The sequence below is a fragment of the Amphiprion ocellaris genome, chromosome 9, assembly GCF_022539595.1.
Source record: "Amphiprion ocellaris isolate individual 3 ecotype Okinawa chromosome 9, ASM2253959v1, whole genome shotgun sequence".
NCBI classification, from domain to species: Eukaryota; Metazoa; Chordata; class Actinopteri; family Pomacentridae; genus Amphiprion; species Amphiprion ocellaris.
The window spans coordinates 8,420,412-8,522,002 of record NC_072774.1 but is presented as its reverse complement, the minus strand read 5'-3'; the positions used below and the strand labels follow the sequence as shown (position 1 = coordinate 8,522,002).

General features: G+C 37.8%; 10 protein-coding genes across 29 annotated transcripts in view; 9 read left to right on the top strand and 1 right to left on the bottom strand.

Annotated features, from left to right (window-relative positions):
* Nucleotides 1-1,243: 1,243 nt before the first annotated feature.
* Nucleotides 1,244-2,691, top strand: tyrobp (transmembrane immune signaling adaptor TYROBP). Its single transcript, XM_023283148.3, has 5 exons — nucleotides 1,244-1,774; nucleotides 1,860-1,880; nucleotides 1,975-2,115; nucleotides 2,207-2,274; nucleotides 2,391-2,691. The coding sequence occupies exons 1-5, from the start codon at nucleotides 1,738-1,740 to the stop codon at nucleotides 2,445-2,447; spliced, it is 324 nt and encodes a 107-aa protein (XP_023138916.1). The 5' UTR covers nucleotides 1,244-1,737; the 3' UTR covers nucleotides 2,448-2,691.
* Nucleotides 2,692-7,316: 4,625 nt separating this feature from the next.
* On the top strand, nucleotides 7,317-15,289 carry LOC111577051 (casein kinase II subunit alpha-like). 2 transcript variants are annotated; one of them, XM_023283124.3, is made up of 15 exons: nucleotides 7,317-7,420; nucleotides 8,146-8,237; nucleotides 8,514-8,590; nucleotides 9,445-9,573; nucleotides 9,659-9,770; nucleotides 9,875-9,976; nucleotides 10,082-10,132; nucleotides 10,219-10,278; nucleotides 10,394-10,477; nucleotides 10,576-10,686; nucleotides 10,809-10,910; nucleotides 12,573-12,673; nucleotides 12,790-12,938; nucleotides 13,055-13,144; nucleotides 14,427-15,289. In XM_023283124.3, the coding sequence occupies exons 4-15, from the start codon at nucleotides 9,473-9,475 to the stop codon at nucleotides 14,540-14,542; spliced, it is 1,179 nt and encodes a 392-aa protein (XP_023138892.1). In that variant the 5' UTR covers nucleotides 7,317-7,420; nucleotides 8,146-8,237; nucleotides 8,514-8,590; nucleotides 9,445-9,472; the 3' UTR covers nucleotides 14,543-15,289. The 2 variants fall into 2 exon arrangements, with proteins under 2 accessions (XP_023138892.1, XP_054869824.1); XM_055013849.1 differs by having other exon boundaries at nucleotides 7,418-7,482.
* A 1,664-nt stretch (nucleotides 15,290-16,953) lies between these two features.
* LOC111577063 (serum paraoxonase/arylesterase 2-like) lies at nucleotides 16,954-27,745 on the top strand. The gene is made up of 12 exons (XM_023283140.3): nucleotides 16,954-17,111; nucleotides 18,897-18,967; nucleotides 19,050-19,105; nucleotides 20,640-20,802; nucleotides 21,971-22,097; nucleotides 22,225-22,428; nucleotides 22,512-22,593; nucleotides 24,640-24,768; nucleotides 24,891-25,907; nucleotides 26,085-26,140; nucleotides 26,322-26,478; nucleotides 27,199-27,745. Exons 1-9 carry the CDS (start codon nucleotides 17,035-17,037, stop codon nucleotides 25,050-25,052), a joined length of 1,071 nt encoding a protein of 356 aa, XP_023138908.2. The 5' UTR covers nucleotides 16,954-17,034; the 3' UTR covers nucleotides 25,053-25,907; nucleotides 26,085-26,140; nucleotides 26,322-26,478; nucleotides 27,199-27,745.
* Nucleotides 27,746-29,334: 1,589 nt separating this feature from the next.
* On the top strand, nucleotides 29,335-41,816 carry LOC111577061 (serum paraoxonase/arylesterase 2-like). The gene is made up of 10 exons (XM_023283138.3): nucleotides 29,335-29,495; nucleotides 29,591-29,661; nucleotides 29,739-29,794; nucleotides 32,917-33,079; nucleotides 37,172-37,298; nucleotides 37,430-37,633; nucleotides 37,717-37,798; nucleotides 39,604-39,732; nucleotides 39,877-40,969; nucleotides 41,400-41,816. Exons 1-9 carry the CDS (start codon nucleotides 29,419-29,421, stop codon nucleotides 40,036-40,038), a joined length of 1,071 nt encoding a protein of 356 aa, XP_023138906.2. The 5' UTR covers nucleotides 29,335-29,418; the 3' UTR covers nucleotides 40,039-40,969; nucleotides 41,400-41,816.
* A 1,161-nt stretch (nucleotides 41,817-42,977) lies between these two features.
* LOC111577060 (serum paraoxonase/arylesterase 2-like) lies at nucleotides 42,978-50,424 on the top strand. The gene is made up of 9 exons (XM_023283136.3): nucleotides 42,978-43,133; nucleotides 43,231-43,301; nucleotides 43,383-43,438; nucleotides 44,270-44,432; nucleotides 45,720-45,846; nucleotides 45,974-46,177; nucleotides 46,261-46,342; nucleotides 49,456-49,584; nucleotides 49,727-50,424. Exons 1-9 carry the CDS (start codon nucleotides 43,057-43,059, stop codon nucleotides 49,886-49,888), a joined length of 1,071 nt encoding a protein of 356 aa, XP_023138904.2. The 5' UTR covers nucleotides 42,978-43,056; the 3' UTR covers nucleotides 49,889-50,424.
* A 1,125-nt stretch (nucleotides 50,425-51,549) lies between these two features.
* On the top strand, nucleotides 51,550-61,274 carry LOC111577062 (serum paraoxonase/arylesterase 2-like). The gene is made up of 9 exons (XM_023283139.3): nucleotides 51,550-51,707; nucleotides 51,803-51,873; nucleotides 51,956-52,011; nucleotides 54,330-54,492; nucleotides 56,302-56,428; nucleotides 56,556-56,759; nucleotides 56,843-56,924; nucleotides 60,314-60,442; nucleotides 60,581-61,274. The coding sequence occupies exons 1-9, from the start codon at nucleotides 51,631-51,633 to the stop codon at nucleotides 60,740-60,742; spliced, it is 1,071 nt and encodes a 356-aa protein (XP_023138907.2). The 5' UTR covers nucleotides 51,550-51,630; the 3' UTR covers nucleotides 60,743-61,274.
* A 1,238-nt stretch (nucleotides 61,275-62,512) lies between these two features.
* Nucleotides 62,513-67,950, top strand: LOC111577055 (serum paraoxonase/arylesterase 2-like). Its single transcript, XM_023283132.3, has 9 exons — nucleotides 62,513-62,704; nucleotides 62,945-63,012; nucleotides 63,240-63,295; nucleotides 63,477-63,642; nucleotides 65,620-65,743; nucleotides 65,834-66,034; nucleotides 66,151-66,232; nucleotides 66,673-66,801; nucleotides 67,688-67,950. The coding sequence occupies exons 1-9, from the start codon at nucleotides 62,622-62,624 to the stop codon at nucleotides 67,847-67,849; spliced, it is 1,071 nt and encodes a 356-aa protein (XP_023138900.2). The 5' UTR covers nucleotides 62,513-62,621; the 3' UTR covers nucleotides 67,850-67,950.
* A 12,048-nt stretch (nucleotides 67,951-79,998) lies between these two features.
* Nucleotides 79,999-88,589, top strand: LOC111577043 (serum paraoxonase/arylesterase 2-like). 4 transcript variants are annotated; one of them, XM_055013846.1, is made up of 11 exons: nucleotides 79,999-80,157; nucleotides 80,274-80,360; nucleotides 80,601-80,668; nucleotides 80,895-80,950; nucleotides 81,114-81,279; nucleotides 81,936-82,059; nucleotides 82,150-82,350; nucleotides 82,467-82,548; nucleotides 82,989-83,117; nucleotides 84,599-84,727; nucleotides 86,620-88,589. In XM_055013846.1, exons 2-11 carry the CDS (start codon nucleotides 80,278-80,280, stop codon nucleotides 86,779-86,781), a joined length of 1,200 nt encoding a protein of 399 aa, XP_054869821.1. In that variant the 5' UTR covers nucleotides 79,999-80,157; nucleotides 80,274-80,277; the 3' UTR covers nucleotides 86,782-88,589. The 4 variants fall into 4 exon arrangements, with proteins under 4 accessions (XP_054869821.1, XP_054869820.1, XP_054869822.1 ...); XM_055013845.1 differs by having other exon boundaries at nucleotides 80,014-80,360; XM_055013847.1 differs by lacking the exon at nucleotides 84,599-84,727 and having other exon boundaries at nucleotides 80,014-80,360.
* LOC111577054 (potassium channel subfamily K member 5-like) lies at nucleotides 84,154-91,140 on the bottom strand. 2 transcript variants are annotated; one of them, XR_008602819.1, is made up of 6 exons: nucleotides 90,869-91,140; nucleotides 90,144-90,255; nucleotides 88,137-88,303; nucleotides 87,882-88,050; nucleotides 85,029-87,801; nucleotides 84,154-84,722 (listed from the first exon to the last, which is right to left on the bottom strand). XR_008602819.1 is itself a non-coding variant. In XM_023283131.3 (5 exons), the coding sequence occupies exons 1-5, from the start codon at nucleotides 91,052-91,054 to the stop codon at nucleotides 87,086-87,088; spliced, it is 1,350 nt and encodes a 449-aa protein (XP_023138899.1). In that variant the 5' UTR covers nucleotides 91,055-91,140; the 3' UTR covers nucleotides 84,154-87,085. The 2 variants fall into 2 exon arrangements, 1 of the variants encoding a protein (XP_023138899.1); XM_023283131.3 differs by having other exon boundaries at nucleotides 84,154-87,801.
* A 6,607-nt stretch (nucleotides 91,141-97,747) lies between these two features.
* LOC111577053 (uncharacterized) overlaps nucleotides 97,748-101,591 on the top strand; it is a 39,051-nt gene continuing 35,207 nt past the window's right edge. For 5 of the 15 annotated variants that reach the window (XR_008602828.1, XM_055013921.1, XM_055013931.1 and 2 more), the window contains exon 1: nucleotides 97,748-97,871. Coding sequence is in view for 12 of the 15 variants with exons in the window: in XM_055013921.1 (XP_054869896.1) it covers nucleotides 97,784-97,871 (88 nt within the window). In the remaining 3 variants the exon portion in view is untranslated. Of the gene's footprint in view, nucleotides 97,872-100,341; nucleotides 100,787-101,099; nucleotides 101,542-101,591 lie in introns of those variants that run through there. The other 10 variants (XM_055013927.1, XM_055013926.1, XM_055013922.1 and 7 more) reach the window with 6 other exon arrangements.

Sequence of the window (101,591 nt, the reverse complement as noted above, 5' to 3'; positions counted from 1 at the left end):
GTGAACATGCTAACCGAAGACAGTTCAGTATCTCTGGTCCATCTGTCTGATCTGCCTCGTCTCTATGTTTCTCTTTGTTGTTTCAACTGTCACCTCTTACTTTCACTCCTCTTCAGAGAGCCCTTTCCTCTATTTGTCATTTTCATTTCACATTTTAGGAGATGGCACCAACACTTAGAGTTTATCTCTCTGTGGAAATCCAGCAATTACACCTCACCTGTTTGTCTTTCTTATTGGTATTAAAAAAGATCCCTTATTGAAGTCGTACTTCTTCTTAAACAAGATTTTAATAAGAACTGCTTTTCGATTCCCAGGTTATGAAATCTTGAGTCATTATTGTTAAACTTTTAATTAAAGGCTGCAAATTTCAACTAAAACGGCATCTGATCGATGTTATACATATAAGTGAGGGATTGTCTCTGCACGTTTTCCAGAATTTTAATAGTCAGTTGAGCCATTAAAGGACAATTTCTGACAAATTAAAAAGCTGAAAAGAATAATAATGTCTTGTTATAAAGCAATTAATGCTATTTAAAGGGATTTTTCACAGCCTGCCAACTTGAAAGTTCGCACTTATGATTTACAATTTATTTTTAAAATACAATTAAATGGTTAATTAAGCTTAATAAAGTCATTCATTATGAACAATTTATAAAGGGGATGTATTAATATGAATCCAAATGCAGTCAAAATATAATAAATATAAAATTAGTTATCTTTTTAGATTTATGCACCAATTCATTCACATTTTACTCACTATTATCCTGAGTCTTCTGGCTGCTCAAATAAAGTAATGATGCTTTTATTATGGAAGGATCTGCCCTTAAGAAGCTAAACAGCTATTTTCTTTTTAATTACATCTTTATATCATTTTTATTAAATGACTAACTTATTTGTGGTTCTATATGTTGTTTTAATTGAATAGAATTTTACATATTTATTTATTTATTTTAATTCTTAAAATTTTGCACTGATAAGGCTAAATGAATAATGATAATTGTTCCTGTTGGTGTGTCTGTGTATATGGATTCTCAGTACAGGTACTGTATGCATTTGCTTCATTGTACATATTTATCATTTGAACATTTTCATTGTTTAGTTATCTGTATTTGAAAGTCTCTCCGACAAAAGCAGCGCAGGTCTGCTTTCGTTTCGCTGACAGCACAACATGATCAGAGATAAAACTGTGGTTTAACAGTGGCTCAGAGACTATTCAGACTGCGGCCAACCACCTGCACAAAGCCACAGGTCATCAGGAAATGCTTTTTTTTGAAGATACGATCACGTGTATTTCAGCAGAAACTGCAGGTGAAATGAAACTGACCTTATAAGGCCCCTTATTCTTGGCCTAACTTGGAAGATCTCATTTAAGCTTAACAACATGTTGCTGAAACAGTCAAAAACAACACCCAGTGATCAAATATACACAGTGCAAGGTTTTCATTTTATACAACACCAGCAATGCCTCACATGAAGGTGACATGAAAGAGGCTAAACAGAAACACCAGCTTCCTCTTCTCTTAGTGGACGCCCTCCTCCTTCTCCTCTTTCTTCTTCCTCTGTCTCAGTCATATGCTGGCAAACCTCAGCACCACCGACTATTGTGTCTGTGGACAGTTGTTCATCTACAAACCCTCCCACCTCTAGTTCCTTGTTTATGGGTGCGACAACGCAGCCACTTCAAGAAGAACTTCAGGCTTTTTATATCCTCCTCGAGCAGAAACCAGCATTAAGAAGATGTCTGACGCTCTCTGTATTGTGGGTTCAATGTTTGGTGAGTGTTGCTGACAGTGGATAATTATAGCAGTGGTGCATTGGTAAATGAACGCTCAGCTTATTAAGAACTCTGTCTCTTGCAGGATCAGCAGAAGCACAGCAAGGTATCTGACTTGTCTAAACTCCTATGTGACGCTGGAATGTGATGTTGAATGTTTCAGTTTTGTGTTTCTTCACTTTTTTTTTGTTTTTTTACAGATTGTGGTTCCTGTTACATGATAAACATGAGCTCTGTACTTGGCATCATTGCCTCTGACATTATTTTGACCATCTTCATCACTATCTCTGTGTTCTGCATCGCGACTCACCATCGGAGGAAGAGGAGAAATTCTCATGATGGTAAGTGTTAAATTTGTTGTGTATTGTTGCTAATTTATCACTATAATCATCAATATGGAAAGCAGGTATTAATCTGACACTTTGTTTACAGGAAAAAGAAACCTGCCATCATCAATTTCAAAGAAAATGGCAACAGAGGTCACAGAATCTCCCTATCAGGTAAAATAGGACTATACTGACTAATTAAGCATCAAAAGACTAAATCTGAAATAATAACTCTTTATATTATATATCTTTTGTGTTGCAATGATGAACTGCTTTGATTTTTTTTGTAGGAGTTACACGGAGTCCAATCAGATGTGTACAGTGAGCTTCGGCACTTTAGGAAATAAAATTAGAAAACTAAAAATGTCAGCCAGATTATTTTAAACTGTCTGCTACGTACGTCATGCTTTGCTATTTATCTGCTGTATCGTTGTGTATTTTGCATGAAACTCATATATATTTTATTCAGTGTTGCACTGAAAGTGATGTTACTGTGTCACTTACTTTGTTTTATATGTGTATCTGTCTTAAACTATGCATTCGTATTTAACTAAATATAAAATAAACAACATTTCAATGCCAAATCCCCAACAGTAGTCGTATGTGCTCACTTCTGATTTCTCATACTGCAATCATCACACCCAACATTATAGTCTGACTGCACAAAATTGTCAAAAACCTCTTTATTTCTCACATTTTGTTCACATGATCAGGTTACAAAAAAAGAAAATGCATGTAAAAATCTAATTTAAGATGAAAAAGCCCCAGAAGCATCTGAATGTGGAAGCAGCCTGTCTGCTTCCGATGAGTCAACAGATGGCGGCTCCTGACTCATTATGAGGAAGAAATAAAATCTGAGAGAAAAAAAAGAGTGGAAAAACAATTGTTAAACACGCATACGATCACTCATTAATTCATCTTGTAATTAGATGTGGATCAAGTGTGAGGAACTTAAATGTGCATCATGCTGTGAGGATAGAGAAACATGCAGAAAAACATTTGTGTGGCTGAAATGGAAAACAAACGGACCTCGGTATGATCATCAGGTGGTTCGGCTCTTGGCTGGAAGAGACGAGCTGCAGGGTCTCTTCTCTGGAGGAGCTAAAGCACAGAGGAGAATGAAAAAAATGACTGATCTTTGTGGAAAGCGATGATAATCAAACACTGTATTTATAATATTCACTAGCAGAAGAAAAATCTTACCAACTGGATAAATTTCAGAGCTCATATATTCCCTGGTTTCTGTGGGAACATGAAGATTAATCATACGGCCTCCAGCATCATCCCTGGAACACTGTGTTTTCATGCGATATAGATCTTACCATCATAGTCTGTGTGTTTGCTGCTGACCGCTGCAGCCAGCCTGCCGGCGTTCTTTTCCAAACTGTCCAGATCCAGCAAGTCTCTGCTTCGACCTGGGGCCAACATCATCCTGGTAACTCCTCCTGCTTCTGCCTTCGAATTTGGACTGGCAAAAACACGTTTGCCGGACATGTTTGCAGCCACCTGAGCTTTCACCATCACTCCTTCCTCACTAGTGAGATCTCTGCTTGCTGGCTGCTGAATGTGCTCTCGACTCAGATTATCATCTTTGCTCGCTCCTGCCGTCCCCTTCGATGGAGGCTTTTCTTTTTCCACAGCTTCAGGAGCCACGATCTCATCGCTGTCATGGTTTTTTGATAGATCTGAGAAGAGTAAAAATTGTCATAGTTGCATTAACATTTTGCTGGACTGCACTGTTCCAGACATTGTGATCGACACAAGTTAGATTTATGCACCTCTGCTTTCATCTCTGCCTTTATTGGCCTCTCCAGGTTCTGAAATATGAAGAAATATGCTTGTTTTATTTGTATTAAATGAAATATTTTTTCTAGATTTGCATTAAATATAAAGATCATCTACCTGGAAGTCCATTGGGGGTGTGAAAAACCTCAGTAGATTTAGCCTCTGACAAATCTGTCAGTGAGTTTGTATTTTGTAAGTGAGGCAAGTGCATCAAAGTTATGCATAAAATACTGAAACATACATAATAACAAATGTATTTATAACCTACTCTACTGTTGTGTACTTCATATATTTTTCTCACCAAAAATACCACAAAAATGTACCTTCAGAATCAGGCTCTTTCGCAGGTCTACTTGGAGGGTTTCTATATGCTGCAGACATGAGAAATTGAAAGGTGAGAGTCACTGGGGCGGTTTCAACAATCAGATAAAGTCAAAAATGTTTACCACGGAAAACTCTAAAGATTCAAATGAACGATAAATCAACACAATGACCATAAATGTTTCTGTTCTCTTTTGTGATGGGATGTTTGTTGTTCAGGGGAACCAAAAGCGATATGAGGATCTGGTGAGATGAGCTGCCAGTGCGGGACATGATCTGAGCTTCCTGTTTTAAAAGGAAATCTATCTAAAAGTAACATTTTGAATGGCAGACCTGTGATGTTTGCAGGTACGGTCTTTTCGGTAGCTGCACCAAATGCATCTGTAACAACAGGAATGATGAAATAAATTCCAACAGCAGCGCAGGCACCATTTTGGAAACACTGAATGACATAAAAATAACTGATAAATAATCATGAATCTCACCGTTGAGGAAGCTTAGCACATTTTCTCTTTGGGCTTGAAAAGAAACAATGACAGAAAGTGTTATCCCCACTGGATTATTTAATCAATCTTAAATTTTTATTGTAAAATTGAGAAAGTTCAAAACACCATTTGATAATTTGTTCTCTTTTAACGCCGGTTTACCTCTGATTGGGGCCATTACCACCATATTTGCAAAGGGTAGCAGCAGCAGACAACACACAAAGCTGAAACAAATAAAATGCCAAGTTTTATAGCATTGCTTCATTTGCAGCTAGGAAATATAATGCATTACACTAAGAAAAACAAACTTACAGCTTCATTGTAGACTTTGGTCCTCTGCTGTGTCCACTCCTGGTCAGTAAGAATGCAGTTGGGCCTTTATGTACCATCACTTTATCCTGCTTTTTACCCTTTGATCGGCCTTGCCCTGGTTAATTACAGATTGTGATGAGATGTATCAGATTGACTTTCAGTCAAAGACTATTTCTGTGCGTTGAACAGTGCGCGACTTGCGTGCAGAGGAGCAACAATTAGACTACAGGTTTAGAAAAGTCTACAAAGGTCTATTCATTTCAGTTCAACATGAAAACAATTGTTCCAAGCATTCAAACTCATGATTAGGGTTTCCTTCTATTATGTGTTGATTATGGGTTGTTTGCTACTTTAGGAAAAATGACCTGAGTGGCTGAAGAGTCCTTTTAAATACAGCAGAAGAAACATGTATTGTTTTGGTCACTGTTTCACCATTGTCTATTTATCTAGTGCAGACCCCCTATATTTTATCTAACAAAGACCCTTTTAAAAACAGAAACATGAATCTGGAAAGAAATCATTTGAAATAAGAGTGCAGAAATCAGGGGAAACTATTTGATTTGCTATTTCACACATGCACCTTCTGTACTTCTTCTGTCACATAAACATGAATATTTAGGCCTACTGTCTCCAAAAGGTTGAATGATAGCAGGACTGAAGTGAAGTGCAATGCCATTTATTTCAAATAAAATGTGTTTAAGCACAGATCCTGAACAAAAAAAGGGGGGGCTGTCTGAATATTTCAAGTTACAAGTAGCATAAACAGCCAGTTAAAGCTACTGACACCAAATCGTCATGCCCATGCCATGAATCTGCACTGAAATTTGACAAACTGATTAACTCTGAGCTGAAAAAAGTGCTACCTTCAACTGAGGAATGTTTCCAAACTGAAACCCATCCTCTGTCTACATAGCTGTAACTTCTGCTTTTAATTTCTTAAGGTTAGATTAGTGTAACTCTCTGTATCTTGGTACTGGATAGCCCTGACTGTCTCTTCTGCAGCTGCTGCAAGACTCCGAACTAGTACCATAAATGGACAATATTACACCTGTTAAATCACGTCGTGCAAATTGGCATGTTTTCAAATTTACAGAAAAGGTTAAAACTATCATTTATATTATTATGTTGAGAAAAGGGTTAAATTTAGCACAGCTGGTGACAAATTCTTCAGTTATCCCACGGTATGGTGGTCAGATGGTGGCTTTCAAGGACACTGATCACTATTGCACAGACACTCCTTTGACCATAAAGGTCCACCCACAAATGCGTCTTTATTCAAGATGACAAGACAAGGACGAGAACCTGATGCTGGTATGTCACTTAAAAAAAACTTACTTAAAAATCACATCAGACAACTCTGGATGTCCGACAACACGATCCTGTCCCTTAAAATATCTGTCAACTTCACCGAGTCCTTCGGGAAAATTTGGTCATCATTACACAGGCAGCATCGATAACTTCATTAACTCTGCTGATTTGTGATTTCTGGTCTATGAGCCCATTTTTAATCTCTGCATTATAATGTCCAGTATAGTGTGTATTTAGTTTTGTCAAAACATATATTCTGTTGTAGAGATGCTGTGTGCTGGAAAAACAAATACTCATCTCCATATGTTAAAAAGAATGGATAGAATCGGATTAAAATTTTACATTCTTCGCTTAGCCTATATTTTTGTTTAGTATAGACACAGAATTGATTTTAAGGTTGTTTCTTTGTTCATAAAGCTAATCATGAGTGCATTTTAGGACATCTCTGACCTTAAGCCGCTTAGATCCTCAGAGGTTTTAACTAAACCAGATCTGAAGCTTTGAAATAGCCTTCATTTTTCAATTAAATTCTCCTCCTAAACTGACGCTTTTAAGAAAATTTTTTAAATGTTTTCAGTGGCTTTAGCTTGCCCTTGTATAATATTTATTATAATATTTTCAGAATTTTCTTTTTATTTCATTAAAAAAAAATTCAAGTTGTTATGCTATTTTTTCCCTATTTTTTTCAAACTATTTGTTTTTTAGTATTTCTTGATATTGAAAGTTTTTGTTTAAATTTTCTGTCTTGTTTTTTTCATATGTTTGTGTTGTTGCCTTTCACTTTGTATGAATAAGATAAATTTAATTCACTAACTCCTATGTGCCAACAACAATCTTTGGGCATGTGGTGGCAAAATGTGCATGTTTTAGTGGTTTGAGGCGACATTTGAAACCCACTTTTTCTAAAACACTAAAGCAGTTGTGACTGTTTACACCTCCTGACACTTGCAGACAAAAGTTTCTGTTTGAATCAGACCTGTTGGTGGCAGATGGAGCTCAAATCTCCCCCTGAAAGAGAAAAAAGCAGAGCGCCCTCTGCGGGGAAGGCGGTTCGCATTAAGCTCTTGATCTCGAGCATCGCCATATTGACGTCCCAACAACGCTGAGAGGTAATCGCGTTATTTAATCGCAAATCGTCGTCGGTTTGGAGCCACCGCCGAGTCCTTTACATGTGAGAAAAAGCTGGGAATAAGTCGCACAGCCGCGGTGGCGTCCCGCAGCCCGATCACACTGTTTATAGGATGTTTTTCCAAGGCGTTGTCAGCCACTTGCCTCGCCAGCCAGCAGGCTATTCACTCCCCTAGCTTGCTAGCTTAGCACTTTGTAGCTTTAGGAAATACATTTTTTCGAAGCTTGTCGTTTAGTTGTATGTTAGCAACGGCTGATAGAGTGTTGGTTTGACTATTTCGACGCGGGCTGTTTGTTTATATCCGTCACAGAGCCGCAATGTTGCCGAGAGCTAGTTGTGACTTTCCAACCGGCTTTTCACTCTGCTGTTGACGAGCTAATGCTAACTAGCCAGCTTGCCCGGTTCGCCTCATAGCTAGATAGCTAGCTGTTAGCTCCACTGCAGGCCTTGGGCCACACTGGGTTTGTGCGTACACTCAGCTTTTCATCAAAGTATTAAGCGGGCAAACTGGCCGTAACTAAACGAGTGTCTCCTACCAGGGAGGCCATTTGTTGATTGGATGCTTTTCACGTATACATTAATCTAGCACAGCGTCGCTAACGTTTACTGTATTGGCTGGCGTGCGTTTGGATCACACAGTTTGTTCATGCTTGCTTAATTGACACTATTGATTTTAATCAACCTACTTTCTGCCCTTTTCGCCAGGAGATCCTGCCTTGCTGTAGCCCCCAGTGATGACTGTATTGAATCCTGTACCTCCTGATTAGACTGGTTGGATGCCCCCATTTAACATCCAGGTTTCTCCATTTCATAAACCACCATATTTAAACACACTAGACAGAAATATTTCAGTTTGACTTGAGTTTTGTGTATTTGGTTTTTTTTTTGTTTGTTTTACATAATACTGTGTTCTTGTAGCACATATGAAATATTTGTATTTTATGTTGAAACTTTCATTCAGATAATTAAACATTTTTAAGATAATCTCTTATTTCTCCGCTTTGTGTATTGAGCACCTGCAATTAATTATATCATAATTTAGTAATAGCTTGTATGTCTGTGTGCCCGTGCAGCTTTTTTACCACAAAGGCATCTCAGCCACTCCTGTTCCAGTTCATCTATCACCTTTATCCTGGAGGAGACCTCCCAGGTAGTGTGCTGTCTTATATCTAAATACATTACTTAATATCACATTTAGTGATGTTTTCTAAATGCATAAGTGTTCAATTAGTAGGGCTGAGAAGATGGGGCAGAATGCGATTTTTCTGACAGATGCTGCTATCAGGGCCGCAACTAACACTTATTTATGCTGTGCATTAATTTGTTGATTATTACCTTGGTTGTTTTATTAGATTTTCGGTCTATAAAATGTAATAAATTGTTCATAAATGTCAAGCAGTATGTCAAAACATGTTGTTTTGTTCACAGTCCAAAGATAATCAGTTTACTGTCACAGACGACTAAAGAAACCAGAAAGTATTCAAATTTAAGAAGCCAAAATCTGAGAATTGAGTGTCACTTCTACAAAATTACTGAAGCAGATAGTCAAAATAGTTACTTCAACAGTTGGCAGCTAATTGATTAAGAGTTGTGGCTTTAAATGCGATTTGATTTTGGTCTTTTTCTCTTCTTTTTTTAAAACTCAAGCTTCAATTCGATATCCACTCTAATAGATTTAAAACATGTGATGGAGCTTTACCACATGAGATGCCATCGAAAGCGTGACTGTCACAGAAGGAGGGTGACATGAATTTATAAAACTGCTGGCACAACAGTTTCATGTCTGGCCCAGATGCACTGAACAACATGTATCCTAAATTACAGCCTTTTTTATTTTGATCTGGAACTGGTTAATATTAATATGTTCAGCCCTGTAAATTATTATGCACCTTTATTAAGTATTGCTTAGACTCTATCTGTCAACACTGTGAATTTTTAACACTTTAATTTAAATCATGTCTAATATTTCATTGTGATTGTATCTTTTTTTCTGTCTTGCTTTAGGAGATTTAGAGAAGATCCTGTGTAGAATATGTCTGGCCCTGTTCCAAGCCGCTCTCGAGTTTACCCTGATGTAAACACACAGAGACCTCGGGAATACTGGGACTATGAGTCCCATGTCGTTGAATGGGGGTAAGCTTTAGTAGTATTTGCTTTGTTTTGTTTGGTTGTGTGAGCCATCTTGGCATTGTTAACTGAAGCATTTGTGTTTTTTCAGGAACCAAGATGACTATCAGCTAGTCAGAAAACTAGGCAGAGGCAAATATAGTGAAGTGTTCGAAGCCATAAACATCACAAACAATGAAAAAGTCGTCGTCAAAATACTGAAGGTACGAAGACAGTCAATTGAATTATGTTTGTTCTTCAGTAATAATAATTTGTTCTCACTTCAGTGGAGATTTCAGATGAATCACAGGAATTTCTCTGTTCTCAGCCTGTCAAGAAAAAGAAAATCAAGAGAGAAATAAAGATCCTGGAGAATCTGAGGGGTGGCCCAAATATCATCTCACTGTTAGACATCGTCAAGGATCCTGTGGTAAATTTATCCTCCTTTTTGCAATTCAGGACTTAACTATGTACCAGGCTTCGTGCATAAACACGTGCAATTTTTTTTCCCTCTTTATGTTGTGTTTCTTTTCAGTCTCGAACCCCTGCTCTGGTCTTTGAACATGTCAACAACACAGACTTCAAGGTAAAGATTGGTGCTTTTTGACTTGTAATTTAGAATTCAATAACATTAAAACATTTGTTTTAATGGCTAATATTTTTTTTTTACAGCAATTGTATCAAACTCTGTCTGACTTCGACATACGGTTCTACATGTATGAAATCTTAAAGGTAAGTTGTATAACTGTAATCTACATTGACTGTTTAATGTGTCAAGCATTACATAATGCCCTACTTACATTAGTATACTATTCTGTGTACATAAATAACACATTTTTTTTCCTAGGCTCTGGATTACTGCCACAGTATGGGGATTATGCACAGAGATGTCAAGCCACACAATGTAATGATCGACCACGAACACAGAAAGGTAACGTATTACATACTGACCGTTTTCATCATGTCTTGTCCTTTGCATCAGCTGTGGTAGCAGCTCATTGTAATTTTTAAAATCTATTCTACTTTCAGCTCCGTTTAATCGACTGGGGTTTGGCAGAATTCTACCACCCAAACCAAGAATACAATGTGAGAGTGGCATCCAGGTACTTCAAAGGACCTGAACTGCTGGTAGACTACCAGGTAAAACTCCCATACACTATTCTGCATGTATAATCCTGCCAGTACATGTTTTTTTTTTATATATACAATGAAGTTAAGGAGCCAGTTCAAGCCTTTCCCCTCCTTCTCTATATTGTTCTTAGATGTATGACTACAGCTTGGACATGTGGAGTTTGGGTTGCATGCTCGCCAGCATGATCTTCAGGAAGGAACCTTTCTTTCACGGTCATGACAACTATGATCAGGTACGAAGAATGTGTCTTACTTGGGATATGCTTTCAAATCTTGTGGCTAAAAGAGAGCTGAGTATGAGCCTTAAGTTTTTACATTCCGCAATGCATAGTATTTTTGTTTTCCACAGCCAGACCACATTCCTGTCAGACTGGCCACATAACAACTCTTCTAGTCCTCAGGGGATTTTATGTCTTTCTAAAAGTCATCTCAGGGCTTATTTATTATTAACTTTTCTCTCAGTTAGGTGTACTGAATGTAAAACCAAATGGGTACAAGGAAAATGTAAGACTGGTCCAGAGGAAGCAGGTTAGAATACGTTCTGCTCCCTTTTGTGGTGTCGGTCGTGTTATGGGCTACAGCAGAACTTAGGCCGAGGTTGGATAGTGTTTTATCGAATTTGAATGAACTACCAAATCCTCTTATTGTACTCAAATCCTTTTGGATCCCTTATTGAATCTCATTAAGTTTAGCTTTCATCATTTGCTCTTTTGTTCAGTTTTGATCTCTGACCACCTGTTGATGGGCAGCAAGCCAGACATAGTGGAGTTTTCAATGGTAGCTAGTAATATGACCAAAATTACCATTAATTAAGCTTGCCAAATTATTTTTAAGATATAAAATGTTTTTATTACAAACAATCAGAAATATGAGATTAATAAGCTTTACAAGTTAAATGTCACTGTCATCATTTTGCTGTGCCACAGTCAGCTTATGTACTAAACATAAGGAAGCTTGTGTTTACTAAAAAATAATGAGGAAAAATAATTCAAATTATGTTGGTGTTAGAGTTCAGAGAGTCTTTGTGTTGTACCATCCAGAAACCAGAGCCAAACTAGAACAGCAGTTCCAGTTGTTTCCATGTGGGCTTCTGCTCAGGGATCAAACGCAGTTATTACTGAACAAGTACTTCTCTAGTATTCTAGCAAGCTGTGTTCTGATCTTTTTTTATTACACTGGACATAAAACTGAGCTTTGTTTGTTCGATGAGGCAAAGTCGCTTATAATCAAAGTAAAATATATTTTTTACATTCCGCTTTTCTAACAGTAGTGGAATAATGATGATTTTGCAGGTGGTGGTAAGTAGTTAACATGAGCCACCTCTTACTGAGGAGTGTGTACTGTTTGATTTGATAGTTAAAAAACAGCACATTCTTAAACTGCAAATATATACAATAAAACATCCACATTTTTAACAAAACAAAATGTTTACTACTTTGATAGGGATTGACGGGTTATTGGCATGACCTATTAGTGTATCTGATAGTCACCATTTTTCCATTTTTTTCCCTTAATTTTTTAACAGTTCCTGATAAAATAAATGCATTTAAAAATGTCCTGCTTTACCAGTGATGCTTAATTTGTGGTTACCTCTCTGTGTTCTCGAACAATGTACCACCCATGAATAATAGCTAATTCATACTGAAGGATAGAGATTGCAAAATTCTCATTAAAACATAAAAAAGATGTGTTATTCCAAATTTTGACACGAAAATTATAATTTTAATGACAAATGTGTATATATTATCTACACATGATCGGTGTCCTTCGTGATTGTTTCTGCAAAAAAAATGTACCAGTTGATCCATACCTTATGTATACACACCTCAATTCAACAAATATTTATGTGTATTGTTTTTAAATGTTGAATAATGTTTCTTTTTTTTAACCTGCAGCTTGTGCGAATTGCAAAAGTACTCGGCACAGAGGACCTGTACGACTACATTGACAAGTACAACATTGAATTGGATCCACGGTTCAATGACATTCTGGGAAGGTGAGAACATTGTAGCTGTGTGACCTCAATACAGTGTCCACTGAATATTCCGGCCAGGGCTTTTGCAAACGAATAACTCACGTGAGCGTTTGAGGACTCTTTGTTTTCTCTCGTAGACATTCCCGCAAAAGGTGGGAGAGGTTTGTGCACAGCGAGAACCAGCACTTAGTCAGCACAGAGGCTCTAGACTTCCTGGACAAACTGCTGCGCTACGACCATCAAGCCCGCCTCACAGCCAGAGAGGCCATGGATCATCCCTACTTCTGTACGTTTGCTTTTCACTCTTTTTCCCCTGTGAAAAATGAAACGTTTAAATGTGGATTGGTTGTGTCGTTAAATCTATTCGGTTTATGAGGTGCTCACGTCCAATTCTGTTCCCAGATCCCATCGTTAAAGATCAGGGAAGGGGGGCCACTCCTGGAGGGATGGCAGCCAGCTCCACTCCAGTCAGCTCCTCGAGTATGATGGCTGGTACGTGATCTTCTTCTAGTCGTCTCCTCAGTTTCTAACCCTGTCTCCCGAAAATTACATTCCAACTAAACTGCATTCTTATTTAAGTCTTGAAAGAAACATAATTTCTTTCTTTCATTATGGAGGCACACATCAGCAACACAACTTTCAGCCCGGAGACTGGGGTTCATAATCATTATTATCAGATTTAACTTTCATTTTCTTTCTATTTCCTCTTGCTTTTGGTTAGGTTCAGCCAGTAAAACTGTGTGGTTAGGTTTAGAAAAATATGCTCTGGTCAAAACAGTGATTGCTACTCGATAGAAGCTCGGTAAAGTTTAATCAAAATAGCTTGATTAGATTTAGGGAAACAGGGTTAAATTACAACCCTTTTACAACATATTTGACACCATTTTCCAGGTTACCAGGCTACCATCTAATATATGAGATTGGTTGGCTGAAAACCTCAAGTAAATATTGTAATTCTCTTCCTTATTTAACCATGCTGCTAATTCATGTACAGGCACCATTTTAACACCTTATATATATTAATGTCAGGTCAGTATTTTTCTTTATCTTATTTAATTTTATCCTTTTTAAAAAAAAAATTTTTTTGGCCTTTTGTTGGCTTTATTTGATAGGTAAGTAGAGAGGCAGACAGGAAAATAAGGAGAAGAATGAGGGGAGGACCTGCAGTAAAGGGCCATGAGCTGGAATCGGGGATTATAGCCTCTGTTCATGGGTCGCCCGCTCAACCCTTTGAGTTATCTGGCACCAATTTTATCCTTTTTTAACCAGCACTTGGTTGCTAATACTGTTGTACAATTATTTACCATCCTGTAAAACTACTCTTAAGTTTCTTTGAATTGCCCTCAGGGGCCGAAATTTTTAGAATTGAATTAAAAAGGAGGAACAGTAGTGAAGTAAAATACATGGCATAGATATGTTGTGTAGATTTGTGCTTCATAGCAAACAAACGTAATCCAACAGAAAAAGGAAAAAAAAACATAATTGAAATTGCAGTTTTGTTCTACAGAAACTTAATTTCTGTGACAGAAGGTTGTTCTCTCTGACTTTTGCCTTTGGAATTAAATTGCAGCAATGAAACGGTAAAAGATTGTGGGAGATTACAAAGATAGTTCTGCATGTAATTTACCTTTTTTTGTCATAAATTAGAGGTGTAACCTTCCTTCAGATTGCGATAGTAACGTCTGAAAATAGCTGCAGAGAAAGTTACATCTCTAATTTTAGATTGCGGTGACATGTAAATACAAGTGATTAACGAGCCTCCTGTGTCTCTCAGGCATCACCTCAATGTCCTCCTCACAGCCACTGGCTAACATTGCTGGATCACCCGTCATCTCTGCCCCCAACACTCTGGCCACACAAGTCCCTGCAGCCACCGGGGCCCAGCCCTGAAGCCACTTCCTCACCTGTGTTTCTGTGTGCTCATGGCCATGTCCTGCCTAGCTCTCACTGCGGCCCAGGGCCATGGCTCCCCCCCTTTTTATGTTGAATATAACAAAGAAAGAAGATTTAAATTGCTTTTCACATTCAGTTATATTTTGACACCTGGACTTGACAGAAATGTATTGTTGCACCTGTCAGGATTATTAGAATTAATTTGGGTGTGTTCTTTGACAATGCCATTGTCTAGAAATTCTAATAAGATGTAGACATGAAGAGAATGGATAATAAAATTTATTTTGTATGTTCCAAATATACAGTCTTGCTTGAAACTGTTTGATGGGGATCCTGCTGTGTCACACTGTGAACCTTTTACACGACTTTCACAAAACAAGGAGTCGGGAATCGGGTGTGCCCCAACTAACAGTGCTCACCGGTTGCACACGATGTCAAGTGCAGGAGTTGTTGGTGTTTTGAAGTTGTTAGATGCTATCACTCTTTAATTGGACTTTTTTTGTAGATATTCTACAGTTACTGTCAGGTTGCATGCACCCAATGCTGAGTTTCACAGGGTCAATAGTTTGCCAATTTTATGTTACTTTCACTTCTGTATGTGTATGTATGTGTTCATGTTTGTTTTTTATGAAGTCTCTTACACATGATTTTGATTACATAGACAATTTTGTAACTTTTTGTTTTATGTTGAGAGGAGTCATCACCTACAGAAAACAACTTCAGAAATAAACAATTTAAACAGGGGTTTTGCAGGCACTACATGTTATTGAGTATACCATCTGTCCAGCGGTTGCTATATGTATTTAAGGCAGAGCAGTGTAGTCAGTGTTTCCCACAAGATGAATTTCCTTTCATAATTGATGGTTTTTTGGCACCAAATGATTTACATGGTGGCTTCCCCAGCTTATTAGTCTTGAGTTCATTTATTTGCTGGAACAAAGTATGGGACTGCAATTTATTTCTGTTTGCGTATTTGTGTGTGGGAGAGCATGTCCTTAATCTCTCACGTGTTGCACCAAGTGTGTGCACATAGAGCTGGGAACCGATTTCAGAGTTGGTGCTTTCCAAAACTTGGGGGGAGGAGTTCATGCACACACCAGAACATTGACCTCAGCCATAACTCATTGCGGTGAAATGAAAGGTGACTTGCATACATGTTCTCTTTTAAAAAATGAAGTCTACTGCAAAAAAAAAATGATGTGGAAATTTAACAGAGGTTAAAATTTCACACACCTGCTTTTACATTTCCAAATGGGCCCACGATAAAGAGACCAGTCATCAGTTATAGTACAAGTCTGCTGTGAAATGCCGTTCTTTTGGTTGTTTTTTTTACCTTCTTATCATGTCCTTATGGAGGTGTTTTAAGATGCTAGTCATGAGTGAAATAAGTAGTAATTCCACGCTGAAACTACAATGTCAGTCTCAAAAACACCAATTCTGACTTCCAGGGTTACATACATAACTAACCTTTGGTGCGGTGGGGCTCTTTGCATCATTGTTTTCAGAAACAGTTTTCTGTTTGAATATACTCTGCTGTTCAAAAGTTTGGGGTCTCTTAGAAATGTCCTTATTTTTTGAAAGAAAATCCTTTTCTTTACAATGAAGAAAACATTAAGTTAATCAGAAATGCAGTCTAGACATTAATGTGATAAATGACTATTCTAGCTGGAAACAGTGGATTTTTAATGGAAAATCCACATAGGGGCACAGAGACCCATTTCCAGCAATCATCACTCCTGTGTTCTAATGCTACATTGTGTTACCTAATCTTTTTGAAAGGCAAATTATTTAGAAAACCCTTGTGCAATTATGTTTGCACGTGAATAAAAATATGAGTTTTCATGGAAAAGATATTTTTTGCTAAAATACAAATTTGTAATTAATCTAAATTTTGCATGCTTATTGATTTTTTTTTTTAGTTTAACTGTACACTGACATAAACACACAACCAACAACTGACAGTTTGCAGAATAAGTCCCCAATTTTTCTGCAGAGAATTGCAGCTTCAGAGACTCCCACCATTTGGAATTATGCTGCATTCAGGTGCTCGGCAGGTGTCGGAAATTAATGCAAATGTTAAAGTTTGTAAGTGTTGGGTTTTATTGTTGACAGCTAAAATAAACTAAATATTCCAGGTCTTGTCTTACGAATAAAGCAAAGTGTAAACAGTCACAATCCTGCAACTGCACTGAAAGAGGAGGTGGCAAATAAAAGTAACAGTAACACAGTAAAATGTAAATTGCAATTTATTATTGCACATAAAGTTGAATATTTTTAGATTAACGGGTAGAATGTAACAATTGCAATATAGAAACTACTATACTAATTAAAGTGGTAAAAGCAGAAAAAGGTAACAAGAAAACGTGTTAGTTTAGGTATTTCCAATACACATGAACGCAACACTAGTGGAGCTCGCATAGGCACGCCTTCGCCCGCAGTACAGCGACACTTTAGAGCTGTTTGTCAAACTTTGATGTTGGGATTTGATCATGGGAAAACTGGGATTCATCTCGCTTTTGGTCGCCGTGTTGGCGGTGCTGTTTGGAGAGAGAGTTTACAACTTGAGGTAAAGACAGATTTCTGTTTCTGCTCTGTTTTGGATTTCATTAGGCACTAAGTTTTTTTTATGATTAATATTTTTTATTGTTTTTCGCATTTTACAATGAAGCTGCAGGGACAGAATAAAGGTAAACATAAATCAGTAAATATTCTAAGAGTCCAGCCTTACAACATGCCCACATACAGACTCACATAAACTTACGCGCCCACGCGCACACACACACACACACACACACACACTCCTAAGTATTCCCATACACAGTATGCAATGGATATCTTTCACACTTACACATATAAAGATCCACCTTATTGAGTAACCTGAATGATAGAGTCCCCAGAGCAGCAAGTTTTCTTGATTGGATGAACCACATAAAGGTTATGTTAGCAGTAGGGGCCTTCCAGTTCAGAACAATAAGTTTCCTCCCTAACATAAGTGCACTTTGAATCTATTCAGCATGTGAAGGGGTTAAATTCTCCAATGCTCCTGGATCTCCTAGTGTGAACAAGTTTGGAGTGAGAGGGATGTTTTGACCCATAGTTTTACTGGTGTGGTTATGAACTGTTAGCCAGAATGCCTTAATTTGTGGACAGCTCCACAGCATGGGCAACAGAGAACCATTGGTTTCACTGCACCTATAGCAACCTACATTGTCCCTCAGTACTACTCTGTGCAACCTGGATGGGGTCCAGTAGACTCTATTCAATTTTTTGAATTGGATAAGTCTTGTTTTGAGTTCTTTCGACATTTTCTTGGAGTTGCTCAGAATTGCACTCCAAGCCTCCCCAGTAAGACTGACCTTGGGGTCCGTCTCCCATGTCCATCTGAGAGGTGACATTTTCTCATTAACACTGATAAGCAATAGTACGGAGTAGTAAGCAGAGGCTGCGTGGCCCTTTTTGGATGTAGTTATTATTTGATGCCAGATATCCACCTTAGGGGGAGGCGCAAAAGTAGAACCAAACATCTGCGTCAGCAGGTGCCTCAGTTGTAGGTATCTCCAGAACTGATTCTATGGGTTAGTGAATTGCCATTTTAGATTATCAAATGAGCGCAATATGCCTTCAATATAAAGGTCATCTAAGACCTGTATCCCTTTTTGATAGAGGTGAGTCTCCACCTGGGAGTCTCGTCTAATCTGCTAAATGGAAGGAGATGTAGGAGGACAAGTATGTGATCTGATATAAGGATATTTTCAATGCTGCTCGCTGTTGCTGATGATACCAGAGAGTTAGACACGAGGATGACAGCAGTTCTGGAGAAGCTATTATAAGGTGAAGAATAGAATGTATCGTCTCTTTTAGATGGGTTGTGTAAACGCCAAATATCCACCAGTCCTTAAGATTTACACATATCTTGAAGAGCATCACCAGCCCTGGTTTGGCGCTGTGCAGGTGTGCTTCTGTTGTTGACAAGTCTTATGGATTGTGGAAAGTTGTTGGCCATTCTGAAAATTCTTGCTCGGATGGATCTGAACCTTCTCCCTGATGGTAGTAGTTGAAACAGGTGGGCAGGTTGTGAGAAGTCTCTGATGATATGGTGTGCACGTTGCAGGGAGCAGGAGATGGAGATGGTGGTGATATCTGGTAATGGAACTCTGATGATTCTACCAGCTGTTTTTTTTTAAATATAGGCTATGGCTCAGGAAGATCTACCACCAAGTGCACCGAAGGGAAAAAAAACTAGACACACATGCACATATAAATACAATTTCGGATGACACTGTCATCAGCAGGAGCAGGGACTAAGTTTTTTGGGTCACCTGCCCTGATATAACTTTAGCACACTCTGCAGGAAAAGATTACTGGCTACAAGAGAGCTGGTGAAGAATCACCTCCCTAACTGTGTGCTCCTCAAAGATCTGGGTAAGAGAAACCAAAATAAAGAGCAGGCATTATGCACATTAAAAAAATAAATTAATTAACTTTTCAACTGTGTCACTTTCAGAACATGGCACTGAAGATATCACGATCCTTGGAGACGGGCTCGCCTTTATCAGTGCTGTAAGTGTTTGAGTTGAAGTGCAGCCAAATGTTGGCTTCTGAGGGTTAAACAAAGTCAAAACACCAGTGCAAATGGAATCAACGCTTTGTCAATGATCCCATGTACAGAGATCCTCCAAGTGATCATAAACCAAGTTAATGATTAGTTTGATATTGCAATCTGGACCTAATTTGATCTGATTTGATTTGTCCGAATTGCAGTAACTATTATTGTTTTTATTTCATGTTTTTACTGAACATGTTCTGATGTTTCCTTACATTGTACTTAGTCTTCAGTTCTGAAAAGTGAAGATAATGCAAAAGTGTGTTAAACCTGCATTTTCATTCAACAGCCAGCAGTAGGCGATTCCTCTGCTTGCATAAAATGTCAAATTCTATTGAAGTCTATGAGAAAATTACCACCGCTTCTCACTTGATTTGTTTTCTGAGAAATTTTTTCCTAATGAGTTTATAGTACAATTGATGTTGGTTTAAAGAGACACAAACAAGTCAGAGCTTTTATTTCCCCTTCTCTCTAGCTGGATAATAATTAAGTGCTGTCAGACCAGGCTGGTTAAACAAGTTTGTGATTGACAAAATGCTGCCATATCTTGTGCACCATATCTTTGGGTTCCCCAGTTTAATCCGCCACTTGTTTGTTACATCCACTTTTAAATAACCAACATGTTGACGGCCAAATGCCAAATCGGAGGCATCAAATCTGTCCTCCATGAACTAATGGCTGACGTCACAATCACTATATCCATCTTTTATATACAACATCCTTCTTCAAAATCTAAACCTAGGATCTGTGGGGCATCAAATTTTTGTTTCTGTTGAGAGGAAAAGTAGCCTTCCTCATCCACATTCATTTCATATTGTTGTTCATATGTTCAGCATTGCTCTAACTGATCCCAAATTTAATGTTTAATCCCTTTCATTTTAATGATTTCAAGGATAGAAAAAAAATGCCCCAAAATCTAAAACTGCACAACTATTTCTTAAAGGTCTTTGATTTAACTGCTTTTTTCTCAAAGTATACGTCGTCTCGTAAAATGCACAAATGCATGTTATTTAGCCCCTGGTTAGAAGCCTCTGAATCTGGACTATTGCATTTACAATCCACTCTCTCTTATTAAAGGTGTCTTTTGTTTATACTCCATGATATGTCATTCCTTATTATGTAACATTTTTTATAGCTAGGGTGAATAATTAATCAAAGTTTTATTAAAACTGCAATATGGCCAAGTGTAACATTCAAATCACACAAGCTGGGATTTTTTTTAAAATGAAGGTCACATGGGTCACAAAAATAGCTCCATAAATATAATAGCCATGTGATGCTAAAGAGATGTAGATCAAGTATAAAGGAACATTCCTTGATAGTATAAACTGCCACATAAATCCCATTATTATCTTATTTTTGTTTCAGTAGCAAAGAAATTTTGAAAGTGACTGTTTATACATAAATTGTTACAATATCTGTGAAAATGTTTCATTTGTGTATTTTCAGCCCTGTTGTAGTCTATATAACTTCTTGTTTTAATAATTCTAGGGTCTGAGGTTTCCTGGATACCCATCCTCAGATGAACCTGGAAAGATCTTTGTCCTTGATCTAAAAGATTCCCGGATGGAACCAAAGGAGCTGCGTATGCCGAGAAACTTCGACCTAGAAACATTCAGCCCTCTTGGTATCAGCCTCTACACCGATCCAAATGGTAAGAGCCCTGATAACTTAATGTGTGGCTGCACATCTGTCACACACAAGTCTCTGCATGGTGGCATCTGAGGGACACGAAGCCCTTTTATATTGTACATTGTGACCCAGACTTGTTCAAATTCAGCAGCAGTTTAAGTGCCTGTATTAACATGTAACTAGTGAACAGAGTTTCTATATAGTATTATTGGATATGTGTTTGTGTGTGCATGTAGAATATGTGGATAAACCTGCTGTGATCAACTGCTGTGCACTCTATGGGTGCAACAGTCAAGACTGCATTGGGTGTGGCTGTGCATTTCACAATAAAAGCATGTAGAAATATAAAAAGTCAGTACTGAGTGCTTGTGTGCAAAAACATTGCTGTCTGTTTTTGCTATGAGAAAATCTATATCTACAGATGTGATCCTGATGCATTTTTACTTATATACATAAAATTTGTACGTTTTGAGTTTGATTTTAGTAACATAGCCCAATATTTTTTCCAATTTTCAATTATTTTCTGCAGGTTATGTTACAATCTTTAAAGCTTTTATCACATGTGGTATACATATGTATGGGCATATATGTGTGGATATCTATTTATTTATATGTTTTGGTGTATGGATGTGGGTATACATATGTAAGTATATAAAGTCAAATGTATATATCCATATCTGTATGCATACAATGTATGTATCTATGGGTGCATCTATCCATGTATGACTGTTTCTATGTGCCTATATGTGTGTATATCTATATTCACCTCTGTCTGTCTGTCTTTCTATCTGTGTGTATGTGTATCTATATATCTATATGGTATTGTTTTCAATGTGCATATGTTGAATGCACAATTCATAATTATTTATACATACATTTTTGAAATTATTACCGAAATTTTATTATGTGCACCAACTAGTGTATGTTATGAATGACATTATAGTGGTTGTTCTATTCTATTCTATTCTATTCTATTCTATTCTATTCTATTCTATTCTATTCTATTCTATTCTACTTTCTGTCCCCAGATGCCTAAACTGCAGCAGGATGCAGCAGTTCAGGCCTTCAACAGTTTTTAAACTGTGTAATCTCACTGTACTGTTAGTCAGTAGTCATGCATTTCCTTCACACACACCCTTCTTCAGTTGGGTTCTTTTAAGACAATGCTCTCTTTGTCTCTCGTTTGTCAGATGATGCCGTCTACCTCTTTGTTGTCAACCGTCCTCACCCAAAATGCCAAATTGAGGTGTTCAGATTTGTTGAGGAAGAACTTTCCCTTGTGCATCTGAAAACCATAAAACACGAGCTTCTCTACAGGTATTCAAACTAAGATTGTGCTCTACATCAATAAGGGTGTGTGAAACCATGTCAGAATATATGCATATTATTGGGAATAAGATGTAAGATCTAAACAAAAATTCTGCTTTCTGATTTTTGTTCCCAGTATAAACAATATTATCGCAGTGGGAGTTGACAGCTTCTACGCCACCAATGATCACTACTTTGAAAACTATTTCCTTAAAACTTATGTTGAGATGTTATTGTGTCAGCCGTGGGGTAATGTTGTGTACTACAGTCCCACGGAAGTCAAAGAGGTCTCTCAGGGTTACTACATGGCAAATGGAATCAACATCTCACCGGACAAACGGTATGAATAATCTTCAAGGCCGTCCACATGGTCACTAATGTTTCACTGAATGTCTGGTTTTTAATATTATTTCTCCTTTTCAGGCACATATATCTGTCAGATGTGTTTGACCACAATGTTCACGTGTTGGAGCGAAAAGAAGACAATGCACTGACTCGTGTGAAGGTAAATGATTTCATCTTTGAGCAAAATTAAACTACACAGAATTAGTCAAACCCCTGAATATTCAGTATTTTCCCTCTGCTTTAGTGGGGAAACCTCAGTTTTAAAATTCTTTCTGTTTAAAAACTCATGTTTTAGCTTTTTAATGCAGATATTGTGAAAAAAAAAACAGAATATTGCTGTCTCGATACAGTTCCAATCAAATTTATTGTTATTGCTGAGCTTGACGAGACATGAATGCAAAATAGAGATGGATGGATGGATGGATGGATGGATGGATGGATGGATGGATGGATGGATGGATGATGGATGGATGGATGGATGGATGGATAGATAGATGGATGATAGATGGATAGACAGATAATTAATCTCAAGGGAAATTCAAGAAACTAGCAGCATATGAAACATTTAGAATATACAGAAAATACAGAAATGAGAGATAAACATACAGAATATACAGAAATAAGAGATGATTTATATGTAAGGAAACTATTTTTCATGCATTTGATGCTCAGTAATTCAGTTTTATTACTTATAGTGGCAACAGACAGGGTTGTCACTATGAAGTACATGTTGAGTGCAAAGTGTAACGGCCAAAGAATATTTACACCATTGACTTTTCCTCTATAAACCTCGCTGTCACTTCTGTCTGAGTGTGAAATCTGGTAAAATAATGGCAGGATTTACTGCACAAAGAAGTGCGTCTGCAGTTCCACAACAAAAACAGAAACAGGATGGCCCTTTTGTTTTCCCCAGTAGCTGTTGGTAGGTACTGTAACAACTGGAATAACTGTGGAAACAGTACCCGGCAAACAGAGATTAGTGTTGTCACGATATTAAAGTCAGGACTTAAATAAAATACTAAATATACTGATAATGGAACGACAACAAAAAGTTAAGAAAAATTGAGTAATGTTGTAATATATGACAGAATATGGGATTTTGGGCTTTGTTTTGGGCTTTTTCATTGAATGAATTGAATTGTCAATGCAAGTCAGTGGAGGTTGTGAAAAGAAGCCAAATAAACAACTGGAAGGAATTACTGCACCACAGTGCATTTCAATGTCCAACAAGAAATAGAGAAACACTGATTAAGATCAGCTCTTTCCATGTACACATCTCTCCTCCTTCACACGACACACTTATCAGAGGTTAAATACTTGCAGAGATAAGTGGCAGTAGTACTTTAATGCACTGTTTAGTCTTCAATTTTCACTCTTTCTGCAGAAATACAGTAGATAATTAATAACTGTATAAAATTCTGTATTTGCGTAAAAGGGTGTTTGCCACATTGGTATGTTTCCTAAAAGGAAAAATTGAAATTAAACAGTTACAGCTACCCTTAACTGCTTCGTGAAACTCCGATGGTTTGTTTATTACAAAATAAATCAGACTAATTTGACTCCTATTTGATAGCACAATGTCATTCTGTTACCTTTGACATTTGAACCCTTTGAAACAGTCAGCATATCTGTTGCTGAGGTGCTTTGCCAAGTTCGAAGTGTCAGTTCCCTCATCCTGTGTACAGTGCGTAGGTTTAAAACGTCTTTTACAGACAGACTTTGTGGTGTCCTCATCTCACGCTGTCTGTCGGCCAGAAGCTAAATACTGCCACCTATTGCTTTGTGTGTCTACTTTGTATACAATCAGTTGACGCCTCTTGTTTTGGAAAAAAAAAAGAGTTGGCACACCCTGTATGTGTGCGAAGATTGGAAGCTGAATAAACTGAATGAATGAATAAACTCACATTTTTGTGGGTACATATATATTAAATGGGCACATTCTGTGTTGCCATGATTTTTAATCATCTGACTGAGCAGAGTACTGCACTCTGTTGAGTGCTTTTCGTGTTATTTTGTGTGACATTTCAACAGTAAAAAGCTTAAAATTTGCTTGACAATTATATGAAAACATGGCTACTGATGCCTCTTGTACATTGAGGAAATAAGGATGAAATGCTAGAATTGTTATTCATGGTAATCAAAGCTCCGTGTTGAGGGGATTATAAAAATGATAGTAATAGTAATCCTATCTATGGTACTTTACCAGACTGTGGCTGTGGGTTCACTCACTGACAACATTGAAGTTGATCCTGAAACCGGTGACCTTTGGGTGGGCTGCCACCCGAACGGATTTAAGCTCTTCTTTTTCGACCCCAATGACCCCGCTGGATCAGAGGTTCGTCTATTCCTTCCCACGATTATAAATTTGTTAATGCTTTATTTGTTTGTTTTTTTTACGTATTTGCTCGCTCTTACTTTATGTATTGTCTCTCATGATTCTGTACGTTGTGTCTTCAGGTCGTCCGCATCCAGAACATCCATTCCGATAAGCCGCAGGTGACTCGGGTTTATGAAGACGATGGCCACGTGCTCATTGGTTCCTCTGTAGCAGCCACCTATGGTGGAAAGTTGCTCATTGGCACTGTGTTCCATAAAGCCTTGGTCTGTGATCTGAAGTAGGTGATGACTCTTTAAGTGATGTGAGCAGTAAGCAGAGGGAAAGAAAACACTCAAATTCAATGAAGTTCATTGAAAAAACAAAGAAATCCAGCTTTAACTTTTTGCTCTATAAGATTAAACACTGATAATTTGAATCATATACAGCGACTGTCTGTGAAAAATGCAGTTCACCCTGATGTGCTAGACTGGATCTGATAACAGAAACTAAATAAATCTGTCATACCTAAAGAGACGCTGAAGGTAAAGAAAACATCTGTTGGAGCTTTAGACACTAAAGCGTATTTGAAATTGAGATGATTTCACACACTGAAATGATTGAACTGTCCAGATTTTTGAACCACTGTGAAATACTTTAATTCAGACAAGGAGAAAAAAAAATCATAGAGTTGCTTTGCTGTGTATCACAAAAGGATATTTTTCACTTGTGAGCTGAAAATGTGAGCTATTCACATAGGCAGTGTCTGTAACTGGGTATTTTGATATGCTTTTAAGCTAAAATGGTGAATAATTTGACTAAATAAAGCAAAAAAAAAAAGATTGATGTTGCCAGTGTAGTTTATCTTGTGGGTCTCCTTAAAAGTGGTTGATGCACATATAATATGATGCTTAAATTAAAGTACACTGCCTGTCCAAAAACAAAGTCGCACACTCTAATAATTTGTTGAACTGCCCTTTGCTTTGAGTATGACACACATTCACTGTGGCATCGTTTCGATAAGCTTCTGCAATGTCAGCATTTATTTCTGTCCAGAGTTGGATTGATTGTCTGCCAAGATCTTGCACTGATGATGGGAGAGTCAAACCGCGCCGCAAAGTCGTCTCCAGCACGTCCCAGATATTCTCAATGGGGCTGAGGTCTGGACTCTGTGGTTGTTAAAATAAATGTTGAACTTTGATCATTTATGTGTAAATTGTGATAATAACTGAGGAGTTTGAAATCCATACACCTGACAGCAGGTCAAGTGTTAGCAAGACTATGTCAGAATGGAGGAGAAGAAGGTTTATTTTTATTTATCTTTTTGTTTTGCACAGAATTTGGGGCAGAGGACATCACCATACTTAAAGATGGACTGGCTTACCTCAGCATGGTATGCTGCTAATTGAATTATTGAAAATATTTACTGTAATTTCCTAAATGAATCTTTTTCAAAATGAGCTGTGATTACCACCACAGTTAGTCTGAATTCTGGATCAAGTGTTTCTGCAACGACCTCAAACAAATTCTTCCAATGTCTCTTACATGCATGATTGTCCACCCTGGGGTTGAAGTTTCCTGAAATGCCTTCATTCTCTGATGAACCGGGGAAAATGTACGTTTTGGATCTGCTGCATCCGAGGCCGACCCCCGTGGAGCTGCAGATCAAAGGAGAGCTGGACCTCAGTTCATTCAGTCCTCATGGGATTAGTGTTTACACCGATGAAACAGGTGAGGGACAAACCAGGTGCAAAATCAGAAGTTTAGAATGAACAGCAGAAACAAAGACTCAAATCAATGTGATTAAGATGTACTATTTGAAGCTTTAAACACCTTCTATTGTTCATTTTCTCTTCAGTGGACAGTGTTTCTTCAGATTTTACATCTTTTTCTTTAGACACACTTCTTTAGTTTTGTCCTATTAGGAATCCTCACACAACATAGGCATTCTGTGCAATTTCTTATTTCTAGATTCAGGTCATATGACAAATAACATGTATGAATAATGCGATGTTACTAGCAGCCTAAATCCAAAGACATTATAGATTGCTGTGATGGCTCTTTCTTTAGTCTGACCAGAAGCCCACAGATTAAATTACAACCAAGCCTTATTTTAACAAGATTTTGTGAAATAATTTGATTCCAATTTCTTTTTTTCCACATGTATACACTGTTTTTTTAACCTTCTTAACATGTCCATATGGACGTGTTGTACTGTGCTAAACGATACATCATGAGTGGAATAAGTAGTGAGTAATTCCGTCCAGAAACTGCAATGACAGTTTCATAAACACCAATTCTGACTTCTGGGGTTTCATACGTGACAAACCTATGGTGTGGTGGGGCTTCATGTGTCATTATTCTTCTTCAGAAACAGTTTCCTGTTTGAATATACACTATGTGACCGAACTACTTACAACCTACCATTAATGATATGCAGTGCTTTCACAGTGTTTGAGCAGAGGAGCAAGTGAGCTGCTGTGCTTGAACTGCAACACATGGGGAGGTCTGGGTGGACAGAGAGGCTGTACAGTTACATCTAAATCTTTTATAAAGCAGGTATGGATTATTTTGGTGCAAAAAATCTTCTAGGTATAGAATCTAATTTTGACACACATGCACGAGTTGTTAAGGGTTTCATCAACAACCAGAGAGTTAATTTAGGCGCTTATTCACAAAAACAGGATGGTAAAAACTACAGTATCCCACATGGACTAAACATACAGTCAGTCCCAAAATTATTCATCCATCCATCCATTGTTTATACACCGCTTGATCCTCATTAGTGTTTTGGGGGGGGATGGAGTCTATCCCAGCTGATTTAAGGCGAGGGCAGGGGGCACTCTGGACAAGTCGCCAGTCTATTACAGGGCTGCATATAGAGAAAAACTATCACACTTGCAATCACACCTACGGACAATTTAAAGTTGCCAGTTAACCTCAGTATGTTTAAGGACTGTGGGAGGAAGCCAGAGTACCTGGAGAGAACCCACGCATGCACAGGGAGAACATGCAAACTCCATGCAGAAAGATCCCGGGAAAGCAGGGACGCAAACCGGGGATTTTCTAGCTGCAAGGTGAAAGTGCTAATATATATATATATATATATATATATATATATATATATATATATATATATATATATATATATATATATATATATATATATATATATATATAGGCTTTTTTCTAACTAAATGATGGTCATACATTGTGCTGGGGATATTAATGAGGAATATTAACCATTTCTACATTGTTGTTTTTTAAAAAACCTTTCCCCCCCCAAAAAAAAATATCATGTCCAAAATGATTCATACCCATGATGTCATTGACAACTTTTGGAGAGAAAAAAAAGCAGCTTCTATGCAATTACAAAGGGTCCTGATAATTCCTGCCATGTTCTAGAACATTCTTATACACTATGAACTGAGAACAGCTAATGCTTTAGGTCTTGGGTAAGTCAACTGCAAGTCATGGCTTAAACCAAAGAGATCAGTGAGCTCGCTCTAGTGGCGCACTGCTGAAAGAGAGTTGTGAGGCTGTTTTTCAGCTGATGAACCAGGCAGCCTTGTCAAAGTAAATGGCATTATGAGAAAAGAGGAAACATTCAGAATGTGGGCGAAAACATCAGGGAGTCTGCAGAAAAAACTGGGCAGCATTGGAGCTTCTAACAAGATAATGATGGGAAACATGGAGCCAAAGTGGTGAAGAGAAAACAATGAGAAGATGATGGAGCGACCCAGCCAAAGTCCAGACCTGAATCCATCCAGAATCTGTGGAGGAACTGAAGAGGAGAGTGAGGGAGAGGAAGCCTTTCAAATTAAAAGATCAAGACATGGATACTTGGAGGAACAAAATGGAGACATGAAGACAAACTGTTCGATTGATGCGGTGGCAAATATAGGCTTCTTTAGCGATTACCGAAAAAATTTGCACTTGGCATTTTTTTGTATAAATTTGACGAAAAAAATATATAATTCCTCATAAACACCTCTAACACAATGTCTTATCATCTTATATCACTTGTTTATGTAATTTACAGCCACAAGATACTTTATGGTCAAATGCAAATTTGTAATTAAGCAAAATTTGGCATGGTTATGGATAATTTTTGAGTTTAACTGAACACACAACCAACAACTCTCAGTTTGCAGAGTAAGTCCCCAATTTTTATGCAGAGAATTGCAGCTTCAGCTTCACTCCCACCATTTGGAATTATGCTGCATTCAGGTGCTGGAGGTTACTGTAAATGTTAAAGTTTTCCGTGTTTGTTGGGCTTATTGTTAATAGATCAAATATAATAAATATTTCAGATCTTATCTTACGAATCAAGAAATGCATCAACAGTCACGATCCTGTAATTGTACTGAAAGAGGAGATGGCAAATAAGTGGAATCCATCGACAGTAAAATGTAAATTGTAATTTATTATTGCAAGTAAAGAAAGGTTTTTAGATTAAAGGGCAAAATGAGGAAATTGCAAGATAGAAATGTAAAAGCAGAAAAGTGGCAAAGTGGCAAAAGCAGAAAAAGGTAATAGGAAAATATATTAGTTTAGGTATTTCCGATACCCGTAAACGCAGCATTAGTGGCGCCTGCAGAGGCACGCCTTCGCCCGCAGTGCAGCGAAGCTTTTAAGCTGTTTGTAAAACTTTCCTGTTGTGAATTCAACATGGGAAAACTGGGATTTATGTCGATTATGGTGGCCGTGTTGGCGGTGCTGTTTGGAGAGAGAGTTTACAACTTAAGGTAAAAACAGATTTCTGTTTCTGCTCTGTTTTGTTTTTCATCAGGCACTAAGTTTTTCTGGTCACCTGCCCTGATATGACTTTTACACACTGCAGAAAAAGATTCCTGGCTACAAGAGAGCCAGCGAAGAATCACCTCCCCAACTGTGTGCTGCTCAAAAATCTGGGTAAGAAAAGCCAAAATAAAGAGCAGCTTTCATGCACATAAAGAAATAAACTAACCGTGCAACTGTGTCACTTTCAGAACATGGCACTGAAGATATCACGATCCTTGGAGATGGGCTCGCCTTTATCAGCACTGTAAGTGTTTGAGTTGAAGTGCAGCCAAATGTTGGGGGTTATGCGTCTGAGGGTTGAACAAAGTCAAAACACCAGTGCAAATGCAATCAGCGTTTTGTCAATAATCCCATGTACAGAGATCCTCCATGTGATCATAAACCCAGCTCATAATTAGGCTAATATTGCAATCTGGGTCTAATTTGATCTATTCCTTGGGTGCAAATTATTTTTTGAACACGGGAGGTGACGCATTTAATAGATAGTCTAATTTTTGAGTCGTGAACACATTCATTTTCTGCTTCATGGTGAATTTTTATGCACCGATTTGTGCCTTTTATGCATGTGTCTGACTTGGTGCAACTATTATTGTTTTTACTGAACATGTTCTGATGTTTCCTTACATTGTACTTCGTCTTCAGTTCTGAAAAGTGAAGATAATGCAAAAGCACATTAAACTTGCATTTTCATTCAACAGCCAGCAGGGGGCGATTCCTCTGGTTGCAAAAAATGTCAGATTCTATTGAAGTCTATGAGAAAATTATCCCGCTTCTCACTTTATTTGTTGCCTAAGAAGTTTTTTCCTCATGAGTTTATAGTCTCAGTTGCTCGTTTTAGGACTTTTGATTGCAGCATGATGTTTCTTTTGGAAACGATGCCTCCATTTAGAGCAAAACCGACACTAAAGCTGGATCAGTTTAAGGTTTTTAGGGTGGTCTGCCTTGGGATTTTGCTGACTCATTTAATAGAAACCTGCAATTGGTCGCACACCTTCAGGCTTGTTTTTCCTCACCTTCCACTATCTACGCATCACTGTTATGAAAATCTGCTTAACCCTAGGAAGCAGCAACCGCAACCTCCCTACTGCAAATTTCACAATATTTGCATGATACTATGAACAATATCTTGTGTGTGGTATCTTTGGGTTCCCCAGTTTAATCCACCACTTGTTTGTTACATCCAGTTTTAAATAACCAACATGTCGACGGCCAAATGCCAAATCAGAGGCATCAAAACTGTCCTCCATGAACTAACGGCTGACGTCACAATCACTATAGCCATCTTTCATATACAGTGGTGGAAAAAAGTTTTCGAACACCCTTAAAATTTTACACAATTTCAATTATTATCATGACATATTTGTGTAATCTTTTCTATGCTTCCAAAGGTGTGGTTGCAGTCAACAGACACAAACAAATTTTTTTTTGAACAGACCTTTTGATAATCTACCACAGATTTTCAGTGGGGCTCATGTCCGAGGACTGCTCTGGCCACTCTAAGACTTACATACTTTGTTCCTGCAGCCAAGTTCTACTGGCCCTGGATGTGTTCAAGGGGAATTATCTTGTTGAAACGTCCAGTTTTGACCTCAACGGAACAGTGCACATGCAGAAGGGAGCATTTGGGTTTGAAGAATGGAACAATACTTGGCAGAGTTCAATGTGTCATGACAGACAATGAGATGACCAACACCAGCTGCACTCATGCATCCTCAAAGCATGATACTGCCTCCACCATGCTTGACAGTAGGTACTATACATGCTGGCGATAATGCTCCTCCTGGAGTTCTGCGTACCCTTACATTAGTAGGAGGCAGATAAAGCTGGAAACTGGACTCATCTGACCACAGAATCTTCTTCCAGTTCCTGGCTGTCCAGTTCTTGTGTGCTTGGGTCCAACGACGCGGGGCTAGTCTTTGTCTCTCATTAATCAGGGGCTTCTTGACAGCCTTGTAGGACTTTAAGCCATGATCTAAAAGTCAGCCATGTACAGTGTGAGTGAAACATTGGACAGCAGTTTGGTTGGACCACTGCTGCTGAAGCTCCTGTGATGTCATTAGGTGGATTTCCCTGCACATGCAGATCAGAATGCGGTCATTTCTTGCTGAAGAAACCCTTGGACGCCCAGATCTTGGTTTGTCTTTCAAGCTGTTGGTTCGCCTGTATTTCTGCAAAGTGTTTCCAACTGCTGAAGGACTGCATCTGCACTTCCTGGCTCTCTGGCGGCAGCTGTACCCTTCCTGGCTAATAACCTGTATCTTTTCCTGCGTTAGGTTCCTTGTTTTAGCCATTTTTGTCTTTGAAGAACTTTCAAGTGTGCTGACTTTATATAAACACAAAGCATGAGAACAAAAATTGTGTCTTTTAATAAAAAACACGACCTTCATTAGTGGATCATTGATACCAAAATGACCCAGTACTCAATGTATTTTTATGGAACCAATCAATTTTAAGTTTTTAATGGCTTTTTTTAGGATTTGTTTAGTATTTTGGCTATGACTGTACTAAAAGAAAACACATTTGAAGACCTAAGAGTGACTCTTAGTGCAACATTTCACAAATGCATGGTGTGTCCGAAAACTTTTTTCCACTACAGTCTGTAAAAGAATCCGTTGCATCCTGACTCAGAATCTAAACCTAGGGTCTGTGGGACATCAAATTTGTGTTTCTGTTGAAAGGAAAAGTAGCCTTCCTCATCCACATTCATTTCATATTGTTGTTAACATGCTCAGCTAACTGATCCCAAATTTAATGTTTAATCCCTTTAATTTTAATGATCTTCAACAATAGAAAAAAAAATGCCCCAAAATCTAAAACTGCACAACTATTTCTTAAAGGTCTTTGATTTATCTGCTGTTTTCTCAAAGTATACGTCGTCTCGTAAAATGCACAAATGTATGTTATTTAGCCCCTGGTTAGAAGCCTCTAAATCTGGACTATTGCATTAACAATCCACTCTCTCTTATTAAATGTGCCTTTTGTTTGTACTCCGTGATATATCACACTTTATTATGCAATATTTTTTATAGTCTAGAGCTGAATAATTAATCAAAGTTTTATTAAAGTTTCAATATGGCCAAGTGCAATGTCCAAATCACGTAAGCTGGAATTTTTTAAAACAAAGGTCACATGGATCAAAACAACAGCTTCATAAATGGAGCCTTGTGATGCTACAGAGATGTAGAACAAGTGTAAAGGAACCTTCTTTATTGGTATATTAATTTAGTTTTTGTTTCAGTAGCGAAGAAATTTTAAAAATAACTGTTTGCACTTAAATTGTGACTCACAATATCTGTGAAAATGTTCTTATTTGCATATTTTTGCCCCTGTTGTAGTCTATATAACTTCTTGTTTGAATAATTCTAGGGTCTGAAGTATCCTGGAATCCCATCCTCAGATGAACCTGGAAAGATCTTTGTCCTTGATCTAAAAGATTCCCGGATGAAACCAATGGAGCTGCGTATGCCGAGAAACTTCGACCTAGAAACGTTCAACCCTCATGGTATCAGCCTCTACACTGATCCAAATGGTAAGAGCCCTGATAACTTAATGTGTGGCTGCACATCTGTCACACACAAGTCTCTGCATGGTGGCACCTGAGGGGCACGAAGCCCTTTTATATTGTACATTGTGACCCAGACTTAATCAAATTCAGCAGCAGTTTAAGTGCCTGTATTAACATGTAACTAGTGAAAAGAGTTTCTATATAATTTTTGGTGGGTATGTGCTTGTGTGTGCATGTAGAATATGTGGATAAACCTACTGTGATCACCTGCTGTGTGACTCGGTCCCCTGTGGGTGCAACAGCAAAGACTGCGTTGGGTGTGGCTGTGCATTTCACAATAAAAGCATGTTGAAATATAAACAGTCAGTACTGTACATTATAAGTTAGATTTGAGTAAAATAATCCATTTTTTTTCCCAATTTTCAATTATTTTCCGCAGGTTACGTTACAATCTTTGTATCTACAGGTTCATCTGTCCACGTATGTCTGTTCCTATGTGCCTATCAGTGTGTATATTAGGGCTGGCCCGAATAGCAATTTCTGGGCTCTGGATATTCGGCCCGATTAATGACGAATATTCGGATTGGAGCGCCTATCGGATCTGAAAATAAATATGTGAATACCACCGTAATGACCAAATATTCGGACATTCCAATCAAGCCCTAGTGTATATATCTATATTCACCTATCTATCTATCTATCTATCTATCTATCTATCTATCTATCTATCTATCTATCTATCTATCTATCTATCTATCTATCTATCTATCTATCTATCTATCTATCTATCTCACTGATTCGTCAGAGTTGGGACAAAAGGGGTTTTAAAAATCACTTTCTTTAAAATCCACACCATATCATTTAGAGTTATATATTTCTTTAAAGAAATCTTAGCTATTTAACCATGTAAAGGAACAGGGTCTAAATAAAAACTATTTGGAAAAATAAGCATGTTTCCCCTTCGAACTTGATTTGTGTCAACTCTGTCAGACACACTAAGAAGTTTACAATTTTAATTCTTCCAGTCCAACAAGAATCTAAAGTTCTGAATTATGTTGTAATAGGGTTTAGTTACTCTGATATGCAATAAAATACATCATGTATACTTAAGTTGTGATTTCGCACTATTCTGAAAAGTCAGATTTCTAGATATCTTCATTTTCAAACTCCGTTTTTAATTTTAACATTATAAAAAACAATTCCTTAAATAATTCAGACATAAGAGGATGTAGATCAGATGGTCCTTTATTACATGAACAACATAAACTGAAGAAAGAATGAACATTTTCTTTCAAAAATTAACAGAACCTACATCTGACGGTGTTGACGAAGAACTGACGGTATTGACAGAAATTGAATATAGACAAATATTTATAAACAAGTTCCAGTATAATTCCATGAATAAATAAGAAATGTTGCATTTTCCTGAAATTAGAATTTGTGCTTTATATATGCATAGAAGTGGGTCCATCTACAGAGGCTGCCATCCAATGTAATTCTCAGTTTCGCAACCAGATGCTGTGAAAATCTACACACTGACTTTTTTTTCTTAAATTAAATGTATAAATGTTGGGAAAGTGACACAATAATAAGTAGACCAAAGCCTGAACATGCTCTACAAGTTAGGTTATACAGTATGGTTAAATATTGTAATTCATGCTATATACAGTCATGGAAAAAATTATTAGACCACCCTTGATTTCTTCAATTTCTTGTTCGCTTTAATGCCTGCTGCAACTAAAGGTACATTTGTTTGGACAAATATAATGAAAACAACAAAAATAGCTGATAAGATTTTAATTTCAGAGCTGATATCAGACATTTTCCATGGTTTTCTTGATAATAACCAAAATCGCTTCAGTTCTTCTATCAATAGCTGTGGCATTGTACTGCCAAAAACAGCTTTTTCCATTCCATGTTTTCTGTCTGTTTTAGTCACATGATACACACAGGAGTTAGTACTGATTCATAACTATTGTTTCTGATGACTGCAGCCATGCATCTTGGCTGCTTCTGACATTGTTCTGCTGTCACAGCAGCCCATTCCTGTTGTGCTAATTCTAACTAATTTGCTTTGTTTTTGGGCTTGTGGTTCTCCATTTTGCATTTGATGATTTTCCACAGGTTTTCAGTTAGATTTAGATCTAGTGATTGAGCAGCCAAGGCATGGTTCCAACGTTCTGGTTCTCCATCCAGGCTTTAACTGACCTTGCCGTGTGACACGGGGCATTGTCTTGTTGGAAAATCCAGTCATTGGAGGCAGGAAAGAGTTTTCCAGCTGACAGAAGAAGACTGTTTTCAAGAGTAGCCCCAAACATGACCTGGTTCATTTGCCCTGTTCCACCCAGACTGAAACAGCCCCAGATGGTCACTGATCCACCCCCATGTTTTACTGTAGGAGCAAGACAGTCTGGTTAGTAGCTTCTCCAGGCTTCCTCCTAACCAAGAAGTTGGCTGGAGTGGGCATCAACTGAAAATTGGATTCATCACTGAAGAGAACCTTAGCCCAATCATCAACAGTCCAATCCTTGTGATCCCCAGCAAAGAGTAACCAGCCTTTCCTCTGCCTTTTCCTTGATGAAGGGCTTCTTCTTGCCCTGTGTGACTTCAGACCAGCTTCAAGAAGTCGGTTTCCAATTATCCTTTATCCTTGCCGAACAAGTCCCATTTCTCCACAGTGTCCACTCACTTTTAAGGTCCCTGGAGGTCTGAAGACGATTCCTGACACAGGAACAGTTGAGTGCACGGTCACCTGGTGGGTAGAAAGACGTTTCCTGTTGCAACCAGCTAGCAATTTGGTAGAACCGTGTTGGGCTTGTTTTTTCTTGGTGTAATGAACGGCTGTCTTGGAGATCTTCAGTTTTTTTGCTACCTGTCTCTCACTCATGCCAACTTCCAGCAGTGCCTTTGTGGCTTCACGTAATTCTTTTGTTTTCGGCATTATGTGAGAGCTGACAACATCTGAGTTGTGCTACAGCTTGAATGTAAGCATTAAACCACTCTAGGCCTTTGCATGTGCAGTGCTGCTGATGACATGAAATGGTCTCTTATATACCCTGGAAGTACAATTAAGCTTCAGCATGTCAAATAGGACAGAAAGTATTATGCAGTCAGCTGCATTTTTTGTCGTTTTCATTGTATTCTTCAGGTAATATACCGTTAGTGGTACCAGGCATTGAAATGAACAAGAAATTGAAGAAAACAAGGGTTGTCTAATAATTTTTCCCATGACTGTATGTACTTTCATATCTAAATAAATCCCTGAAATAGCATTTCAATCCTTTACTAAGTTCACAAATAATATTATATTAGCACAATGAGAGGTTATAGGTGGATTTGTCAACTCCATCAGCTTGCATGTCAACTCCGTTAGACAAGGAATCTGATGGAGTTGACGTCTGACGGAGTTGACAAAAGGGCAAGCATTTTCCCCTCCAAAACATGTATTGTACACTGCAGCTAGCTGGTTTTTCCTCAGCTGCTAGGTGTCCCAATAACCTCACAAAACGGTTAAAATTCAACTCACTATGGTTTAAAAAAAATTAAAATTACAGAAAGACGGTGTTGACATGGTCCAGCCATGACCGTAGGAATACGGACATTGTTCGTCTAAAATATCAAAAAGTTTGAAATTTACCAAAGTATGTGTGGTAATGTTGCATTCAGTACAGCCAGGAAGACAAAATGAGGTCCTCAGGGATATGCTGTCCATGCTATTGTGTACATATCATGCGTAACATACATTATGTACATAGCATATTGCTTTTAAGTTTTTACATAGTATATACTATGACTATTTATACATATATTTTTGCATTATTTTTTTTTTACCAGTCTGATGGCGAGCTACTGCATCGAAATTTCATTCAAATGTGCCCCAACTAGTGTATGTTATGGATGACAATATAGTGGCTATTCTGTTCTATTCTATTCTATTCTACTTTCTGTCCCCAGATATACGAACTGCAGCAGGATGCAGCAGTTCAGGCCTTCAACAGTTTTCAAACTGTGTAATCTCACTGTACTGTTAGTCAGTAGTCATGCATTTCCTTCATACACACCCTTCTTCAGTTGGGTTCTTTTAAGACAATGCTCTCTTTGTCTCTTGTTTGTCAGATGATGCCGTCTACCTGTTTGTTGTCAACCATCCTCATCATAAAAGCCAAATTGAGGTGTTCAAATTTGTCGAGGAAGAACTCTCCCTTGTGCATCTGAAAACCATAAAACACGAGCTTCTCCACAGGTATAGCGACAAACTTCGATTGTGCTCTACATCAATAAGGGTGTGTGCAAACATGTCAGAATATATGCATATTATTGGGAATAAGATGTAAGATCTAAACAAAAATTCTGCTTTCTGATTTTTGTTCCCAGTGTAAACGATATTGTCGCAGTGGGAGTTGACAGCTTCTACACCACCAATGATCACTACTTTGAGAACCAATTCCTTAAAAGTTATGTTGAGATGTTATTGTGTCAGCCGTGGGGTAATGTTGTGTACTACAGTCCCACGGAAGTCAAAGAGGTCTCTCAGGGTTACTACATGGCAAATGGAATCAACATGTCACCAGACAAACGGTAAGAATAATCTGCAGGGCCGTCCACATGGTCACTAATGTTTCACTGAATGTCTGGTTTTTAATATTGTTTCTCCTTTTCAGGCACATATATGTGGCAGATGTGTTTGACCACAATGTTCACGTGTTTGAGCGAAAAGAAGACAATGCACTGACTCGCGTGAAGGTAAATGATTTCATCTTTGAGCAAAATTAAACTACACAGAATTAGTCAAACCCCTGAATCTTTCGTATTAAAATTCTTTGTTTAAAAACTCATATTTTCGTTTCACAATGCAGATTTCGGAAACAAAAGCAGAATATTGCTGTCTTGATACAGTTCCAATCAAATTCATTGTTATTGCTGAGCTTGAGGAGGCGTGGTAAGGGTAAATTGAAATTAAACAGTTACAGCTACCCTTAACTGCTTCGTGAAACTCCTTTTGTGACAAGTTTATTACAAAATAAATGACACTAATGTGACTCCTGTTTGACGGCACAATATCATTCTGTTATCTTTGACATTTGAATCCTTTGAACAAATCTACATATCTGTTGCTGAGATGCTTTGCCAAGTTGGAAGTGTAAATTCCCTTATCCGGCGTAAGTTTAAAACTTCTTTTACAGACTGAATTCATGGTGTCCCCCAAATATTGCCAACTATTGCTTTGTGCGTCTGCTTTGTATACAATCAGTTGACGCCTCTTGTTTTGTTGCCATGAAAGCTGCAGTGTGCAGAAGGAGAAAAAAAAAGGGTTGGGACACCCTCTATTTGTGGAATGAAAGACTGAAACCTGATCTCTGCACACACATATGGGCCAACTGTCACACAGCAAGAAATACAACTTGTAATAAAACATTGTCATTTTCTGAGTACAGATACTTATGAAATGAGTTATAGTACAGTTTAATTGCAGTAACTTTCTAGTATGAATATACAGTGCAACATTATTGTCCTTTATAGACTGAATGAATGAATAAACTCACTTCTATCTCCAAATCTTTTTGCTCCCCTCTTCATCTAGTTACTTGTTTGCACAAAGCTGTGTTCCAAATATGTCATTACTTCTTATAAAGTAATGATTTTTTAAAAAAAATTCTGTTAAAATATTTGTTTCCTGTTGTTCATTTCATGCCCATGTTGCTGGTAGTTGCCAAGCTCCTGAGATAAACAGAAATTGATGCCGTCTCTGCAATAGCAGTGCCAACAGTAATATCACTTGGAAACACTAAGGGGAGACATTTATCATTTTAACTGCAGCTGATAAAGACTGTAGCTGTAAACCAACGCTTTACTGGAAGTAATTTGAAGTTTAGTTGCAGGGATATTATTTCAAAATCTTTTCTTTGAAAAGCAAATACAAATAGTTAATGGAATTTAAATGAAAGCGCTGCAAAACCACTGGGAACTAGAAGTGTTTCCATTAGGTATTTTTACGCAGATTTTGAAATATCACATTTGGAAAAGTTAGTGGATTTTGATGGTGGAAATAGCTTATTTTTCCAGACATAGTGATTTCTGCTTCTTACATTTCTTTACTCCTTGACCACAGGAAACATAGCTGATACCAGCTGACATAAAAGAATAGTTAGAACTGAAATGACTGTAAGGTTGCTGAAGACTTTGATCTGTTTTTCTCTGGTAGATGGCCACAATTTCTTCATTTTCTTCTTTTTTGTGCTTTTTAGCATTTGGCAAACAACTGACTCGGTTTGCTGCTCCTTCTACTCTGTTTAGTACAATTATTTGTAACATAGCTTATACTGCCACCTTCTGACAACACTATGAAACCTAATTTGTTGACTCGAAAGCAAAGCTAAGTCACATTTCCTTTTTTGAAAAATTATTTTATGTGACAATTCAAAAGTAAAAAGCTTAAAATTTGCTTGACAATTATATAAAACATAACTACTGATGCCTCTTGTTCATTGAGGAAATTTTGTATATTAGTAGTGATAATAATAATATTCCTATCTGTGATACTTTACCAGACTGTGGCTGTGGGTTCACTCGTTGACAACATTGAAGTTGATCCTGAAACTGGTGACCTTTGGGTGGGCTGCCACCCGAATGCATGGAAGCTCTTCTTTTTCGACCCCAATGACCCCGCTGGATCAGAGGTTTGTCTAATCCTTCTTATGATTATAAAGCTGTTCATGCTTTATGTGGATTTTTTTACATCTTTGTTCCCTCTTACATAAGCAGCAGATGCACTTATTGTCATCTTGGCTTCTTTCTCATGATTCTGTACGTTGTGTCTTCAGGTCATCCGCATCCAGAACATCCTCTCTGATAAGCCACAGGTGACTCAGGTGTATGAAGACGATGGCCACGTGCTCATTGGTTCCTCTGTAGCAACCACCTATGGTGGAAAGTTGCTCATTGGCACTGTGTTCCATAAAGCCTTGGTCTGTGATCTGAAGTAGGTGATGACTCTTTAGGTGATGTGAGCAGTAAGCAGAGCAGTTCACCCTGATGTGCTAGACTGGATCTGATAACAGAAACTAAATATGGGCATGGCTAAAGAGAAACTGAAGGTAAAGAAAACATCTGTCAGAGCTTTGGAGACTAAAACGTATTTGAAATTGAGGTGATTTCACACACTGAAATGATTGAACTGTCCAGACACTTGAACCACAGTGAAATACTTTATTTCAAAAATGGAAGAAAAATCCATAGAGTTGCCTTGCCTTGTATCACAAAAAGGATATTTTTCACTGGTGAGCTGAAAATGTGAAATATTCACGTGGGCAGTGTCTGTAACTGGGTACTTTTATGTGTTTTTAAGCTAAAATGGTGAATAATTTGACTAAATAAAACATAACAAAAAAAGATTGATGTTGCCATTGAAGTTTATTTTGTGGCTCTATTTGAAAGTGGTTGATGTGAACATAATATGATGTTTAAATTGAAGTATAATCCAATATTATATTTCATTTTTGCATAACTGAAGTTACAAAGGTCTTATATTACTTTCCTGCTCACAAGAATCTTGTCAATCTCGCTTCATAACAGGGCATAGGGGACACTCAGAAATGTCACCAAGTGGCTGGAATTGTATACAGCAACATCAAGCAGAGATTTGATATTCCCGAGTTTAACTGGGACTCAGCACCAACAGGGATGGAAAACGGTAGTGCTAAGATCCAGCTGGGCTTCAAATCCAGCTGCTTTCTACCAAGCAGCTGCTGTCTAAGCAACCTGACATAGTGGGTGTTGGTTAGGAGCAGAGGAGGTCAGTTGTATCTTAGGAAGAAGGAGCCTGAGAAGATCTAGAAGGACCAGAGACTGAAGGAGCAACTGGAGCAGATGTGGAGGTTGAAGGCTGAAGGCTCTGACAGCTCCAGCAGATTCCAGGTAAAACATCTGACACCTCCTTCACCTCATCACATCAACCCGATCCCGGCTTTCCTCTATTAGCTCCCAGTTTGTTCACAAATTGATTTTAAGATTTGACTGGTCATTTTTAAAGCTTATCAGGGAGTTTGAGCTATTTATCAGAGATGCTGACCTCATATGAGCCTGTTCACATTCTTAGAAGGTTGTTCTCTCTGACTTTTGCCTTTGGAATTAAATTGCAGCAGTGAAACAGTAAACGATTGTGGGAGATTACAAAGATAGTTCTGCATGTAATTTACCTTTTTTTTTGTCATAAATTAGAGGTGCAACCTTCCTTCAGATTGCGATAGTAACGTCTGAAAATAGCTGCAGAGAAAGTTACATCTGTAATTTTAGATTACGGTGACATGTAAATACAAGTGATTAACGAGCCTCCTGTGTCTCTCAGGCATCACCTCAATGTCCTCCTCACAGCCACTGGCTAACATTGCTGGATCACCCGTCATCTCTGCCCCCAACACTCTGGCCACACAAGTCCCTGCAGCCACCGGGGCCCAGCCCTGAAGCCACTTCCTCACCTGTGTTTCTGTGTGCTCATGGCCATGTCCTGCCTAGCTCTCACTGCGGCCCAGGGCCATGGCTCCCCCCCTTTTTATGTTGAATATAACAAAGAAAGAAGATTTAAATTGCTTTTCACATTCAGTTCTATTTTGACACCTGGACTTGACAGAAATGTATTGTTGCACCTGTCAGGATTATTAGAATTAATTTGGGTGTGTTCTTTGACAATGCCATTGTCTAGAAATTCTAATAAGATGTAGACATGAAGAGAATGGATAATAAAATTTATTTTGTATGTTCCAAATATACAGTCTTGCTTGAAACTGTTTGATGGGGATCCTGCTGTGTCACACTGTGAACCTTTTACACGACTTTCACAAAACAAGGAGTCGGGAATCGGTTGTGCCCCAACTAACAGTGCTCACCGGTTGCTGACTCGCATACATGTTCTCTTTAAAAAGTGAAGTCTACTGAAAAAAAAAAAAAGGTGTGGAGGTTTAACAGAGGTTAAAATTTCACATACCTGCCTTTACATTTCCAAATGGACCCACAATCAAGAGGCTAATCATCAGTTATAGTTAAAGTCTGCCGTGAAATGCAGTTGTTTTTTTTTTTACTTCTTAACATGCACATATGGAAGTGTTTAATATGCTGAAAAATATATCATGAATGAAATAAGTAGTGAGCAATTTCACCCTGAAACTGCAATGACAATCTCAAAAACACCAATTCTGACTTCTAGGGTCTCCTACATAACTAACCTATGGTACAGTGTTTTTTGGTTTTTTTTTTTGCATCATTATTCTTCTTCAGAAACAGTTTCCTGTTTGAATATACCCTATATGACCAAATAATTTACAACCTACTATTGATGCCACTAGTGTCACTTGTTTTTGTAATTTGCAGCCACAAGATACGTTTTGGTCAGTTAAAAATTCACATTTGGTCAAAATTTTCCGTGGTTATGAATCATTTTTTATCTTAACTGTACACTGATATAAACACACAACCAACAAATGTCAGTTTGCACAATAAATCCCTAACTTTTATGCAGAGAATTGCAGCTACAGCCACTCCTACTATTTGGAATTATGCTGCATTCAAGTGCTCGGCAGGTGTCGGAAATTAATAAAATGTTAAAGTTTTTACATGTTTGTTGGGCTTATTGTTGGCAGCCAAAATAAAGTAAATATTTCAGGCCTTATCTTACGAATCAAGCAATGAGTAAACAGTCACAATTCTGCAATTGCACTGCAAGAGGAGGTGGCAAATAAATCGAATCAATTGACAGTAAAATGTAAATTGCAATTTGTTATTGCAAGTAAACTTAAATATTTTTAGAATAAATGGTTGAATATAAGAATTGCAAGATAGAAATGCATATTAAAGTTGCAACGACAGAAAAAGTAACAGGGAAAAGTGATAGTTTAAGTATTTCGGATGCCCTAAATGCAGCATTAGTGGCGCCTGCAGAGGAACGCCTTCACCGGCAGTGCAGCGACACTTTAAAAGTGTTTGTCAAACTTTCCTGTCGTGATTTCAATATGGGGAAGCTGGGATTCGTCTCGATTTTGGTGGCCGTGTTGGCGGTGCTGTTTGGAGAGAGAATTTACAGCTTGAGGTAAAAACAAATTTCTTTTTCTGCTCCGTTTTATTTTTCATCAGGCACTAAGTTTTTTTGGTCACCTGCCCTGATATGACTTTTACGCACTCTGCAGGAAAAGAGCTCTGGCTACAAGAGAACTGGTGAAGAATCACCTCCCCAACTGTGTGCTGCTCGAAAATCTGGGTAAGAAAAACCACAATAAAGAGCAGCTTCCATGCACATTAGTAAATAAATAAACTAACCGTGCAACTGTGTCACTTTCAGAACATGGCTCTGAAGATATCACGATCCTTGGAGACAGGCTCGCCTTTATCAGCACTGTAAGTGTTTGAGTTGAAGTGCAGCCAAATGTTGGCTTCTGAGGGTTAAACAAAGTCAAAACACCAGTGCAAATGCAATCCACGTTTTGTCAATAATTCCATGTACAGAGATCCTCCATGTGATCATAAACCAAGTTAATGATTAGTTTAATATTGCAATCTGGACCTAATCTGATCTATTGCTTGCGTGCAAGTTATTTTTTGAACAGTGGAATAATTTATGAGTAGTAAACACGTTCACTTTCTGCTTCATGGTGAATGTTTATGCACCAATGTGTGCCTTTTCTGCATGTGTCTGACTTGGTGCAACTGTTGTTGTTTTTACTAAACATGTTCTGATGTTTCCTTAGATTGCACGTAGTCTTCAGATCTGAAAAATGAAGCTAATGCAAAAGCACGTTAAACTTGCGTTTTCATTCAACAGCCAACAGTAAGCGATTCCTCTGGTTGCAAAAAATGTCAGATTCTATTGAAGTCTATGAGAAAATTACCCCGCTTCTCACTTGATTTGTTGCAATATGGCCAAGTGCAACATTCAAATCACACAAGCTGAATTTTTTTTAAATAAAGGTCACATGGGTCACAAAAATAGCTTCATAAATGGAGCCTTGTGATGCTGCAGAGATGTAGATGAGGTATATACAAACCTTCTTTATTGATATGAACTGCCGCAAAAAATCCCATTATTAATTTTACTTTTGTTTCAGTAGCGAAGAATTTTAAAAATGACTGTCTACAATTAAACTGTGACTCACAATATCTGAAAATGTTTTCTTTGTGTATTTTCAGCCCTGTTGTAGTCTATAAAACTTCTCGTTTTAATAATTCTAGGGTCTGAAGTTTCCTGGAATCCCATCCTCAGATGAACCTGGAAAGATCTTTGTCCTTGATCTAAAAGATTCCCGGATGAAACCAAAGGAGCTGCGTATGCCGAGAAACTTCGACCTAGAAACGTTCAACCCTCATGGTATCAGCCTTTACACCGATCCAAATGGTAAGAGCCCTGATAACTTAATGTGTGGCTGCACATCTGTCACACACAAGTCTCTGCATGGTGGCATCTGAGGGGCACGAAGCCCTTTTATATTACATACATATTATATACATTTTGACCCAGATTGAACCAAATTCAGCAGCAGTTTAAGTGCCTGTATTAACATGTAACTAGTGAACAGAGTTTATATATAGTTTTTGGTGGATTTGTGCTTGTGTGTGCATGTAGAATATGTGGATAAACCTGCTGTGTTTCTTGGCCTTATGGGTGCAACAGTCAAGACCGTGTTGGGTGCGGCTGTGCATTTCATAATAAGCATATAGAAATATTGACAGTCAGTACTGAGTAATTGTGTGTAAAAAAACATTGCTATTTTTTTTTTGGCTATAAGAAAACCTACATCTACAGGTGTGATTCTGGTGCATTTTTAATGATATACATAAACTGTTGTACATTTTAAGTTAGATTTTATTGACATAGTCCAATATTTTTTTCTAATTTCCAGTTACTTTCTGCAGGTTGCATTAAAATTTTTATTGCGTTTATCACGTGGTATGCATATGTATGTGCATATATATATACACACACACACACACACACACACACACACACACACACACACACACACACACACACACTGAACAAAAATAGAAACGCAACACTTTTTTTTGCTCCCATTTTTCATGAGCTGAACTACTCAAAGATGTAAAACTTTTTCTATGTTCACAAAAGGTCTGTTTCTCTCAAATATTCACAAATTTGTCTAAATCTGTGTTACTGAGCACTTCTCCTTTGCCGAGATAATCCATCCGCTTCACAGACGTGGCACATCAAGGTTAGACAGCATGATTGTTGCACAGGTGTGCCTTAGGCTGGTCACAATAAACAGCTGGTCTAAAAATGTACAGATTTCCTGCATTGTAGGGGTCTGGTGGAGGGAGGGTCAGAAAACCAGTCAGTATCTGGTGTGACCACCATTTGCCTCACGCAGTGCAACACGTACAACATATATTTTTGAATTTTTCTTTTATCAGTCCAATGGCCAGCTAATGCACCAAAATTCCATTCAAATATGCACAATAAAGTCTCTATTCTATTCTATTCTATTCTACCTTCTGTCCCCAGATATACGAACTGCAGCAGGATGCAGCAGTTCAGGCCTTCAACAGTTTTTAAACTGTGTAATCTCACTGTACTGTTAGTCAGTAGTCATGCATTTCCTTCATACACACCCTTCTTCAGTTGGGTTCTTTTAGGACAATGCTCTCTTTGTCTCTTGTTTGTCAGATGATGCCGTCTACCTCTTTGTTGTCAACCATCCTCATCATAAAAGCCAAATTGAGGTGTTCAAATTTGTCGAGGAAGAACTCTCCCTTGTGCATCTGAAAACCATAAAACACGAACTTCTCTACAGGTATACAAACTAAGATTGTGCTCTACATCAATAAGGGTGTGTGAAACCATGTCAGAATATATGCATATTATTGGGAATAAGATGTAAGATCTACACAAAAATTCTGCTTTCTGATTTTTGTTCCCAGTGTAAACGATATTGTCGCAGTGGGAGTTGACAGCTTCTACGCCACCAATGATCACTACTTTGAGAACCAATTCCTTAAAAGTTATGTTGAGATGTTATTGTGTCAGCCGTGGGGTAATGTTGTGTACTACAGTCCCACGGAAGTCAAAGAGGTCTCTCGGGGTTACTACATGGCAAATGGAATCAACATCTCACCGGACAAACGGTAAGAATAATCTTCAAGGCCGTCCACATGGTCACTAATGTTTCACTGAATGTCTGGTTTTTAATATTATTTCTCCTTTTCAGGCACATATATGTGGCAGATCTGCTTGACCATAACGTGCACGTGTTGGAACGGAAAGAAGATAATGCACTGACTCGTGTGAAGGTAAATGATTCCACCTTTGAGCAAAATTAAGCCACACAGAATTAGTCAAACCCCTGAATATTCAGTATTTTTCATCTGCTTTAGTAATTAAGGAATTTTAAAATTATTTGTGTTAAAAACTGTTAAAAATTTTCTGAAACAATAACAGAATCGACCATCTCGATATCGTTCCAATCAAATTCGTTATTACTGTTGAGCTTGAGGAGAATGCAGAATTTAAGTGTAAGGAAACATTTTTCATGCATTTAATGTTCAATAAATCAGTTTTATTACTACAGTGGCAACAGACAAGGTTGTCACTATGAAGTACATGCTGAGTGCAAAGTGTAACGGCCAAAGAATATTTACACCATTGACTTTTCCTCTATAAACCTCACTGTCACTTCTGTCTGAGTGTGAAATCTGGTAAAATAATGGCAGGATTTACTGCACAAAGAAGTGCGTCTGCAGTTGCACAACAAAAACAGAAACAGGATGGCCCTTTTGTTTTCCCCAGTAGCTGTTGGTAGGTACTGTAACAACTGGAATAACTGTGGAAACAGTACCCGGCAAACAGAGATTAGTGTTGTCACGATATTAAAGTCAGGACTTAAATAAAATACTAAATATACTGATAATGGAACGACAACAAAAAATTCAGAAAAGTTGAGTAATGTTGTAATATATGACAGAATATGGAATTTTGGGCTTTGTTTTCGGCTTTTTCATTGAATGAATTGAATTGTCAATGCCTTCTCATGACACACTTACCAGAGGTTACGCACTTGCAGAAATAAGTAGCAGTAGTACTTTAGTGCATAATTTAGTCTCCAATCTTCACCCTTTCTGCAGGAAAAAAATAGATAATATAATAATATATAACCGTACAAAATTCTGTATTTGCATAAAGGGGTGTTTGCCACATTGGTATGTTACCTAAAAGGAAAAATTGAAATTAAACAGTTACAGCTACCCTTAACTGCTTTGTCAAACTCCGATGGTTACAAGTTTGTTTAGTACAAAATAAATCACACTAATTTGATTCCTATTTGACGGCCCAATGTCATTCTGCTAGCTTTGACATTTGAATTTTTTGAACAAGTCGGCATATCTGTTGCCGAGATGCTTTGCCAAGTTGGAAGTGTCAAATCCTTAGTCCTGTGTAGGTTTAAAACGCCTTTTACAGACGGGCTTCGTGGTGTCCCCCGTCTCACCCTGACTGTAAGCCAGATACTGCCACCCTCTATGTGTGCAAAGATTGGAAGCTGAACTCTGCACATGCATACAGGCCAACTGTCACACAACAAGAAGTACAACTTGTAATACAACATTGTCATTTTCTGAATACAGATGCTTATAAAATGAGTTATTGTACGGCTTTATTGCAATAACTTTTGAGTATGAAAGCTGTGCATTTTAAGAAATAACGTAGTACAGTGCAACATTATTGTCCATTGTAGACTGAATGAATGAATTAACTCACATTTTTGTCTCCAAATCTTTTCTGTTGCTGCCCTCTCTACCTAGTTACTTGTTTGCACAAGGCTGTGGTCAACCAATTTTTAATAAAAAAACTACTTATCTTTTGTGTTAACATGTTTCTTTCACTGTGTTTGTTTCATGCCCAGTGTTGCTGGTAGTGGTGACAAATTGATGCAGTCTCTACCATAGCAGTGCCATCAGTAATATCACTTGGAAGCACTAAGGAGGGGGAAAGTTGTCTGTTTCTACTTTAATGTGAAGTGATGGGAGGCATTTTGGAATTTTAACTGCAGCTGGTAAAGACTGCAGCTATAAACCAACCCTTTACTGGAAGTAACTTGAAGTTTAGTTGCAGGGATTTTATTTCAAAATTTTAACTTTGAAAAGCCTTTCAAGCAAATGTAATTTAAATGAAAGCACTTCAAAACCATTGGAAACTAGAAGTGTTTCCAATCCGTATTTTTATGCAGATTTTGAAGTATCACATTAGAAAATAATAATGGAAACAGTTAATGGGTTTTTTAATTTTTCATCAGAGTTAATGCACTTAACAGATGATGGAAGCACCTTTTTTCTCAGATGTAGTGATTTCCACTTCTTTTGATGTCTTTGCTTCCAGACAGCATAAAACATGGTCGATACCAGCTGACATAAAAGGGAAGGTTTCAGGGAAGGTTAGAAATGACACAAGGACCACCTCATTAGATTTTGTCAGTGATGCAGCTTATAGTCTGGATCAACGGATTTGATACAGATTTCTCTATCATTGCAAAATAGCGTCACGGCGTCACTGTAACTGTGACAATTGAACGCGAAATCAGCTGTCTGCTGATGATCACATGATTGTGGTCCTACTACAAATCGACTGTTGTGGACTTACTGGGACTTATCCATCTGACATTATACAAGGAACAATTGATTCAATTGTGGGGGTGTTTCCAAATCCCATCAATTCCCATCGACTGCTTCATATTTAGGTCACGCGATTCAGTATCCATACATAATGTACACATGCATAACACACAATTTATAATTTAATAATTTGTACATCTATTACAAATGGCCACATTCTACAGTACTGTGATTTGTGATAATAACTAATAAAAAAAAGGCTGCATTTGTCACAATGCCATATGAGGGCCTTGGCAGAGTACTGCGTTCTGAGTGCTTTTCTTGTTACAACTGAAATGACTGAAAACAGGTTGCTGAAATCTTTGATCCATTTTTCTCTTGTAGATGGCTACGATTTCTCCATTTCCTTTTCTTACTTTTTGAGTTTTTTAGCATTTGGCAAACAACTGACTGTTTGCTGCTCCTTCTACTCTGTTTAGTACAATTATTTGTAACATAGCTTATACTGCCACCTTCTGACAACACTATGAAGCCTAATTTGTTGACTTGAAAGCAAAGCTAAGTCACATTTCCTTTTTTTAAAAAAATTATTTTATGTGACAATTCAAAAGAAAAAAGCTTAAAACTTGCTTGACAATTATATGAAAACATGGCTACTGATGCCTCTTCTATATTGAGGAAATAAGGATGAAATCTGCTAGAATTGTCATTTATGGTAATAAATGCTCCATGTTGAGGTTATAGGACTAATAATAATAATAATGACAATAATAATAATCCTACCTATGATACTTTACCAGACTGTGGCTGTGGGTTCACTCGTTGACAACATTGAAGTTGATCCTGAAACTGGTGACCTTTGGGTGGGCTGCCACCCGAACGGATGGAAGGCCCTCCTGCTCGACCCCAATGACCCCGCTGGATCAGAGGTTTGTCTGTTCCTTCTTACGATTAAAAGTCTATTCATGCTTTATGTGCTTTTTTATATCTATATTTCCTCTTACATAAGCAGCAGATGCACTTATTGTCATCTTGGCTTCTTTCTCATGATTCTGTACGTTGTGTCTTCAGGTCATCCGCATCCAGAACATCCTCTCTGATAAGCCGCAGGTGACTCAGGTGTATGAAGACGATGGCCACGTGCTCATTGGTTCCTCTGTAGCAACCACCTATGGTGGAAAGTTGCTCATTGGCACTGTGTTCCATAAAGCCTTGGTCTGTGATCTGAAGTAGGTGATGACTCTTTAGGTGATGTGAGCAGTAAGCAGAGGGAAAGAAAACACTCAAATTCAATGAAGTTCAATGAAAAAACAAGGAAATCCAGCTTTAACTTTTTATTCTATAAGATTAAACACTGATGATTTGAATGATACACAGCAATTGTATGTGAAGAATGCAGTTCACCCTGATGTGCTAGACTGGATCTGATAACAGAAACTAAATATGGGCATGGCTAAAGAGACGCTGAAGGTAAAGAAAACATCTGTCAGAGCTTTGGAGACTAAAACGTATTTGAAATTGAGGTGATTTCACACACTGAAATGATTGAACTGTCCAGATTTTTGATTCATTGTGAAATATTTTAATTCAGACATCGAGAAAAATCCATAGAGTTGCTTTGCTGTGTATCACAAAAAGATATTTTTCAGTGGTGAGCTAAAAATGTGAAATATTGTCACAGGCAGTGTCTGTAACTGGGTACTTTCTATGTTTTTAAGCTAAAATGGTGAATAATTTGACTAAATAAAACAAAACGAAAAAGGAAAAGATTCATGTTGCCAGTACAGTTTATCTTGTGGTTCTTCTTCAAAGTGGTTGATGTACACATAATATGATGCTTAAAGTAGAATCCAATATTAGGTTAATTTTTGCATGATTGAAGTTACAAAGACCTTATGTTGTTTTCCTGCTCTCAAGAAACTTAATCAATCCAGCCTAGTAGCAGGGTGCATATATATACACAATGTATGTATATATATATATATATATATATATATATATATATATATATATATACACACAATGTGTGTGTGTGTATATATATATATATATATATAGAGAGAGAGAGAGAGAGAGAGCAATATAGATAGATAGATAGATAGATAGATAGATAGATAGATATAGTCAATAGTTTGGACATACCTTCTCATTCAATGTTTTTTATTCATTTGCAATATTTTATACGTTGTAGAATAATACTGAAGATAAACATTTTTGTTTTTTGTTACAACATAATTCCGTGTATATATATATATATGTATATATATGTATATATATATATGTATATATATATGTATATATATATATATGTATATATATGTATATATGTATATATGTATATATGTATATATGTATATATATATATATATATATATATATATATATATATTTACACACACACACACACACCAGGTGCCGCTGGTCGGCGCAAAATGAATTATGGGCTATTTGGTTGCCCCAAGTTTTATTCCGTATATTCAAACTTTCATTGTATATATTCAGACTTATATATATAATTTTCGAAACGGCGTGCCATAAAAACATGAGCGTTATTTACGCCCTGATTTATGCAGAGAATTGCAGCTACCGTTTGAGATTATGCTGCATTCATGTGCTCGGCAGGCGTCGGAAATTACTGTAAATGTTAAAATGCTTGTCGTTTGACTCGTCGCTTTATATGAACTGAAAGAGGAGATAGCAAATAAATCGAAACCATCAACAGTAAAATATAAATTGCAATTCATTATTGCAAGTAAAGTTAAACATTTTGAAAATAAAGGGTAGAATGTAGGAATTTCACTCTTGAAATGTAAATTAAAGTTGCATCGACAGAAAAAGTAACAGGGAAACGTATCAGTTTAGGTATTTCCGATAGCCATGAACGCGTCATCAGTGACGCTTTCAGAGGAGCGCCTTCACCCGCAGTTCAGCGACGTTTATAAACTGTTGTCAAACTTTCCTGTCATGCTTTCAATATGGGGAGACTGAGATTCATCTCGACTTTGGTGGCCGTATTGGCGGTGCTGCTCGGACAGAGAATTTACAATTTAAGGTAAAAACAAATTTCTTTTCTGGTCTGTTTTGTTTTTCATCAGGCACTAAGTTTTTTTTGGTCAGCTGTCCTGATATGACTTTTACACTCTGCAGGAAAAGAGCTCTGGCTACAAGAGAGCTGGTGAAGAATCACCTCCCCAACTGTGTGCTGATTGAAAATCTGGGTAGGAAAAACCAAAATAAGGCGCAGCTTCCATGCACATTTTAAAAATTAATAAATTAACCGTGCAACTGTGTTACTTTCAGAACATGGCTCTGAAGATATCACGATCCTTGGAGATGGGCTCGCCTTTATCAGCACTGTAAGTGTTTGTGTTGAAGTGCAGCTAAATGTTGGGATCTGAGGGTTTATCAAAGTCAAAACACCAGTGCAAATGCAATCAACGTTCTGTCAATGATCCCATGTACAAAGATCCTCCATGTGATCTTAAACCCAGCTCATAATTAGTTTAATATTGCAATCTGGGCCTAATCTGTTCTTTTGCAAGTTATTTTTGAACACTCTAGGTGACGCATTTCATCATTTTTGAGTAGTAAACATATTAATTTTCTGCTTCATGGTGAATTTTTATGCACCAGTTTGTGCCTTTTCCTCATGTGTCTGACTTGGTGCAAAAATTGTTGTTTTTCCTTTCATGTTTTTACTAAACATGTTCTGATGTTTCTGAAAGTTCTGAAAAGTGAAGCTAATACACAAGCACGTTAAACTTACAGTTTCATTCAGCAGCCAGTAGGGGGCGATTCCTCTGGTTGCAAAAAAAAAAATGTCAGATGTTATTGAAGTGTTAGAAAATCGGGGCTGCACAGTTGATCAGTGGTTAGCACTTTCGCCTTGCAGCGAGAAGGTCCCTGGTTCGCGTCCCGGCTTTCCCGGGATCTTTCTGCATGGAGTTTGCATGTTCTCCCTGTGCATGCGTGGGTTTTCTCCGGGTACTCCGGCTTCCTCCCACAGTCCAAAAATATGCTGAGGTTAATTGATTATTCTAAATTGCCCGTAGGTGTGAATGTGAGAGTGATTGTTTGTCTATATATGTAGCCCTGCGACAGACTGGCGACCTGTCTAGGGTGTCCCCAGCCTTCACCTGAGTCAGCTGGGATAGACTCCAGCCCCCCCATGACCCTAGTGAGGATTAAGCGGTGTATAGATGATGGATGGATGGATGGATGTTAGAAAATCGCCCCGCTTCCCACTTGATTTGTTGTCTCAGCGAGCATTTTCCTAATGAGCTTATAGTCTCAATTGCTCATTTTAGGACTTTTGATGTTTATTTTGGAAATGACGCTTCCATTTAGAGCAAAACTGATGTTAAAGCTGGATCAGTTTGAGGTTTTTAGGGTGCGGCTGCCTTGTGATTTTGCTGACTCACTTAATAGAAACCTGCAATTGGTCGCACACCTTCAGGCTTCTATTTCCTCACTTTCCACTATCTATGCATCACTATTATCAAACACTGTTATCACTCTGGGAAGCAACAACAGCAACCTCCGAGCAGCACACTACCTACTGCAAATTTCATGTTTTGCTGAGGATTTGCATCGTGCAAGACGGCAGTTAGTAAAGCAAATTGAATCACAGTTCTTGCCTCTCGATGCAAATGTTAAACCAAAACAATTACCCAGTTACGATTTAGAGGAAATACCATATCCTTTCCTTACCTCCACCCAGTACAATTGATGTTGGTTTAAAGAGACACAAACAAGTCAGAGCTTTTATTTCCCCTTCTCTATAGCTGGATAATAATTAAGTGCTGTCAGACCAGGCTGGTTAAACAAGTTTGTGATTGACAAAATGCTACCATATCTTGTGCACCATATCTTTGGGTTCCCCAGTTTAATCTGCCACTTGTTTGTTACATCCAGTTTTAAATAACCAACATGTTGACGGCCAAATGCCAAATCAGAGGCATCAAATCTGTCCTCCATGAACTAATGGCTGACGTCACAATCACTATATCCATCTTTTATATACAACATCCTTCTTCAAAATCTAAACCTAGGATCTGTGGGGCATCAAATTTTTGTTTCTGTTGAGAGGAAAAGTAGCCTTCCTCATCCACATTCATTTCATGTTGTTGTTCATATGTTCAGCATTGCCCTAACTGATCCCAAATTTAATGTTTAATCCCTTTCATTTTAATGATTTCAAGGATAGAAAAAAATCCCCCGAAATCTAAAACTGTGCAACTATTTCTTAAAAGTCTTTGATTTATCTGTCTTTAGTCTTTACTTTATTATGCAACATTTTTTATGGTCTCGGGCTGAAGAATTAATCAAAGTTTTATTAAAGTTGCAATATGGCCAAGTACAACACACAAGCTGGAAATTTTTCAAAAATAAAGGTCGCATGGGTCAAAAAAATTGCTTCATAAATGAAGCATTGTGATGCTACAGAGATATCTCAGCCGAAACCCATATTTTTTTAAGTGTAAAGGAACATTCTTGATTGGTTTACACTGCAGCAAAAAATCACATTATTAATTTTACTTTTGTTTTAGTAGCAATGAAATTTTAAAAATGACTGTTTACTCTTGAATTGTAGCTCACAATATCTGAAAATGCTTTATTTGTGTGTTTTCAGCCCTGTTGTAGTCTATATAATTTCTGGTATTATTAATTCTAGGATCTGAAGTTTCTTGGATTCCCAGCCACGGATAAGCCTGGAAAGATCTTTGTCCTTGATCTAAAAGATTCCCGGATGAAACCAAAGGAGCTGCGTATGCAGAGAAACTTCGATATAGAAACGTTCAACCCTCATGGTATCAGCCTCTACACCGATCCAAGTGGTAAGAGCCCTGATAACTTAATGTGTGGCTGCACATCTGTCACATACAAGTCTCTGCATGGTGGCACCTGAGGGACACGAAGCCCTTTTATATTGTAAATTTTGACCCAGATTTAACTAAACTTAGCAGCAATTTAAGTGCCTATATTAACATGTGACTACTGAACAGAGTTTATATATAGTCAGAAAACCAGTCAGTATCTGGTGTGACCACCGTTTGCATCACGCAGTGCAATTTATTTCCTTCACATGGAGTTGATCAGGTTAGTAATTGTGGCCTGTGAAATGTTGGTCCACTCCTCTTCAATGGTTGTGCGACGTTACTGGATATTGGCAGGGACTGGAACACGCTCTGGTATACGCTGATCCAGAGCATCCCGAACATGCTCAATGGGCGACATGTCCGGTGAGTATGCTGGCCATGCAAGAACTGGGATGTTTTCAGCTTCCAGGAATTGTGCACAATTCCTATTTATCCCATTATCACGCTGCAACATGAGGTGATGGTCGTGGATGAATAGCACAGCAGTGGGCCTTAGGATCTCATCTCGGTATCTCTGTGCGTTCAAAATGTCATCAATAAAATGCACCAGGGTTCGTTGTACATAACATACGCCTGCCCATACCACAACCCCACCGCCACCATGAGCCAATCGATTCACAACAGTGACATCAGCAAACCGCTCACCCACATGACGCTGTACACGCTGTCTGCCATCTGCCTTGTACAGTGAAAACCAGGATTCATCCGTGAAGAGAACACCTCTCCAAAGTGCCAAACAGCATTGAATGTGAGCATTTGCCCACTCAAGTCTGTTACGACGGCGGAACACAATCAGACCGAGACCCCGATGAGGACAACGAGCACGCAGATGAGCTTCACTGAGACAGTTTCTGATAGTTTGTGCAGAAATTCTTTGGTTGTGCAAACCGATTGTTGCAGCTGTCCGGGTGGCTGGTCTCAGACGATCACAGAAGTGAAGATGCTGGATGTGGAGGTCCGGGGCTCTACGTGGTCTGCAGTTGTGAGGCTGGTTGGATGTACTGCTAAATTCTCTGAAACGCCTTTGGAGACGGCTTGTGATAGAGAAATGAATATTCAATTCACAGGCAGCAGCTTTGGTGGACACACCTATATTAAGCATGCCAATTGCATGATCCCTCAAATCTTGCAACATCTGTGGCATTGTGCTGTATGATAAAACTGCACATTTTAGAGTGGCCTTTGATTGTGACCAGCCTAAGACACACCTGTGCAAACATCATGCTGTATAATCAGCATCTTGATATGCCACACCTATGAGGTGGCGGGATTATCTCGGCAAAGGAGAAGTGCTCACTAACAAAGATTTAGACAAATTTGTGAACAATATTTGAGAGAAATAGCGTAGATAGAAAAAGTCTTAGACCTTTGAGTTCAGCTCATGAAAAATGGAAGCGAAAACAGAATGTGGCATGTCAAATGCAGAATTCATATACGTGTCATGCGTAACATACGTTATGTACATTGCTTGTTACTTTTAAATTTTTACAAAGTATATACCGTGATTATTCGTACACCTGTGCACCAACTAGTGTACGTTATGAATGACACTATAGTGGCTTTTCTATTCTATTCTATTCTATTCTATTCTACTTTCTGTCCCCAGGTGCCCGAACTGTAGCAGGATGCAGCAGTTCAGGCCTCAACAGTTTTTAAACTGTGTAATCTCACTGTACTGTTAGTCAGTAGTCATGCATTTCCTTCATACACACCCTTCTTCAGTTGGGTTCTTTTAGGACAATGCTCTCTTTGTCTCTCGTTTGTCAGATGATGCCGTCTACCTGTTTGTTGTCAACCATCCTCATCATAAAAGCCAAATTGAGGTGTTCAAATTTGTCAAGGAAGAACTTTCCCTTGTGCATCTGAAAACCATAAAACACGAGCTTCTCTACAGGTATTCAAACTAAGATTGTGCTCTACATCAATAAGGGTGTGTACAAACATGTCAGAATATATGCATATTATTGGGAATAAAATGTAAGATCTAAACAAAAATTCTGCTTTCTGATTTTTGTTCCCAGTGTAAACGATCTTGTCGCAGTGGGAGTTGACAGCTTCTACGCCACCAATGATCACTACTTTGAGAACCAATTCCTTAAAAGTTATGTTGAGATGTTATTGTGTCAGCCGTGGGGTAATGTTGTGTACTACAGTCCCACGGAAGTCAAAGAGGTCTCTCAGGGTTACTACTTTGCAAATGGAATCAACATCTCACCGGACAAACGGTATGAATAATCTGCAGGGCCGTCCACATGGTCACTAATGTTTCACTGAATGTCTGGTTTTTAATATTGTTTCTCCTTTTCAGGCACATATATGTGGCAGATCTGTTTGACCATAACGTGCACGTGTTGGAACGGAAAGAAGATAATGCACTGACTCGTGTAAAGGTAAATGATTCCACCTTTGAGCTAAATTAAGCCACACAGAATTAGTCAAACCCCTGAATATTCAGTATTTTTCATCTGCTTTAGTAATTAAGGAATTTTAAAATTATTTGTGTTAAAAATTTTCTGAAACAATAACAGAATATTTACCATCTCAACACAGTTCCAATCAAATTTGTTGTTATGGTTGAGCTTGAGGAGGCGTGAATGCAGAATTTAAATGCAGGGAAACATTTTTCATGCATTTTATGTTCAATAAATCAGTTTTATTACTACAGTGGCAACAGACAGGGTTGTCACTATGAAGTACATGCTGAGTGCAAAGTGTAACGGCCAAAGAATGTTTACACCATTGACTTTTCCTCTATAAACCTCGCTGTCACTTCTGTCTGAGTGTGAAATCTGGTAAAATAATGGCAGGATTTACTGCACAAAGAAGTGCGTCTGCAGTTCCACAACAACGACAGAAACAGGATGGCCCTTTTGTTTTCCCCAGTAGCTGTTGGTCGGTACTGGAAGAACTGGAAAAAGAAAAGTACTCAGAGAGAATGAACAGTCTCTGCCAACACTGTTCATTCCCTGACCTTGTGCTGACCACAGGCCTGTGTTATGCATATGTACGTTATGCACAGATACCGAATCGCTTAACCTAAATATGTACCAGGCAGCAGGAATTGATGGGACTCAAAAACACCCCCACAATTTAATCAGTTGTTCCTTGTATCATTTCCGATATGTTGGCAGCGGTGGATTTGTAGTAGGATCGCAATCATGTGATCGTCAGCAGGCAGCTGAGGTAGCGTTCACTTGTTTTCATAGTTACAGTGACACCGTGCCGCTATCTCAATGGGAAATCCTTAACAAATCGGTGGGTCCAAACTATAAGCCGCATCACTGGCAAAATCTAATCAGGTGGTCTTTGTGTCATTTCTGACCTTCCCTGAATATTTCATAATTATACAAGGAAGGAAGGATGGAAGGAAGGAAGGAAGGAAGGAAGGAAGGAAGGAAGGAAGGAAGGAAGGGAGGGAGCCTATCGTCACATAACTCTGCCACGTTCCTTGATGGAGTAATATCTGTAGAAACTGTACCCGGCAAACAGAGATTACCATTGTCACAAAATTAAAATCAGGACTTCAGTACAATAATAAATAGACTGATAATGGAACAACAGCAAAAAGTTGAGTAATGCTGTGATATATGACAGAACATGGAATATTGGACATTGTTTTGGCCATTTTCATTGAATGAATTGAATTGTCAATGCAAGTTAGTGGAGGTTGTGAAAACAAGCCATTATACAGCTGGAAGGAATTACTGCACCACAGTACATTTCAATGTCCAACAAGAAACGGAGAAACACTGATTAAGATCAGCTCTTTACATGTTGACATCTCTCCTCCTTCACGTGACAGTCTTCTCAGTATTTCCAGAGAGGGGTGTTTGCCACACTGGTATGTTACCTAAAAGGAAAAATGTATCTTAAATGGTTGCAGCTACCTTAAATTGCTTCATGAAATTCTGATGGTTACAAGTTTGTTTATTACAAAATAAATCACACTAATTTGATTCCTATTTGACGGCACTATGTCATTCTGTTACCTTTGACATTTGAATCCTTTGAGCAAGTCGGCATATCTGTTGCCGAGATGCTTCGCTAAGTTGGAAGTGTCAAATCCTTCGTTCTCCGTAACTTTAAAAACGTCTTTTACAGACGGGCTTCGTGGTGTCCCCGTCTCACCCTGACTGTCAGCTGGAAGCTACATACTGCCACCTATTGCTTTGTGTGTCTACTTTGTATACAATCAGTTGACGCCTCTTGTTTTGTTGCCATGAAAGCTGCAGTGTGCAGAAGGAAAAAAAAAAAGAGTTGGCACACCCTCTATGTGTGGAATGAAAGATTGGAAGCTGAACTCTGCACACACATACAGGCCAACTGTCACACAGCAAGAAATACAACTTGTAATAAAACATTGTCATTTTCTGAATAAAGATACTTATGAAATGAGTTATAGTACAGTTTAATTGCAGTAACTTTCTAGTATGAATTTACAGTGTCCATTATAGACTGACTGAATGAATAAACTCACATTTTTATCTCCAAATCTCTTCTATTGCTCCCCTCTTTACCTAGTTACTTGTTTGCACAAGGTTGTGGTCAAACTGTTTTTAAAATAAGGACTACTTATCTTTTGTGTTAACATGTTTCTTTCACTGTGTTTGTTTCATGCCCAGTGTTGCTGGTAGTGGTGACAAATTGATGTAGTCTCTACCATAGCAGTGCCATCAGTAATATCACTTGGAAGCACTAAGGAGGGGGAAAGTTGTCTGTTTCTACTTTAATGTGAAGTGATGGGAGGCATTTTGGCATTTTAACCAACACTTAACTGGGAGTAACTTTTAAGTTTAGTTGCAGTGATTTGATTTCAAAATCTTTATTTTGAAGAGCATTTGAAGCAAATACAAATAGTTAATTTAATTTAAATGAAAGCACTGCAAAACCATTGGAAACTAGAAGTGTTTCCATTCGGTATTATTTATGCAGATTTTGAAGTATCACATTCGGAAAAGTTAATGAGAACAGTTAATTGATTTTTGAGTTTTTCATCAGAGGTAATGCACTTAACAGATGATGGAAATACCTTTTTTCTCAGATGTAGTGATTTCCACTTCTTTTGATGTCTTTGCTTCCAGACCGCATAAAACATGGCCGATACCAGCTGACATAAAAGAATAATTACTCCGCCAAGGAACGTGGCGGAGTTATGTGACGATCGGCATATATTTGTCTGTCATTCTGTTGTTCCATCTGTGCACAATATTACTCAAAAACGGCCTATAATACTGTGATTTATGATCATCAATAGCTAATAAACAAATGCTGCATTTCTTAAAAAAAAAAAAAGAAGAGACTAAAATAGAATAGAATAGGAAAAAACAGCATTTCTGACGATGCCATATGGAATCAACAGCCTTGGCAGAGTACTTCGCTCTCTGAGATGAAGAGACTTCAATCCATTTTTCTCTCATAGATTATCACAATTTCTTCAGTTCCTTTTCTTCTTTTTTGTGTTTTTTATATGGCAAACAGCTGACTGTTTGCTGCACCTTCAACTCTATTTAGTACAATTATTTGTAACATAGCTTATATTGCCACCTTCTAACAACACAATGCAGCCTAATTTGTTGACTAAAGGAAAGCTAAGGCATGTTTCCTTTTTAAAATAATTTTATGTGACATTTCATTGCTATTGATGCCTCTTCTGTATTGAGGAAATAAGGATGAAATCTGCTAGAATTGTCATTTATGGTAATAAATGCTCCATGTTGAGGGGATAATAATAATAATAATAATGACAATAATAATAATCCTACCTATGATACTTTACCAGACTGTGGCTGTGGGTTCACTCGTTGACAACATTGAAGTTGATCCTGAAACTGGTGACCTTTGGGTGGGCTGCCACCCGAACGGATGGAAGGCCCTCCTGTTCGACCCCAATGACCCCGCTGGATCAGAGGTTTGTCTGTTCCTTCTTACGATTAAAAGTCTATTCATGCTTCATGTGCTTTTTTATATCTATGTTTCCTCTTACATAAGCAGCAGATGCACTTATTGTCATCTTGGCTTCTCATGATTCTGTACGTTGTGTTTTCAGATTGTTCGCATCCAGAACATCCATTCTGATAAGCCGCAGGTGACTCGGGTTTACGAAGACGATGGCCACGTGCTCATTGGTTCCTCTGTAGCAGCCACCTATGGTGGAAAGTTGCTCATTGGCACTGTGTTCCATAAAGCCTTGGTCTGTGATCTGAAGTAGGTGATGACTCTTTAGGTGATGTGAGCAGTAAGCAGAGGGGAAAGAAAATATTCAAATCCAATGAATTTGAATGAAAAAACAAGGAAATCATGCCTTACCTTTTTATTCTATAAGATTAAACACTGATGATTTGAATGATACACAGCAATTGCATGTGAAGAATGCAGTTCACCCTGATGTGCTAGACTGGATCTGATAACAGAAACTAAATATGGGCATGGCTAAAGAGACGCTGAAGGTAAAGAAAACATCTGTCAGAGCTTTGGAGACTAAAGCGTATTTGAAATTGAGGTGATTTCACACACTGAAATGATTGAACTGTCCAGATTTTTGAACCACTGTGAAATACTTCAATTCAGACATGGAAAAAAATTCATAGAGTTGCTTTGCTGTGTATCACAAAAAGGATATTTTTCACCGGTGAGCTAAAAATGTGAAATATTGTCACAGGCAGTGTCTGTAACTGGGTACTTTTATATGTTTTTAAGCTAAAATGGTGAATAATTTGACTAAATAAAACAAAAAAAAAAGATTCATGTTGCCAGTACAGTTTATCTTGTGGTTCTTCTTCAAAGTGGTTGCTCCACATATAGTATGATGCTTAAATTAAAGTATATTACAATATTTCATTTTGTTTTTGCATGACTGAAGTTACAAAGGCCTTGTGTTGTTTTCCTACTCACAAGGATCTTATCAATCCAGCCTAGTAGCAGGGTAGACTCAGAAATGTCACTAAGTGGCTGGAATTGTATACAGCAACATCAAGCAGAGATTTGATATTCCCGAGTTTAACTGGGACTCAGCACCAACAGGGATGGAAAACGGTAGTGCTAAGATCCAGCTGGGCTTCAAATCCAGCTGCTTTCTAACAAGCAGCTGCTGTCTAAGCAACCTGACATAGTGGGTGTTGGTTAGGAGCAGAGGAGGTCAGTTGTATCTTAGGAAGAAGGAGCCTGAGAAGATCTAGAAGGACCAGAGACTGAAGGAACAACTGGAGCAGATGTGGAGGTTGAAGGCTGAAGGCTCTGACAGCTCCAGCAGATTCCAGGTAAAACATCTGACACCTCCTTCACCTCATCACAACACCCCGATCCCGGCTTTCCTCTATTAGCTCCCAGTTTGTTCACGAATTGATTTTAAGATTTGACTGGTCACTTTTAAAACTCATCAGGGAGTTTGAGCTATTTATCAGAGATGCTGACCTCATATGAGCCTGTTCGCAGTCTTAGTCAATCACTTATTTGGTTTTTAACTCTTTTACCCTTTATTTACTTTTTGTGTATGTGTTTTACCTGTTTACTTTTACTACTATTATTATCTCTTTTAGCCCCGCATTTATGCTTTAACCCTCTATTTTTCTTTTATTCCTCTTTTTCCGTCACTTACTGAACTGTATTAGTTTATCTGGTGTTGATGTACTAATATATTTGAAGTATCTTCTACCTTGTTTTGATTGACCCATCATGTTTCTTACTAAGTATCTTTCTTTTCTTTGTTGCCCCGTCTGTAAAGCAGTCTGTAAATTCTGTTTTTAAACAGTGCTACATAAATTAAGTTATTATTATTATTGTTTTTGTGATTATTGTAAGACCGCAGTCAAGAAACAGCTAAGATACCTTAATTGAAAAGTTGTGTTTATTTCTCTATTTTTCAATTAATTTTTATTCCATATATATTTACTAAATTAATATTATTTATGTGTTTATTCATTTATTTCTTGAATATATTCCCATCCAGTTTTTCAAAGGTATTTATATGACTAAGTACATCTCTGGGTCGATGTAACAGGGCTTCTTGAACACACACTTTAGCCCCATCTTTTGAGCACTTGTGTGAATGCAGCCTCAAAGTGTTTCTGTGTGAACTTTGATTTGGAAACATGGCTGCCATGAAGAAAGTTCTGCTTGCTGCTGCTGTTGCTGCCCTGGCTGCATTTGTGGGACACACATACCTGAGACTGAAGTAAGTGTGTATTAATTAAGAGGGAACTTAGAAACACTGGATCACAGTAGAGGATTAGTAGATCTGATTGTAAATGTTCACAGTTACTACAGGAAGTAGAAGTAGAGAGGTGGTCATGCTCCCAAAGGAAGAATTTTAAAAGTTAGCAGAACTCAAGCTCTACTAATAATGCTTATTGCAGACTAGATAGAAGTTCTGGATTCTTTTGAAAGCCTCAGTCATGTTTAATTTTCTCTACAGGCATATAATGCTTGCTTCCAGAGAGCTGCCTGTGAAGCACCTCAACTGTCATTATTTACAGAACATTGGTATGTTTTCTTTATGTTCATGTTGGTGTCTTCTTTTTTGGGTTTTAACACTGTTAAAATAAATGTTGAACTTTGGTCATTTATGTGTAAGGTGTGAGTGTAACTGATGAGTTTAAAGTCCATACAACTGACAGTAGGTCAAGTGTCAGCAGGACAAAACACCACTGCTTTACGTGAGAACGGAGGAGGAGAAGGTTTATTTTTGTTTATCTTTTTGTTTTGCACAGAATATGGGGCAGAGGATATCACCATACTTAAAGATGGACTGGCTTTCCTTAGCACGGTATGTTATTAACTGAATTATTGTAAATAGTTACTATAATTTTATCAGTTAATCTAATGTGCCTTTGTTGAAATGAGCTGTGATTACCACCATCGTTAGTCTGAATTCTGGATCAAGTGTTTCTGCAACGACCTCAAGCAAATTCTTCCAATGTCTCTTACATGCATGATTGTCCACTCAGGGGTTGAAATTTCTTGATTTACCTTCATTCTCTGATGAACCGGGGAAAATGTACGTTTTGGATCTGCTGCATCCGAGGCCGACCCCTGTGGAGCTGCAGATCAAAGGAGAGCTGGACCTCAGTTCATTCAATCCTCATGGGATTAGTGTTTACACCGATGAAACAGGTGAGGGACAAACCAGGTGCAAAATCAGAAGTTTAGAATGAACAGCAGAAACAAAGACTCAAATCAGTGTGATTAAGATGTACTATTTGAAGCTTTAAACACCTTCTATTGGTCATTTTCTCTTCAGTGGACAGTGTTTCTTCAGATTTTACGTCTTTTTCTTTAGACACACCTCTTTAGTTTTGTCCTATTAGGAATCCTCACTCAGCATATGCATTCTGTGCAATTTCTTATTTCTAGATTCAGGTCATATGACAAATAACATGTATGAACAATGTGAAGTTACTATTAGCCTAAATGCGAAGGGGTAGTCTTTACATTATAGATTACTGTCATGGCTCTTTTTTTAATCTGACAACAAGATGGTTTAAAATACAACAGATTTAAACAAGCAGCCTTATTTTAACAAGATTTTGTCATATAATTTGATTCCAATTTCTTTTTTCCCCGTGTATACTCATTCATCAACACATCTACCATCCACTGACAAGCTACAGTAAGAACTTTGGACTCTATTTTCAACTATTTAAAGATTAAAATGTGTCTTTAACAAGTCAAAGCAACACTTATAATGGAATTTAGGCATTATAAGGGTCATTTCATATTAAATCAGCATTTTTCCTCTATATATTTATATTTGGTTCATATCTCTGAAGGCTTCGGGAATTTTTATTAGTAGCAGAACAGGGATTAAAATTGTCGTCATACATATGGAGGATTTACAGGAATGCAGTGTGTAGTCCAGTGTTACTGTTGGTATTATAATCTCACTGTTTACTGCTTGGCCTCATTCAGCTATATCAGATTTTATGAAGTTAATCCTAATTCTAACCCATCATTCTCGAAAGGCTGCTTTTCTTTCTTCAAAGTCAGTTAAATTACAACTCCAATCATTTAGCTAGTCTACTAAATTGTCAATCAGATTACATAAAGAGAACAATATTGTTTGATTTCTAGTTATATCAATGTCTCGTGGGGTTATAATGTGTGGAAATTGCGCACTCTATTGTGTGTGTCATGTTTTTGGGTTTTTTTGGTTTGTTTTTTGCATCATTCTGTCCTCTCAGTGGTGACTAGATGGGCTCTTAATTTGTAGGAGGACAAGTGAAATAATTCTGAAATAAAACATGTTTTTGCTAGATTTAGTGTATTCATGTAGATAAACCTAAAGCTAAATTGTTTTAGACATCTTAAATCATGGTCCTGTTTATTATTTTATGTGGTTTTGACATCAACTATTAGCTCACACTATATTTAGCTGAGTATCTGCTCGCTTCCTTTCACTGCATCAGGAGGAAAAGAGGACTTAACATGAGGATGTACCCTTCATTTGTGTTTCTTATTTAGTTGGTTTATTTTTGTTGATTTTGCCTCTGTTCCAATGATATTTTTATTAATAAATGCTTCTTATTTTGAATTTACTTTTTGAGGTAACATCACGATATGACACTAATTAATGAACGTACAGAAATGGCTTGATTTCTTTGAAGACATTTTGCATGAGGTACTCAGAAATAGGCAGTGTGTTACCTTCAGTACATGGCAATCACAGTAAACCATTTATAGTCAACTAAAAAAAAAAATCCCCACCCTAACAAAGTCAGTATATATGAGTTTAAGTGTATGCTGTATCTAGAATAGACAGCCGTTTCTGCTTCTCCAAATTGTGGACAAAAACTTTACAGAACTTTTGGTAACTTGTATTTGTCAAGTTACCAAAGTAGCATCAGCCACAAACAGCAGCTATTTTGATAAACCAAACTTGCTGCAGCTGCGGTAACCACACAAGTGTGTCTCCAAGTCAATCAGAACTGAAATCTACAACATTAAGTAAAAAAATAAATGAAATTGCAGTTGCAGGACAGTAAAAGTAGATCTAGTAAGACTAGAACCTGTGTGTCAGACTCTGACAGTAATTTGATTTTAAATTCCACTGCATTGTGAGACTAATAGAAACCCATTGTTGGTTCTTCGTAGATGACAACATATATGTGTTTGTTGTCAATCACCCTCACGAAGCTAGCCAGGTAGAGATCTTTCGTTTTGTTGCTGAAGACACACTTGTGCACCTAAAGACCATCACCCACCCTTTGCTCCACAGGTACGTACTGTATAATACACCTTACGCTTTATTACACATCTTAGAATTGACAGTGTCTTTATATTTGTTCTTCTGCATCTTGTTTTTCAGCGTGAATGACATTGTTGCAGTTGGAAAGGAGAGCTTCTATGCCACAAATCATTTCTCCTTTCCCAATCAAGCGCTTCACTTTCTGACCATGGTTCTGGCTATGCCCATGTGTGACGTGGTGTATTACAGTCCCAGTGAAGTGAGGGTGGCAGCCGGTGGCATTATGTCTGGAAATGGGATCAATATATCTCCTGACAAACGGTGATTCTCCATTCAGTTCACCGATTTTTGGCATATTTTTCAAACTGAATTATTCCACGTTGAGATGTTTTCTACAAAATGTGAAAATAATCAAAGAGAATTTTTTTTTTGTTCAGGTATATTTATGTTTCAGATATCATAGACCATGAAGTAGACGTTTTTGAGAGAAAGAAAGGGGAGCAGTTAGAGTATATTAAGGTGAGACCGTTTTATTATTTTCTAGTGTCGGCAACAAAAGAAATGAAGTAAATATTTTAGCATTTTGGGAGATAATCTTATCTGCGTGCTATAAATATGAAGTTACAACCAGCAGCCAATTGAATTAGGACATTTTTTGAAAGGATTAAATGAATTAAATGTAACACACCTCTTACCACTGGAGGTGCTGGTAGGGAGATTTTTTCACTTTCTGACAATCTTTGTGCTAAACTAAACCAGCTTTCTGCTGGATGTAGCTTCATATTGAACATGCAGACACCAGAGTGGTATGAATATTCTCATCTAAATACTGTGCTTTATCATGATTTATTCCTAAAATCAATATTCACACATGCCTTTCTTTCACTTTGTATCAGCACTTCTAGAGGACATAACGCAATTAACACTTCTCATTTACTGTATGTGATGTTTCTCAACAGTCTGTAGGGGTTGGATCGCTTTGTGATAACATCGAGGTGGACCACAGGACAGGCGACCTGTGGCTGGGTTGTCATCCAAATTCTATGAAGTTGTCAAACTTCGACCCTAAAGATCCTCCAGGCTCTGAGGTATGTGATTTTTAAAAAAAATTTAATTATTCAGGGTACGATAGAAGTGAATACACCCCTGTGCAAAATCACAGAAGTGTCCATTGATTCAAAATTCTCTCACCTTACAATGCATTACTTCCAAGTGAAACAGTAGGGTGTTCACTCGTATTTAAATTTAAAACACAAAATTATGTTAAATTAAACACACTGTATCAAAAACAGAGGCCCCACATTAGGAAGTAAATGCAACAAGAGTCAGTACACCTTTCATTATTGAAATTGTAATTTCTTCAAACTGTTTAAGGAGGAGTTCTGATTAGTACTACTATGGCTTATTCCATACCCCTCTCTTTAGCTGCTCTTTGCTGGAGGGGTTGTGTTGCAACCTGTGTTTCAGTATATTTTTTTGTTGGTCACCAATCTTCTTTTTCAGCTTTGTAACGTCTCCCAGTCAGATTTTTCACTTCTTCTCACAATTCTTTTCCATGTGAAGCCATGATGCACACATGCAGATAGACACAAGCCTTTGGTCCAAAATTATGAACATTGTGGTGTTAACTGGTTGCTTTATAACAATTTTCATGCAATCAGGCTGATTGGAAATCACAATAAACTCAATCTTGTTTCATAGATTACGTGTTTTCTAAGTTGTGTGTCAGTAATCAGAGGCGTATTTACTTTAGTTGCATTGAGTATCTACTTTGGGACCATTATTACCAATATTTTTAATTCATCTGTGATTGATCATGAGACCACAGTCCCTGTCATTCAATTTAGAAGTAATGAAATTATTGAAAGGTGATGAATCATTTGACATTCAAGTGCAGTCACTCCTGATGTGTATTGTACATCCACATTATTGTTTCTGTATTTTACCTCATCGTTTCATTAATGTGTTCTCTAGATCCTCAAGATCAAGGACATTCACTCAGAGCATCCAGTGGTGAGCATGGAGTACGCTGACAACGGCCAAGTGCTTATGGCCTCCACTGTTGCGGCTCCCTATGAGGGAAAGTTGCTTATTGGCACTGTTTTCCACAAAGCCCTGTACTGTGATTTGAAATAATCTGTATAATATGTACTATATCTGTTGTTAGTACTGTAGCAAACAGTCGACAAGTTGCTCATCTGCACTGTATTCAATAAAGCCTTGGTCTGTGATCTGAAGTAGGCTATGACTCTTTGGGTGATGTGAGCAGTAAGCAGAGGGGAAAGAAAATACTCAAATTCAGTGAAGTTCAATGAAAAAACAACGAAATCCAGCTTTACCTTTTTGCTCTATTAGACTAAACACTGATTTGAATGATAGACAGTGACTGTATGTGAAGAATGCAGTTCACCCTGATGTGCTAGACTGGATCTGATAACAGAAACTAAATATGGGCATGGCTAAAGAGACGCTGAAGGTAAAGAAAACATCTGTCAGAGCTTTGGAGACTAAAGCGTATTTGAAATTGAGGTGATTTCACACACTGAAATGATTGAACTGTCCAGATTTTTGAACCACTGTGAAATACTTCAATTCAGACATGGAAAAAAATTCATAGAGTTGCTTTGCTGTGTATCACAAAAAGGATATTTTTCACTGGTGAGCTGAAAATGTGAAATATTCACATAGGCAGTGTCTGTAACTGGGTACTTTTATATGTTTTTAAGCTAAAATGGTGAATAATTTGACTAAATTAAACAAAACGAACAAAAGATTGATGTTGCCAGTGTAGTTTATCTTGTGGCTCTCTTTAAAAGTTGTTGATGTACACATATGATGCTTAAATTGAAATATAATCCAATATTAGATTTTATTTTTGCATAACTGAAGTTATATAAGCCTTATGTTGTTTTCCTGCTCACAAGAACTTATCAATCCAGCCTAGTAGCAGGTTACACTCAGAATTGTCACCAAGTGGCTGGAACTGTGTACAGCAACATCAAGTATAGATTTGACATTCCTAAATTAAGTTGGGACTCGGCACCAACAGGCACTGTTCCCTCTAAGCTGCACACGTGCGCAATTGCGCACTGCTGACACGGTCTCTGCACAGAAAATCTGTGCTGCGCACACATAAAAAAAATCCAACCTAAATTGTAAATAAAATAAACCTAACAATTCATTCTGTGCTATTTTTCAGTGAGTCAGTGAGTGACCAGTGACTGGCTGCTGCAGCCAATGATGCGATTCACATACGTATTTACCATAGACTGTATATAATGGTATTTACGCAGCTAATCACCGTCATTGACAGGCGTCCTTATGTGCAGCCACCATTGTTCTCATAGATATGAATGATAGGACATGCCTCTTTGAGCTGCGTACTACAGCGAGGCTAAGCTAGTGGGGGCAAAGTTTCAGCGCATTCCGTTGATGTAGACGGCGTGAAAACGGAAACAAGTATGCCGGCTCACTGTGCTGCATACAATTACACACTATGTCGTACGATTGAGACAAGGAAACTTGGAATGACTTTTCATAGGTAAGAATAGTTTTTGGCTCTTTTTTCATTGACATCTTATTGAGAGCTTCCAGTCTACGAGAGCTAACTAGTTAGCCACTAGCAAAACACTAAGGCGAGCTAGCAGCTTGACAACCAAATACCAGACAATTAATAGTAGCTGTAGTATAGTTGTACAAGCAGTAGTAGTAATACTAAAAGTACAAGCAGTAGTAGTATAAACAGCTGTTAGAGTCGTAGAAGTAGTATCAGCATTTGTAATAGTATTACAAGTTGTAGTAGCAGTGCCAGTATCAGCAGCAGTAGTTAGTGTACCACCACTACTACTAGTAGTAGCCTAACTCATATATATCCAGATTACCATCTATGTTCTTCCTCCAAACCCATTTTATGATTGGGATTACAGGCAGTTCTTTAGGACTGCTCTCAAATAATTGAAATGTTACTAAACAAGGTTATACTTATCAAATTAAATAGCTCTGGTCTCCAGTATATTGGCGAATTTGGTTCTTTGTACTTAATTTATTAGTATGATTTCTTTTTAATATGTTGTGTACAGACTTACTTACTTCTCTGTCTACTTTTCTTACTCCATGTAGGTTTCCCAGAGACTATGGGTTGAGGAGGAATTGGAAGTTTGTCGGCTTAGACCTGGTGTCATTCCATCAGTGTTAAACTTCCCGGCTCATCTTTGAAGAGTATGTGCCAGAAAGACCATGACCAAGCAGCCTTGAGATCTTAGTCTCCCTGAGGTGGGTGTCAACGGTGTTCACGGTCAGGTCTGTGGTAATCCCGTCAACAAACAAAACAGAAAAAAAATCTAGATTATAAATCAACATGTAACCAAAGCACTCTGTGTATAACGCCATAGTATAGGATGTAGTTCAGAAAATGTCAAAGTATAGTATGCTTTACTCAAGAATAACATAGTATGGCCTGTAGTTCATAGTACAGCAAGTCGGCAAAAAAAAAAACATAGATTATTATGTGGTTCAAAAAGCGCAAAATGATAGGATGTTGCCTAAAATTGTCATGTATGATATGTGGTTCAAAAAATGTCATAGTGCAATATATTGTCAAAATAGTATGTTATTCAAGAAAACATCAGAGTATATGTCATCTAAAAAATGCCCTAGAATAATATTTCATTGCACAAGTAAAAGTATAGTAACTTTTAAAACTGTTCAAATTCTTATATGTTGCTAAAAAAAAACAAAAAAAACTAAAACAAAAAAAATGTCACAGTAATATGTCAATTAAAAAAGAAGGGGACGAGCAGGAGTACAGGACGGTAATCTCTGACTTTGTTGACTGGTGTGAGCGAAACCATCTGCAGCTCAACGCCAGTAAGACGAAGGAGATGATCGTGGACTTCAGCAGGAGGAGGACATCCCAGACTGCACCGGTGAACATCCAGGGTTTGGACATTGACATGGTGGACACATACAAATACCTGGGTGTTCACCTCAACAACAAACTGGACTGGACACACAATACAGAGGTCCTGTACAAGAAGGGCCAAAGTCGTCTCCACCTGCTGAGGAGACTGAGGTCCTTTGGAGTGTGCAGGACTCTGCTCCGGACATTTTATGACTCTGTGGTAGCGTCTGCTATCTTCTATGCAGTGGTCTGCTGGGGAGCAGGGAGCACTGAAAGGGACAGAAAGAGACTAAACAGAAGGTCAGGAGGAGGTTCTGTCCTGGACTGTTCCCTGGACTCCATAGAGGAGGTGGGTGAGAGGAGGATGTTGGCAAAGCTCACATCCATCATGGACAATCCCTCTCACCCACTGCATGACACTGTGGGGTCTTTAAGCAGCTCCTTCAGCAGCAGACTGAGACATCCACCCTGCAAGAAAGAGCGCTATCGCAGGTCCTTCATCCCATCTGCTATAAGACTTTACAACATCAGCATCACTGGCTGATGTTAACATAAACTGACTCATATCATATCATCCCAAACCATAAAATTTGCAGACATTATTGCACCGCTACATCTTTGCACTTTTTAAACTTATTTTTTTAAGCCACTTTATACTGCATTGTCTTACAGTGTGTCAATACTGTACTATTTCATCCTCATTTCTCACCCTTGTACATATTGTAAATATTATTACTACTGTTCTATTGTTATTTTATTTCTATTACTACATCTATTGCTACATAAGCTGCTGTAACAATGTGAATTTCCCCTGGCGGGGAGAAATAAAGGACTTATTTAAAAATGGTGCTACTTTGGCTCTGAACCTTTATCTACCTGTGGTCGCTCTGTCTTCTGGAGTGATTTGATTGGTTATACGTCACAAATAAAACTCCTTTAACTTAACATCTGTAAACAAAACAAAAACATATCAACAAAGTTTTCTGTTGGAGTTTGTGTTCTTCTAAGTTTAACTCCAAGATTTTAAATACTTTCATTTACTGCAAATTAATATCTACTCCAAATGTCTCACTAATAATCATTATCAGCCTTAAAAACCCACAAAACACCCCTCTATACTCAACCAAACTTAGTACAGTCCAGTTCCCCCTTCTATAAATCTGCTTTGAATCTTCCACTTCCTGTTTGTCAAAGTGGCCTTCTACCTGGACAGGTTTTGTTGGAGCTCATGCAACAAACATTTTGGGTAACTGCTCTTTAATATGGATGGATGACACTGAATTAGAGTCTGTTTTAATGAGATTGAGTTCAGATGTGTAGCTCTGTCATTAAATAGTAAATTATTTCTCAGAATTCACAGAGAAAAGTCTGAAATGTTTGCTAGGTTAGCGTCCCACATGTTCTTTGGCTCAGCTAAAGCTAATTCTCTCCAACTTCTGGATCTCTTGAGTTGCTTGTTGTTAAAATATCTTGCTATAGGTGCTGAAGCTCAAAGTCTGAGATGTTTGTTCAAAATAAGCTCATTCTCAAGTCTTATCTGAACTGTCCTCTTTTGTTTGAACTTTCCCTAAACTTAGGAGTTAATGACAGAGCAGCACATCCAGATTCAGTCTCATTTATGTAGAGATTGAACTTCAGTGTCATTCATTGATGTTAAAGTGCAGTTTTTCAAATGTTTGTTGCACATGCTCCTGACAAAACCAGTCCAGGTGGAAGACGATGTGAAGAGAAAGCTCCAGAGGATGAATATCACACATTTACATTGGAAATTAATGTCCTTTAATTAGACATTGTCATGCAAAAGTTGGATTTCCCTTTAATGATGTTCAAATCTTTGTTGAGTGCTTTGTTGATGTTGGTTTCTCAATGTTTTTTGACACTCGGCCCCAAAGATTAAAACCTTTTATGGCTCACAAGCTGCAACAATTCACACATTATCAACTATCTTTCTGACTAAACTAAGATAAAAAGTGAAAAACTGCCTGATTCCTGCATCATGAATGTAAATCTTTTTGGTTTTTATGACAGTAAACTAAATATATTTGGGTCTGACATTTTATAAACCAAAACAAGAAATGAATTACTGGAGAAAACGACAGATTAATGGACAAAGAAAATGTGTTTTCCAACATATATGGCTGAAGTACTCCAACATTACAAGATACATACAATTTAAATTCTATTTTATTTATATAACGCCAGTTACAGGTCAAATTGTCTCAAGACGCTTTATTTTTATATTTTTTTGTCATACTTAAAATATGACAAAGTAAGAAATTTAAAGCTCTTGACTAACCCAATTTATTATTTGGTTTTTAAGAGATTAATCGACAATTAAAATAACTTTCTCCACTAAAACTAATAAACATGAGGTCAAATAGAAGGAAGAGTTTTAAATACTGCAAGTCCACGACGACAAGAATAAAGTTTGTCAACAAAAAGTAAATCTGCTGGTGGATTCCATTAAAGTCCTAATAAATGATAATAAAGTGTGATACTAAAGGTTTGTGGTGCTAAAAATGTCCAAGTAAAGATATGAACTTGAACATGTGGATGGAGGTTGATAAAAGTTGACCTCCCTTCATTTCTCTGGAACCGACTCCATGGATTTTATGGATGGTGGTTAAAGACCTGCTCTTCTAGTGGTCTTCCTTCTAGTCGCTGTAAAAAGTCAGTCCATCCTGGCCGACTTCAACACCTCTTCATGACAACTTGTTCTGCCTCTGACCTGGTGGAAACTCCAGAAACTCGGGAAAACCTGTCGAGACTCGAGGAACTCGTGGAGACTCGAAAAACTCGTCGGGCGGGGGAAGGTGTGGTGGGTGGTGGAGGGAGGTGGGGGAGTAGAGGGGGGAGGCCGCCACCCACCTCCCCGCCTACTCTCCGCCCTGACTCCACCCAGACTCCGCCTTGGCTCCACCCATGTGGTCACTGCAGGAACTACGATGCCAAAGGGACGACGAATTTATTTCTTTTTATCTGATCTGTAGCTCAGTGAGTTAAGGATTTGCCTATGGAGCTGCAGGTCGCTGGTTCAAGACCAGACACGTCTTAAGTTTTCTCAAAATTCTGACAAAGACAAAGAAAGAAAAATGCCGGTGGTGGGTCTTGAACCTGCGACCCTCCGCTCTGTAGTCTCTCCTCTTATCCCCCTGAGCTACTCGCTCAGATACAAATTCTTCTTTTTTTTGCGCATTTATCATCTATTTTTTGTCGTTTTCGATTTTTTTTTTAACTCGAGTCTCGACTCGACCGTTTTTCTCAGGAGGTTGGACTTCAGCCTGTGTGCTGGAGGGTGGAACCCTCAGTTCCAAGACTTTCCAAAGCCTCCAGACCTCCCGAGTCCTCAGGACCTGAGCTTTCACACAGTCTGAGGGCTGAAATTTTCTAAGTCCCACAGTAGTTCTCTGTTAGTTTGAACCTTCAGACAGTCTGAGGACTGAAATCTTGTAAGTTCCTGAGTAGTTCTCTGTTAGTTTGAACCTTCAGACAGTCCAAGGACTGAAATCCTCTAAGTTCCTGAGTAGTTCTCTGTTAGTTTGAACCTTTAGACAGTCCAAGGACTGAAATCCTCTAAGTTCCTGAGTACTTCTCTGTTAGTTTGAACCTTCAGACAGTCTGAGGACTGAAGTTTTAAAAGTTTCTCAGTACTTCTCTGTTAGTTTGAACCTTCAGACACTCTGAGGACTGAAGTTTTAAAAGTTTCTCAGTACTTCTCTGTTAGTTTGAACTTTCTGGTTAATAGAAGCCTTAAAACTTGTGACCATGAGTCTTGATTTCACATTTAGACCATCCATCTGAGTTCTTCTCAGACCTTCACCTGTGGGTTTTTTAGAAATCCTTAACAAACTTTCTCTTCACTGAGCAGTAAAGTTTGTGGAGATCAGAAGGTAACATTAGTTTGATCGATGCCTTCAACTACTAATAGACTTTATCTGGAAAGCAGTTTTCTGAAATGAGTTCTTAGTAAATCTGTCCACAATCAAACCAAGAACATAGAAAGAGGAAATGTTTGAAGAAACAACTTGATGTTTTGCTCTTTTTCATCCTTTTATTGTCTCTTCTGTTTAATTTGATCTTCTAAAGTTTAACTGGTGTCTTTTCAAATGTTTTGTCTTTAGTTTGATTCTTCTTAAATGTTTAGTTTTTCTCTTTTCTCACCTTTTATTCTTTTCTGATGTCTGATTTGATTTTGAAATGTTTTGTCTTGTTAATGTTTGTTGTTTTTTCAAATGTTTTATTGGCTTGTTTGAAAAATTCCCTTTTCTTTCCCAATGTTTAATTTTTGGATTAAATCTTTGTTAAGGTTTTTCTTGTGTTTTACCACCTTTTAATGTTTCATTTTCTTTTTAAATGCTTTACTGTATTTTCTGTTTAATTCCTATTTGAAGTTTTATTGTCTTTAAGATAGAGTTAAACATTAAATACAATTAAATTATATTAAACAGACAAAATATTGAATTAGATAATTCAACAAGATACAATACATGTCATTATGAAATTAAACAAAATTTTAAAAATACAAATATTAAAAATTGCAGATAAAATATTTTCCATAATTAAACATTTAAAAAATAAAATTCAACAAGAAGAAAATTAAACATTTTAAAAAATGCAAAACATTTAATTAGATTATTACACCTTTAAAAAGACAAAACATTTAATTAAAAAATTTAATGATTAATTAGAAAATTACATCTTAAACTTCTTAAATCTTTTTAATAATAAAACTTTTTAAAAGTTTTATTGTATTATTTTTTTTACTTTGATTTAATTGCTTTTTGTTATGTAGTTTATTTCTTTAATCTTCTTTTTCTGTCAAGATTTTAACCCCAACCTTAAAAATGAAATAAACCCTTAAATCACAATGAAAATACTTCTGTTGTCACAATCATGAGTTAGTCAATTATTCCGTTTATCAATTCAACTTTATTTGTTTAGCACATTTTACACAGATGACAAAACTAAACAAGCAAAGAGAAAAAACTATGCTAAAGCTATGACTGAAACTCAAAACATTTCAAAAAAAAGATTTAACGTCGTAATAAAATATGTTGTGTCCAGGGGATGGAGGGAGTTTATTGAAGTCTTCTTGGGCTCACATGGGAAATCATTTAAAATATAAACTTGATATTCAGTCTAAGGAAACTGCAGAGCGACAGAAGAACCAACAATATCTCCTGTTTTCTCCTTTAATGAGTCAATTCTTCTTGTGCTTTCAGACCAAAGAACTACAGACTCTTCACAACCTGCTCAAACTCTTGGTACAGGACCTCACCACACGGGTCAAGAAGGTTTCCATCTCATTTCTACTCTGAAGCTCACCTTCTCCTGCTCAAACTGCTGACAAATGTTTCTGCTGCTCTAAAGTCTGGTCTCTAGAACTTCCTAAAAACTCTCAAAGTGTCTTCTGCTGCAGGTTGCTTTGTAGAACTGTTCCAGAAAACCTCACTAAACCACATGGAGGGGCCTCAAGATAGTCGTCCAAATGAAACCATACAAAAACCAAACTAGCACAACCCAAACGCTAAAGTCTCCTGCAGCCTACCAGAGAACCTCTGAGAACAGAGAATCAGGACAGGAACTCTTACCTTCTGGACAACCAACGCTGGTTCACAAACAAGAATACAGAATGTGTCTGACCAAAAACCTCTAAGACTCACTACAGCCAAGATAAAGACACAACTCAGCTGGACCAAATCCACTAATCACTGCACACATTAGCACCATGTGCTAACTGTGGCTAAAGAACCTCATTTACCAAGACAACTATCCAGTACAAAGCCCTAAAACACACCAAGAAACACATTAAAGACGATTTTACTGCTGGAAGCTGCAAGCCAACGCCTACAAAACAAACTAAAGCAACGGGGCCAAACCAGGTTCACTGGTGAAGAGAAGCAGAGGAAATGTTTGTCTGCAGCTAAATAAAGCAGGAAGACACTGAGCTGCTCAGGTGTTCCTGATAACACCAGGCTGCTCAGGTGTTCCTGATAACACTGAGCTGCTCAGGTGTTCCTGATAACACCAAGCAGCCACCTGGACAGCCAATAGGAACACAGCTTACTGGAAGTCCAGAGGGCTGGGTTAGTGAAGGAAATTTAGTTTAAAGTTGAAGCAGAAAGTTAACAAAGAAAGTTGAAAACCACCTTCTGATACCTGAAATCTCTGAGTTTTCACACAAAGAACACCTGAACATTTCAAACTGGTTCCATAGTAGAACCCTCATTGTAAAAACGTCATAGTATGGTGTGTTGCTCAAAAAACATTATGACCCGGCTGTCAGGGGACAAACATGTAAGAAACATGAGAACAGAGAGAACCCAACCAGTAGGTCACAGTTTATCATCCCCCAGTCATCTCCTGAAGTCCATATGGTGAGAGACATCAGTATCTGGTTGTTCATTTACCAGAGGATGCTTATAATCATGCTGATGTGGTCTGTACTCTACAGTATTTTAGTGACTCAATAAATGCCTAAGTTGTTTTTTAAAAATGCTTTTTAGTTTTTAATAAACATTTAACAGCCTATATGTAATCAATAAATGGCCTTTGCGTATCTTAAGAAAAACTCACTCAGAACTCTGATATGTTAACAGTACTAAATAAATCAATAAATACATGCATACACACATAAATAAGTTAATACATTAACTGTGTTAAGATTTAGATTTTAAAAAAAGTTGTTTATGTTTTTGCAGAATCCAGTATTGCTCACTGGTTGGTCATTACATTTTATTAGTTTGATTTCACTGTTTAAAATGATGCCACTTCTTTTCAGACAGAACCTGTGATAATAAAACAATACAAAATTTTTAGTTCCGTGTTAATAAAGCACTTAAAGCTTTAAGTATGGCTAAATGCTTTTTTCAGAATTAAATATATCACTCCTTAGGTGGTAGTGGCCCCAAGTTCAGTAAAGTTGGAAAGATATTCACAGATTCGGACTTCCAGCATCAATAACTCATTAGATATAGGTTGTCAAAACATAAACGATGCCTCTTTCCCATTGTTGCAAGGCAGACAATGTGCTACAAGCCCAGTTTTATCAAAAGTAGCTGTCTTTCAAGCTACAGGAATAACATTGGTGTCTATGGAGTGAACAGGGTCCGTCTGTAATTTGCAAAACCTCTGCAACAGTAAAGAGAGACAAATATTCAATAACTTCACTCTTATACATTGTAGTGTCACTAAAATCACTGCAGCCTTCAACTGGCTCCTGTTGACAAAGTGTTTTAACAGAAATGTAAATGCTGTAATTTGATTCTTTTAATGAACCATGTAACTTGAATGGATGTGATGCTGGTGTGACCACAGTGCACACGTCTGATGTTGCTCACAGTGGTCCAAGGGACGCTCAGGGAGTTTGTGTTTGCTCAGACTCAGGAAAAATTACAGGGAACATTGCCAACAGGGATGGAAAACAGAAGAGCTAAGTTCTTGTTAGGGTTCAAAGTTCAGACTAACAAGCAGCTGCTGTCTAAGCAACCAAACACAGTGGGTGTTGGTTAGGAGCAGAGGAGGTCAGTTGTACATCAGGAAGAAGGAGCCTGAGAAGATCTAGAAGGACCAGAGACTGAAGGAGCAACTGGAGCAGATGTGGAGGTTGAAGGCTGAAGGCTCTGACAGCTCCAGCAGATTCCAGGTAAAACATCTGACACCTCCATCACCTCATCACAACACCCCGATCCCAGCTTCCCTCTATTAGCTCCCAGTTTGTTTAAGAATTGATTTTAAGATTTTACTGGTCACTTTTAAGGCTCGCCAGAGTCTGGCCCTGAGCTATTGATCAGAAATGCTGACCTCATTTGAGCCTGTTTGCAGCCGTACATCCTCAGGTGGAGCCTGAAAGGAAGAGGCTCAAATCTAAAGGTGACCGAGCATTTCTGATAAAGGACCCTCAGCTTTGGAATGAGCTGCCTGAGGAGATGAAGCTGCTGAATGCTCTTTTAAATCACTTCTTTAAACCCATTTTTATATGCTGGATTTTATGTGATGTCATCTCTTTCTATTTTAATTTTTTATAATAATTTTTATGACATAATTGGCGTTTAACTGTATTTCTTTCATTGTTTATTTTCTTTTCTTTTATCCTTAATTTATTTTATTATGTATCCATTTTACCTGGTTTTTATTACTACTATTTTTATCTGTTTTACTCGTGTTTATGTTTTTAACCTCTATTTTTCTTATATTCCACTTGCTCTTTCGCTTACGCTGGTGTGGCACTTTATTTTTTTATCTGGTGTTAATGTACAAATATATTTTGAGTATCTTTTACCATGTTTTGATTAACCAACCATGTTTCTTCATGAATATCTTTCTTTTCTTCATTGCCCTGTCTGTAATGCACTTTGCAAATTCAATTTTAAAATGGTGCTACATAAGCTATTATTATTATTACTATTTATTTATCTATTCATTATTATTATTATTATTATTATTATTATTATTAGTATTATTGTAAGAGCACACTCAAGGAACAAGTAAGATATTGTGTATGGTAAATTGAATTTATCTGGGGAAACTGGCAAATTGTATTTATTTTTGTATCTATTTATTAGTTAATTTTTAATCTATTTAGATTTCTGAAATTTATATTATTTATGTATTTATTCATTTATTTACTGCACATATTAGTGACATTTTTATCATTGTTTAATTGTATTCATTGTTACATATGGAACTAGTGTGTATGCAAGAAAAAAGATTTTTTTTTATATATATATATATATATATATATATATATATATGTGTGTGTGTGTGTGTGTGTGTGTGTACACAACCACTCAAATGGTTAACATCACTTAGAAATATTCTTATTTTTGAATGAAAAGCAGTATTTTTCAATGACGATAACATTAAATTAATCAGAAATACAGTTAGTGTTAAAAAATATGTATAAAATACATCATGATGAATATTCTAGGAATGAGTGATGTTTTGATGGTATGGTGTGTGTCTGTGGAGGACACACACACACACACACACACGCACAGCTGGAAGATCACAAAGTATAACCTGTAACTTTGGTGTGAAGATACATGCTTTTCAGAAAATGATATGTGGTGTGCTCAAAACATAATGGTGTAAACTTAAAGCAATACTGTATAACTTTTAAAATGTGTGTCAGAAACATTACAATACACAAAGGTATAATGAACTCTGTCTCAAGATAATAGGGCAAAGTTTGAACATGACTGGGCATTTTCTCTGGAAAATATGACATCCTAATACGCATGTCCTGTGTGATCTAGGGGTGAAATATGATAACCGACGTCATGATCTGACCAATAGATTTAGAAAAATATAATGGTGTCAAAGCTGTCACTCCAATCATACGCCCAATAGGCGTGGAAAATGACCAACTCTCACAGTATAAAAGCAGGTATGAATCACCTTGAGGGAACGCTCCTGGGTTTTTGTCGACAATTAAATCCTGCTGCCCTCCAATGCTAACTTCTCTTGGTGATTTTTTTTTTTTTTTTGAAGATCTTTAACATTTGAACACGGACAAGTCTTAGACTCTGCCACTTCAGACGAGGTACATTCAGTCTATGGGTCGATGTAACAGGGCTTCTTGAACACACACTTTAGCCCCATCTTTTGAGCACTTGTGTGAATGCAGCCTCAAAGTGTTTCTGTATGAACTTTCACTAGAGACATGGCTGCCATGAAGAAAGTTCTGCTTGCTGCTGCTGTTGCTGCCCTGGCTGCATTTGTGGGACACACATACCTGAGACTGAAGTAAGTGTGTATTAATTAAGAGGGAACTTAGAAACACTGGATCACAGTAGAGGATTAGTAGATCTGATTCTAAATGTTCACAGTTACTACAGGAAGTAGAAGTAGAGAGGTGGTCATGCTCCCAAAGGAAGAATTTTAAAAGTTAGCAGAACTCAAGCTCTACTAATAATGCTTATTGCAGACTAGATAGAAGTTCTGGATTCTTTTGAAAGCCTCAGTCATGTTTAACTTTCTCTGCAGGCATATAATGCTTGCTTCCAGAGAGCTGCCTGTGAAGCACCTCAACTGTCATTATTTACAGAACATTGGTATGTTTTCTTTATGTTCATGTTGGTGTCTTAATTCTAGGTTTTAACACTGTTAAAATAAATGTTGAACTTGTGTTATTTATGTATAAAGTGTGACAATAATGGATGAGTTTAAAGTCCATACAACTGACAGTGTGTCAAGTGTCAGCAGGACAAAACACCACTGCTTTATGCGAGAACGGAGGAGGAGAAGGTTTATTTTTGTTTATCTTTTTATTTTGCACAGAATGTGGGGCAGAGGACATCACCATACTTAAAGATGGACTGGCCTTCTTCAGCTCGGTATGTTATTAATTGAATTATTGTAAATATTGACTGTAATTTCCTCAATTAATTTGATTTTTCTTTGTTAAAATCAGTTGTGATTATTTCCGGATGAAGCGTTTCTGCAACGAGCTCAAGCAAAGTCTTCTAACGTCTCTTACATGCGTATTTGTCCACTCAGGGGTTGAAGTTTCCTGAAATGCATTCATTCTGTGATGAGCCAGGGAAAATGTACGTTTTAAATCTGCTGCATCCGAAGCCAAGCCCTGTGGAGCTGCAGATCAAAGGAGAGCTGGACCTCAGTTCATTCAACCCTCATGGGATTAGCGTTTACACTGATGAAACAGGTGAGGGACAAACCAGGTGCAAACTTGCAACTTTTATGCACAATTTGCAGTTGTGTATAAAAGTTGTAAATAGTTTTGGATGAGAGAAAAGCAGATAATCTGGTTTAAAAGTATATTTTTTTTCTGGATTTTACTATGCAGTCTCTGAAATTGAAATCTATCTTATCTATAGCTCTGTCTTATCTATTCTTGAGTGCTTTGGTTAAAGGAAGTGAGCTCTTCAAGGCAGTGGTTCCTTATTGACAAACTAAGCTAATATAGGGAATAAAAATGAATAAGACTATTTAACCTAACCCCAACCCTATTATCAAATCTATAGAATTTTTAAGAAAACAAAGCAGATTTTAATATCATTTATTGCCTCATTTTTTCCTTTATGACAGTAATTAATGAACTTACAGATATGGTTTGGTTTCTTTGAAGAAGTTTTATATGAGGTTCTCAAAAACAGGCAGTGTGTTACCTTTAGTACATATCAGTTCATCACAGCAAATTTTTATTTAGTCACTTAAAACAAAAAAAAAAATCCCCTCTCCAGAACCACCAAAAAGTCAATACATAAGAGTTTAAGTGTATGCTATATTTAGAGTTCCACTCTATTGTTAAATTCCACCGCATTGTGAGACTAATAGAAACCCATTGTTGGTTCTTCGTAGATGACAACATATACGTGTTTGTTGTCAATCACCCTCACGAAGCTAGCCAGGTAGAGATCTTTCGTTTTGTTGCTGAAGACACACTTGTGCACCTAAAGACCATCACCCACCCTTTGCTCCACAGGTACGTACTGTATAATACACCTTACGCTTTATTACACATCTTAGAATTGACAGTGTCTTTATATTTGTTCTTCTGCATCTTGTTTTTCAGCGTGAATGACATTGTTGCAGTTGGAAAGGAGAGCTTCTATGCCACAAATCATTTCTCCTTTCCCAATCAAGCGCTTCACTTTCTGACCATTATCCTGGCTATGCCCATGTGTGACGTGGTGTATTACAGTCCCAGTGAAGTGAGGGTGGCAGCCGGTGGCATTATGTCTGGAAATGGGATCAATATATCTCCTGACAAACGGTGATTCTCCATTCAGTTCACCGATTTTTTGCATATTTTTCAAACTGAATTATTCCACGTTGAGATGTTTTCTACAAAATGTGAAAATAATCAAAGAGAATTTTTTTTTTGTACAGGTATATTTATGTTTCAGATATCCTAGACCATGAAGTAGACGTTTTTGAAAGGAAAAAAGTTGAGCAGTTAGAGTATATTAAGGTGAGACCGTTTTATTATTTTCTAGTGTCGGCAACAAAAGAAATGAAGTAAATATTTTAGCATTTTGGGAGATAATCTTATCTGCGTGCTATAAATATGAAGTTACAACCAGCAGCCAATTGAATTAGGACATTTTTTGAAAGGATTAAATGAATTAAATGTAACACACCTCTTACCACTGGAGGTGCTGGTAGGGAGATTTTTTCACTTTCTGACAATCTTTGTGCTAAACTAAACCAGCTTTCTGCTGGATGTAGCTTCATATTGAACATGCAGACACCAGAGTGGTATGAATATTCTCATCTAAATACTGTGCTTTATCATGATTTATTCCTAAAATCAATATTCACACATGCCTTTCTTTCACTTTGTATCAGCACTTCTAGAGGACATAACGCAATTAACACTTCTCATTTACTGTATGTGATGTTTCTCAACAGTCTGTAGGGGTTGGATCGCTTTGTGATAACATCGAGGTGGACCACAGGACAGGCGACCTGTGGCTGGGTTGTCATCCAAATTCTATGAAGTTGTCAAACTTCGACCCTAAAGATCCTCCAGGCTCTGAGGTATGTGATTTTTAAAAAAAATTTAATTATTCAGGGTACGATAGAAGTGAATACACCCCTGTGCAAAATCACAGAAGTGTCCATTGATTCAAAATTCTCTCACCTTACAATGCATTACTTCCAAGTGAAACAGTAGGGTGTTCACTCGTATTTAAATTTAAAACACAAAATTATGTTAAATTAAACACACTGTATCAAAAACAGAGGCCCCACATTAGGAAGCAAATGCAACAAGAGTCAGTACACCTTTCATTATTGAAATTGTAATTTCTTCAAACTGTTTAAGGAGGAGTTCTGATTAGTACTACTATGGCTTATTCCATACCCCTCTCTTTAGCTGCTCTTTGCTGGAGGGGTTGTGTTGCAACCTGTGTTTCAGTATATTTTTTTGTTGGTCACCAATCTTCTTTTTCAGCTTTGTAACGTCTCCCAGTCAGATTTTTCACTTCTTCTCACAATTCTTTTCCATGTGAAGCCATGATGCACACATGCAGATAGACACAAGCCTTTGGTCCAAAATTATGAACATTGTGGTGTTAACTGGTTGCTTTATAACAATTTTCATGCAATCAGGCTGATTGGAAATCACAATAAACTCAATCTTGTTTCATAGATTACGTGTTTTCTAAGTTGTGTGTCAGTAATCAGAGGCGTATTTACTTTAGTTGCATTGAGTTTCTACTTTGGGACCATTATTACCAATATTTTTAATTCATCTGTGATTGATCATGAGACCACAGTCCCTGTCATTCAATTTAGAAGTAATGAAATTATTGAAAGGTGATGAATCATTTGACATTCAAGTGCAGTCACTCCTGATGTGTATTGTACATCCACATTATTGTGATTCTCCATTCAGTTCACCGATTTTTGGCATATTTTTCAAAATGAATAATTCCAGATTAATATGTTTTCTATAAAATGCAACAATAATCAAACAATGGGCTTTTTTTGTACAGGTATATTTATGTTTCAGATATCCTAGACCATGAGATTGACATTTTTGAGAGACAAAAAGTTGAGCAGTTAGAGTATATTAAGGTGAGACCGTTTTATTATTTTCTAGTGTCGGCAATAAAAGAAATGAAGTAAATATTTTAGCATTTTGGGAGATAATCTTATCTGCTTGCTAAAAGTATGAAGTTACAACCAGCAGCCAATTGAATTAGGACATTTTTTGAAAGGATTAAATGAATTAAATGTAACACACCTCTTACCACTGGAGGTGCTGGTAGGGAGATTTTTTCACTTTCTGACAATCTTTGTGCTAAACTAAACCAGCTTTCTGCTGGATGTAGCTTCATATTGAACATGCAGACACCAGAGTGGTATGAATATTCTCATCGAAATACTGTGCTTTATCATGATTTATTCCTAAAATCAATATTCACACATGCCTTTCTCTCACTTTGCATCAGCATTTCTAGAGGACATAACGCAATTAACACTTCTCGTTTACTGTATGTGATGTTTCTCAACAGTCTGTAGGTGTTGGATTACTTTGTGATAACATCGAGGTGGACCACAGGACAGGCGACCTGTGGCTGGGTTGTCATCCAAATCCTATGAAGATGCTGAACTTCGACCTTAAAGATCCTCCAGGATCTGAAGTAAGTGATTTAAAGAAAAAAAAAAAATTCAGTGTGCGATAAAAGTGAATACACCCCTGTTCAATATCACTGAAATGTCCAGTGATTCAAAATTGTATCACCTTACAATGCATTACTTCCAAGTTAAACAGTAGCGTATTCACATGTGACACTTTCCAGCTTTAACACGTCATCATAATTACAGTGACCCAATATTTCATGCCACGTCTGAACATCATAACACACACTACATTGATCAGTCTCACTTTCAGAGTACTTAAGTAAAACAGTCTGTCTTGTGTGTTAATATCAAAAGTTGTACCGTTTTTATGGATGAGTCGGTTCTGTCCCTCTTTGAAGATGACAGTCGCTCCTTGCGCTGTTGCCGCTTTGACGGAAAAGATGTCTTGGGAAAATGATGGGACGTAGAGCGCCTCCTTCAGCATCAGAACCACGTCGCGGCCTTTACTGTCTCTCCTGCGCACTTTGGCGGTGCCCTTCTTCAGCGTAATCCCGCTTGCCCGTTCTCCGTCAGCCAACTCCAGAATATGGCTTTGCGGCTGGAAGCTTGGGTCAAACTCCTCGAACCTCTCCGTGTCCGTGATAATGTGCTTCGTCGCTCCAGTCAACCACGAGGCCCTTCATCCTCACTGCGCTAGCCGGGGCGGCGGCATCCAACTGCACCTTGAATGCGAACGTGTGGTCCTCCTCGTCCACCGCTTGCTTCACCTTGTCCCGCTTTCTCCGCCGACAGTTTGCGTCCTTGTGCGTGGCGCTTTTACAGAGGCTACACCACTGTCTCTGCTCCCTGCGCTCTCCAGCTGACGCGCACTCAGCGGCTTTGTGCACCCAGGATGGTAGCTTTCAGGTCCGGCAGACGCAAATGTGCCAGGAACTTTGTTTCCCACAGTTCATAATTCTTTTCATCTCCGTCAAAACATAAACGCTTCCATCGGCTCCCAAGAGCTGGAGTAGCCGGTAAAACGGAGGAAAAACATCACACTCAGCCGACATTACTTTCGGCCTGCACGCTACGACTTTCGTGAATGAGCTGCAGTCATTTATTGAAAATTGCACACCGGTGTGTAGCCCCGCCCACACCCAAAAGTAGGTCAATTGAGGACAAACAGATCAACACACACATCACAACGTCTCCCAAACAAGTTTTGCACTCATGCGGCTCCATATCATCACAGTCCCACCTCCGCGCTTACTGTCAGGACTATGCATTCACTGTTGTTCTTGGTCGCACATGACCAAAGACTGCTCTCATTTCCCACCAGACTTCTTTTTTATGTCTTTTAATAACATTTATTTTTGCAGTGTTGTACTATACAGCAAACAACAGATTTATTTAGACACTTTTATAAAGGGCAGACATCATGCACTGTTCCTTCAATTGTGTGAGCTGTCACAGAAACTCAGATTTTCATGGATCACCCCTGTGCTATCCGTTTTCAGAGCTAAATTTTGCAAGTAGTGCACTTTCCGTGGCATCATTTTAGGAGGAGGTCCTGATTAGTGGTACTATGTCTCATTCTGTACCTTTTGTTGGTCACCAATTTTCTTGTGTCCTTTTTCAACTTTGTAAAGTCACACAATTAGTTTTTTCAGTTCTTCTCACAATTCTTTTCCATGTGGAGCCATGATGCTGACACACAGATAGACACAAGCCATAGATCCAAAATTATGAACACTGCGGTGTTAACAGATTGCTTTATAGCCATTTTCATGCTAGCAGTTTGATTGGAAATCAGAATAAACTCGGTCTTGTTTCATAGATCACGTTTTCTAAGTTGTTTGTTAGTGATCAGAGGTGTACTTACTTTTGTTGTACTGAGTTTCTACTATGGGACTCGTGTTATCAATATTCCTAATGTATTTGTCTTTTATTCTATTAATGTGTTCTCTAGATCCTGAAGATCAAGAACATTCACTCAGAGCATCCAGTGGTGAGCATGGAGTACGCTGATAACGGCCAAGTGATCATGGCCTCCACTGTTGCGGCTCCCTATGAGGGAAAGTTGCTTATTGGCACTGTTTTCCACAAAGCTCTGTACTGTGATTTGAGATAATCTGTATAATATGTACTGTATCTGTTATTAGTACTGTAGCAAACATTCTGCATGGATACAGGATCAAAATTAAAATCAATCTTGATTGAAGACAGTTCAAAAAATGATAAAAAGATCGTAATTTTAAGGCAGGAAACTATTTGACAGTGCAGCATCAGTTCCTTTAAAATTATGTAGTGTCATTTCCACACAATGCAGCTTGTTCTCTTCATATAACACAGTATTCCTGATGTTTAAATTACTGTAGTGCCTCCCACAACACAGCCTGGCTGGTGCCACAAATACAAGGAAGGTAAAGGATCTTTTACCCTTTTTCATCTTTAGCCAATAACAAATCTTCTTCCACTACCTTGGATATTTTAAACCTGCTTCCGCTGCTTTCGGGATGCTGTACGATTTCCTCTTTTGTAGCCTCTGTGGCAGGTGCAGTGAAGACAATACCCTCTGTGTCAAAATCAAATACGCAACTGTCCTTGTTCTTTTCATCTTCCGTCTTAGCACATGCTGCATTTTCGGGTTCTCTGGTCTGTTCCTGTATTAGAAGGTTCGTCTCCTCCTTTTCACCCTTGTCCCCATCAGTCTTTGCATTCATGAACACCTCGCTGATACTGATCATACGTCTGTGCCGCGGTGAGCGATCCAGCGTCCGGATGTTGGTGGCCAAGATGTCACTGCAGCTCTTTGAGCGATTTATGTTGTCTGGTGGCTTTTTCCTCTTTGCTTCCATCCCAATCTCTTTGATGACGGTGCTGTAGTCGTCATCGTCCTTCTCAGACAGGAAGTTGAAGATATCAATGACGTTCCGCTTTACTTCCACGTGTTGCTCGTCCTCTTCAGGCTGGGGTTCCTCGTCATAGAAGTGTCTATGCCTGTGTCTTCTTTTCTTTAGCACTTTGTGAGCTTCCACCACCATGTGGACGTTCCAGCTAAAGAACAGAGACAGCCAGGCCAGGCCCATGTAGATCCATAACTCCGCGAATACTCTGTACAGGCGCGGGTACTGTATGTTCGGATTTACACCTGAAATGAGAGTCGATGCACTCACATGAGTTTCCTATCAGAAATTTAGACTCATAAATTGTGCTACAAATAAGACCTACCTGCTACATAATCACCAAAGCCGACCGTTGTGAGAGTGATGAATGAGAAATAGATGCCTTCCAAGTAGCTCCAACTTTCCACGGCCATGAAAACAAATGGAGGAATCACCAAGTGCACCAACAGTCCCCATAAAAGGAATAAGGCTGTGCAGGTAAACTGGACTTTTTTCTGAAAAATGGGAGAAAAGAAACATCTTCATTTATTTTTCATGGAGCTGCAGTTTAACAGAGTTTAGAGAAGTGTCAGATTCTTACCACTGAAACACCTTTACGTATCAGAACTTGGGACAGACGTTTAGCTCGATCTCCGAAGAACGAACCCAGTTTACTGATCCACACCAGACACAGTGGGATCCCACAGAGACCATACAGGATGCAGAACACACGACCTCCTTTTGTCTTCGGGGCAACATTACCATAACCTGTAGATTACAAAGTGTACGTATGATTAGCAAATCAGACGCTCTATAAGAGGAAAATAAAGTAAAAATGCAATCCAGGCTGCCAAGCTTAAAATATATGGTTACTGGGTATCTCTAGTATCACAACTTTGTCTTTTTTTTTAACTTGCTTTGTAACTCATTTTTTCAGGAATTTTCTTTCAATCACATACAAAGATTACAAATCTGTTCCCACAAGATGATTCCATGAACTGAGAAAAGTTAATTATTAACTGATGTGAGAACATTAATAAATGAGTTGATGCTACCACAGCATTGTATTGAGATTTTTTTTCTGTCTAACGCTTTGGCTTTTCAAATTACTTTTAGCAGTAAACTGTAAATGAGTAGGGAAAAGATCAGCAAAGATTATACAGCATACAAGAGACATCACCTGTGCAATATGAGTTAAATTTCAAATGATTCAAAGTTGTACTACCTCACAATAATTGCATTATGTCTACGCTGAACAGCAGAATTTCTCCTCTTATGAGTAACAAAAACATTTTAGAAAGACTAAATTGAAAATACAGACCCAAACGTAGAAACTCGATGCAATAAAACTGAGTACACCTGTGATTTCACATGGTTGTTAGAAAATGACGTGAACACGGTAACTCGCTGAGCTTCCAATCTATGGGTTGTGTCTATCTGCATGTCCGCATCATGGCTCCGCATTGGGAGAGAATTGCCAAAGAATTTGAAAATTTAGAGTGTGATGGAAGGGGATAAGATGGAAAAGAATACATAAAGATCTGTGACCAACAAAAACATAATGGGAACACAGTTGCAGCAGTAATCAGGAGGTATAGAATGAGCCATAGTACCACTAATCAGCGTTGTAGTGTCTGTCCTCCTAAAATGTGGCCACAGACTGTGTGTTCATTTCACAATTTAACTCTGAAAAACGGAAAGGCTGCTGGTTCAGATTTTGCACAGGGGTTAGCAATGGAAACCAGAGTTTCTGTAACAGCTCAGAGAATTTGGAGGACAATTTATAACACCAACCTCTATCCAAGGAAAAGACCTTTGCTTGCAAAACCAAACTTCAAGATTAAGCTCTGCTAAAGGACATGTAAAGAAGCCTGATGAATATTGGGAGCACGTTCTTTGATCAGATGAGACCAAGATAAATTTGTTTGGCTCAGATGGAGTCCAGCATGTTTGGTGTGGACCTGGTCATGACTACTACAGTGAATTCATAGTCCTGACAGTGAAGCACAGAGGTGGGAGTGTGATGAGGTGAATCTGCATTAGTGCAAATCGTGTTAGAGAGGTGACATTTATAGATGGAACCATTATTGTCTAAGAATAAATCAAAATACTGGCTGGCAAGATGACTCACAGTCTGCAGAAACTTGGCAACAGAGGAATGTTCAGCATGAGAATTATCCAATGTATTTCTCACTTTCTGGCGTATTTTAAAGAGAATTGTAGAACAAAACAACTCCTGTAACGAAAAGCAGCTTTTAAAAAAGCTTCTCAGGAGAGAAATTTGTGCAACACTAGCAGTTGCTTTCACTAGGAAGATTGAGCCTCTCATGAAAAATAAAGCTGGAAATAATAAATATTGAAAGGAATAAAACATCTGAATCTCAGTAATTTTGCACTGGGTTCCTACTCTGGGGCCTGCATTTTTAAGGTAGCAAATCTGAAGTGTTTGCTTTTAATTTTACAGAACATGCTCTTCAACTTTAATGTATTGCAATTACCAGAATGTGACAGTCTTCAATCGTTTGACATTATAATGATATTGCACAGGGGTTTGTTCACTTTTGTTGTATACAGTAACAGAGGTTAATAGTGTAAGCTTCTTTCAAACCTATTGTGGTGACGATGGAGGCAGCAAAGATGACAGAGTTTGCCCAGTCCCACGGGTTGCGATGAATCTCCCCGGTGATGGTGACTCCTTGGCCCGCAGCCTCTGATACTATCTGGTGGGTAAATAAATCACTCACACCCATTAATTCATTCCTGTAACTTATTAATTTTCTGTTACGAGGCTGATGTCACTTGAGATTCTTTCCTGAATCTCCGGTGCAGCCGTACCTGCGGGCACACCTTGTACAAACATTCAAATGTGGTGCTGTGCGTGATGGTGCATGTCTCCTTTACGCACAGCACGTCTTTATGTCTCGCTGAAGTTTATCAACCTCTTTTTGTGTCATTATCTAACATAAATACCGCTTTTATAGGACACATAAAAAAGAGCCTTTACGTTCCATTGTGATATGTTTCCCTTCAGCCATTGTTGGTTTCTGCTTCCAACCAAGAAAAACAGGTTTTAGGCGTCTCGGCACGTAAAAACCACCAACTTCTGTTTAAATCTGAAGGCTTAAATGTACTATATTACTAAAAATAAAGTTAAATCTAGGGAAACTTGCGGAAAATTTCTGATTGCGTTACTTTAATCGTATAAGATTTGATGGAAGCGCTTTTGGTCGGTTTGCGTAAAGTTAAAAGTCGCTCCCTTTAAGTTAAACCAACAACCCGTGGGTTTCCTCTGATAATCGTGTTTTATGTCTATTAAAACAGCTGAGTTCATACCTCCAAAATCTCATCCAGACCTTCTTTTGTTAAGCAGGCATAGTTCCTCAGAATGTTTTCCTTCTGGAGGACATATTTTTCTGTGGCTGACTTCCAGTTTGGCTCCTCAAGAATCTGGAATATTGCGGCCCCGATCGATAAGAAGAAAATAATACACGAGGTTAAAAACGGCCCCTGATCGGCCATATTCAAGACATAACTTCAGTCTGACGACGCCGAGCAGCTCATGATCCCTCAGAGGGCTGTTGTTGTCCTACCTACTCCTCTGTCTTCCTGGTATGAGGTTGCGTTAAGTCACACAAACGCAGCTCCATTGTCCAGTTATCATTCATCAGGGGCTGTAAAACTTGATTTTTATTGGCTCTAACACGTTGAAGTCAATGCATTTACAATTAATACTAAACTGGGATCAATTAATGCCTATCGTAGCCTGCGATTCTCCCAACATTTTCATAAAACTTTGTAAAACAAAATGCATTTAGGTCCAAAATCTTATTGCAAAATACCTGCAAAGCAAAGAGTCACACATTCAACAGAGGTGGAAGAACTTTGCAGATTATTATTATTATTATTATTATTATTATTTGTTATTTTATTTCAGTAAAAGAACCAATACAGCAGTGTAAAAATACTTCTGCTTAAGTAAAAGTACACAGCAGCAAAATGTAATTAAAGTATTACAGTAAAAAGTTCTGGTTTGGTCCCTCTGACTGGTGTATTATTAAATGTGACATCATTATATTATTAATAGTGAAGCATGAGTGTGTCAGCAGCATGTTGGAGCTGCTGCAGGTGGAGCTACTTTCAGATACACTGTAAAATAAGAAATCTTAAAAATGGTGAAAATCTGCAGGTGGAGATCAGCTACACTGTAAAAAAGGCTCCTAAAAATGGTACAAGTTTGGCAGCAGGAGTGCCAGAAAAAGATAGAATAGTTTAATATTCTAATCTGTAAAAATGGTGAAAAAACAGCAATTATCACTTGAAAATGCTTTTTTTGTGTGTGGCTGATTTGAATGTAGTTAAATGATGTTTGCTGTGGACATTAAATTTCGCCTATTCCATTTTACAGTGAACATTTAAATGAATGCTTCTTTTTGTGATGTACCAGATATTATCTCTAATTTAACAAGTTAAACAGTTAAAAATGATTTACCATTTTCAACTCCTTTAAAAAAAAAAATAAAAAAAATATATATATATATATATATATATATATATATATATATATATATATGTACATATATATATATAATTTCTTTCTTTCAAACAATATTTTTTTTCTGATTGAAATACAGTAAAATGTAATTAAAATTTAAAAAAGAAAACACAAATTTTTATCTGATTTTGATATGATTATTAATGGGAAAGAAAGGAGGAAAAAATAAAATTCCGACAGCCAAATCTGCTTCAGTCTTTGGAGTTTTTGTGCTAATCTGTGATTTTTGTTGAGATATTGGATCCTTTGAATATTTATTTAAATAAAACTAAAGACTACAATTTGGTGGAGCAACTTATAGACATTTGAAATGAGCCTGACTACGCACTTCTGTTTGTAAGAAGCTAAAAATTCTGGAAACTACTGCTTTAATCTTTAATAATGTGTTGTATTTTAAAAGCTTGTGTTTCCACTGAGCAAAATCATCAAGTAAATGTAGTGGAATAGAAATAATATTTTTTCCTTTTGAAATGTAGTGGAGTAGACGTATAAAGAATTTTTTTTAAAAATCAAAAAAACTCCAGTAAAGTACCTAAAAACTGTGATCTAGCACTGTACTTAAGTAAATGTACTTTCCGCTACTGATAGAGGGCAATGTTGTCAGTACACACAGTACACAAATGCTGGTGTTTTGCATGTTTGTGTATGAGCTGTGTGTGCTGCTGGTGGTGACGGTTGTGCTTATCTTCATCCAGAAGGCTGGAGTTCAGTGTTTCAGCTAAACCACACTGGGTGGATCCTGGCTGCTCGGTGTGATAATGGAGAGAGGTGTTGTCCTTGGAGTAAGAATATACTGCATTTAAAAACTGATTGTCTCTGAAGCCTACATTTATCCAGTGTCTATCCATGAGAACAACAACGAAATAAGAAAATAAATACCACTATGATACCAAATTCTCCCACATACGTACTGCAAATACACACAAGTCTGTATCTAATTTACACTTGAAGTTTGCTTTTTAAAATCTGCCACGTGTGAGTCCTGCACGTATATAAAAATGCAATAATGAATCACTTGAGTACCATTAAGGCCAGACATGTTAGACCAGGGGCGACAAACTCATTTTAGTTCAGGGGCCACATACGGACCAGTAAAATCATGGCATAATAACCTATAAATAACCACAACTCCAAATGTTTCCCTTTGTTTCAGTGCAAAAAATACATTCTGAAAATGTTCACAAAAAATGAAGTATGTTTTACAAAACATTATGAACAACCTGAAATGTATTGAGAAAAATAAATTCAATTTCAGCATCATTATGCCTCAGTTTAACACATTTTACACATTTGCATTACAGATCACAGAGTGTCTACAAAGGCATAAAACATTCAGTCACAGGTGTCTGGAACTGAACACTATAGTATTTTAATTTATGATCAAAACAATTTGTCATGGCCTAGAAAATATTTCAATTTTACAAATTTACAACTTGCAGTTAATGTCTTCTCTGTAATTTTTACACTTTGCAAGGTCATCCTGCGGGCTGGATTAGACTGTCTGGTGGGCTGGTTTTGCCCCGCGATCCTTATGTTTGACACCTCCGACGTGTTAGACTAACCTACTGGGATGTGCTAGCGCAGGCTGCTGGGTTTTAGGTAACACTGAGACAGATGCTGCAGCTGCTAGACTGAGGTCTGCTGCACCTTCAGGGATTTCACACTGCTTTGTGAAGGAGATGTACAAACGGAGCCAAAGCCAGTATTTGTTTTTGGGCCTTAAACACTTGATGCGTTTGTTTACTTTATGGTGTGCAAATGTGTGACTTATTGGAGGGACACAAAATAATAACTTATGTACTGAACACATCCTTATTTAATTTAGAATCATGCAGGGATACAAAGTAAAAGCTGGAATATATGAACCAAACTGTAAAACAGAAGCTTTTGTTAAGCTTTGGTTCATATTCAGGAACTGGCTACAGTTAATGTTTTTTTTTTTTAGTAGTTACTTCCTATTTTGTTCTTTGGTGACTGGAAATTCATTTCCCAAAAATAAATAACAGTAACTTACAGTTAAGCCAAAAATTATTAATATGTATGCCAAATTTTGATTGATAGTGGATTTTAATTAGACCAATACATTTCTTCTGGCTTAAAATTACATTAAATGCTTTTTTTTGTTGTTGTTGTTTTTTCTGAATTAAAATTAAGAATTAATACTATAAACAGCAAAAATGGTGAAAATAACAGCAAATATGAGTTAAAAATGCCTTTATTTTGCTGATTTGAGTATGGTTAAATGGTGTAATTTTATGGGTACACACTGTAAATGAACAAGCTTCTATTTGCAAAAAAGAAAATCATTTTTACTGTAGACATTATGTATTTATATTATATATGACATTATATGAAAGACCCTCTGACAATGTCATAGATTTTTGAGAAAATGCAGCTTTTATCCCATTTCAACTTATCTTGATAATTTCTACCTTGTTCTATAGGACTGTAATACACTATAAACTGAGAACAGGTGATGCAGAAGATTTTTTATCAGTTACTAGTCAATTGGAAGTCATGGTTAAAACCAAAGAGCTCCATGAGCTGCTGCTAGGGTCCATCACTGAGAGAGAACTGCACACTGTGGCTCAGTAGACAGAGAAAGGCTCTAAAGCTACATCCAAGTGTTTCTATGTACCAGTGGCCACAGTTCAAAGTGGCATTAAAATGTACAATTAGTTCCTCACTGTGAAAAATCTCAAAGAGCTGGCAGGAAGAAAGAAATGTGACCTTTGGTAGTGTGAAAGAGCAGAATGATGGAGAGAGAGCATTTCAAAATAAAAGATCTGGAGTTGGACGCTTGGAGAAATAAAGCCCCAGTGGAGACATTCAGACAGACTTTAGTGATTATAAGAACTGGATGCCTGACGTAAAGACAAAAAAAAGTAAAATAACAGTAGAAATAGTGAAAATACATCATTAACAACTAGTTATAGTGCTTTCTCACTTATTTATGTCATTTGCAGGCTATTAGTCAAATAAAAAAATCACTATAAATCAATATTTGGCATGAGGATGGATGATTTTGGCATCTACTTCCATGCATACATGCACAACAGCGCCCCGTGTGGAGCTGCTGGTAAAGTTTGACTCCATATCATACCACTGTCTGAGCTGATATGAGACTATTGCGAGGATGAAATTGGGAGGAAGTTGGCATCGGTTCAATAACAGCTTCATCTTTGCGCACATCTGTCTCCTGACGCACAGATACTGAAGTCCTGTACGTGCAGCTTCACCTGTGCCGATCTACTAACCTGTAATCCAAAACGCTTTGTGCAAAAAAAAAAAAAAAAAATCAATAATGTTGCATGTTTGTTTCGCAGAAGCTGCGGTTTTATTACTTACGAGAGAGCAGACAGTCTGAGAGGCTTTGCGCTGAGCTCCCACCTCTGATCTCCACCCATCACTACTTAGTGCTTCGTCATTGCAGCTGCGTCACCGCCTCTCTGTGGAAACCTGAGCGATAGTTCCCAACTTGTCCTGGAGGTAAACACCGGAATTATGGCCCCGAACTGAAGGTGGAGGAAACCCGGCCGAGGAGACGTCTACCTGCTCAGGTAGGACTCTGCGTCTCAGCCGCCGTCAGCCTCAGATTGACGGTGCGCATCTTTTTATTTAACAGCGAGGTTTGTGGGTTGTTGTTTTTTTTTTCCCCCGGCGGAAGGCGGTTCGTTGAGAGTTCACAGCAACGTATTTAGAAGGATTATGTCCAAAACGGCGAGGTCACGGATATTTGTGGCAGAAAATAAGAAGCAGAACCAGTAACCTGCAGCAGGACATGATGGGAAGGAGGAAGATCTGCACAGGGTTTGTTGTTGGGTAGTTTCCACCATCCAGAGACTCAGGGGCTGAAATACTGGAAATATACTGAACCTCATTATCAGAAAAGAGGCAGTCTAAGATAAACAGCAGACCCGAGGAACATTTGTAGACTGTAAAGACATATTCTGTAAAAATAGGGTGAAAATCTGTCAGGAAAATGCCAGAAAATCGGTTTAAAAAACGATGGAATGCTGCTCAGTACTTAAACTGTGAAAGCTGTGTAAGTAACCACAAATATCTGTAACAATAACTGTATTTTGACTGCTTTAAACATTGTGTAACTGTACAGTCACACAATGCTAAAAGAATTAACTGCTATTTTTTAAAAATATTAATTTTTCATGTGGATATTATGTACAGTTTTAGCTGTAACAGTTTTTTAAAAAACAAAAACATGTAAATCAATCATTTTTTCTACAGTATTTGATAAAACGGGATATCTGTAAAATAACATTATTTTTGCAGATTTCAACACATTTAAAAAATTGTGTAATCTTAAAATTTTCAACCTGTGTTTTTGTAAATTAATATTCCTTTCTGTAATTTAAGAAATCAAGGAACGTCTGTAAACAGTTTAAAAATTATTTGCAATTTCCAGTCTTTCATATAATTATATTTTTAAAATAATAATTTTTCTTGCAATCAACCACAGATATATGTAAAATAAACATATTTTTGCACATCATAACAGTAAAAATGGTGTAATGTTGAAGTTTTTGGCCTGTTTTTTAAGGTCAACATGTAAATGAATAGTTCTTTCTGTAATTTAAGAAATCAGGGAACATCTGTAAATATATAACATAACATAACATAATAGTTTATTTTTGCCATTTTCAGCCCTTAGTATATTTATAAAATATAATTAGAATTATAAATTAATATTTTGTCTTTCGAACAACCACAAATATCTGCAAAATAAACTTTTTTTGACTAATTTGAATAGAGTAATACAGTAGAACTAGTATAATTTTGTAGTCAAATGCTGTTAAAAAAAATTGAGATTATCATTTATAAAAAAATGCAAATTTTTAATGTGGGCATTATTTACAGTTTTGGCTTGTTTGCTTATGATTAACACTTTTTAAATTGTTTCTTTCTGGTATTATGAGTAGTTTTAAAAAAAGTGGGAAAATCTGTTAAATAACAGTAAATCTTGAAACAAATACTGTTAAAATGTATCTTTTTACACTGTAGGTTTACTTATTTGTTGTTTAAATGTAATGTCTTCATTCTGATATTCAAAATCCACAAAAATTTGGTTGAATACTAATTATTTTGAATTTAACAACTGATTTGAATCAAATAGGATCTGACTACATGCTTATCCCTTCTGTTTTTATGTGCTAAATATGAAGTTAGCACTGTAATTCTACACCTTAGCAAGGATATTCATGTTCTCTTTGTGCTTATCATATAGAGTACAGTATTCATTCATATTACAGGTTCACTGTTAACTAATACATTAACCACAAACTATTTTGGTAATTAAATAATCAGTTTGAGTAAGTTTTTAATGGAAAAAAGTCAAAATTCTCATATTCCAGCTTTTACGATTTTAATATTTCTGTCTGTATTTATTTTCTTCCACAATAAATTAAATATTTTTGAGTTGTGAACAAGACAATTAAAGACGTCATCATGGGATTTAGACACTGACTGGCATTTTGAATAGTTTTCTGACATATAATAGACCAAACAGCTGATTGATTATTCCAAAAACGAATTAACAGATTAATCAACAAAGAAAATAAGCCAGAATATTGTTTACTTGAGCTACACATCTCCTCTGCTTTTGTGCTGTCCCGTTTGATTAAACTAATTAAACCTTCTATCATGTGTTCTGTCAAATAGATGTATATTTTTATAAACTAATGGACTCTTTTCTGTTTTTCCCTCTGTCTGACCTGGTCCACACCATCTGCCTGTGTCTTGTGCAACGACCTTCTACATTCATACAACGTGAGTATCAAATATCATTTAAATGACATGAAAGGCATCATTTGAGCTGTTGTTAAAGAAATTAGCTGATGGAACTATTGCATAATAGGATGGTTTTGAGTAATCTGGGCCAATAATTTGTGTACTATCGTGATGAACCTTAGGATCGAGTGATTAATTGATTATGCAATTAGAAATAATTAGAATAATGCAATTAGAAAATCGCAAAGGTAGCCGTTTACGTCAAGCAGCTTGTCTGACGCAGGGTTTCAACTCATATGTTGATGGTTTTTAAAAATCCGTGACATCCTCTTTTGGTGTTTTCTCATGTGGTAATGCTCCATAATGTGATTTGAATCTATTACACAGTGAACATTGAACTGCAGCTTCACTTTAAAACATTACTTTGCAAATCACATTGCAAGAAATGTTCCGAAAATTGAAGATATTTCTCCTAAATTGTTCTTTCCGAGTAGAACTGCAATGATTTGTGGATAAATTGTCAAGTAATAAATTAATCGTCAACTATTTTAATACTCAATTAACAAGCTTGAGTGTTTTTTTTAAGAGAAAAAGCCAAAATTCTCTGACTCCAGCTTCTTAAATTTGAGTATTTCCTGGTTTCTTTCCTCTTCTATGGCAATATAATGAAAATCTTTGGGTTATGGACAGATCAAGACAGTTGCTTTCAACATTTTTCACCATTTTCTTACATTTTATCGACAAAATAGCAAATTAATCAGCAATAAAAATAATATCTAGGTGCTGCCTTACTATTTATGTGTAATTATTTTACTATATCAAATATGTACGTACAGATGAGTCTCCATTAATATATCATAATGTGATTTAAAGGTAATGCAGAGTGTAATTAAACAGCCCTGCTCAGCTGCAGAGATGCATTTCATTTATATTTATGAAACATTTCTTTAATGTCAGAGCTCATCAGTCTTCATGGGGATTATTAAATATTAATTCTTGGTTATTTCTATTTGATACAACTTTGCCTTAGAACTCTGACTGCAGACTTCTTTAGACTCTCAGTATTTTCTGCCTGCTAGAACACTTTCTTACTGTAATTTTTCCAGTATTTGTGGGTGAAAAATAAGCAACCTTTAACTATTTCTTGATATCTAGGGAAATAGTGTTTTAATGTACACATTCTTTTTGACATCCAGGCTCAAAGTGACAACCTGAGAGCTTGTTGCAAGATATATTTTAGTGCACAGTGCCCACAGCTGACTAGTTTTGGGAGGGGTAACGTGACCGTGTCTCCCCTCGTCATCTGCACCAACACACATCTTTATCTCTCGAAAACACACACTCGCAACACGCAGTGGTAAAGTAGAGTAGAATTGCCGGGATTCCCTGTATCTCCCCTCAAATAATTCCGTTTAGAGGTTTGATCTGTCACCTTGTAGCTATTACAAGACTCAGAAAGTACCTCGATTACACCTGTTTTGGAAATAATTCAGAGTAGAATGAACAGGAGTGTAATTAGGGTGCAATATTTAATATGCACAGTATGAGATAAAGAGAGAGAGAAATATTTGGCTAGCCTTTTCACCACTCCCATCTTACTGGCTGCACGCTGGAAGGTTTTTGAGAAATATGCATGCATGCTACATCTACTGTCTCCACCAGGTGGCATCGGGAACCAACACAACTGGGTCATTTCCACATCAGATGATGGAACACATTGTAGCATGCACTTAGTTGGCCTAGAATTCCTGCCTGCCACTGTTTGTTCAGCGCTCTGCGAGCCTCGGGGCTGGGCAAACCAGTATTTTGAATCTCAGATGACACCTCCGAGTGCATGCATATTCGTAGAAGCTTCCCATCGTTGCTCTGGATTGTCTGTGCATGCACAAAATCCACTATTTTGGGAAGCTGCTCTGTTTGTATTTGAGTAAAATGTGCACTAAAAACATGACAATCTTCACTTTGTGTGATTTTAAAGTGTGAGAAAATCCAAACTTGACTTCAAGGAGAGGCGGCGTGTCTGCTGGTAGAGAAAAGGGCGGAAACATGGAACATTCCTGCTTCATAAATTCTTCATAACATAATGGTGCCCTATGAATATTGATGCACTGTTACCATCTATCCCGTTAGTGCTCTTGAGGGCTCAGATCTGGAGCACAAATACAAAAACCGTGCCTCCGTCGCGTGCACTCAAATGTCATGTTCAAAGCTTTTAATTATTATAATTTTTAAAAACAATTTGGAGCCATATTTTACATAAGATACGGAGGGGAGGCGAGGGCGCAGCAGCGTTGAGAGTCAGAGGGAGATGAGTGGAAGTGGTATGGGGCGTTATGTAATCACTGAGCGATGGAGCCAGAGAGGGATAAAGATGTTCCAAACAAACATAACCCCCCCACCCCACCCCGTGCACTCAGCTGGAGTAATGCACTGCAGCATCGTATGTTTGCTTTTGAGCAAATGAGGGATATGTGCGTCAGTGGGGTTTTTTTTGGGTGTGTCTGCTTTTGTGGAGTAGAGGAGGAGTGGGCTCGTAGTCTTGGAGTCTGTGGTTCCAGGCTGTCACCGTCTCCAGGGAGCGTGGCTCTGCGTTTTCCCCTCTCCTCCCCTCTGTTTTCAGTCTCTCCTCCCTCTCTCCCGGGTCCAGCTCAACACCTGCTCCTCCAGTAGGCACAGTAGGCCCGGGCAGGGGTTCCTAAGCAACTGGAGGCAACGCCAGGAGTTCATTTAGCCTTTGTTTTCCCTCTCCCTGACTTGCTTTTTCTATCCAGAATTGAGGCAAACCAGCTGTACAGATGAATCCAGTTGATGCATGAGGTTACAGTCAATGTTTAACGCCACTAGCTGGCGTGCTGTGTGGCGCCACTTTGGGTGATCAAAGTCTAAAGGCAAACTGTCACTGTGCTGGAGAGTGTGGCGTCCCACGTGTTTCCTGCTATTCACGGAATAAACTGGTAAGACTTTTTCTCTTCGATTCGTAGCAAGTAAACTGGTGATATGAACTCGTGAGACAAAAGGTGACAGTCAGTGCCTTCACGGTTACCCTTGTGGTTCAGAGAATAATGAACCCCTTTACCCCCGCCTTCCCCCTGTCTGCCCATGAGCCGTATGCCCCTAATGGGGTCAGGCAGATGGGTGGGGACCATGCCGGGGTCCATAAAGACAGCTTGTGTGATTAGACGTATATGTGTGTGTTACACTTCCAGCTCTTGTCTAAATCTCACCGGTTGGATATGTTGGTGGGCAAAGGGAACGTTCCTGTTACCTCCCTGGACATTGCACTTAGTTAATGATTCACCTTTCTAATGTTAAATCAATGCATGGCATGGTTAAGTTGCTAAAAAATGCAGAAAAAGCATGCAATTTCTGCAGAAGCTTTAGATCTCTGCAGCTTTTTGTCATTTTTAACGTGCATTTCCTGCAAATTCTGACTTGTATTCGGTGCCAGAAGCAAGCATTGCATGAAAGTTGTGCGCTGTCCACCTTGCTGCCTGGTTGGTCGGTGCTCCCAACTCCAGCTTCCCGGAGCCTCGCTGCTCAGGCTCCACCCCTTTTACGACCATCGGACACCTTCAGCACAACAAAGCATGTGTCGCTCCGCAACATTGTTTCTCCACTGAACGTGCGCAAATATCAAGGATTTTATTCGGTGGATTTTATTTTGGTGCTATTTCCTTTCCCCTCTTCTTTGATGCTAATCCTACAGTAGGTAAGCTCAGCATTTCCGATTGTTTTGTTTTGTTTTGTTTTTCTGGGCGG

Excerpts from the sequence above, each read along its gene's own strand:
- tyrobp (XM_023283148.3), top strand. The coding sequence starts at position 1,738 with ATGTCTGACGCTCTCTGTATTGTGGGTTCAATGTTTG. Across the intron at positions 1,881-1,974 it reads ATCAGCAGAAGCACAGCAAG|ATTGTGGTTCCTGTTACATG; the intron begins GTATCTGACTTG and ends GTTTTTTTACAG. Across the intron at positions 2,116-2,206 it reads GAGGAGAAATTCTCATGATG|GAAAAAGAAACCTGCCATCA; the intron begins GTAAGTGTTAAA and ends CTTTGTTTACAG.
- LOC111577051 (XM_023283124.3), top strand. The coding sequence starts at position 9,473 with ATGTCTGGCCCTGTTCCAAGCCGCTCTCGAGTTTACCCTGATGTAAAC. Across the intron at positions 10,279-10,393 it reads ACATGTATGAAATCTTAAAG|GCTCTGGATTACTGCCACAG; the intron begins GTAAGTTGTATA and ends TTTTTTTCCTAG. Across the intron at positions 12,674-12,789 it reads TTCAATGACATTCTGGGAAG|ACATTCCCGCAAAAGGTGGG; the intron begins GTGAGAACATTG and ends TTTCTCTCGTAG.
- LOC111577063 (XM_023283140.3), top strand. The coding sequence starts at position 17,035 with ATGGGAAAACTGGGATTCATCTCGCTTTTGGTCGCCGTGTTGGCGGTG. Across the intron at positions 19,106-20,639 it reads GGCTCGCCTTTATCAGTGCT|GGTCTGAGGTTTCCTGGATA; the intron begins GTAAGTGTTTGA and ends TAATAATTCTAG. Across the intron at positions 22,098-22,224 it reads AAACACGAGCTTCTCTACAG|TATAAACAATATTATCGCAG; the intron begins GTATTCAAACTA and ends TTTTGTTCCCAG.
- LOC111577061 (XM_023283138.3), top strand. The coding sequence starts at position 29,419 with ATGGGAAAACTGGGATTTATGTCGATTATGGTGGCCGTGTTGGCGGTG. Across the intron at positions 29,496-29,590 it reads GAGAGAGTTTACAACTTAAG|AAAAAGATTCCTGGCTACAA; the intron begins GTAAAAACAGAT and ends TACACACTGCAG. Across the intron at positions 29,795-32,916 it reads GGCTCGCCTTTATCAGCACT|GGTCTGAAGTATCCTGGAAT; the intron begins GTAAGTGTTTGA and ends GAATAATTCTAG.
- LOC111577060 (XM_023283136.3), top strand. The coding sequence starts at position 43,057 with ATGGGGAAGCTGGGATTCGTCTCGATTTTGGTGGCCGTGTTGGCGGTG. Across the intron at positions 44,433-45,719 it reads CCTTTACACCGATCCAAATG|ATGATGCCGTCTACCTCTTT; the intron begins GTAAGAGCCCTG and ends CTTGTTTGTCAG. Across the intron at positions 45,847-45,973 it reads AAACACGAACTTCTCTACAG|TGTAAACGATATTGTCGCAG; the intron begins GTATACAAACTA and ends TTTTGTTCCCAG.
- LOC111577062 (XM_023283139.3), top strand. The coding sequence starts at position 51,631 with ATGGGGAGACTGAGATTCATCTCGACTTTGGTGGCCGTATTGGCGGTG. Across the intron at positions 52,012-54,329 it reads GGCTCGCCTTTATCAGCACT|GATCTGAAGTTTCTTGGATT; the intron begins GTAAGTGTTTGT and ends TATTAATTCTAG. Across the intron at positions 56,429-56,555 it reads AAACACGAGCTTCTCTACAG|TGTAAACGATCTTGTCGCAG; the intron begins GTATTCAAACTA and ends TTTTGTTCCCAG.
- LOC111577055 (XM_023283132.3), top strand. The coding sequence starts at position 62,622 with ATGGCTGCCATGAAGAAAGTTCTGCTTGCTGCTGCTGTTGCTGCCCTG. Across the intron at positions 63,643-65,619 it reads TGTTTACACCGATGAAACAG|ATGACAACATATATGTGTTT; the intron begins GTGAGGGACAAA and ends GGTTCTTCGTAG. Across the intron at positions 66,802-67,687 it reads AAGATCCTCCAGGCTCTGAG|ATCCTCAAGATCAAGGACAT; the intron begins GTATGTGATTTT and ends TGTGTTCTCTAG.
- LOC111577043 (XM_055013846.1), top strand. The coding sequence starts at position 80,278 with ATGGCTGCCATGAAGAAAGTTCTGCTTGCTGCTGCTGTTGCTGCCCTG. Across the intron at positions 80,669-80,894 it reads TCATTATTTACAGAACATTG|AATGTGGGGCAGAGGACATC; the intron begins GTATGTTTTCTT and ends TATTTTGCACAG. Across the intron at positions 84,728-86,619 it reads AAGATCCTCCAGGATCTGAA|ATCCTGAAGATCAAGAACAT; the intron begins GTAAGTGATTTA and ends TGTGTTCTCTAG.
- LOC111577054 (XM_023283131.3), bottom strand. The coding sequence starts at position 91,054 with ATGGCCGATCAGGGGCCGTTTTTAACCTCGTGTATTATTTTCTTCTTA. Across the intron at positions 88,304-90,143 it reads CTCCATCGTCACCACAATAG|GTTATGGTAATGTTGCCCCG; the intron begins GTTTGAAAGAAG and ends TGTAATCTACAG. Across the intron at positions 87,802-87,881 it reads CTTTGGTGATTATGTAGCAG|GTGTAAATCCGAACATACAG; the intron begins GTAGGTCTTATT and ends CTCTCATTTCAG.